General features: G+C 43.9%; 1 protein-coding gene across 1 annotated transcript; it reads left to right on the top strand.

The window, feature by feature from the left end:
- The first annotated feature begins 35,341 nt into the window (after positions 1-35,341).
- Positions 35,342-109,250, top strand: ANKRD34B (ankyrin repeat domain 34B). The gene is made up of 2 exons (XM_075342058.1): positions 35,342-35,540; positions 104,996-109,250. The coding sequence occupies exon 2, from the start codon at positions 105,025-105,027 to the stop codon at positions 106,591-106,593; it is 1,569 nt and encodes a 522-aa protein (XP_075198173.1). The 5' UTR covers positions 35,342-35,540; positions 104,996-105,024; the 3' UTR covers positions 106,594-109,250.
- The last annotated feature ends 34,929 nt before the right edge of the window (positions 109,251-144,179 follow it).

The following is a 144,179-nucleotide window of genomic DNA, read 5'->3' on the forward strand; positions in this document are numbered from 1 at the left end:
TGATGATGTCACACACGGCCGGCCCCCTCTTCAGCGGCCATACCGAAGTAGCTGTGGCTATGACTGGGGCCCCGGGCCTTAACAAAACTAAGCACCATATTTTTTGGACTATAAGATGCTCATTACCATAAGAAACACCCCAGGTTTACACTGCAGAAAACAGAAAAGAAAACGTTTTTCCTAATAAAACTTCCCTGACGGTGAGTTACTAATTTTAATGTACTAGAGTAGAATGGGGAGGTAATAAATCTATTGTTAGTGTCTTTCTGCAGTGTATGTATATATTATACACAGACATAGACATACACAACTCTGCTAAATGCTCATAGACATACACGGATCTGCTAAATGCCCACAGACATACACAGCTTTGCTAAATGCCCATAGACATACATGGCTCTGCTACATGCCCATAGACATACATAGCTCTGTAACATGCCCATAGACATAGACGGCTCTGCTACATTCCCATAGACATACATGGCTCTGCTACATGCCCATAGACATACATTGCTCTACTACATGCCCATAGACATACACGGCTCAATTACATGTGTAGACACACACAGCTCTGCTACAATGACACTACATGCTCCTATAGGCACACACAGTTTTGCTACATGCACACGATATGCACCTAGACACACACACAGCTCTGCTACATGCACCTATAGATATATACAGCTCTGCTACACTCACCTATAGACACACACAGCTCTGCTACATGCACACATGCACCTAGACACACACACAGTTCTGCTACATGTACCAATAGACACACATGGCTCTACTTCATACACCTATAGCCAAACACAGCTCTGCTACACGCAGACTACATGCACATATACACAAACATGGCTCTGCTACATGCAGACTACATGCAGAAATACACACACATAGCTTTGATACATGCAGAATACATGCACATATACACACACATAGCTCTTTTACACGCAGAATACATGCACAACATGCACATATACACACACATAGCTCTGCTACACGCAGACTACATGCACATATAGACACACAGCTCTGCAACACGCAGACTACATGCACATATACACACACATAGCTTTGCTACACGCAGAATACATGCACATATACACATACACAGCTCTGCAACACAGACTACATGCATAGATACACACATAGCTCTGCTACACGCAGACTACATGCACATATACCCATATAGCTCTGCTAATCGCAAACTACATGCACATATACACACACATAGCTCTGTTACACACAAACCACATGCACATATACACACACATAGCTTTGCTACACACAGAATATATGCACATATACACACACAGCTCTGCTACATGCAGACAATATGCACACATACACACAGCTTTGCTATACGCAGACTACATGCACATATACACTCATAGCTCTGCTACACGCAGAATACATGCACATATGCACACAGAGCCCTACAACAGGCACATTTACACACACTATACATTACCTCATCTTGAAGTTCCTGATCAGTGCAGATAAGCAGAGGACCTAGTGGCACCTGCATGGAGGCTACAGAGTTGATCAGCAATAGCAACTTCTAATTCCCCTTTCCGGTCATGGTTCTGAAGTTACTCAGGCAGAAGGTCCTTCATCTTCTCAGCTCCTGCAGCCTCCGTGCTGGTCCAGTAAGTTTCCTATCCTGCTATGCACCGATCACATAGATCAGTGCAGAGCAAGAAGCAAGATGGCAGCTCTCTATGAGCGGCCCAGGCCCCCTGATTGCCCTGATGGTGACCCTGCCCCCTGGGGCCCCGTGAGTAGAGGAATGAAAGGGGAGGGGTGCGGGCTGTTAGTGGCCGGGCCCCCCTTCTGGTTTCTGCTCACCAGGCCTAGTACAGGAGATACGGTTGTAATGCCCTGATGGTGGCTCTGTATTCAATAGATATTGGATGACACTTATAGACAATTGTCAGCCATAGGCTATAATGGATAGCCTCAGTTTAAAGGAGACATCAAAAAGACATATGGAAAAACTAATGTAAAAAATGTTAAATTGGGCAGAAAGTGGCTGAATGAATATTTATTTGGCCTCTATATGATCAAATGAGTCCTATAGGCACATACAATTGTGCTCAAAAGTTTACATACCCCGGCAGATTTTTTGCTTTCTTGGCCTTATTTCAGAGAATATGAATGATAACACAATATTTTTCTTTCCACTTATGGTTAGTAGTTGAGTGAAGCCATTTATTGTCAAACTACTGTGTTTTCTTTTTCTAAATCATAATGACAACCAAAAACATCCAAATGACCCTGATCAAAAGTTCACATACCCTGGAGATTTTGGCCTAATAACATGCACAGAAATTGACACAAATGGGTTTGAATGGCTAATAAAGTTAAGATCCTCAGCTGTGATCTGTTTGCTTGTAATCAGCGAGTGTGCATAAAAGCTGAGTGAGTTTCTGGTATCCAGACAGACTCTTGCATCTTTCATCTAGCCACTGCCGTTTCTGGATTGTGAGTCATGGGTAAAGCAGAAGAATTGTCAACGGATCCAATGGAAAAGATAGTTGAACTGTATAAAACAGGAAAGGGATACAAAAAGATATCCAAGGAATTGATAATGCCAGTCAGCAGTGTTTAAACTGTGATTAATAAATGGAAAATCAGGGGCTCTGTAAAAACCAAACCATGATCAGGTAGATCAACAAATATTTCGGCCACAACTGCCCGGTAACTTGTTCGGGATGCAAAGAAAAGCCCACAAATAACATCTGCTGAAATACAGGACTCTCTGAAAACTAGTGGTGTGGCTGTTTCAAGATGTACAATAAAGGAGGCACTTGAAGAAAAATGAGCAGCATGGTCGAGTCGCAAGAAGAAAGCCATTACTGCGCAAATGCCACAAACTATCTCCCCTACAATACGCCAAACAGCACAGAGAGAGGCCTTCAAACTTTTAGAACAAGGTAATTTGGAGTGATGAGACCAAAATCAAACTTTTTGGCCACAACCATAACCGTTACATTTCGAGAGGTGTCAACAATGCCTATGATGAAAGGAACACCATTCCTACTGTAAAGCAGTGGATCGCTGAGGATGTGGGGATGTGTGAGCTACAAAAGGCACAAAAACTTGGTCAAAGTTGAAGGAAAGATGAATGCAACACATTATCAGCAAATACTTGAGGTAACTTACACTCATCAGCCTGGAAGCTGCGCATGGGACGTACGTGGACGTTGCAACATGACAATGATCCAAAACACAAGGCCAAGTTGACCTGTCATTGGCTACTGTAGAACATAGTGAAAGTTCTGTAGTGGCCATCTGAGTCTCCTGACCTCAATATCATTGAGCCACTCTGGGGAGAACTCATGCACACAGTTCATGCAAGAAACACAGGAATTTACAGGAACTGGAGGCTTTTTGCCAAGAAGAATCGGCAGCTTTATCATCTGAGAAAATTAAGAGCCTCATCCACAACTACCACATAAGACTGCAAGCTGTCATTGATATTAGAGGGGGCAATAAACGCCATTAAGAACTGGGGTATGTAAGGTTTTGATCAGGGTCATTTGGATGGTTTTGCTTGTCATTATGATTTAAAATAGTCAATTGAAATACTATGTCCCAAGAATGACAAAAGTATTTTAGGAGTGACACCTTTATAGGCTAACCAGAAAAATTATATTAGCAAGCACAAAGGTTCCTTCTTCAGGCAAATTACAAATCCTGTAATGTGCCTGAAGAAGGAGCCTTTGTGCTCTGAAAGCTTGCTAATATAATTTTTCTGGTTAGCCTATAAAGGTATCACTCCTAAAATACTTTTGTCATTCTTGGGACATAGTATTTCAATTGATTTTTCTGGCTAACACGGTACCACAATATTACCCTGTATTGCACATTGATTTAAAATAGAAAACACAGTAGTTTGACAATAAATGGCTTCACCCAACCACTAACCATGAGTAGAAAAAAAGTTTTTGGATTATCATACATATTTTCTGAAAAAAGGCCAATAAAGCAAAAAAATTTGCTGGGGTATGTAATCCTTTGAGCACAACTGTATAGCTTGTATGTTTGGGGAATATACTGACATCAGAGCAGCTACAGCAAGACAGAAGGACAACCTTGTAAAATGGCAAACCTTATTGCATAGCAACCCAATGACAACAATATAGTGGCAATACAATGCTGTAAGATTTCTAAGTAAAAAGTTCCTCAAAAAAACAGATTTTCTCTTTAGACATTTCAGATTTTCTTTTCACCACTAAAATAGCAACAAAAAAATGGACAAGTTTTGTATCACCATAATCTTATTTTTACCTGTGGAATCATTTTGGCAGGTCATTTTTACCGCACAATGAATGGCATAAAAACAAAATCCATAGCAGAAATGTGGGTTTGGGGTTTTTTTGTGCAATTTCAGTTTTTTTTCCTGTTTTTCAGTAAAGTATGTGATAAAATGAATGATGTCACTACAAACTACTACTTGTCCTGCAATACTAAAAAAAAAAAAAATTCTCATACAGCTACTGTATGTAGCTGGAAAAATATAAAAGTTATGGCTCTTGAAAAAAAGGAGGAAAATAAACAAAAGAACAAAACATTTCTTAGTAGTTAAGGGATTAATATGCACAAAGTTGGTAGAACTGCTCCTCAGTTGCTGCTGTTTAAACTTTCAGTATAAACTGAATAAAGCCAATTATCCACATTGAATCTACAACAGCTGCAGGCTTATGCTAGAGGACTATGTTGAGCAGGCAGCAGATGGTGCTGCACTAACTTTGGTAATACTGTACTGTGTGACCTCTTTGGTTTGTTTGCCTCACTTTCTCCTGTAATCCTCCATGTTGTGGTGATGAATATTATGATTGCTATTGTTTTCATTTTATAAGACGCGCCAGATTATAAGATACACCCAAAACTTAGAGAAAACAAATGGTAAAAAAAAGTTTTAGTGAAAATGGGGTCTGCTGTATAATCCAATTGTATCATATTGTGGGGGAGAGGCAGTGGTGATAGAGTGGGAGTGGGATGCAGGGGCGGTGGTGAAGTAGGTGCAGTGGGTGTCTTGGCTACACTGCGGGCGCTGTGAGGCAGGAACCATCCTTGGTGATTGTAGGTAACAAAATGTTGGCGGTGCGGGCTTCAAAGAAATGGTCTTCATAGTCGACTCATGCACAGTTTGAGCTCTTGTTTTAATGAAGAGCCAAGATGTCATCTGTGCGTGCGCCACCTCTGGGTGCCACTTTCCTTTATTCCACTGCTGGAAGATCAATGGGCTGGAGGCAGCGCGTGCGTAGATGAGCTCTGGGCGCGTCATTGAGCCGAAAGTATAATCTGCCACCCTCCGACTCCGAGCGCCATTTCTTTAAAGCCCCAATATATTCTTTAATCACTGTGGATGGCTCCTGCATCGCCAGGACACCCGCTCTACTCCTGCCACCACCATCTGACCCTGTTCTACTGCTCTCCCCACCTTCATGTAAGTTACAACCTGATTATAAGACACCCCCTCATTTTCCTCCCAAATTTTTGGGAGGAAAATGCGTTTTATAATCTGAAAAATATGGTAATTCGCACGCAATGTCTTTGTTCTGAACTATTTTGCTGAAAGCTAAACTAAGCAACAGCATCTACATCTGCACATTTATATTTTTGTTTCGTGAAGCCGTGTTACTTTTGTATGGTTGGATCTGGTATCTTGGTTAGGTCTCTTCCAAGTGTCATATTGGAAAATGACTGTCCTTCAATATCACCTTGTACGTGTAATACGACTGGTCTGAACAGGCAAAGGTTCGACAACTGTTCTATGGAATACAAACTGTTGCAGGAACCTTATAAATTTAGCATTTGATCTCATCACTAAAATGAAATCTGCCGTCCACACTCAAAATAGTGACAACAAATAATAGATGCTTTTGGCTTTGGCTCACAGGCATGCACCATTTTTTTTACTCCAAAATCGAGTGAAATGTATAAATATGTGTCCGCCTGTGTACTTCCACATTGCTGTGATCTATTTGCTAGACGAGGTGGTTGGCAGACCTGAAGAGGAGCTGATGAGGAGACATTTTAAACAGATTAAAGCGTACAGCAGAAATCAATATCGAGGCAGAACCCATCATATAAGCAGCAATATTATGACATATTATCCCCGTAAATTGTTATCATGGCAGTTAGCGCCTGCGATTGAAATTGATAGTGATAATCGGCATTGAGTTAGACAGGCTGCAGTTGAGTTTACTGACAGGCACTTGTGTTTTATACATTAAAGAAAATTGCTCCAGATCATCTTCCATGGCATCAAAACAATTTACACTGCAAATAAAGTCATTTACACAGCATTAAAAGCCGCTTAGCTTGAAGCCAGACCATTTAACACAGGAGCAAAGTGCTCTGAAATGCAGCTCATTTCACCAGTCTGCAGCGGGTGTGAAGATGTTCTGCCACAAGATTACAACTACATAATGGTATTCTCTTTTAGGGGTGGGGGGCATAAATAAATATTAACACAATTCTATGTTATACCTTTGTAATAAAAAAATGTCATTCACTTATTCTAACTATTCCAATCGGTGGGACTGCTATGTAATAGCGGGTGTAGTGTAAAGTGGCTCATTCATACAAAGACAACCATGCTTTCCTAACAAATATAAAATTATGTATCCACTGCAAGTAACTTTATAATGAGGAGTGATAACAGGTTTGTAACAGATTTTTTCCACTGGGTTCACTGGCAAAGTCAAAATCTGCAAAAATAAATAAAAAAAAATCCCCACTGTCCTGAAAAAAAACAACACAAAAAAAGTTGTAGACACTTTCTGGTGCCTCCATGGCTCTCTTGCCTCCATTGCCTCATCGTCACTCAATAGTCTCATACAATCTAGCCCCAAATGTTTTTCTTGGCGCATCGATTGTTCATATATAATCTGAATGATGATACTAAGGCGGGCTTTACATGCTGCTACATCGCTAGCACCCGCCCTCGTCAGTGGCACGATATATGGTGATCGCTGCCATAGCGAACACTATCGCTACGGCAGCATCACACGCACATACCTGTGCAGCGATGTCGCTGTGACCGGCGAACCGCCTCCTTTCTAAGGGGGAGGTTCGTTCAGCGTCACAGCGACATCACAGCAGCGTCACTGAACCGCCGCCCAATAGAAAAGGAGGGGAGGAGATGAGCGGCCGGAACATGCTGCCCACCTCCTTCCTTCCTCCTTTTCCGGTGGACGCAGGTAAGGAGATGTTTGTCGTTCCAGCGGTGTCACACATAGCGATGTGTTCTGCCGCAGGAACGACAAAGAACTTCGTTACTGCAGCAGCAACGATAATTGGGAATAGGGGTGATGTCACCAATGAGCAATTTTGAACGTTTTTGCGACTATTCAAAACCGCTCATAGGTGTCACACGCAACGACATCGCTAGAGCGGCCGGATGTGCGTCACAAATTCCGTGACCCCAACGAGATCGCTTTAGCGATATCGTAGCGTGTAAAGCCACCCTAAGCAGAGTTGTTTGAAAAATTATTCATACCCTGTGAATTTTTCCTATTTTTTTTCATATTACAACTACTTCAACGTAAATGTATTTTATGTGATATACCAACATGAAAGTAATTGTGGAGTGCAAAGGAAATGATACATGATTTTTTACATATTTAAAAAATTTAAATCTGAAAATTGTGGAGTGCATTTGTATTCAGCCCCCCTGAGTCAATACTTTGTAGGTCCACCTTCATTGCAATTACTACTGCAAGTCATTTGGGTTAGGTCTCTACCAGGTTTGCACATTTAGAGGCTAAAATGGTTGCCCATTCTTCTTTACAAAATAGCTCTAGCTCAGGTAGATTGGATGGCAGCATCTGTGAATAACAAGTTTCAATTCTTGTCACATATTCTCAATGGAATTTAGGTCTGGACTTTGACTGGGCAACTAAAACACATTAATATGCTTTGATCTAAACCATTCCATTATAGCTCTGGCTGGATGTTTAGGGTCGATGTCGTACTGGAAGATGAACATATGTCCAAGTCTCATGTATTTTGCAGCTTCTAACAGATTTTCCTCCAGGATTGCCTCAAATTTAGCTCCATCCATCTTTCCATCAACTCTGACCAGCTTCCCTGTCTCTGCTGAAAAAAGCCTCCCCACAGCATGATGCTGCCACCACCATGTTCGTCAGTGGGGATGGTGTTTTTACGATGATGTGCATTGTTAGTTTTCCACCACACAAAATGCTTTGCATTTAGCAAAACAGTTCTACCCTGGTTCTCATCAGCCTAAAGCACCTTCTGCCACATGCTGTCTGTGTCCCCTACATGGCTTTTTGTAAACTGCAAATGGTACTTCTTGTGACTTTATTTCAAAAATGACATTCTTCTTGTCACTCTTCCATAAAGAGCAGATCTCTGCTGGAGTATTTGAGTAATTATTGTCCTGTGGACAGATTCTCCCACCTGAGCTGTGGATCTCTGCAGCTTTTCCAGAGTGACCAGGGGCCTCTTGGCTGCTTCTCTAATTAGTGGCCTCCTTGCTTGGGATGTCAGTTTAGGTAGACGGCCATGTCTTGGTAGGTTTTCAGTTGTGCCGTAATCCTTCCATTTTTGGACGATGGATTGAACAGTGCTCTGAGAAATTTTCAGAGTTTTGGCTAATTTTTTTATAACCTAACCCTAGCTATATCTTCTCCAGAACTTCATCCCTGACCTGTCTGGTGTGTTCCTCAGTTTTCATGATGCTGTTTGATCTCTAATGTTCTTAAACAAACCTCTGAAGCATTCACAGAACAAATGTAGTTATAATGAGAATAAACTACACACAGGTGGACTTGATTAACTAATTAGGTGACTACTGGAGATGATTGGTCGCTCAGGATAATTATTTAGGGGTTTCAGACTACAGTGGGCTGAATACAAATTCACGTCACAATTTTCAGATTCAAATTTTGAAACTATTTAGAAAACCATGTATTGTTGACTTTACACTTCATATATACTTGCTGCTTTGTGTTGGTTTTTAAAATCCCAATACAATTCTTTAAGATTGAGTGTGTAACATTAAAAAATGTGGAAAAGCTCATGGGATATGAATAGTTTTTCAAGGTAAAGTAAATATGATGAATTTTAAGAAATGGGGCAAATACCTTTTAAATAAGTATTAAACAATTCATCAACTTTCACCACCAATATTTCTAAAGGTACTATTGACATGAATATATCACCAGATGGCAGTGACAACACATCCAAGCCACACAGGCAAAGATTTCAAACCATAGTTATCCATAAATTAAATTATGTGGAATAATGACATATGACACAGAAAAAAAAGTATTGATAACATAAAGAAAGAAAGAGAGGTGCAAAAAGCCATAAAAGGTAATGACACCAGCTAAAATCTATCAGTAACTAGAAAGCAATCATGCTACTTAATAAAAAATAATATCATTTGGTTCAGCTGATGGCCTCTAAAAAGGTGTCTCATTACCAAGGTGCCACACAAGAAAGATCTCATCATGGGAAAAACCAGTGAGCTGTCTCAAGACTTTCACAACCTTGTTGTTGCAAAACATTCTGATGGCATTGGTTACAGAAGAATTTCTGAACTACTGGAGGTTCTAGTAAGCACTGTTATGGCCGTAATCTGAAAGTGAAAAGAACATAATTTCACCATAAACTAGCCATCAGGTGCTCACCTCAAGATTTTAGACAGGGAAGTGAAAATAATTATCAGAAGAGTTGTCCAAGAGCCAAGAACCACCTTTGGGGAGATACAGAAAGACCTGGAATCTGCAGGTACAATTATTTCAAAGAAAAAAATAAGTAATGCACTCAATCTTCTTGGCCTGTATGCATTCTCACCATGCAAAACTCAACCGCTGAACAAAAAACATGTAAAAATGCCCTTGAAGTTTGCTCAACAACATTTAGACAAGCTTGTGATATAGTGGGAGAATATAGTCTGATCAGATAAGACCAAATTTTAACGCGTTTGATGCTATAATACACAATCTGTTTGGAGGTCAAAAGGCACTGCACTGCATATCACCCCAAAAACACCATGCCAACAGTCATGTTTGGAGGTGGAACCATCATGGTTTGTGGCTGTTTTTTTAGCATATGACACTCATAAACGTCATATATTTGAAGAAAGGATGTTTGGACAAATGTATCAAAATACAGTAAAAAAGAAAATTGGTAACAATGTTTTGAACTTTTGACGTTCAGGTTCCATATCTCACCATCCACTACTGCTTTGAGAATGAAGCTACCTTCATTTTATAAACAATAATCTTGTCTATCTCATACAATAATTTGACATTCAATTATATTATATATGATTAGTTATGCAGATTTTTGTCATGCCCCTACATTGTTACTGTTTTGCTTCTGGTGTTTGAAAGATCATTTTCTTCCTGTATACCGTAAATTACAACCTGTTCTCACATTCCCTAATAGATTAGTGTGTTATTAGATTGATTCTCAAGTGAAAGTCACTGGTCCGAATCGAGGAATATCCATGTAGAAGATTTCCCAAGAAAAGAAGAACAGCATCATCCAGTTCATTCATAGTAGTATCTTAGCCTAGAAAATTGCAAATCCGCATCATGTGGGTGCTATGATAGTAACAAGAATTAGAAATTAAGTCCATCCATGCATTCAAAAGCCAAGAGGTGGACATCCAGGCAAAATATTGGCGTCAACAAGTCGACTCATCACAAGGTCTATCAGTTCTGGCGCCATAAATATGGCAGTAGAAGTGGCTCATATGCTTTCTAATAGTGAGATCACAGACGTCCATGCAAGCACTATGTGATGTACAGTACAGACCAAAAGTTTGGACATACCTTCTCATCTCTAGAACAACTATTAAGAGGAGACTTTGTGCAGCAGGCCTTCATGGTAAAATAGCTGCTAGAAAACCACTGCTAAGGACAGGCAACAAGCGGAAGAGACTTGTTTGGGTTAAAGAACACAAGGAATGGACATTAGACCAGTGGTAATCTGTGCTTTGGTCTGATGAGTCTAAATTTGAGATCTTTGGATCCAACCAACGTGTCTTTGTAGAAAAGGTGAATGGATGGACTCTACATGCCTGGTTCCCACCGTGAAGCATGGAGGAGGAGGTGTGACAGTATGGGGGTGCTTTGCTGGTGACACTGTTGGGGATTTATTCAAAATTGAAGACATACTGAACTAGCATGGCTACCACAGCATCTTGCAGCGGCATGCTATTTCATCTGGTTTGCGTTTAGTTGGACCATCATTTATTTTTCACAGGACAATGACCCAAACACACCTCCAGGCTGTGTAAGGGCTATTTGACTAAGAAGGAGAGTGATGGGATGCTACGCCAGATGACCTGGCCTCCACAATCACCAGACCTGAACCCAATCGAGATGGTTTGGGGTGAGCTGGACAGCAGTGAAGGCAAAAGGGCCAACAAGTGCTAAGCATTTCTGGGAACTCCTTCAAGACTGTTGGAAAACCATTTCCAGTGACTACCTCTTGAAGCTCATCAAGAGAATGCCAAGAGTGTGCAAAGCAGTAATCAAAGCAAAAGGTGGCTACTTTGAAGAACCTAGAATATAAGACATTTTAAGTTGTTTCCCACTTTTTTAAGTATTTAATTCCACATGTTTCCATTCATAGTTTTGATGTCTTCAATGTGAATCTACAATTTTTAGAGTCATGAAAATAAAGAAAACTCTTTGAATGAGATGGTGTGTCCAAACTTTTGGTCTGTACTGTACATTACACAAGTTTAGAATGGTGGCCCAAAAAAAGGCGATGAAGCCTCAAGTTCAATATCATCATAGGAAGTGTCAGCTCGAGTTTGTAAAAAAGTACAAAAAGTGGACAGTAGAATCGACTTTTATCAGTTAACAACTAGTCCCTTGTCCAGCAAAATGATGATGCCTGTTGTGTCTGGTGGTGTGGAAAAGTATTCTTGCAAGTCATCTAGAACGCAGACCACACTGAGGTAAATGGTTTTGAATGGTCTGACGTTACACTTGGGTGCCTCTCACCGCTCTTAAATGTGCCTGGAGTTGTATAGCATTTATTATACAGTTCTAAGGTCCACTTCTATGCCTTTCTGTGACTCTTCCAGTCTCTCTGTATCTCTGTTGCAACCTGCTGATGACACTCTGTGATATTTGAAGCTCAGTGGCCACTTCCATCTAAGAACATCCTGTTTGAATCTTCTCAATGGTGAGATACTGTTGATCAGTTGTTAGGTGGTGTCTTGGTCTCATGATATTTAAAATGTAAACAGCATGATGAGGACGACAGTTTAAATACCAATTCTAATTGAACCCTGACATTTATTGGGCAATTCATTGATCAAACTCCTGTTGTGAATTTTATCATTAAACTCCTTGTTGGAGAACAGCAAGATGTGTAAAAAGTCCTGAAACATTGAACAGTTGGACATGTGCATGAAAAAGTTTAGAGAAGGTCACATAAAGTTCACCTGAAAAGGTTAGCGGGCATTTCAGGATCATCCTGAGATTTCACCCGAAAGCTAAATGTCCCTAACTTTTTGTGAGTAGTGTATGTGTGTGTGTGTGTGTGTGTATATATATATATATATATATATATATATATATAAAACAGAAAAATAAATGGCCCCATGTGCAATTTATAGATGGATATTGTGGCAGAAATAGAACTGTTTTGTTCTATCCACAATGTCTGCTGCTTGCATTTTTCTGACTTTTGTGGCATTACAAAAGAAAAGCAGAGGCTGAAGAAATAACGGAGAAGAGTGCGTCAGTCATTTCCCATCAACATTCTTCTACCATAATTAGTATATTGTGTCTGTTAAAGGACTTTTTACAATTTAACATTTTTGTAATGAAAAGATTGTGAAAAATAATTTCTTTATTGTACAAAAGCCTTGGAAAATGATTACATTTTAATTTTATTAACATTTTTGACATTTAGAAAGCAACAAAAAAATAGCAATCGACAAAGGAAAAAGAGGAGGTATTGTAAATCAATACATTCTAAAACATGAGATATAAATAATGACTACTATAAGAACGAAATACATGAGAGTAACATAAAATGAGACAAATATATTTTCCTTAAAGGTTTAAGGGCACTTTACACGCAGCGATATCGCTATCGCTATCGCTAGCTAGCGTACCTGCCCCCGACGGTCGTGCGTCACGGGCAAATCGCTGCCCGTGGCGCACAATATTGCTAAGAACAGTCACTCGGACTTACCTGCCTAGCGGCGTCACTGTGGCCGGCGAACCGCCTCCTTTCACAGCGACGTCACTAAGCGGCCGCCCAATTGAAGCGGAGGGCCGGAGATGAGCGGCCATAACATCCCGCCCACCTCCTTCCTTCCTCATTGCCAGCGGCCGCAGGGACGGTGATGTTCCTCGTTCCTGCGGTGTCACACGTAGTGATTTGTGCTGCCGCAGGAACGACGAACAACCTGCGTCCTGCAACAGCAATGATAATTGGGAATAGAACGACGCGTCAACGATCAACGATAAGGTAAGTAGGTAAGTAATTTTGATCGTTAACGGTCGTTCGTGCGTTTCACACGCAATGACGTCACTAACGAGGCCGGATGTGCGTCACGAATTCCGTGACCCCCAACGACATCTCGTTAGCGATGTCGTTGCATGTAAAGCGGCCTTTATTCCTATCTTGACAAGATAATTTGCTATTCTCTTTGACCCCAACACATTCTGAGAAAAGGTCTCTGAAATGACCTGGTAGACTAGAGTCCCAGTTCTCCATTCATGGAGACTGGCAGAAACAGCAGAGCACAGCGCTGTAATATCACGCAGTCCTATTGATGATGAGGAGAACAGTGGCGCCTAGGTAGACTACAGCTCCATTTATACTGGGGACTCGTGGAACCGTTATTCTTATGAGTGTCTATTCGCGGTCTTCAGTTGGACTCCCATTGATCTGATCCTTTAAATATAGAAACATTACTCTTAATAAAAATAATAATGGTTACCATGGCATTGCTTTTTCAGGGGGTACATTTCATTTTGTATTGTGCATTTTAATTCCTTAATGTATAATAACTCATAGGTACATGATTGTGAGGGTGACTGCACTTGAAGAGGACTTGGGAGCTGCACTCTTGCCACACCTGCCCGATACTGGGTATATTACATAGCCGGCATCTGTATCTGACAGTAGAAACCAGAGATGAGCTTTGATCGTTACTCATAACCATTTAAATGCTGTTGTCAATCTCTTACAGAGGGTCTAAAATGGCGAGATTGTGGTGCTGTTGCTCTTCACCAGCATCCATCAGCCCTTTCCGATGGAACCTGCAGAAGACCCCCTCCACTGCCATTCTGGTATTCCCGTGAAACTCTCCTTTACCCTAATTAAAAATAAAGAAATAAAAAAATTAAACATATTTGATATTGTTGCATTCATAAACGTTCAATGTATTAAAATATAGAATGCATTACCCCAATGGTAGATGACATAAAGAGAAAAAAAAATAGAAACCTTATAATGATTGTTTTTCGATCACTACACCTCACTCAAGAGGCGGTTGTGCAGTACCTGGCCATTATCAGAAGACTGAGCAGCTCCAGAAATGAGCATTTCCTGCTGCCGCTGACACCGAGAACAGCTGATCTTTGGGGGTGCAGGGTGTCGGACCCCAACCAGTCAGACATTGATGACCTAACCTAAGGAGAGGCCGTCAATGTAAAAGTAGTGGACAACCTCTTTAATAGGAAACTGTGATTTTTCCTATCAACTGCTAAACTATAGTATTCCAGAATATAGAAGAAGCAAACAAATGATTGCAGGTTCAAGACCCCTATCAGGCTAAAAAATGTAAAAAAAAGTGTTCCAAAAATTACAATATATAAAAATTCAAATCAATCCACTTTCCCCCCATAAAAAGTATGGAAGCAAAAAAACACATCTGCTATTGCTGATCAAGCTATCAAAATAGAAAATGAATTAATCCATATAAAAGATGTTTAGAAATACTTTTTCTAAAGATCTCTTTATCTATGCTACTAGATACAGGGACAGTTAGGCAGGGATTCGCAATATACACCCAGAATTGCTCATAGCTCTGGGTGCACATTGCATCTGACAGGTTCCCTCTAAAAAAAATCTAGCAAGTCTAGCAAGTGTGCGTATTGCCATAATCGTACTTGGCTGGAGAGTCATGTGTTCTGGTTATATTTACTGTATAATGAATAATATACAAAATGTGAAAAATAATGGCAGAATTGCTATTTTTTTCACAATCTCTTAAAGTTTTTTGTCAATAGATTGGTAAAATAAAAGGCGCCATTCAAAACTTCAATTCGTCACACACAAAAAAACAGACTCTCATATGGCTATGTTGATTAAAAAGTAAAAACTTATGCATCTTGGATGAAGGAGAGAAAAAAAAAGTGCAATAACAAAGACAGACCATAAGGCTAAGGGGTTAAGGAAAATATGATACTTGTCTTATTCTCTGTTACTCTCATGTAGTTTGCGATGTTCTCATATACAGTATAGTAGATTTGCTCCATACCTCATGGAGTGACAAATATCGAGTGCCAAATTCTAAATGTCAAAATATTTAACACAATGAGGGTCATTCAGATGAGTGGGTGTAGGCGGCGGGTGAGGCTTGTGGCTCCAACACCTTTAAGTGGACCTATCATGCGCCATAAATATAGGTGTTTTGCCTAATGTAAATGCCGCCGTTCTCCTGAATTTAGCGTTGTTTATGTTTTGATCCATTGCCTCTTTGTTCTCGACATATAGACTTGCATGTAAATCTCGTCTTCTTAACCAAATTGAAGTAGTCCTCAAGTCTTCTCTATGGGTGTTTTCTTGAGGACCACACCCAATTGCCTAAAAATACTAGATTTATATAGAGGGAACTAGAGGTTGCCATATCTCAGGAATAAAACAATGCCAGATTCAGAGCAGCATTTATGCCAAGTTAAAAAAAACCAACCTATCATCATGTCAAAAGTTGACACTTTTTGCTCTTATTTTCTTGCCTCTGATCCCCTTAGTATTCCATTTGTATTTTTTTTTTTAATTCACCATACAGTTCCAGAGATATGAACCTTTTTAATTAGCTCTAATTTTTATGGTCTTTATGAAGGGGGTGTGCTTAACATGATAATTATGCAAAGCAACCAACAGACACGCCCCAGAGGATCCTGTGAGCCACGCCCCCTTAGTAAAGACCATACAAACTACCACTAAATAAAAGGCCCATGTCTCTGGACTCATACAGTGGATTTAAAAACAACAAAAATTAGAATATTCAGGAATAAAATAAGAATAAAAACTTTGCACTTTTGACCTGGTGACAGGTGCTTTATAATGATATATTATGACATTAATCAGTACTAAAATGACAGTGTTAAATAACCAGTCACCTTAAAGTATTGTGTGTTTAGGGTTAATATAATATTTTCTATTTCTTTCTTACACATTAGCAAATTATATTTAGTTAGATACCACACTGCTCATATTTGGACGGCAGAGCACCATTGGTTTGACCCTTCCATGTGTGTTTTTGCTGAAGGAAGCACAATCACATCTTCATTTTCAGCCCAGCTTGAGATCATGATTAGGGAGTTCATTGATCACTGAAAACTAATTGCTTGGATCCATCTCACTCTCCAATCGTGTTCGGTTTAGTTAAGTGGCATTTATCAGGATGTAATTAGATGGCTGTTTAGCTGGCCAGAGATGAAGATGAAGTTTTGTTTTTTTTGCAATACAACAAATACAATACAATAAAACAATACAAACTCATAGTGATAACAGTAACGTGTGTGATAACCAGAAACTTGTTAGCAATTGTTTTAAATAATAAGAAACAAATTTGGAAACGTGAGAATAAACTAACAAGATAAGGGTTTGCAGATTTTTTTCTGGCTGATTTTGATTTTTGAATTTAAAGTCACCTTTAATCCTGTCTGGTGTAATATGCATCCAGAGCCACAAGACGTTCTGGGTGCATATTGCTAATCCCTGCCTAACAGTCCCTCTATCTAGTATCATAGATAAAGAGATCTTTAAAAAAAGTATTTCTAAAGATCTTTTATGATATGCTAATGAGCGCAGGGACTAGTCACAAGGCCGTTAGTTCCTACTCTACTTCCGCCCTCTTAGGCTACATGCGCACGCTGCTTCTTTTTCGTGTTCACAAACTGCAGCCAAAACTGCAGCCAAAACTGCACCTTGTCAGAGAGAGCCTGGAAATGTCACAAAAAATGTAGGTGCTTTTTTGGTGCATTTTTGCTGCTTTTTTGGTGCGTTTTTGGCTGCAGTTTTGTCAACAATTGTTTCATGTATTTTTCAGTTCAAACAAGCCCATAAAGCTTGTTGAATTGAAAAAAAAAAATTAGAAATAAATAAATAATTAAAAAAAAACTGGCGTGCGGTCCCCCCCAATTTTAATGCCAGCCAGATAAAGCCATACGGCTGAAGGCTGGTATTCTCAGGATGGGGAGCCCCACGTTATGGGGAGCCCCCCAGCCTAACAATATCAGTCAGCAGCCGCCCAGAATGGCCGCATCCATTAGATGCGACTGTTCTGGGACTGTACCCGGCTCTTCCCGATTTGCCCTGGTGCGTTGGCAAATCGGGGTAATAAGGAGTTATTGGCAGCCCATAGCTGCCACTAAATCCTAGATTAATCATGTCAGGCGTCTATGAGACACCCTCCATGATTAATCTGTAAATTACAGTAAATAAACACACACACCCGAAAAATCCTTTATTAGAAATAAAAAACACAAACACATTCCCTCATTACCAATTTATTAACCCCGACAAAGCCCTCCATGTCTGGCATAATCCAGGATGCTCCAGCGTCGCATCCAGCTCTGCTGCATGGAGGTGACCGGAGAAGCAGCAGACACCGCCGCTCCGGTCACCTCCATGCAGCTAATGAAGACAGCCGTGCGATCAGCTGAGCTGTCACCGAGGTTACCCGCGGCCACCGCTGAATCCAGCGGTGGCCGCGAGTAACCTCAGTGACAGCTCAGCTGATCGCGCTACTGCGTGGAGCTGACAGGAGCGTGGAGCTGACAGGAGCGTGGAGCTGACAGGACGGGACTTTCAGCGGCGGCGGTGGCAGCGAGAGGGGTCCATCATCTCCCCTGTGCGTGCATGCTGGGGACACGTGGACGACGGGACTATCAGCGGCGGCGGCAGCGAGAGGGGGATGGACGTTGGCAGCTGAAAACATTGATTTTTCCCTCTCGCTGCCGCCGCCGCCGCTGATAGTCCCGTCCTCCACATCATCTCCCCTGTGCGTGCACGCTGGGGACAGTGGTACTTTGGGGAACACGTGGAGGACGGGACTATCAGCGGCGGCAGCAGCGAGAGGGAAAAATCAATGTTTTCAGCTGCCAATGTCCATCCCCCTCTCACTGCCGCTGCTGATAGTCCCGTCCTCCACATCATCTCCCCTGTGCGTGCACGCTGGGGACAGTGGTACTTCGGGGAACACGTGGAGGACGGGACTATCAGCGGCGGCGGCAGCGAGAGGGGGATGGACGTTGGCAGCTGAAAACATTGATTTTTCCCTCTCGCTGCCGCCGCCGCCGCTGATAGTCCCGTCCTCCACATCATCTCCCCTGTGCGTGCACGCTGGGGACAGTGGTACTTCGGGGAACACGTGGAAGACGGGACTATCAGCGGCGGCAGCGAGAGGGGGATGGACATTGGCAGCTGAAAACATTGATTTTTCCCTCTCGCTGCCGCCGCTGCTGATAGTCCCGTCCTCCACATCATCTCCCCTGGGGACAGCGGTACTTCGGGGAACACGTGGAGGACGGGACGGGACCACTTGCCTGACCTCACTTCCTGACAAATCACCTGCGTTTTTGGTACCAAAAACGCAGGTAAAAGGCAGGTAAAATGCACCACTTTTGATAGCATGCATTTTTCCTGCGTTTTTGATGCCCTCATTGATTTCAATGGGTGACAAATGTTGACAAAAACGCAGGAAGAATGAACATGCTGCATTTTTTTGTCACAAACTTTTGACAAAAAAAACACTGACAAATAAACTGCAATGTGCGCATGACAAATCTGACTTCTCATAGACTTTGCTGGGAAGTCAGATGTCAGAAAGTTCTGCTGACAAAACTGCAGCCAAAAAAGCAGCAAAAAAGCAGGAAAAAAAGCAGCGTGCGCATGTAGCAGGCTGCTTTCACACTTCCATCTTTTTGTATAAGTCACAATCCGTCATCTTGAGTAAATACGGTATTCTGCAAAATATTTTGCAGGATCCAGTTATTTCCCCTTAGACTCCTATTAACGATGGAATGTGACTGATAGCCCTGCGTTGCATCCAACGGATCAGTCGTTTAGTAACCGGGCGGAAGCAACGCAGAATGTAACGTTTTTTCTGTGCGCCGAAAAAACTGACAGCGACGGTTGAGTTGGCGTCCATCGTGTGTTATAATAGAAGCCTATGGGCGCCGGAATCTGGCGGAACTCCATCAAATGACATATTCTGGTGATTGTTCCATCTTTTAGCAATCGACCCTGCTCAGATGTGTAAATTCCTTACTAGTTAGAAAACATCTCTCTCTTTCTGGCGATCAGTTAGTCAGTCTCTTTGTCTGTCCGTCTGTCTCTCTCTGTCGATGTCGGTTTCTCTCTTTCTCTCTCTCTGTCAGTCGGTCTCTCCCTCTCACCCCCTCTCTCATGCTCACCGATCACCGATCACCAGTGATGCGTGTGGCTGCACAGCTGTCACACTGCACCAGCGGCTTCTCCTGCTTTTGAAAATGCCGTTCGCTCGTTATTCCATCTCGCATTCACTGCTTCTCCCGCCCACCAACGCCTATGATTGGTTGCAGTCAGACGAGCCCCCACGCTGAGTGACAGCTGTCTCTCTGCAACCAATCACAGCCGCCGGTGGGCGGGTCTATATCTTGCAGTAAAATAAATAAATAATTAAAAAAAAACGGCTTGCGGTCCTCCTCAATTTTGATAAGAGTCAAGGTGAAGCCACTCGGCTGATGGCTGGTATTTTCAGGATGGGGAGCCCCACGTTATGGGGAGCCTCCAAGCCTAAAAATATTAGCCAGCAGCCGCCCGGAATTGCCACATCCATTAGATGCAACAGTCTTGGGACTCTACCCGGCTCATCCCGAAATGCCCTGGTGTGGTGGCAATTGGGGTAATAAGGAGTTAATGGCAGCCCATAGCTTAGTGATGGCAGGCGTCTATGATACACACCCCATCACTAAACTGTAGTGAAAGTAAATAAACACAAACACGGAAAAATTCTTTATTTGAAATAAAAGACAAAAAAACCCCTCTTTCACCACTTTAGTAATCCCCAAATACCCATCCAGGTCCGACGTAATCCACACGAGGTCCCACGACACTTTCAGCTCTGTTACATTGTAAGCTGTCAGGAGCGGCCATAGAGCACCACCACTCGCTGTGAGCTCCACGGAGCAACTGAACTGAGTCGCGCTGTCAGCGGTGACGTCACATAGGTTACCCGCGGCCACAGCTGGATTCTCTTTGCCAGGTACAAATTGCTACAACGGATCCATTTTTTTAATCACAGTTGAGCCACAATCTCCAATGCATCTGTCACATCAGTCACAAAACAGATTGTGACTGATGGCAAAAGACGAAAGTGTGAAAGCAGCCTTAGCATGGGGCGTGCTAACATGCTATTCAATGCAGCATTATCAGCGATGACGTGCGTACCTTTGTCCACTCTCACCGCTGATCAGAAGTCAGTGACACTTCCGGTCATGTGCACTAGACCTCTCTGAAGCCAGGAGCGTGGAGCTGACAGGAGCGTGGAGCTGACAGGACGGGACTTTCAGCGGCGGCGGTGGCAGCGAGAGGGGTCCATCATCTCCCCTGTGCGTGCATGCTGGGGACACGTGGACGACGGGACTATCAGCGGCGGCGGCAGCGAGAGGGGGATGGACGTTGGCAGCTGAAAACATTGATTTTTCCCTCTCGCTGCCGCCGCCGCCGCTGATAGTCCCGTCCTCCACATCATCTCCCCTGTGCGTGCACGCTGGGGACAGTGGTACTTTGGGGAACACGTGGAGGACGGGACTATCAGCGGCGGCAGCAGCGAGAGGGAAAAATCAATGTTTTCAGCTGCCAATGTCCATCCCCCTCTCACTGCCGCTGCTGATAGTCCCGTCCTCCACATCATCTCCCCTGTGCGTGCACGCTGGGGACAGTGGTACTTCGGGGAACACGTGGAGGACGGGACTATCAGCGGCGGCGGCAGCGAGAGGGGGATGGACGTTGGCAGCTGAAAACATTGATTTTTCCCTCTCGCTGCCGCCGCCGCCGCTGATAGTCCCGTCCTCCACATCATCTCCCCTGTGCGTGCACGCTGGGGACAGTGGTACTTCGGGGAACACGTGGAAGACGGGACTATCAGCGGCGGCAGCGAGAGGGGGATGGACATTGGCAGCTGAAAACATTGATTTTTCCCTCTCGCTGCCGCCGCTGCTGATAGTCCCGTCCTCCACATCATCTCCCCTGGGGACAGCGGTACTTCGGGGAACACGTGGAGGACGGGACGGGACCACTTGCCTGACCTCACTTCCTGACAAATCACCTGCGTTTTTGGTACCAAAAACGCAGGTAAAAGGCAGGTAAAATGCACCACTTTTGATAGCATGCATTTTTCCTGCGTTTTTGATGCCCTCATTGATTTCAATGGGTGACAAATGTTGACAAAAACGCAGGAAGAATGAACATGCTGCATTTTTTTGTCACAAACTTTTGACAAAAAAAACACTGACAAATAAACTGCAATGTGCGCATGACAAATCTGACTTCTCATAGACTTTGCTGGGAAGTCAGATGTCAGAAAGTTCTGCTGACAAAACTGCAGCCAAAAAAGCAGCAAAAAAGCAGGAAAAAAAGCAGCGTGCGCATGTAGCAGGCTGCTTTCACACTTCCATCTTTTTGTATAAGTCACAATCCGTCATCTTGAGTAAATACGGTATTCTGCAAAATATTTTGCAGGATCCAGTTATTTCCCCTTAGACTCCTATTAACGATGGAATGTGACTGATAGCCCTGCGTTGCATCCAACGGATCAGTCGTTTAGTAACCGGGCGGAAGCAACGCAGAATGTAACGTTTTTTCTGTGCGCCGAAAAAACTGACAGCGACGGTTGAGTTGGCGTCCATCGTGTGTTATAATAGAAGCCTATGGGCGCCGGAATCTGGCGGAACTCCATCAAATGACATATTCTGGTGATTGTTCCATCTTTTAGCAATCGACCCTGCTCAGATGTGTAAATTCCTTACTAGTTAGAAAACATCTCTCTCTTTCTGGCGATCAGTTAGTCAGTCTCTTTGTCTGTCCGTCTGTCTCTCTCTGTCGATGTCGGTTTCTCTCTTTCTCTCTCTCTGTCAGTCGGTCTCTCCCTCTCACCCCCTCTCTCATGCTCACCGATCACCGATCACCAGTGATGCGTGTGGCTGCACAGCTGTCACACTGCACCAGCGGCTTCTCCTGCTTTTGAAAATGCCGTTCGCTCGTTATTCCATCTCGCATTCACTGCTTCTCCCGCCCACCAACGCCTATGATTGGTTGCAGTCAGACGAGCCCCCACGCTGAGTGACAGCTGTCTCTCTGCAACCAATCACAGCCGCCGGTGGGCGGGTCTATATCTTGCAGTAAAATAAATAAATAATTAAAAAAAAACGGCTTGCGGTCCTCCTCAATTTTGATAAGAGTCAAGGTGAAGCCACTCGGCTGATGGCTGGTATTTTCAGGATGGGGAGCCCCACGTTATGGGGAGCCTCCAAGCCTAAAAATATTAGCCAGCAGCCGCCCGGAATTGCCACATCCATTAGATGCAACAGTCTTGGGACTCTACCCGGCTCATCCCGAAATGCCCTGGTGTGGTGGCAATTGGGGTAATAAGGAGTTAATGGCAGCCCATAGCTTAGTGATGGCAGGCGTCTATGATACACACCCCATCACTAAACTGTAGTGAAAGTAAATAAACACAAACACGGAAAAATTCTTTATTTGAAATAAAAGACAAAAAAACCCCTCTTTCACCACTTTAGTAATCCCCAAATACCCATCCAGGTCCGACGTAATCCACACGAGGTCCCACGACACTTTCAGCTCTGTTACATTGTAAGCTGTCAGGAGCGGCCATAGAGCACCACCACTCGCTGTGAGCTCCACGGAGCAACTGAACTGAGTCGCGCTGTCAGCGGTGACGTCACATAGGTTACCCGCGGCCACAGCTGGATTCTCTTTGCCAGGTACAAATTGCTACAACGGATCCATTTTTTTAATCACAGTTGAGCCACAATCTCCAATGCATCTGTCACATCAGTCACAAAACAGATTGTGACTGATGGCAAAAGACGAAAGTGTGAAAGCAGCCTTAGCATGGGGCGTGCTAACATGCTATTCAATGCAGCATTATCAGCGATGACGTGCGTACCTTTGTCCACTCTCACCGCTGATCAGAAGTCAGTGACACTTCCGGTCATGTGCACTAGACCTCTCTGAAGCCAGGACACGTACACCCGGCTTCATACTGTGCATGCCGGGCATTCTGATCAGCAACGACAGAGGACACAGGTACGCGCGTCACTGCTGATGATGCTGCATTGAATAGCATGTTAGCACACCCCTGTGGATGTGCTAACAATCTAAGAGGGCGGAATGAGGGCAGGAAATAACACACTTGCAACTAGTCCCAGCGCACAGCATATCATTAAGGATCTTTAGAAATACTTTTTCTAAAGATCCCTTTATCTATGCTACTAGATGCTGGGACAGGGATTAGCAATATGGGGCAGGGATTAGCAATATGACAACTGCTCGTGATTCTGGGTGCACATTGCACCTGACAGGTTCCCTTTAACATAAACACAATAATCCTGTCATTGGAAGCTGCATTATAGAGATCATTTATCTTGGAAAGTGTATTTTCATATGTGCAGGGAAATTTTGCATTGAAAAATGCATCATCATGAATTACCATGCTGTACATATGAAATCCACATTGCCAGTTAATATCTATTCTGTGGATTTTATCCATAGTGCGTGGATGAGGTTTCATGAAATGTCATCCATGAAGCTGCTGCTGAAGTACACAGCTGATTTTCCACATGGATAGAAAACCAGCTGCGCATACTGGACATCCCCATCTCTGCTTTATGAGAGAATTATCTCATCCACACCACTGAAACACTTTATGGAAAATGATATTTAACTAACACAGTAACATTGTTTACTACCCTATATACAAGTATATAGTATTCAGATGGAAGTGCTCATATGGAGGGCTGAATGAGGCTAGGACTGAACCTTCTATGCCCCCTGCAGTAACATCCAGAGTGCTGATGTCTCACTGTATAGTGCCATGGGAACGGAGGGGGTGTACAGCCTCCTGCACAAGTATTAATCTGCAGGTTAAATAACATTACAATGCTGTCCAGTTGACTTACTGAAAATGCGGCAACTGGGAGAAAATTAACTTCATTCTTCCTGGGAACCACCAGCTTCCAGTCATAGAGGCGCGGCCAGAGTAGCTAAAGTTACGGCAGCTGTAAGTAGGCCCCAGCACTTTGACTGACAGCCTGCTCCGAGGAGCATGTGTGCATAGCGACCTCTTAATCACAGTGCCAGCTGCAGCTCACTGTCTACTGACCAGTGCCTGAAGCTGCTCAGCGCTGCCTTTATGACTGAAAGCTGGCGATTCACAGAAGGAAAAAGTTAATTTTCTCCTAGTAGCCACACTTTTAGTGGTGCTGCTGTAATGTTATTAACATGTTATAAACCTTCAGTTTAACCCTATATCTACAGGTTAATAGCGTATGGGGACATGACTTGTTCCCTTTAAGTGCCAAAGATAAAATCAAATACTGACCTGTTCAGGAAAGTCTTTCCTACTGCTAATTGATAATTTCCTGGTCCCATTGGAAGGAACTAGACCTGTACTTGGCTCTACAGTATAGGCCTCATTTATTCATGCACATTCTAGTTTTGTAGGGGTAAAAGTTTCTTATTATCGCCCTTCTTGAGAGCACAGCTTTTCTGCCTCCCTGCTTCCTTCCAGCCCAATTGTGCGCTGTCCCATGCTGCAATCACAGTCAGATTGCCTGTGAATAGAGATGAGTAAACCCAATATGTAAAGTTCAGGGTTTGTACTGAACAGTGGGTGTCTGGGTCTCGGACTCGAAAACGGACTTCTAAAAAAAGTCTGTGTCCACGTTTTGGTGCTAGTCTGGTACTAACACTTGATCGAGCATTGCTGTGCTTGGGTGCGCTCGGCCTACTGAGAACTGAATGGCTCTCACTGGGGGGTAAAAACAATATTTTTGGATGTGGAGTTTAAAAAAAAAAAAAGAAAACAAAACACTCCCTTATTCCCCTGAAAATGCTCTATTTATGGATGGCAGTCTGTGGGCAGAGAGCTGAACTGCCCAATCATTGACTTCCATTATATTTGTTACTCAAGTCAAGCCCGTTAGTTCAGGTCCCCATTAACATATATGGGGTCTGGGGTCCGGAAACAAGTTCAGGTCAAGTTTGGGTCCCGATACGATGCTGAATCAGTCAGCAGGTTGTTCCACATATAAAGTACAGGCAATACCATACTGGCAATATGATGCTGATTCAACTCATACCTTCAGTTTAGAGATTCAAGCCTTCATTGCTGAAAAATCTTTTATCAAACCTTCAGAAATTACATCATTGGTGCAGTGGCTTGAGCTTCAGGGTGGGACTTTGTGGTCCGGGTGCTCTGTGATGATTCCTCCTCCTGGCTTGCCTTCTCTTCATTATTTAAATTTCGTGCTGCCACCGCCATATACAGTGCCTTGCGAAAGTATTTGGCCCCCTTGAACTTTTCAACCTTTTCCCACATTTCAGGCTTCAAACATAGAGATAAAACATTTTAATTTTTTGTTGAAGAATCAACAATAAGTGGGACACAATTGTGAAGTTGAATGAAATTTATTGCTTATGTTAAACTTTTGTGAAAAATAAATAACTGAGAAGTGGGGCGTGTAATATTATTCGGCCCCTTTACTTTCAGTGCAGCAAAATCAGTCGAGAAGTTCATTGATGATCTCTGAATGATCCAATGTTGTCCTAAATGACTGGTGATGATAAATATAATCCACCTGTGTGTAATCAAGTCTCCGTATAAATGCACCTGCTCTGTGATAGTCTCAGGGTTCTGTTTAAAGCGCAGATAGCATCATGAAGACCAAGGAACACAACAGCCAGGTCCGTGATACTGTTGTTGAGAAGTTTAAAGCCGGATTTGGATACAAAAAGATTTCCACAACTTTAAACATCCCAAGGAGCACTGTGCAAGCGATCATATTGAAATGGAAGGAGTATCATACCACTGCAAATCTACCAAGACCCGGCCATCCCTCTAAACTTTCATCTCAAACAAGAAGACTGATCAGAGATGCAGCCAAGAGGCCGATGATCACTCTGGATGAACTGCAGAGATCTACAGCTGAGGTGGGAGAGTCTGTCCATAGGAAAACAATCAGTTGTACACTGCACAAATCTGGCCTTTATGGAAGAGTGGCAAGAAGAAAGCCATTTCTCAAAGATATCCATAAAAAGTGTTGTTTAAAGTTTGCCACAAGCCACCTGGGAGACACACCAAACATGTGGAAGAAGGTGCTCTGGTCAGATTAAACCAAAATCGAACTTTTTGGGCAAAATGCCAAATGATATGTTTGGTGTAAAAGCAACACAGCTCATCACCCTGAACACACCATCCCCATTGTGAATCATGCAAGCATGGTGGTGGCAGCATCATGGTCTGGACCTGCTTTTCTTGAGCAGGGACAGGGAAGATGGTTAAAATTGATGGGAAGTTGGACGGAGCCAAATACAGATGAATAAAAATAGAGAGTTGAGTTTCATATGGCCAAACATAATTCAAAAAGATGACTAGTATACCCACATAAATAACAATTATTTATTACAGATAATTCACATACAAAATAGGGGTACTGTTGTTAGAAAAACTGGATTCATAAAATTACAGAGCAGTGAAGGGTTAAAGAACAAACAGAGAACACCCTTCCAGGGACCCAGGCAGCATTAATCAAGTGTTCTATATAGGCAGACATATTGCACAGCCCATAGGGGTAGAGTCTCTTTAATAAGGCCCATCAAGGTATAACACACAGAGAAGCCCATAGGTTGTGCTTAGATTAGAGCAACTGCTTACCCATATTGAGTGTCTATATAGTAGCCGTGTCCAGGGTCCGGTGGGAGAGGGGAGAAACGCCCCAACGCGTTTCGCTTGTAGTGCTTCCTCGGGGGGCGGTGTGACCCAATGTGGTGTATCCCATATATATATGCCCACCATGATTGTGCCCAGATAGCCGCCGTCTAATTGCCGCATGCGCCGTGACTACGCCCGCATCACGCGCGTCACTTCCGGGTCTCCTGGCGGAAGTGACGTTCACAATGGGAACGTCACCTCCCACCAACCGGAGCTCCTCAGTGCGCGCGCGTCTGCAGGCAGCACAGGGCATGCGAAGCCCGCGCGGCCATCTTAAGTGATGGTAAAATCCTCATGTAAGTAACGGGTTTTTGCCCATAGTGTGGAGAGGATATCGCGTCATCGTCAAGACACTTTGAGTATGCGTGGCCATCTTATATGCTGGTAAAGTCCGAATATGAATATAGGGATTTGCCCACAGTGTAAGGGGAAAGTCACGTCATAAGTAGATGGAAAAGAGGAGCAACATAAATATCTTATATGTAAAGATGATAGCCACTATTCTGCAATGCTACCCACAATGGGGAAAACAAATAAAGAATATATGAGAAATTGAATGATAATAATAGAGACCCTCCGGATCCACCACATGTCCCAAATCACTACAGAAGATAATAACACACTGCATGCCCATGATTAAAGCCCTAGCACCAGCACCAGAATGTAGAGTTTCATCCACAATGGCCTGAGATCATGCAATCCCCATTGGAATTTATGTAAATCAGTCGCTGATCCCAGGTCATAGAAACACATCCACCCTTATATGTCAGTGCCACAGCAAAAATCAGGCATATAAATCAGGGACAAAAAGGTGGGTCCAGGAGGGAACACTAAGACAATGAACATTCCTATATTTAGCAATCATCACACAGAAGATGACCCAAAAAAATGGACCATAAATTCCATATACTGATATACATCATACTAGATACCCCATATAGTCCGTAGAATAACATATATTGTGACAGATATTCCCATTCACAAAGAGTATATAAATTTATTTCACATGTACTTATACTACTAACATTCTCAAACAATCACTATTAAATCTCAATGTGGTTATACATATTGGACAATATTAACATAAATACATGTTGCCAAGAAGGAGAATTCAAGATCTTGATCGTTAGATGGCGTAGGCAAGATGAAGTTCAGTATCTCCACATCGTATAATCCAATATGGCAGGGCAAACAGCACATGTAGGCATATAGGGAAACAGCCATGTGGGTCACATCTCAGAAAAAGAGAAGAAAAAAGGGGAAGGGAATTAAAATCACAATTAATTAAAAACAGCGGGACACAAAAAATGAGCCGCTACCAGAGAGACAGTTGCAAATCTATAAAAATGAGGAGAAACTCAGTTTCTCATTCAAGCCAGATGGTGTTAGGGTGCCCAGGCGCACTATCCAGCTACATTCACGCTGAGACAGCATTTTGGTGTAGTCACCGCCTCTAGTCCCCAGGTGAACAACATCAATACCCCTGACTCTAAATTCCTTGGGATTACACCCATGTTCCAGTTTGTGATGTCGGGGCAGAGTCTTCATCTGGGGATCATCAAGACCGATGTCCACCGCAGCCAAGATGCCCCTCACATGTTCCCGTGTGCGGAACCTCAATTCACGAGTGGTGAGGCACACATAAATTTTACCACAGCCACATGTGGCATAGCATATAACATTGCATGTTCGGCACGTAATATGATGTTGTATCGTGAATTCACTCTTGCCGTCAGCTGATAGGAAAGAGGAAGCCCTTACCATATTGCGACATGCAATGCAAGAGCCGCATGGGAAGAATCCTTTTAAGGGTTCCCCCCCACCGAAAATGCGAGGTATACCAGCCACATAGTGGCTCTGAACCAACTTGTCACGTAGGTTGGGTGCACGCCGAGAGGTCACTAAGGGAGTAGATGGTAATAAATCCCCAATGGATGGATCCATTTTCAGAACACCCCAATGACGTCTAAGTACTGTACACATCTCCTGCCAACGATCATTAAAAGTAGAAATGAAACGTACGGGCGGAAAAGCCTCCTCCTTCTGTTTAAGTTTGGGTACCAAAAGATCGGTACGCACCGCCTGCCGTGCACGTCCAAAACCACGGCGCACACTCCTCCCACTATAGCCCCTGGATGTGAATCTCTTCCGGAGATCTAGGGCCTGTTCCTTAAAGAGGGCATCGGTGGAACATACCCTCTTTGCCCTCAAATATTGCCCAACCGGAATTGCAGAGATCGTGGAGGGAGTGTGTGCCGAGGACGCATGCAGGAGGCTATTGACCGATGTTTCCTTACGGCATATGGTTGTTTGGATCGAGCAGTCGGGATGCACCATGATACGAATGTCCAAAAAATCTATTGTTTTTTTATTACAATTAAAAGTAAGTTTAATGTTGAAATCATTCAAGTTTAAATCATAAATGAATGATGAAAAATCAGAAACAGTGCCCTTCCAGAAAATCAAAATGTCATCAATAAAACGGAGCCAGCACTGCGCCTGGGACACGGCGGGCACGCCCTCGCCGAAAACCTCCCTCTCCCAAAAACCCAGAAAGAGGTTTGCGTACGAAGGCGCGCACGCCGCGCCCATCGCAGTGCCGCGCTCCTGTAGAAAAAAACGATCCTTAAACAGAAAATAATTGTGAGTCAAAATAAACGAAAGTAACTCCAAAATTAATTCGACCAATGGTGCATCCAGACTGCTCATCTCCAAGAAGAATCTCACCGCCCGCAGTCCATGTTCGTGTTTTATCGAGGAGTAGAGTGATTCCACATCCACTGTGGCCAGAATGACGTCAGGGTCCACAAAGATCCCATCGATCTGCCGCAGGACGTCCACAGTGTCCCTGACATAAGAGGGCAAAGTCTGAACCAAAGGATGCAGGTAATATTCAATAAACCTGCAAACCGGCTCAGACAGCCCCCCAATGCCAGAGACAATGGGACGCCCCGGGGGGACCAGGGGATCTTTGTGGACTTTGGGTAATAAGTAAAAAGTAGGGATTTGGGGGTTCCTTACTAATAGTCCATCCATGATTTTTTTGAGGATGATCCCTTTTTGAAAGGCCAAATCAATGATTTTAAAGAGATCCGCCATATAGTTATTCGTCGGGTTCGAGGCTAAGGAGGAATAGGATGATCTGTCCCTCAACTGTCTAAAGGCTTCCCGTTCGTACATCTTAACGGGCCAGAGCACCACATTCCCCCCTTTATCTGCTGGTTTAATAACCACATCAGGCAGATTGCTCAGTTCCCTAAGAGCTCTCCTCTGCCCAGCCGTTAGATTATCCCTCCTCCTACCACTGCCATCCAAGGTTTTAAGACCATTTGCTACCAACTTATGGAATATCTCAACGGCCGGGCATAGGGAGAAAGGGGGAAAAGTAGTCGACCTCGGATAGATGGATTTTGGGAAACTGCCCTTACTGACAGAAGGGGAGGGATCCTCCAACTCCTCCAAGATGGCTAATGCCTCGCTCTCCACCGTACCTATATTGGCTCTTTGTGTGTCCTTATTTGCATGCAATTTTTGTAAGACCAGCTTACGTGAGAATAGGTTCAGATCCTTCAATGCTGTGAAATAGTTGAAGGGACTATTGGGAACAAAAGACAACCCTAGTTCCAACACCTCAATTTGGGGCCCAGTGAGTGTAATACTTGAGAGATTAATTACCTCCAAATTGTTGCTTTTGTTCCTACTCTTCTTCTCAATGGGTTCGGGAGCAAAAAAAAGCAAACACAGCTCATCACCCTGAACACACCATCCCCATTGTGAATCATGCAAGCATGGTGGTGGCAGCATCATGGTCAGGACCTGCTTTTCTTGAGCAGGTACAGGGAAGATGGTTAAAATTGATGGGAAGTTGGACGGAGCCAAATACAGGACCATTCTTGAAGAAAACCTGTTGAAGTCTGCAAAAGACCTGAGACTGGGACAGAGATTTGTCTTCCAACAAGACAATGATCCAAAAAATAAAGCAAAATCTACAATGGAATGGTTCACAAATAAACGTATCCAGGTGTTAGAATGGCCAAGTCCAGACCTGAATCCAATCAAGAATCTGTGGAAAGAGCTGAAAACTGCTGTTCACAAACGCTCTCCATCCAACCTCACTCAGCTCGAGCTATTTGCAAAGGAAGAATGAGCAAGAATTTCATGTTCATTTCGATGTGCAAAACTGATAGACACATACCTCCAGCGACTTGCAGCTGTAATTGGAGAAAAGGTGGTGCTACAAAGTATTAACTTAAAGGGGCCGAATAATATTGCACACCCAAATTTTCAGTTTGTTTTTATTACAAAAGTTTAACATAAGCAATAAATATCGTTCACTTTCACAATTGTGTCCCACTTGTTGATTCTTCACCAAAAAATTAAAAAAATGTTATCTTTATGTTTAAAGCCTGAAATGTGAGAAAAGGTTGAAACGTTCAAGGGGGCCGAATACTTTCAAAAGGCACTGTAGCAATAGAATTCACGCATGCATGTACCACGATCCCCAGCAACCATTTTATTGAAGACATTGTAAAGGCGAATATGAGTGGTGGCGGCACATGAGTAGATTAAAAAAATTTTTCAGCAGTGCATGCGCCACCACCGCTCATAGTTATCTCCACAGTGTCCTCAGTACAGTAAAATAGTGATGGAGATCGCAGGACGTGCATGCGCCAATTATTTTATTGAAGAAAATGTTACACTAGCAATGCGCATGCTCCGCCAACATTGGCAATGGCGGTGGGAAATTTAAATAAAGAAGAGGAGGCAAGCCAGAAGGAGGAAGCATTCCGAAAGACTTGGTTAACATTATTAATAATAATAATAATATTTTTTATTTATATAGCACCAACATATTCTGCAGCGCTTTACAATTCAGAGGGGACATGTACAGACAATACGAGACATTACAGAATATCAAAATTCAACAGATACCAAGAGGAGTGAGGGCCCTGCTCGTAAGCTTACAGTCTATGAGGAAATAGGGGAGGCACAAAAGGTAAATTGGGGAGGGGGAAACAAAATCCCACCCTGATGCTCAAGCCACTGCACCAATGATGTCATTTCTGAAAGTTTGATTCAGGATTTTTCTGCAATCAAGCATCGAATCTCTAAACTGAAGGTATGATTTGAATCAGCATCCTAGCTCCAGTATGGCACTGCCTGTACTTTATATATGTGTAAAACCTGCTGGTTGGTCCCTCATCACTACCTGTGAATAGAGATGAAAGAACCCGAACTGTAAAGTTCGGGGTTTGTTCCAAACACTCAGTGTCCGGGGCTTGAAACCAAACATGGTCTTTTTAAAAAGTCCGTGGCCGAGTTACGGTGCTGTGTGTATGCTAACCACTCAATCGAGCATCACTATGCTCAGGTACGTTCGGTGATCGGCCCAGTGTGAGTCGCTTGCAGTCTCTGAATGGCGTGCACTGGGGGTAAAAACATTTTTGGATGCTGTGTGTGTAATTTAAACCAACGCCCTCCCTCACCCAGAAATGCTCAGGAGAGCCGAACTGCCCAATCAGTGACTCCCATTATGCTCATTACTCTAATAGAGCCCGTTAGTTTGGGTCATTATTGACTTATATGGGGCTCGGGTCTTCAACACTTTCAGGTCAAGTCTGAGTTCCGAAACGAACTTTAAACTTAAAACTGGCCCAACCCAGTGAACCTGAACATCCATGGGTCTGTTCATCTCTACCTGTGAAGTATTGGGGAAGTGCAGGGGCTCTAGAGATGGCCACGCATTCTAGAGAACTGCGCAGCATCGGAAAGGTCTTGGAGAATAAGTTACGTACATTGATGTTGATTTCAGGCCATTTATCTTACAGAGGACTCTTAACACCAGATAGTTTTATGGCCAATCCTCGTCTGCTGGAAATTTTAGGATTGTGTCATTGTAGCCCACACCAGAAACCCTTGTAAGGGTGGAGGGACATGCAGCAAATTTGTTGCACTAATTTCTGTTATCACATTCATCTGAATGGAACGTACAGAAATCCATGTGCTCACCCCTAAAACATCCCAATCAAATATATGGAACTTAATTATAGTGGAAATTCCTGCAACCAATCTGAAAATATTTTTTCATTAGAGAACTGTACAGTATTGTAATAAAAGATAAAAAAAATTACAAATGTGTGCTAAGTAAATCAGTTAACTCTCTGCGTAAAGGAGCTGAAGACTTTCCTCCACCTACCAGTCAGTGATTGACAGGTTTGGGATGGCTGTCAGTCAGTGGCTAGTGGGTGAAGGTCTGCAGTAGATCAATGAGGAGAATTAGAATCGCATGCTGATTTCCATAAAATGCATGTCCAGTGCCACCGCTCATACCATGCAGGAGTGGGCACAGACAGAAGAAGCCCCTGTGCAAGAACAGTATATGGAGCCTTTACATTCCAACAGTTCCCCATAATGCACAATGGGACGTGGCCCCGAAACCTCCTGGACCCCTATATGATTGCACAGGATGACCTAATGGTATGTCTGCCTGATACCATGCTGCCTACACATAGGGCATTATATAACTGGGGAGTAGAGTTTGACATTACATGATAATGATTTATCAGTCTGTAAGACATTACCAATATATTTTCTCATTAAATGAATATTGATCAGCTGTGATCACTTTGGTATCATAGCATTCAATGCATATGATGATATTGTATATGGGGATATTGTATATGGGGATCCGTATATGGTGATATATACAATATATGGTCATATACATTGTATATGGGGATACTGTATATGGGGATCTGTATATGGTGATTTGTATATAGTGATTTGTATATGGTGATATATATCGTATATGGTGATATTGTATATGGGGTCTGTATTTGATGATTTGTATATGGTGATATAAATTGTATATGGGGATTATTATATATGGTGATATTCTATACAGAGATATTGCATATGGGGATCTGTATATGGGGATATTGTATATGGAGATATATATTGTATATGGTGATATTGTATATGGTGATTTGTACATGCTGTTATATATTGTATATGGGGATCTGTATATTGTGATATTGTATATTATGATATATATTGTATATGGTGATATTGTATATGGTGATTTGTACATGCTGTTATATATTGTATATGGTGATATTGTATATGGGGATATTGCATATGGGGATCTGTATATTGTGATATTGTATATTATGATATACTGAATATTGTATATGAGCGGCATGGTGGCTCAGTGGTTAGCACTGCAGCCTTGCATCGCTGGGGTCCTGGGTTCAAATTCCACCAAGGACACCATCTGCAAGGAGTTTGTATGTTCTCCCTGTGTTTGCGTGGGTTTCCTCCCACACTCCAAAGACATACAGATAGGTACTCTAGATTGTGAGCCCCAATGGGGACAGTGTTGCCAATGTATGTAAAGCGCTGTGGAATTAATAGTGCTATATAAATGAATAAAATTATTATTATTAATTATATTGTATATGGGGCTATTGTATATGGAGATATTGTATATAGGGATATTGCATTTGAGGATAATGTATATGGGGATATACAGTACCTATGGTGATATTGTATATTGGGATATATATTGTATATGGGGATAATATATATGGTGATATTGTGATATGGTATATAGGAATACTCTATATGGTGCTATTGTAGATGGGGATATTGTACATGGTGAAATTGCATATGGGATATATATATATATATATATATATATATATATATATATATATTGTATATGGGGATATATATTGTATATGGGGATATTGTACATAGTGATATTGTATATGGTATATATATTGTATATGGTGATATTATGTGGCAGCCCACACCTCACCCCCTTGGCATACACACTGGCAATCAGTGCCAGTGGTGTGCAGAGAGATTTTTGCACGCTTCTTGCTCCATGCCTCCTCTAATAAGACTGCAACTTGTCCCTGTGTGAAGACTGGGGGCGAGAGTCTCCCTCCTCAGCCTGTGCCGCCCCCAGATCCCTGTTGCATCCCCAGGAGGAGGAGGAGGAGGAAGGGGAGCTTCCCTGGCAGCCGCTTTGCCACTTGTGAGTTGCTGCAGCAGGTTCCTGTGCTCAGACTTGCAGAGGCGGAGGTGGAAGCGGAGGCGGCGCCGGGCTGCAGAGAGAAGCCGCTCACCACTGCAATGTGCAGGGAGAGGGTGCCCAGTGCCCGAGCCCCTGCCAGCCGCCGCCAGCAGCCCCCAGCCGCCGACACTGCTGACTTCATCACACTTTTGGCTGATGTGCCGCACCGATCCTGCTACTTCTGAGACTGACATCTGATAGCTGGTAAGGTCGCTTCTTCCCTGTATCTTCCAGGTATTTTGGGCACACTTATGGGCACTGGGCACTTTTCTCATGTAATACTTTGTGTGGGACAATGCCTTTTTGTCAGCATTGTAACTTTTGCTCTGTCCTCATCTGACATAAAATGTGACATTTTCATTCTGTACTCTCCTCTGTGTGATAGTACAGCGCCACACCATGTGTTGTCTCCAAAATGCCCAGGGACACCTGCAGATAGCAACCCACGGTGCCAATATACCCTGTGCCCAGAGTTACCAGCAGCTATTATTCATGGAGATTTCACTTCAGACATCATTATCCACAGGTCTGATCTGTATGTGCCATATGCACAGCAATATATGTACATATATAGTATCGTGCACACACTATAGACAGACAGAGAGAGAGAGAGAGAGAAAGAGAGATATAGAGATATAGATAGAAAGAGAGCAAGAGATAGAGAAAAAGAGAGATAAAGATGTAGAGAAAACAACAGATAGAGAGATAAAGAGAGATGTAGAGAGAGATAGAAAGAGACAGAGAGATATAGAGAGATAGACAGATAGAGAGAGAGTGAAAGAGAGACAGAGATAGAGAGTGTGAAAGAGAGAGAAAGAGCCATAGAGTGATAGGGATAAAGAGAGAAAGAAAATGAGATTGAGAGAAAGCGATTAGAGAGGAGAGAAATAAAGAGAGAGTGATAGAGAAAGAGAGAGAGACAATTAGAGAGAGTGTGAGATAGAGAAAGATAAGGTGAAAGAGATGGAGACAGAGATTGCTAAATCCATATATCTACATATATGTATGTATATACACATGTAGTGTGTAACTGTATAATGTATTGCATATGACTATTTCACATATTATTAATAATGATACCATACTGTATAAATAATTATTATTATTATTACTGACATTTGTAATGATACCATGTATCACTTCTATGGTGCCTTCTTTATAGTTATGTAATCTGTACTGTATATGGATACAATGGAGATATTGCATCTAGTAATATATTATACTGCATTTGATTACCTCATAGTGATATACTATGGACATTAGCATATGGTATATTACACAGTTCTATTATTATATGTTATCATGTATATTTTATTGTATATATCAGGATAGAGCTATATATAATGTGATGCCTGATATTTTGTATCTCACATTACTTTATGTAGTGGGGTATACTATTGTACAGTTATTACTACTATGGACTATATTGTGTATATATATATATATATATATATATATATATATATATATATATATATATATATATATATATATATATATAATACCACCTACATGTTGTGAATTTAGTGGGATGTGTTTCTGTTCTGGTAGAAAATCACCTTTGCCAGGCGGAAGTCCTGTACAATGCCAATTGGCATCAGGAATAGAAAGTTATGTGCAGCCCCTTGTTTGCCAGTCACATGTACTATAACGTCCTCCCAGGCAATGATCAGCACCATTAGCATTGGGAGAAGTGGGTACATTCGGGGAGCAATGTGGCTGCCTGTGCTATTACAGCACTGGGCTCACTTTATTATGGGACAGTATAGATATGGGGGTACTGGGGTACTAGCATAGTGCCACGATTCAGGGACACGGGGCTGCATTCCACCAAAGCACATAAAGCTGTAGAGACCTAACTGGGATCAATGGTGAAGTGTTTCCTTTTTATTTAGATTTCTGATGTTACTTCTAGTTAGAATGTTGCAGTTCTCTATTATTACAGCTGTGATCCTGGCTCCTCCATGTCCTTGTGTTATATTTCCTTGTCCTTTCTTATGTACAGTTCTGGTTTCCTCCTTTGTGATCCATTCCTCTCCCCTGTGATCCCCCTCCTGATCTCTGACTGTAGAGACTGGCACATGTGGATGGGCACTATTTTGGAAAAACTAGTACTATAATGTGATGGCGTTATTGATGTATCCCTATACAGCTAAAAATATGGGCAGTTGTGCTGAAGCTGCTGGCACTGCTATTTGGCCTACATTTGGGCACAAGACTTGGGAAATAGATACGAGGTGGCATCACAGACAATCTAGGAGCAGAATCTGCTTAATTGACTTTATATAGAAGATGTGACCTCAGTAGTAGAGGACAATAAAAAAGGGCAACAGATGGAAATTCAATAGTATGTAACTGGCCACTCAATATAATAATGCAAAGAAGGAGGAAACTGAGTTTCATATGGCCATACATAATAAGAAACACGAATAATGCACCCAAATATGTATATAAATATGTATTATTACAGAAATAACTATACAAATAGGGGCACTGTTATAAACATGGATTATAAAATTATAACAGTAGCTGGAATGCAGAAAAATCAGAGATATCCCAAACTAAGACCTCAAACAGCAACATAATTATCAGGGTAGTCCCAACATTGACAAGAATGATACACAGTACAAAAGTTAATATATAAAGAAAGCCCTACAAGGCATATATGAGGAACTGGGCTTTTTTATAATCCATGTTTATGACAGTGCCCCTATTTGTATAGTTATTGCTGTAATAATACATATTTATATACATATTAGGGAGCATTATTCATGTTTCTTATTATGTATGGCCATATGAAACTCAGTTTCCTCCTTCTTCTCAGTAGTACAGAGGTGGAGTATGGCGCCACCAAAATAAGAAATGCTTCCATGATTGTGGTTACAGAGTGAGGAGCCAGGCCGCCCCTGGTTTATACAAATTAATGCCAAACTAATAGGCTCCATATGCAGACAGCATCATTGTCCGGTGCCAGTCCGGGCTATATCTAGTTACACTAATTAGGCACCATCATATGTCACTTGCCTTGTATGTATCATGCGCTATATACTATAATATCTTTGTGATTTTCTTGGGATAGTTATGCCGTCTTCTACAACAGCTGAAAAACACCAGCAATAACTAAGAGATTAAAACAGGCTGGAAGAAAGTGATTTATTTTGTTTTATTAAAAATATGCCAATTCCAACCGAGCCAGAGGGACCCATATTAAAAAAGAACATCGCGGAGAGGAATCTTCCCTTCCACTACATATAGTTACTGTAATGATACAGTATTTAGTAGTGAGTACATAACACGCATGTAATTGCTGGGAAACGGCATCAAACATTGTATTATTCTAATTATACAAACTTTAGCATTGTACATGGAATCTCCCTGCAAATCACAGTCACAGTTAAAGGGAATCTGTCACCAGGTTTTTGCTCCCCCATCTGAGAGCAGCATAATGTAGAGACAGAGACCCTGGTTCCAGTGATGTGTCACTTAAGGGTGCTTTACACGCTGCGGCATCGCTAGCGATTGCTAGCGATGTCGAGCGCGATAGCACCCGCCCCCGTCGCTCGTGTGACATTTGGTGATCGCTGCCGTAGCGAACATTATCCCTACGGCAGAATCACACAAACATACCTTGTCAGCGACCTCGCTGTGACCGCCGAACAATCACTCCCTCAAGGGGGAGGTACGTTCAGCGTCATAGCGATGTCACAGCGGCGTCACTAAGCGGACGGCCAATAGAAGCAGAGGGGCGGAGATGAGCGGGACGTAACATCCCGCCCACCTCCTTCCTTCCGCATTGCCGGTGGACACAGGTAAGGAGATGTTCGTCGTTCCTGCGGTGTCACACATAGCGATGCGTGATGCCGCAGGAACGACGAACAACATCGTACCTGTGGCAGCAGCGATATTAAGGAAAGGAGTGACTTGTCAACGATCACCGTCTTTGAACGATTTTGCGATCGATGATCGTCGCTCCTTGCTGTCACACGCTGCGATGTCGCTACTGGCACGGGATGTGCCTCACTAACGACGTGACCCCGACGATATATCGGTAGCGATGTCGCAGCGTGTAAAGCACCCTTTACTGAGCTGTTTGCTGTCATTTTGATAAAATCAATGTTTTCTCTGCTGCAGATCTAGCAGTTATACAGAGCTCATGAATATGCTGGACTACCTGCGAGCATGCCAAGTAGTCCTGTATTGATAATCTCCTGGTGAATAATCAGTGATTTTATTAAAACTACAAATAGCAGCCGAGTAAGCGACACATCGCTGGAATCAGGATCTCTTTCTCTACGTTATGCTGCTCTCAGATTAGGTGGCAAAAACCTGCTGACAGATTCCCTTTAAAATCTGGAAAAGAACAGACCATCACCAGTATTAGCTTTTAAGACTAAAGGGTGCTTTACACGAGACGAGCTATCGTGCGATGCATCGTCGGGGTCCCGGTTTTCGTGACGCACATCCAGCATCGTTCACGACATCGTCTCGTGTGACACCTCCGAGCGACACAGTATCGCTCACAAATCGTGAGTCATGTACTCGTCGCTCAGTTTTAAAAAATTGTTTAATTAAAATGGTGCCGGTTGTTCATCGTACCCGGAGTAGCACACATTGCTCCGTGTGACACCCCGGGAACGATGAACACAGCTTACCTGCGTACTGCGGCTCCCGGCGGCTATGCAGAAGGAAGGAGGTGGGCGGGATGTTTACGTCCCGCTCATCTCCGCCCCTCCACTTCTGTTGGCTGGAGGCTTTTTGACGTCGCTGTGACGCCGAACGTCCCTCCCCCTTCAGGAAGAGGATGTTCGCCGCCCACAGCGAGGTCGCTCAGCACGTAAGTACGTGTGGCGGGGGTTTTATGACTTTGTGCGACACGGGCAGCGATTTGGTCGTCTCGTGTAAAGCAGGCATAAGGCTCCATTTTGTTATTTGCAGGTTTTTTGTCTTTGTCTACTGGCAGATAGGCAATGTCAGATATGTATTTATTTATTTTACTCATTTATACCACATTATTAATTCCACAGCACTTTACAAATGTGTTCATCACAGTCCCCATTGGGGCTCACAATCTAAATTTCCTATTAATATGTCTTTGGAGAGTGGGAGGAAACGGGAGACAACCCAGTGCAAACAGGGAGAACATGCAAACCCCTTGTAGATCTTGTCCTTGGTGGGATTTGATGGGATTTGAACCCAGGACCCCAGGGCTTCAAGACTGTATTGCTCTACTTGTGCATTTTTGTGTGTAAATTATCGTATAACCCTTTCAATGGACTTTAAAATGTTAAACGTCTCCTACCAGAGTACAATGAATTAGCTGAAAAAACTGAATAATGAAAACCTTGCCCATATTGCCCAGCAAATAATAAAAAAATACAAGGAATTATGTAAGTACCATATAAATGGAGTAAGAGCCATAATCAATTGGCACAAAATTAAAATTGCGTAAAAAATAAACTTTAACTGCAAAAAGAGTTAAAGTAAAACCTGTCATGAAAACGCGAGGCACTCTGCAGGCAGCGAGTTATAGAGCGGGGGAGCTGAGGACACTGATACATAGTGTTTTTATAGTGTTTTAATCATTTAATCTGCTTTTCCTGTTTGTTTTTTCTGATCACTGGGCAGTCCTATCCGTGACTGACAGCGTTCTTTGTATAATTGTGCATATAGAGATGGCTGTCAGTCACTGATAGGACCGCCCACTGGACTATATATCCCAGGGAGAGCAGAGGATGAAATGGTTCAAGCACAAGATATTCTGAATCTTTTCTTACAAAACTCTATATCAGTCCCCTGCTCTATAACATGCCGCCTGCAGATTGCACTGGATTTTCATGGTGACCGGTTTCCTTTAAAGAAATCATATTCCTGGCATTTCTAATTTTTTTTTAATAAATGAAGATCCAGATTCTATTAACATTAGGGCAGATTCATTAAAGAGAACCTGTCAGGTCTCCGGATACTTAGAAACTGCTTCCATTATCATGTACAGTGGGGGAAAAAAGTATTTAGTCAGCCACCAATTGTGCAAGTTCTCCCACTTAAAAAGATGAGAGAGGCCTGTACTTGACATCATAGGTAGACCACAACTAGAAGAGGCAAAATGAGAAAACAAATCCAGAAAATCACCTTGTCTGATTTGGCAAGACTTTTTGTGCAAATTATGGTGGAAAATAAGTATTTGGTCAATAACAAAAGTTCATCTCAATGTTTTGTTATACACTCTTTGTTGGCAATGACAGAGGTCAAACATTTTCTGTAAGTCTTCACAAGATTGGCACACAATGTTGGTGGTATGTTGGCCCATTTCTCCATGTAGATCTCCTCTAGAGCAGTGATGTGTTGGGCCTGTCGCACAGTGTGCTTGGGATCATTATCATGCTGAAAGACCCAGCCACGTTTCATCTTCAATGCCCTTGCTGATGGAAGGAGGTTTGCACTCAACATCTCACGATTCATGGCCCCATTCATTCTTTCATGTACACGGATCAGTCGTCCTGGTCCCTTTGCAGAAAAACATCCCCAAAGCATGATGTTGCCACCCCCATTGTTCACAGTAGGTATGGTGTTCTTTGGATGCAACTCTGTCTCCTCCAAACACGATGAGTTGTGTTTCTACCAAACAGTTCTACATTGGTTTCGTCAGACCATATGACATTATCCCAATACTCTTCTGGATAATCCAAATGCTCTCTAGCAAACTTCAGATGGTCCTGGACATGTACTGGCTTAAGCAGGGGGACACGTCTGGCACTACAGGATCTGAGTTCCTGGCAGCATAGTGTGTTACTGATGGTAACCTTTGTTACAGTGGTCCCACCTCTATGCAGGTCATTCACTAGGTCCCCCGTGTGGTTCTGGGATTTTTGCTCACCATTCTTGTGATTATTTTGATCTCACGGGGTGAGATCTTGCATGGAGCCCATTATCGAGGGAGATTATGAGTGGTCTTATATGTCTCCCATGTTGTTATTATTGCTCCCACAGTTGATTTCATCACACCAATCTGCTTGCCTATTGCAGATTCAGTAAATTATAAAATTAAAAATCCTTCTGTTCTCGAGAATGAAGACTTAAGGCGGCGTTACACGCTACGATTTATCTGACGATATGTCATTGGGGTCACGGATTCCGTGACGCACATCCGGCATCGTTAGCGACGTCGTTGCGTGTGACACCTACGAGCGACTCCAAACAATCGCAAATAGGTTGAAAATCGTTGATTGTTGACACGTCGTTCAGTTTCAAAATATTGTTCGTCGTTTGGAACGCAGCAGACATATTGGTACGTTTGACACCCTGCCAATGACGAACAACACCCACACGACCGCCTTGGCCAAACAATATATCGCTGAACAATGTAGTGTCGTTTGTGAGATGTGTACGTGTGACTGCTAATAAGACCTATGTGCGATCTCGGCAAAATCATAACCACGATCTGGGCGTGTCACATCGCTACTGAGATCGTCAGATAAATTGTAGCGTGCAACGGGGCCTTTAGATTGTAAAGTTGTTAGTGTTTACAAGCACTTTGCAATTTTACCAATTTAAGAGGTTGAGACAATTCTCTTTAATGCTTTTCTTGTTTGCTCTAGATTTAATTTTGTGAAAAAACTGACAAACCCTTTAAGCATAGTCAATCTACGGCCAATTTCTCAGGACTGTATTTTCAGTCTGAGAGTTGCCCATGAAAAAAACGGACAGCACACGGACATCACTCAGACTAATGGTATTTAATGCGGCAGACTGAATCTGTATGTGACAAAAATTGCAGCATGCAGTGTTTCTTCTGTATGTCGAATGAAAATAGCCAATTCAAGTCTATGGGTGCACCGTGTAGCATCCGATTTTTATGGATGCATTGCAATTCTTTAACATAGAAAACTGCATTTAGTCTTACAAATAATAAAGGGAACCTGTCACTTGAAAAAATGCTATTATATGAGGCTAATCTGCAGGTTACTAGCATGCTGAGCCTGCACATTAAACCCCGATGCCAGGAGGAAAAGAACTTTAATCCTCCTGGCAGTGTTCCAGTTTCAGTCACCGGGGTGTCACTGGCTCTGGTTCAGTCACTGCTCTGTGTATGGAAAGTGGTAGCTGGAGCCGCCCACAGCACTGACTGACAGGTCTAATGATGACTGCCTGTCAGTGGGGGGGGGCACGGTTACAGCCGCCGCTCTCCATACACAGAGTGGTGACTGAACCCGCGCTGGCACCATCCTGTAACGGGGTGCCAGGGGTGCCTCTGGCCTTGTAGTCGTGGCCCTTGCAATCAGGCTTACCCCTGGTTCCACCGTCACTATGGGGACAGGAGATGACTTGGTGGGGCAGAGTGTGGTGGTGATGCAGATGTTATCCGGCGCACAAACACTCTTCAGACAGGGTTCAATGCAATGAACAAACATTCTTTTATTCTTCACAAAGTCCCAAACAAAGCAATAAAGGTGATGATACGCTTTCTTAGCTGGGGGAAGCCTGTCCTTGCGTCCCCTCCAGTGGGGATGTGCCTGACTACTCCACTTCGCCCGGCTCCCACTTCTGGCTACCCACAGCCCGGACCCACACCGGACTGCTTCACACTATGAGGTTCCGCCCGCTCCTTTTCTCACCGGCTTCCCTGATTTCCAGCTCCCACACTCTGCCCCGGCTCTGCTGCTCCGCTCCTGTCCCCGAGACGACTGCTCCCTTGATCTAATCTTTTCCTCACACCCTTGCTCTCTCCTCCCCTTGTCTCTGCCGGCTCCTCCTCTCCACTGTGGTGACAGCCGTCCCACCCGGCCACTAGGGGTACCCTAACACAATACACATGCACATACAAATAAAACATTTTTATTAATAACATTTCCGGGTTAACTATGCTCCCTTTTGCAGGGGGTCTGCTCACCCACTGCATACCTCCCCTCTTAAAACCCGAGCCTCCCGGCACGGCTCTTACTTAAAACACACAGAAGCACGTAAAGTCTGCAATACCGTCCACAATAGGCGCAGCACCCACACAGAGGGCTCCAGTGTGCCCAGTTCTCCTCCTCTGGACGGCCACCAGTGTGCGCAGCTCTCCTCCTCTGGACGGCCACCAGTGTGCGCAGCTCTCCTCCTCTGGACGGCCATCAGTGTGCCCAGTTCTCCTCCTCTGGACGGCCACCAGTCCCGCGCAGCACTCCTCCTCTGGACGGCCACCAGTGTGCGCAGCTCTCCTCCTCTGGACGGCCACCAGTGTGCCCAGTTCTCCTCCTCTGGACGGCCACCAGTCCCGCGCCCGGCGGTTTCTGCAGCGCTCCCGGTCCTTCTTTCAACTAGCGCCCGGAGGCTCAACAGCGCTCCCGGTCTTAGATGGGCGCCCGGAGGCTTGACAACAGCGCTCCCGGTCTTAGATGGGGCGACTGCCCGTACAAACACACAGAAGGGAGCTCGTCCCGTGAAACTTTAAAAGAACTTCTGCCGGCTAAACGGCGCCGGACTTAAACAACAGATCAGCAGTGGTGACTTACTCTGGGGGCCAGGCCCTCTTCCATTCCTCCGCTTGGGCCTGGATGTATGCCCCCAGGGATTGTCCCGGCTGCCGACGGATCCTCTGGAAGGATGCAGGGGCGTAGGGTGGCTCCACAGGCGCAGCTGCTGCAGCTCCTCTCGGTGGTGAAGGTGTCGCTGCCCCTGACAATCTTGCTGGTAACGGCGGCGGTGTCAATGCTGAGACTGGGTAGAGTGGAGGCGGGTCCTCGTTTCCCGCTCTTAAACAGACTCCACCCCCAGCCCCACGCATCATCTTGACTCCTCCGCTGAGGTACTTCTTTTTCTTCTTCTTCCATGCCCTGGAGCTGGCGCCTCCCCTCTTTGGGCGGAGTACTCCATGCTTTCTCTTCGGCACTGGCCAGCCCCAGGCTCTTCTTTCGGCGCCAACTTTTCGCGCGCTCTCGTTATCTTCACAGACGACGGCCATCTTGCCGCCATCTTGTGCCCGGTCCAACGCCTTGGGCACTTCTTCCTCCCACCATGGGACTGGAAATCTTGTATCACGGTCCGGATCCTGTGCTTCAGGCACGACCCGATCTCCAGCCTCCTGGGTTCCTGGCAGGGGAATCGCATCCTGCCGACTACGCCACATGTAACGGGGTGCCAGGGGTGCCTCTGGCCTTGTAGTCGTGGCCCTTGCAATCAGGCTTACCCCTGGTTCCACCGTCACTATGGGGACAGGAGATGACTTGGTGGGGCAGAGTGTGGTGGTGATGCAGATGTTATCCGGCGCACAAACACTCTTCAGACAGGGTTCAATGCAATGAACAAACATTCTTTTATTCTTCACAAAGTCCCAAACAAAGCAATAAAGGTGATGATACGCTTTCTTAGCTGGGGGAAGCCTGTCCTTGCGTCCCCTCCAGTGGGGATGTGCCTGACTACTCCACTTCGCCCGGCTCCCACTTCTGGCTACCCACAGCCCGGACCCACACCGGACTGCTTCACACTATGAGGTTCCGCCCGCTCCTTTTCTCACCGGCTTCCCTGATTTCCAGCTCCCACACTCTGCCCCGGCTCTGCTGCTCCGCTCCTGTCCCCGAGACGACTGCTCCCTTGATCTAATCTTTTCCTCACACCCTTGCTCTCTCCTCCCCTTGTCTCTGCCGGCTCCTCCTCTCCACTGTGGTGACAGCCGTCCCACCCGGCCACTAGGGGTACCCTAACACAATACACATGCACATACAAATAAAACATTTTTATTAATAACATTTCCGGGTTAACTATGCTCCCTTTTGCAGGGGGTCTGCTCACCCACTGCAATCCCATGACTGAACGCTTCTGGGAGGATTAAAGTTCTTTCCCCCCCCGGCAGTGGGATTTAATATGCAGATGCCGGGCAGGTTCAGAATGCTATTAACCCCCATATCGGCAAGTTAATAGCCTTGTTTGGACTGGAAAAATGGCACCGATCCGAGAAGTAAGCATGCTTTTTTAGTGTATATAGTTGGGGGCTCTTAAAGGCATTGTCCAGTAGACAATCCCTTTAACCAAGATTCGTTGTAGTCTGTAGTAGGAATGTAAAACAGATAACAATATGCCTTGGTGAATGGAATAAATATAGTGTGCATATCAGGCCCCATTTCAGGACCCAAAGTAGTATAACATGCAATATACTAAAATAGACAAGTTGCTATAGAAACAGCTTTCCATTTACAGTGTTCATCTTTAGATATTAAATACTAGTATAAAATCAGTATTAAAATTGTAGTACCTGCTCCACATTACAATAATATCATTCATTTCCAGATGTGTTTAATCCTTTCATCTCATGGCTAATGATTTTTTTTGGCTAATTGTGTTATTTACTATACTACTGTATATACTATCTTCATTGAAGGTGTAACCTATGAGACCCCCCTCGAACTTAAACATGGAGGGGATGCAGCACTACATTCCCTTCACTGTTTATTTCCTGGCACTAGCCATCAACCACCTAGTGGCTGTAAAGTCTATGTGAGGCTGTTAGCTCAGACTTGGCACTGGCTACTCCATCCATACAGAGAGATCTGGACTTACAATCGGTCTCTCTGGGTTGTGTCCACAGCGTAGCTGCTGGCTGGATGAGCAAGTCTGAGTCAAAACTAGTCAAAATAGTTGGGTCAGTAATTGGAGGTATAGAACCAGTGACAAAATAAAAAAAAAAACTGTAGTCTGGCAAATTGCCATGGTCAGGAACGGGAGGATTAAAGTTCTTTTAACCCCATATCTTCAGATTAATAGCATTTTTCCACGTGACAGGTTCCCTTTAATAACTGCTGCTGCTGCAGGCTGCAGTCCTCAGTTGTCTACTTTACCTTGACCAATTATCAAAAATAGAGGGGACCCCAGGCCATTTTTTTTATTTATTTATAAATAATTTTAAAAAACGGCACAGGATCCCCCTATTTTTGATATCTAATCAAGGTAAAGCAGACAGCTGGGGACTGGTATTATCAGGCTGGGAAGGCCCCTTCTCAGCCTAAAAATAGCAACTTGCAGCCGCCCCAGAAGTGGCACAATCACAATAGATGCACCACTTCTGATCCTTTGCCTGGCTCTTTCCAATTGCCCTGGTGTGGTGGAAATCGGGGCAATATTTTGGTGTTTGTTGTCAGCTGTGAATTGACAGCTGGCATCAAGCCCAGGGATTAGAAATGGAGAGGTCTCTATCAGACCCCCCATTACTAACCCATTAAGTGTAAAAATTGCACACACAGGAAAAAATAGTTTATTTGAATAAAGACTCCCCCACACTCCCTCTCTCATTCATCAATTTATTTATTTAATTTATTAATTTACAAAAATCCTTGAAGTTCTGATGTGTTCTAGTGGTGTAATGTTCCATGATGTCCATCAAATCCTATTGAGCCTGCCGCTGAGCACGAGTGACCTACGGAGCTTTGTTCTGAGAACGAGGCTCCATAGCATTCAATGGATGTCATGGGACATTACACCACTGGATTTTTTTTAAATTAAAAAATTGAACTAGAGAGTGGAGAATTTCCCTTAACTGTGTAGTAACAGTACCTCCCTTTTGTCCCACAGTAACAAAATTCCCTCAAATAAAATGCAATACAGTAATGGTGCCCCTTTTATTTCCACACATGTACAATAGTAATGATTATGTCCCTCTTTGTGGCCCTGATATAGTAGTAATATTCCTCTTTGGGGATCATATAAACCAATAATGTTCCCCTATGTGACTCCATCTAATATATAAAGCTCAGTGTATGTGTGTATACGTGTGTGTGTGTGTGTGTGTGTGTGTGTGTATGTCCGCTAAAGGAATCCGCACCATCTTATTTACAATCACGAAATTTTGCACAGACACCCCATGTGACTCAGGGCACGTCATAGACTATGTTAGAATGGAAAAATTTAACCCCACGCTTCACAGTTACTCTCCAAAAACCTGGCTCCATTAAAGTCAATGGAGCTGCGAGCTATTAGGTTATTAATAGGAGCTGTAATTGGTTGCTATAGGAACAAAATAAATTGTTAGTATCAGAAGCTTATGTGTGAGGTAATAAGATGTCGGTGGGGAGACGGATGGAGAGAGACAGAAAGAGACAGAGAGACAGACAGACAGTCAAAGAGACAGACAGAGGCAGACAGACACAGACAGACATGGAAAGAGACAGGCAGACAGGGAAACAGACAGAGACAGACAGGGGAAGAGACAGGCAGGGAGAGAGACAGACGGGAAAGAGACAGACGGGGAAAGAGACAGACGGGGAAAGAGACAGACGGGGAAAGAGACAGACGGGGAAAGAGACAGACGGGGAAAGAGAGAGACTGAGAAAGAGATAGACGAGGAAAGAGATAGACGGGGAAAGAGATAGACGGGGAAATAGACAGACCTGGAAAGAGACAGACGGAGAAAGAGACAGAGAGAAGGAAAATACAGAGACAAGTAAAGAGACAGGGAAAGAGAGAAAGACAAGTAAAGAGACAGGGAAAGAGACATAGACAAATAAAGAGACAGGGAAAAAGACAGAGACAGGGAAAGAGACAGATGTGGAAAAAGACAGACGTGGAAAGAGACAGACGTGGAAAGAGACAGACGTGGAAAGAGACTGTCGTGGAAAGAGACTGTCGTGGAAAGAGACTGTCGTGGAAAGAGACTGTCGTGGAAAGAGACTGTCATGGAAAGAGACAGATGTGGAATGAGAAAGACATGGAATGAGACAGACCTGGAAAGAGACAGACGGGGAAAGAGACAAAACTGAAAGGAGACAGACCTTGAATGAGACAGATGGGGAATGAGAGATGGGGAATGAGACAGATGGGGAAAGAGACACACGGGCAAAGAGCCAGACGGGCAAAGAGACAGACCTGGAATGAGACAGACCTAGAACGAGACAGACCGGGAAAGAGACAAACAGGGAACAAGACAGACGGGGAAAGAGACAGACGGGAAAAGGTGAGATGGGGAAAGAGACAGACGGTGAAAGAGACAGACCTGGAACGAGACAGACCTTGAACAAGACAGACCTCGAACAAGACAAATCTCAAACAAGACTGACCTCGAATGAGACAGACAGGGAAAGAGACAGACGTGGAAAGAGACAGACAGGAGAAGAGAGACGGGGAAAAAGACAGACTTGGAACAAGACAGACCTGGAACGTGACAGATGGGAAAAGAGACTGACAGACACATAGAGAGAAACAGACAGACACAGAGATAGAGACAGACAGACAGAGATAGAGACAGACACAGAGATAGAGACAGACAGAGAGACTGATACAGAGACAGACAGAGAGACTGATACAGAGACAAATAGAGGGACTGATACAGACAGACAGAGACAGACACACAGAGACAGACAGAGACTGGGAGAGAGACAGAGAGACAGTTACTATCCCGGGCAATGCCCAGGTACTACAGCTAGTACATTAATAATGCAAATTGCTCTCTGCTTTGTAATAGATTTCAACTCGAATTTCGTCCTGGCGGGCCCTCTTTCTCCATGGGTAAAGTCAAACCCACTGCAACTGCAATTGTTATGCCCCTGGCTCCTGATGACAGAGGCATACATGTTTGGAGCACGTCCAAATTGGCATGTATTAACTCTGCATGAAATTGCAGTGCGACTGTTTTCATTTTAATGTGATCAGCTCCTGCCCCTTGCACAGCCAGTGTGAAGGGAAACGTTTTTCGGATCATTGGGGTCCCAGATTTTGGACTCCATGATTTATGAGATTTATGAGATGGAGAAACTTTTGCAATCAGTGTCAGACTGGAGCAGCAGGGGTCCACCATCAATATTGATTCTGGGGGCCCACTGATCAACAACATGCAAATATTACATTCACAAATTTACCTATCCTTCTACATAATAATGTATTGGGTAGTTTGTAAAATGAACAATGAGATACTTCCTTTGTTTGTACATAGTGAAACAGGTGTATTTGGCCGTTTACTGATTATGTTGGGGGGTGGTAAGTTACGTAATACTGCAAAGGGGTCCACCCTAAAGGCCCCGTCACACTAAGCAACATCGCTAGCAACATCGCTGCTAACGAACAACTTTTGTGACGTAGCAGCGATGTTGCTAGTGATGTCGCTGTGTGTGACATCCAGCAACAACCTGGCCCCTGCTGTGAGGTCGTTGGTTGTTGCTGAATGTCCTGGGCCATTTTTTAGTTGTTGCTGTCCTGCTGTGAAGCACAGATCGCTGTGTGTGACAGCGAGAGAGCAACAACTAAATGTGCAGGCAGCAGGAGCCGGCTTCTGCGGAGGCTGGTAACCACAGTAAACATCGGGTAACCAAGAAGCCCTGTCCTTGGTTAGCCGATATTTACCTTTGTTACCAGCCTCCGCCGCTCTCACTGTCAGTGCCGGCTCCTGCTCTGTGCACATGTAGCTGCAGGACACATCGGGTTAATTAACCCAATGTGTGCTGTAGCTAGGAGAGCAGGGAGCCAGCGCTAAGCATTGTGCGCTGCTCCATGCTCTGTGCACATTTAGCTGCAGTACACATCGGGTAACTAACCCGATGTGTGCTGTAACTAGGAGAGCAAGGAGCCAGCGCTAAGCAGTGTGCGCTGCTCCCTGCTCTGTGCAGCTGCACCCTGTACTCTATACCCTATATATGTACCCTGTGCAGCTGCACCCGGTGTGCGCTGCTCCCTGCTCTGTGCACATTTAGCTGCAGCACACATCGGGTAATTAACCCGATGTGTGCTGTAACTAGGAGAGGAGGGAGCCAGCGCTCAGTGTGCGCTGCTCCCTGCTCTCTGCACGTGTAGCTGCGTGCGCTGGTAACCAAGGTAAATATCGGGTTGGTTACCCGATATTTACCTTAGTTAACAAGCGCTGCATCTTCCACGCGGCGCTGGTGTGACGCCCTGGGCAAGCCAGGGGTCACAGGTCATCACACCACCACACCTTACATCCCAGTTAGGAACACCAAAGCTACTAAAATCCTTGTTGCCTTCCTCCAGGGGCTGATGTTCACACCAGGGGGTGGGCCAGGCGGTTGGCTCCGCCCACCGAGGAGTACACAGCCCTGGAGGCAGGAGGAACCAGGCAGTCAGCTCAGGGAAGAGCTTGAGTCAAGTGAGAGGAAGCAGTGGAGTTAGAGAGTTAAGCTAGGGACGGAGAGGAGTAAACAGCTAAGTGAAAGTGAAGTGGTAGTGGAGAAAAGAAGAAAAGAGTAAAAGTGAGCTTAGAAAGCCCTGAAGTTGGTCCGGCTAAGTGCAGGACAGTGTCAGCAAGGTCAGCAACAGCGGTGATTGTCTGGAGGGGGACTGCTCGGAGGTTGCTGTAAGGACCGCGGACGGGTAGTGGCCCGGCGATCTGGAGCAGTATACGAAGGACAGTCAGCACCAGGGCAGGGGCCTCTCGGACCCCGGCAAGGCTAGGAGTCGCCATAATTTGCCAAATCCGTCAGTGAAGGGGACGTCGATCCCCCAACAACCAAGTCCCGACTGAAGGCAAAAGTCCAACCATTAAGGAGGAACACCGCCACCGCCAGGGCACCAGTTCCTCGGGGCCAGCGTCTGCGGGCAAAGCAGGGCTCCTCCGGCCCATATTCAAGCCGGGGAGCGGGTTACCGGTGGGAACCCATCGCTACCAACACAGAAACACTAGGTGCAGGTCAAAGGGACATCACCGTTACCTACTGGGAGAGCAAGTGCAGCCGTCCGTGGGAACCGTCTTTCCAGCCGTGTGGTTTACCGAAAACTGTGTCAACGTCTCAGGCTGAGTGAGTACCACAGTGCCGCAAGGCACCGCGCTGCCCCCGCGTCCCTGCGCCCACCAAGCCCTGCATCTCCCACCTCCTCACTGGGCCCCGGGATCACCAACCCCTACCCACGGAGGGGCAACACAACAACTGGCTGCTCCATACCACCCTTCCCGGGATCCCCATACAGAGCAGCGGTGGTGCCAATAAATCAACACAACCATGGGTGGCGTCACGGACAAGAAACCATCCCCACACCCAACAACCCCCTTTCACTCACGGGCGAGGAGCGCCGCTAGAGTCCCCGGGATCCGGCTCATCGCTCGAGCCACCGAGCAGCAGCAGCCGCGGCGGCCGGACCCGAGCAGCAGAGGGAGAGCGCGGCGTCCCCTCCTCCGCCCGCGACACTGGGGGCTGGTCACTGGTTGCTGGTGAGCTCACCAGCAGCTCGTGTAGCGACACTCCAGCGATCCCTGCCAGGTCAGGTTGCTGGTGGGATCGCTGGAGCGTCGCAGTGTGACATCTCACCAGCAACCTCCTAGCAACTTACCAGCGATCCCTATCTTTGTTGGGATCGCTGGTAAGTTGTTTAGTGTGACTGGACCTTAAGAGACTCCTGTCCTCCTGTGGGCCAGTCCAAACATGCCTGTCATTTATTTGATCTTTGGCTTGTTAAATGCAGGGTGCGTTGTGAAGCAGCTACTATGAATTCATGTAAAGACTGGAACTATATTTAGGGGTACTTTACACGCTGCAACATCGCTGCCGATATATCGTTGGGGTCACATCGTTAGTGACGCACATCCGGCACCGGTAGCGACATCGCAGCGTGTAACACTAATGAGCGACGATCAACGATCGCAAAATTGTTCCAAAACAGTGATCGTTGACACGTTGCTCATTTCCTTAATATTGCTGCTGCCACCTGTACGATGTTGTTCGTCGTTCCTGCTGCACCACACATTGCTATGTGTGACACCGCGGGAGCGACGAACATCTCCTTACCTGTGTCTACCGGCAATGCGGAAGGAAGGAGGTGGGCGGGATGTTACGTTCCGCTCATCTCCGTATTGGCCGGCCGCTTAGTGACGCCGCAGTGACGTTGCTATGATGCCGAATACACCTCCCCCTTGAGGGAGGGATTGTTCGGCGGTCACAGGGACTTCGCTGACCAGGTATGTACGTGAGACGCTGCTGTAGCGTTAATGTTCACTATGGCAGCAAGCACCAAATGTCGCACGAGCGACGGGGGAGGGAGCTGTCGCGTTCGACATCACTAGCAACCGCTAGTATCCTTTACATCTTGAATGAATCTGCATGTATCTTCTATGATTGTGAATTACAATCTTTTTTATAGTCTTAGATTTGTATTCATAATTACAGTATGTAGGATTCAGAGCTCAAATCTCGCACAATCTTTTCACTATTTTGCTGTAATGATTTGTATTCCGGGAAGCGGTGTCTTTACTCTAGCAAATGTGTAATACTAGTGCCATAAAAATGCTACAACTGTGTAACAGGAGCTGAGCTGTTAAGAATCTATCATGCAAGCATGTGGATTGTTTCCAATGTCAAACATCAAAAATGTGAATCCAGTTTTAGTAGAGTTGAGCAGAAAGATATGCTGGACCCTAGACTAGTGACCATGTTGGTAGTCTGTGGCCACCAGACCCAAGCTCTAGAAACCTCCTCCTACCCACAGGCATCCTTCTGATAAGTAGGCCTGACTCAATGTCATAACTTGGCATCAAGATAAATGTGATATACGATATACGACGTACCAGTACATCCTATGTCGGTAAGCTGCTAAGAATTCCCTAATACCCTGTGTCACTGCCCAGCCTCTGACCACTTCCTGATACTAACCGTCATCAGTGACGTTCATTTCAGGGGCTGCTCTGATCTCTGCTATGTCCCTGCGCTCTGTCATTGTGCAATTTGCATGCTGTGTGTTTTCCGGCTCTGATCAGCAGATTCAGAAACAAAGCAGCATTCACTGTTTGTCAGAGTACCAAGTGGTGTACAGATACCAGCGCTGCCCCCGTAAGTGACATCACTTTCGGTGGCAGTGCTGGTCTCTGAATCCCAATGGGTACTCTGACACTGTGCACTGATGTACGCGCTACTCTGTTGCCGGCTTCACTGATCTGAGCCAGCAAACTGGAGTGCGCTGTTACTGTGCAAGTCACACAATGACAGACTGCAGGAACACAGCAGGGCTCAGACCAGCCGCTGAAATGAACTTCACTGATGATGCTTCATTGTAGGGAGGGGACAAAGGTTGTGGCAGTGACAGCAATCTCTGGCCACTGATGACATTTTGTTTGAGTATCCCAGTGTACATTGAGATTGTCAAAGAAATGGTTCAATAATAATGGACTAGAGGTGCTGGATTGGCCCCTACATTCCCCAGACCTCAACCCAATTGAAAAATTGTGGGTAGAGTTGAAGAAAAAGCTGTATACATACCCAAGTGAGGCGACCAGTATGCACCAACATTGAGAACGTGTAGAAGAGACTGATTTTGGTTGAGACATGCTTGAATCTGTTTGAGAGCCCAGGAGGATTCAGGCAATGTTGAAAGCCAAAGGTGGATTTACAAAATACTAACGAAATAATACAAAATAAATGTATCTTTTAAAGAGTAAAACAGTAACAATGCAGTGACATGACAAGAATCTGCATAACTAATCATATCCTAAATAGTTGCAAGTCAAAATTATGTATGAGATAGGTAGTGTCACAATTGAAGCTGTAGATGATGGTAAGATATGGAGCCTGAAAGTCAAAAGTTCAAATTATTGTTACCCTTTTGCTTGTTACTGTATGTGTAATAAAAGTGTCCAGTACACAGTAAAGATCCAAGGAGGCGAAACAAAGAGACATTAGTATAAGGGCATTGTAACCAAGTTATCTATCAGTAGACAGAATACTGTCAATTTTTCCATGGATACATATGTAGTGAAAAGACTGTATATACGTATTAAATTATAAGTACCTATACAATATACAGTAACCTTTACTGTCGAAGGAGACTCAAAGTTTTCAGCCAAATTAGGTTTGTTTCACTGTCTACTAGATACTTTTCTATCTTATTTCTATTTGCTACTCCTGATTGGAGATTGTGTTTTTATATTGTGTATCAATAAAAATGTACAATTTCATTCTAAAGATTGGACATTACTATAAGACCGTCGACTTTCTGAAAAACATATATGCCTTTTCATTATTCTCATTTTTTTGTTTTCCGTATACATACACACATACAGTATATTTATATATTATTTCACAAGAAATCATCCTGAAACCATGGTAACAGGAACACCGAACATAAAAGCCATGTTCAATGGCATAAAAACTTTTGATTATAACAAAATATCCTAGTTAAAATGCTTATCTTTTTTTTTTTTCATTTATGTGGTACCATGCCCACATACTGAAAAACTAGACCGCGGGTCCTCCAATTTTTGTAGCGTTGTGTTATACTGATTTTTTGGAGATTCCTTAGATGGATCATAAAGGGTGAGAATTTAACAAGACTAGTGTTTTGCATGCCAATCTTGAACCTAAAGCTCACTGGGATAAAGTGCACTAAATGTATTAATTGGTGCAGGGCTCTTGATGCTAAGATCACGTGTCCAGTAATTATCCGTTAGACCGGATCCAGCCCCAATCATTTGTTAAAAAAGTTGTGCAAAGAACTTTTAAATAACTTATTTCAGCTGGATACGTTTTTTTTAACATTGGAGGCTATGGAAGACGCATCTGTTTAGCCATCCATTTTTCTTTCATTTTTAAAGTATCCGTTTTTTCTTACTGGATCAGTTTGAAATGGAAAATAAATAGTAACTGTTAACGGATCCGTTTTCCATAGAGTCCCATGTGTGAGATTCATGTGGGATTAGTGGATGAGTGCAGGTATATCTCACCCCGGTATCGGTCCTATGTGACTTAGCCTGGTAAGGATCACCTGGTTACTAATGGATTAATGGGAGGTGAAGGACTGATGTAAAAGGAGTCTGGGAAGTTGGGGGAGGCTGCTCCAGCTGGGAACACAGAACGCCTGTCTGTATAGGAGACACTCGTAAGTTGGAGCATTGCTTTATGTCTGTATGGTTTAGCTGGAAGGGAGAAGCCCTCCAGTTGGTAGTTAGGATATCATCCTGTATAGTTAGCGCCGGACAGGCAAGGATTTATTTTATTGGTGTTTTTCTTTTGTTTATGCTTCACTGCAATAAACCTGAACAAGCGTCAGTTACACCTTGAATTCGGCTGTCTGCTTGAGGTGAATACGTGCCCTTTGAACCCAGCAAAGGCGATCCCTGAGTCTGTTATCACATTGTGGTGGAGAATGCGGGCAGCACGTTAATACGTCTCATAATGGATGACGTGGTGAAAGCGCTGGTACAATCCACAGCTGTGCAGCAAGAAGCTAATCGCCTGATGTTAGCACAGTTGAAGGAACTGGTGGAATCGACGGTTAGAGACCGCCAACTTTTGCAGCAGGTGGTGCAGCGTCTGGCGACCGTACCTGAGGGTAATGCGGAGGCCAACCAGAGGGTGATCCATGTGAGTCGGTACTGGCAGAAACTAACCACAGAGGACAATGTGGAAGCTTTCCTGACCACGTTTGAACGGACGGCGGAGCGGGAAAAGTGGCCATAGGAGCGATGGGCTGGCTTGCTTGCCCCGTTTCTGGCAGGTGAGGCCCAAAAAGCCTACTTTGATCTCGAGCCTGAAGCGGCGCATGACTTTGATAAACTAAAAGCCGAGATCCTGGCCCGGCTGGGAGTGACGACGGCCGTGCAAGCACAAAGAGTTCACCAATGGACTTATCAGCCCGATAAACCACCGCGGTCACAGATGTTCGACCTTATTCACTTGACCAAGAAATGGCTACAGCCCGAGGTATTGACGGCGCCAGAGATGATCCAAAGAATCGTCCTCGATAAGTACCTAAGAGCTCTACCGCCAGCTCTGGGAAAATGGGTAAGCCATGGAAACCCCACGACAGCGGATCAGCTAGTGGATCTAGTGGAGCGTTATTCTTTGGCAGAAGGACTTATGGACGATGATACACATCCTCCCTCTTCCCCTTCTCGCCGAGGATCTGGTAAGAATGTTCCAGGGTCTAGAGGGGAGGAAAACAGGACTGCTGGCCCTGTGAGGCCTAAGGTGCAAAACTATGGTCTTAGCAAGGGGCCCGTGAGGTGTTTCCGCTACCGGGAGGTGGGCCACATTGCTGCAAACTCTCCAGTAACTACAGAACCGATGCAGTGTGATGTCACAGACTTTGAAAAACGCATGGCTATGGGTGCACTGGTAGTGTATATTGCTGCATGTCAAGGCGATATGAAAAAACACCTGTGTGAAGTGTCCATTGATGGCAATACTGTTGTTGCGCTGTTGGACTCGGGGAGTGTGGTGACTCTGGTAAAGGCCAGTCTGGTAGCAGTCCCGAAGGGACCGTCAGATACATTTTCTGTGACATGTGTGCATGGAGACACCTGCTCGTACCTCACAACGGTCTCCTGCATTACTACGCCCTATGGGTCTGTGCATCATAAGGTGGGACTAGTCCCAGCGTTATTACATGATGTCATTTTGGGCAGGGATGTTCCCCACTTTTGGCAGTTGTGGGAGAACCAATTAGTACCCCAGGGTAGCCGCACAGATGATTCTTCTCCCACACCTTGTGCGGGCCCGGAGCCACTAGAGGATGCCCCATAAGAGGATTCAGAGGAGGAATCCGCTGAAAACAACCTCCAGTTCCCATTTTCAGTTCTGGCTGGTGATTCCGATGAATCCAGGGAAGACACGGAGCCGCTGTCCCCCTTCCCGTTGGCTGAATTCGGAAGTCCAGAAAGATGACTTTCAAAGTGAGCAAATGAGAGATCCTACCCTTTCTCAGGCTATAAAAAATGTTAAAATGATAAACGGGGTGCAGGTGGATGCAGGTACTAGGCTGGCTTACCCCTACATGGCCCTGGAGAATGACTTTCTCTATCAGATAGAGAAGAAAGGGGACGACACGGTACAACGATTGGTTGTGCCGAGGTCCTACAGGCGGAGAGTGCTGGACCTGGCACACGGACACGTGATGGGGGGGACACCTGGGGGTCCAGAAAACTACCGAAAGGATATTACACTGTTTTGTTTGGCCAGGCATGCATCACGATATTCGCACCTATTGTGAGTCCTGTCCCGACTGCCAAATCTCTGCACCTAGACCCCGTTTCTGTAGCCCCTTAGTATCTCTGCCTATCATCGAGATCTCGTTTGAGAGGATTGGGATGGATTTAGTTGGACCCCTCCCCAAGTCTGCACGAGGACACCAGCACATACTTGTCATCTTGGATTATGCCACTTGTTACCCCGAGGCCATCCCTTTGCGTAACACGGCCACCAAGACCATTGCCAAGGAGCTGGTCCATGTGTTTAGTCAGGTCGGTGTCCCAAAACAAATACTCACAGACCAAGGAACCCCCTTTATGTCCAAAGTAATGAAAGAGCTCTGCAGGCTGTTAGAAATAGCACAGTTACGCACCTCCGTGTATCACCCTCAAACGGACGGACTGGTCGAACGGTTTAACAAAACCTTGAAACAGATGCTCCGTAAGGCGATAGACAAGGACGGGAAGAACTGGGACTACTTACTCCCGTATTTGCTTTTTGCCATCCGGGAGGTGCCCCAGTCTTCCACCGGGTTCTCTCTTTTCGAGCTTCTGTACGCCCGACGTCCCCATGGACTGTTAGATATCACTAAAGAAACCTGGGAGGGACAGGTCACCCCGTTCAAAAGCGTTATAGACCATGTAACCCAAATGCAGGACCGTATTGCGGCGGTGATGCCCATAGTTAAAGAGCATATGATACAGGCTCAAGGAGCACAGAAAAGCATTTATGATAGGGGGGCCAAGATCCGTACTTTTGCACCCGGAGATAGGGTGTTGATACTGGTCCCCACGGCAGAGAGCAAATTCCTGGCAAAGTGGCAAGGCCCCTTTGAAATTATGGAACGGGTGGGTGAGGTAAACTACAAAGTGTACCAGGCTGGTAAAAGGAAGCCTGAACAGATTTATCACGTGAATCTGATAAAACCCTGGAAGGACCATCCAGCTCTGTCAGCAGGTCTGGCCCTTCCGGTCTGCAAGCAGACCATACCGGAGGTCGGGATTGCGGAGACGCTGTCAGAGCGGCAAAAGACAGACAAGCAGTTTGTAATCAACAATCGCGAGTTTTTCTCAGAAAAGCCCGGGCAGACCACTCTCATTAAACATGATATCATAACAGAGCCCGGGGTAACAGTTCAGGTAAAGCCCTACAGAATACCGGAAGCTCGGCGGGAAGCTGTCTCCCGAGAAGTGAAGACCATGTTAGAGTTAGGTGTAATCGAGGAATCGCATAGTGCCTGGTCGAGTCCGATTGTGTTAATACCGAAACCAGACGGCTCCATTCGATTCTGCAATGACTTCAGGAGACTAAATGTGGTCTCCAAATTTGATGCCTACTCTATGCCACGGGTCGATGAATTAATAGATCGGCTTGGAAAAGCCCGGTATATCACGACCCTAGACTTAACGAAGGGCTATTGGCAGATCCCGCTAACGGAGGCCGCTAAAGAAAAAACTGCTTTTTCTACGCCGGACGGTTTATACCAGTATGTGTATATGCCGTTTGGACTTCACGGGGCGCCGGAAACCTTTCAAAGGTTGATGGACCGAGTCCTGAGGCCCCATAGGCAGTATGCTTCGGTGTATTTGGATGACATCGCCATATACAGCCTGGACTGGGAGACACATCTCCAGAAACTACAGGCCGTGATTGAGGACCTGCGGGAGGCAGGTCTAACAGCAAACCCCAAGAAATATCATATCGGGCTGGAAGAAGCCCGGTATTTGGGATACGTGATTGGGAGGGGAATTGTAAAACCCCAGATTGACAAGATACAATCCATTCAGAACTGGCCGCAACCAGTCAACAAGAAGCAGGTGAGAGCTTTTTTGGGAATAGCCGGCTATTACCGACGGTTCATTCCCAATTTTGCGGCTACCGCTGTTCCCCTGACCGATCTTACCAAAGGGAAAGACTTGGTCATGATCAAATGGACCTCGGCAGCCGAAGAAGCCTTCCGTAGCTTAAAACTAGCTCTTTGCTCTCAACCTGTGCTAATGACTCCTGACTTCCATAGTGAGTTTGTGGTCCAAACGGACGCTTCTGACACCGTTATAGGGGCTGTCTTGTCCCAACTGAAGGAAGGAGAGGAACATCCTGTCTTGTATCTTAGTCGGAAACTAAATAAGTATGAACGAAACTATGCAATAGTGGAAAAAGAATGCTTAGCCATTAAGTGGGCTCTAGAGTCCCTTAAATATTACTTGGTTGGAAGGAAGTTCCGGCTGGTCACTGACCATGCCCCTCTCAAGTGGATGCACTTAAATAGGGAATGGAATGGCCGAGTGACTCGGTGGTTCCTTGCACTTCAGGCCTACCGTTTTACGGTGGAGCACCGCCCTGGGGTGCAGATGGGGAATGCTGACGCCATGTCTCGTGTGCACTGTTTTGTGGGTGCCGTTGCTCAGCCGGGGTGGTCTGAGCAGAGGGGGGATATGTGAGATTCATGTGGGATTAGTGGATGAGTGCAGGTATATCTCACCCCGGTATTGGTACTATGTGACTTAGCCTGGTCAGGATCACCTGGTTACTAATGGATTAATGGGAGGTGAAGGACTGATGTAAAAGGAGTCTGGGAAGTTGGGGGAGGCTGCTCCAGCTGGGAACACAGAACGCCTGTCTGTATAGGAGACACTTGTGAGTTGGAGCAGTGCTTTATGTCTGTATGGTTTAGCTGGAAGGGAGAAGCCCTCCAGTTGGTAGTTAGGATATCATCCTGTATAGTTAGCGCCGGACAGGCAAGGATTTATTTTGTTGGTGTTTTTCTTTTGTTTATGCTTCACTGCAATAAACCTGACCAAGCGTCAGCTACACCTTGAATTCGGCTGTCTGCCTGAGGTGTATACGTGCCCTTTGAACCCAGCAAAGGCGATCCCTGAGCATGTTATCACACATGTTAAAAAAAAAACAGATCCAGCTGAAATCAGTTATTTAAAAATGGGAAAAAAAACTTCTTTGCGCATCTGTCTTACCAAAAGATTGGAGCTGGATCCGTTATAACTGATATGGACATGTGATCTTAGCCTCAGGAGGCCTGCATCATTTAATAAATTTAGTGCACTTTTTTCACTGTCTGTGAAAGGCTTAGGCCTAAGCCACACGGCATGAAAATCAGAGCGAGTGCAATGCGATAATACATCGCATTCTACTCGGACCAATATTAGCCTGTGTTTCAGCGCACATGAGCGATTATTTTCTCAGCCTTAATCAGACCGAGAAAACAATCGCAGCATGCTGCAACTGTAATGCGATCCTTGTTTCTCTCGGACTCATTCAAGTCTATGGGGCGAGAGAAAAGTCGCACTGCACTCTCATTACACCGGTGTCCTGCAAGTGCAGGGCGAGAATGGCAATAGCCGGCTACGGAGGAGAGAGGGAGATAAATCCCTCCCTCCCCTCCGCAGCGCCAGCCCACGCCTCCTCAGCGCCGGCCTGCCCCTCGCAGTTGAGGTCCGATCGCATGATTGGACCTCAGTCGCAGTGACACTCGCATGACACTCGGCTCCCTCTGTGCTGCCAGCGTGAGCCGAGTGCCATGGGAGGATCGCATTAGTCCCCCATGTGGCCCTGGCCTTAGGCTGAGTTCACATGTGCAGACAAAAAGTGATTTCAGCTGGATCAGTTTTTTGTTTTTTTTTTTAAACATTGAAGTTTATGAAAAACATATCCATTAATTAGCCATCTGTCTTTCATTTGTAAAGGATATGCTTTTTTTCTTACTGGATCAGTTTCAAATGTAAGATAAATAGTAATTAGGGATGTGCGAACCCGAAATTCGGTGTTTGTACAGAACACAGACTTTCTAAAATAAACAGAGTTTGGTTTCGGAGTTCAGCTGCTTTATATAAGCAGACCACTTGCGTGAGCACTGCTGTGCTCAGGTACGCTTGGTGCTCAGCCCAGTGTGAGCCGCTTGCAGTGTTTGACTTGCTCTCACTGGGGGTAACAACAGGGTGATTGGATGTAGTGTGCACTAAACCAAAAATGGAAAATCTCCACTCACCCTCCCCCGGAAGTGTTCTGTTTATGACTGCATGTGGCAGAGACCCGAACTGCCCAATTAGTGACTTCCATTGGGGTTAAGGTCAAGTCGGGGTCCCAAACCGAACCTTATCAAAAGTCTGGCTGAACCCACCAAACTGAACTTCAACAGGTCCACTCAGCTCTATTTTTAATCCAGCAATGGATTTGTTTTCCATAGACTCCAATGTTAAAAGAAAGATCCAGTTGAAATCAGTTATTTAAAAACGGACAAAAAAGTTGTCTTTGCAGAACTCTATGCCAATGGATCTCTGCTGGATCTATTCTAATGGATGATATACTGGACACGCCAGCTTAGCCTTAGATTTTAGCTATGATGTTACAGTTTTCTGGTGTACACTATAGTCAATTTGTCATATGGCGATAAAGTATATACCCTTTTATTTAGCCTTCAACACTGTGCCATGGCTAATACATAGTAAAAAAGTCGCAAAATTTAGAACCTTTTTTACTGTTTTATGGAGTAGGTGGAATGATAAATATTGCATATTTTTATATAATTAAGGTTGGAAATGTCCAAGTTTTTTAACTGATTGTCTACTGCATGCACATTGTTGTTACTGTTTTATATGTTTTATAAGGTGTTTATTAATTTCATATTTTATTAGGAGTATTAAAACGCTTTCTTAATCATGGCATGATATAGAAATGGGGTTTTCTTTGATACAGTGCTGCAGAGTATTGCCTCAGGTGTGCTGGATCAGCAGCTTACTGTCCCTTGAAATTATTGTAAACTACTGACAAATATATAATTGCTATAATCAGATAATAGATAAGACTCCTGGATCCACATCCACTCAAACTTTCTTTTGTGAAATTGCAGAGCTTTACGACTGTACATTAAGGGGGCTTTACACGTTGCGACATCGCTTCCGAAATATCATCGGGGTCATGTCTTTAGTGACGCACATCCGGCGCCGGTAGCGACATCGCAACGTGTAAATCCTAGGTGCGACGATAAACGATTGCAAAAGCGTCGAAAATCGGTGATCTGTGTAGCGTCTACATTTCCATAATGTCGGGTCGACCGCAGGTACGATGTTGTTTGCCGTTCCTGCAGCTCCACACATCGCTGTGTGTAAACCCGCAGGAGCGACAAACATCATCTTACCTGCGTCCCGGCGGCAATGCGGAAGGGAGAAGGTGGGCGGGATGTTATGTCCTGCTCATCTACGCCCCTCCGCTTCTATTGCCCGGCCGATTAGTGACATCGCGGTGACGTCACTGTGACACCGAACGCACCTCCCCCTTGAAGCAGTCACAGCGATGTCGCCGACCAGGTATGTGCATGTGAAGCATCCGTAGCGATAATGTTCGCTACGGCAGCAATCACCACATATCGCATGTGTGACAGGGGCGGGTACTATCGCGCTCGGCATCGCTAGCCGATGCTAGCGATGTCGCAGCATGTAAAGTACCCCTTACTCTGCACAGCAATTGTACCTTGACATGTCATCTCTCCTCACCTTGTATAGCATTCTAGTAGAAATTACAGTAGCAGTCACATGGCTTCTGTGAGACAGCAATTCTTATTTTGGCTGTGAAGTCATAGATGCCTATTGGTGCAATGGATGCAGAATTTGCTGGGCGCATACAAGGTAAGTATATATCAGTGGCTTACAACTAAAGCTATGTGCCCACGTTGCATAAATGCATGCAGTTACGCTGCATATTGCACTGCAGCGTAACTGCATGCGTCCTGCGTCCCCTGCACAATCTATGAAGATTGTGCATAATCCATGCCCACGTGGCGTTTTAGAACGCAGCGATTTTCATGCTGCCAAATTACTGCGTTCTAAAAAGCAACATGTCACTTCTTTCGTGCGCTTTGCATGCAGCCCCCGCACTGTCTATGGGAGAGGCAGCATCTAGAGTGCACGAATTCTGCAGTCATGAAAGTTTCAGAACGGAGCTTTTCAGCTGCGCCCTGAAGCGAAAAATGTAGTGACTTTATGCTGCAGTGCAGAGCGCACACACGTGGGCACATAGCCTAATAGGGCAGATCATAATGCCACTATAGGGCTTGTCATTTGATGGAGTCATTTGAATTACACTATGCACCCCTCCACCTTAAATGACAATTTCACCTTGAATCACAATTTTAGCACCGTCCAATCAACCTTGCTGCATTTGATTGATTATGAGGAGAAATTATTGCCCTGTACACTTCACAATTCATCCACCTGCTTCTGTCTTCAGTCATATCATCAATGACATTAGTGACCCAGAGCCATGGGAAGCCATGCATGCCCGGCCATCACACTACCTACCTCTGTTTTACAGAGGATGTGGTGTGCTTTGGATCATGAACCGTTCCAAGCCTTCTCCATGCTTCCTTCTTCCCATGATTCTGATATACGGTAGGGTGATTTTAGTTTCATCTGTCCATACAACGCTTTCCAGATCTTGGTAAAATAGCTGCTAGAAAACCACTGCTAAGGACAGGCAACAAGCAGAAGAGACTTGTTTGGGCTAAAGAACACAAGCAATGGACATTAGACCAGTGGAAATCTGTGATTTGGTCTGATGAGTCAAAATTTGAGATCTTTGGATCCAACCACCGTGTCTTTGTGCGACGCAGAAAAGGTGAATGGATGGACTCTACATGCATGGTTCCCACCATGAAGCATGGAGGAGGAGGTGTGATGGTGTGGGGGTGCTTTGCTGGTGACACTGTTGGGGATTTATTCAAAATTGAAGGCATACTGAATCAGCATGGCTACCAAAGCATCTTGCAGCGGCGTTCTATTCCATCCGGTTTGCATTTAGTTGGACCATCATTTATTTTTCAACAGGATAATGACCCCAAACACACCTCCAGGCTGTGTAAGGGCTATTTGACTAAGAAGGAGAGTGATGGGGTGCTACGCCAGATGACCTGGCCTCCACAGTCACCAGACCTGAACCCAATCGAGATGGTTTGGGGTGAGCTGGACCGCAAAGTGAAGGCGAAAGGGCCAACAAGTGCTAAGCATCTCTGGAAACTCCTTCAAGACTGTTGGAAGACCATTTCCGGTGACTACCTCTTGAAGCTCATCAAGAGAATGCCAAGAGTGTGCAAAGCAGTAATCAAAGCAAAAGGTGGCTACTTTGAAGAACCTAGAATATAAGAATCTAAAACATATTTTCAGGTGTTTCATACTTTTTTTTTTTAAGTATTTCATTCTACTTGTGTTAATTCATAGTTTTGATGCCTTCAATGTGAATCTACAATTTTCATAGTCATGAAATTAAGAAAATTCTTTGAATGAGAAGGTGTGTCCAAACTTTCGTAGCTGTCTTTGCATGATGCATTAAATGATGAGGATATTTACATGTGCTCAAATATTTGATATTATGTCATCTTGTGGTTAATTTGAGTTATCTTAGATCATTATTTTTATCTCCAGGTGTTCTGCACCTTATAAGTCTAATTTTCGATTTCTTGTCCCATCTTTCCATATATTTATTGATCATATTATCTACAGTATATGGGCTGATGTCGTTGTGTATGATATAGATTGAGTTTTAGTATATTTACCTTGCACTTTTTGTGTTTTATGTGTTTATGTCAATAAATGCGATAAAAACAAAGGTTTATAAAACATGTTGCCTCATACTGCCTGTCCAGTTTCGCATTTCTGGCTTCTTCATGGGGTTTCAATCCATACCCTCAAGTCCATATTTAAACATACAAATGATATATCGGGCTGTACAATAAAAATATTGTCTAAGTCTTTTTCCTCCCTACCCCTGTACTTAGACAAGGGAATTCCCATACTCAGATATTTTGAGAATAATGTGAGTATATTCAATATACCTATCTTGCTTAGCAGTAGATGAGAGGAGCTTCTAAATGTGTGTGAACTGGGCGTTGAAATACCAGTGCTGCATAGTGCTTATGAGAAAGAAAGCAAAATAAGGTAATGAAGTATATAAAAAAAATTCTAAACTTTGAAAAGCTTGGAGGTTAATTAACAAAAAAAAAGGTTGAGTTCCTCTTAATCTATTATGGGGTGTGACTGGATAACTGGGGAACCGGGTCTCTTAAACTGGCACTCAGACTATTGGGGCCCTAGCTATCCCTGATCCCAGAGATACGTCTAATGGTGACGATGTATGAGCCACCTTCCTTACCCAGCTCCTGAACAGCTCTGATCTAATACCCCCCTTCTCCCTCATTCCAGGAGAGAGCCAGGACAGGTGTGGTAGAACCCACAGATAAGGACAAACATGGGAAACCAAAACTCAATCACACAGAATGCTCACACAGAGGTATTAGACAACAAGTGATAAGGAGGAAAATAAGAGCAGGGAGGAAACAACGTGACGATGAGAGACCTCCACAACAAAGCAATACAATCACCAGCAGGACTGGGATACAACAGCACATAGACCAGTGTAGTTAAAGCTATAGTCAGCATGGGAAGACAGGCTCTTTCATCTTAAAAAGGCGGGGAGTGATTGTGATAGGTCTCCCACAACATGTGATCCAAGAGGTAACCAGCAGGGTAGCAAAAATTAACTCCTGCCAGCCCGATCACTAATGAGAACACAGCTGGTCGACGCCATGACACTCGGAGAGCTAAGAGCCAAACACCGTGTGACACAATCTGCTTTGAAGGATTGCCATGATAGTGGAGGCAAAGGCCTTCAGTAGGCTTCAGCCTGCTATGGTAAGCCACAAATACCATATGATTGCACCTTAACAGCGATCAAGAGATTTACAGTGCATTATTAAACAGCAGCAATCAGAGCTAGCTCCAAACCCCTTTTGTCAGAGGCAAGTGTCATGTCAAATGTAAGGGTTACATTTTTGTTGCACTGAAGTGCGTTGCTTCATCCATCTACAATATTATTTTACGTCTAACGTTTTATTTCTCTCTGTTGTGTTTGAAAGATATTATCACCAAGAACAAATTATAAAACGCATTGCACTTTGATTTGTTGCTTTATTTTCTGGTAGCTAATTTACAGCTCCGCTTGGGAGTCTAAGCTTGGAATTTATTTGCACCCGTGGAATACAAATGAGTGGTACTCGGGGAGAGCACATAGAAGAATCTGGCTGGATCTTTCCTAATAAAGAATAATGGATCCTGAATGTATTTACTTCATTATATGTTATCTGACTTGATTTCTATCTTCATCCAAAAAATATTTTTCCATCACAACCGGGAATTTATTTTTTCTTATTTCAAATGCTATTCAGAGGGTTTTAATGAGTTTTGAGAATTGCAAGAAGGATTCTGTGAACATTTGCTAGATAGCAGAAAGTATACAGGATGGTAGAGACAATATTTGAGGTTACAAAATGAATGGTCTTTGCTTTAAAAAAATCATAACCAGAAAGTTTTTTAGTGAAAAGATGTGACTACATAATTTTATGTTAGATCCCTGCAATAAGTAGCAGTAGATCTTAACTCATTTAGTCATTTCCACATTTTGTATTTTAATGCTATTACTGAAAAGGTGACCTCAACAACCTAGTCCCCCCGGAAGGGGCATACTGCCTTAGAAACAGATCTTGTGGCTGCTATGAGGGCCCTGAGTTGTATCTAATATCTGTCATTTTGATTTTAATGGTATCTGCATTCCCAGGGTGCAGATGAAGTGTCTTTGAAAAAGTGTTAATACCCATGAACTCTTCTAAGTTTTCTCATATTACACCCACAAACTTAAACAACATGATTGTCTAAATATTTTAAAAATATACTGTATTTTCAGGGTTATAAGATGCACTTTTTTCCCCCCAAAACTGGGTGTAAAATGCGGGTGCGTCTTATAACCTGGATATGGCTTATCAGGGTGGAGGTGGTGGAGCGAGGTCACAGGAGACAGGGTCGGCCATATACTGAGGGCTTGGAGGAGGGGGTGTCACTGCAGTGGAGCGGCTCAGTCAGGAGAGTGTCAAGACGAAGGGTAGGCGATGCGGCGGGCGCCATTGATTTGACAGTGGGCTCCATTGAATCGCCCGTGGTTGATGCATGGACTTCAAGAAAATTACTGCGGAGTCGTACCTGCGCACTTACTGCCTCCGTGGCCATTTTCTTGAAGTCAACTGCATGCAATTCCTTGGAGCCCACAGTCTGCTGGCAGATCAATTGCGCCTGCCGCCGCAACACCCCCGAGCCCGCAATATCACCAACCCTCCGTCCACTGACCCTCCTGAGCCGCGATACCCCCTCCTCGAAGCCTGCAGCATCACTGACGTTGCCACCTGTGACATTCCTGAGCCGCTCCACCACTGCCAATCCATCACCGCCACTCACCCTGGTGAGATATTATAACATGCACTAGGATTTTTAGACGGAACCTCGTTTTAACATTAACATTTTTTTTTCCTATTTTCCTCCTCTAATTTCGGGGTGCGTCTTATAATCCAGTGCGTCTTATAAAACGAAAAATACAGTAAATCTGAAAAAGGTGATGTGCATTTGTATTCAGCCCCCTGAGTCCTTACTTTGTAGGACAGCCTTTCAATGCAATAACTGCTGCAAATCTATTGGGGGATGTCTCTACCAACTTTTTACTTTTAGAGGTTGAAATTGTCACTCATTCTACTTTGCAAAATAGCTCTTGGTCAGTGAGATTAGATGGAAATGAAAGTTCTCAATTTCAAAGTATAGTTAATGTAAAAGGCATTTTAGTAGTGACAGATTCTTTTAAAAAAAATATTTTTAACAAAAGGTATTCATTGGAATATTATGTAATTTTTTATGACAAATTTTCTGTAACTACATTGCTCAGCATTGCTTACTTATGATCTATCAAAGGCACAGCTCCTGTGGACGTTCAATAACAGCTGCTGCTGCCCCGTGGCTGGGGATCAACTCCACCAGGATGCTTAAAACTATAGTACAGTTTCAATTTCCCCTTGAGAAAGACACCAATTTTTGCGTGGAAACGAGATGTGAAATATTTTTTATATATATATACATTTTATATATATATATATATATATATATATATATATATATATATATACACTGTATATATATATATATATATATATTTATATATATATATCTTATTGGATCAATGATCTTCAGTTCATTTAGCGCAGCCCAAAACTGTGAATTGTTTGCCTCAAAATTTGTAATCTGTAGCCAGGTCCTGCTATAAATCACTTTTTATTTTCTATTTGCTAAAGACGAAATGTTGAAACTGTATTCTGCAATTATCTCCAGCTTGGAAGTTCATTGTTTCCTAATATTGTTGTTGAGGAAATTTATAAACTAATGACTTGTTCACAAACCTTGCAAGTTTTTATCACATGTTAAGTATTTTAGAAACATTTCAGCAGATTAATTAATACTAATGAATAAGCAGACACATACTTTGCTTTTAGGCAAATAACTCAAAAAGACAGATGAAGCTTTTCTGTTGACTTGCAGTCCAGATGGAAGATTAGTCTACTGATGCTAAATGTACCAATTAAGGAATATTTAATTATAAAAATGGAAGAGTTATCATTTCATGTATTAGGATTAGATAGATAGATAGATAGAGATATATATATAGATAGATAGATAGAAGGATAGATAGATAGAGGGATAGATAGATAGAGGGATAGATAGATAGATAAATAGATAAATAGATAGATAGAGGGATAGATAGATAGATAAATAGATAGATAGAGGGATAGATAGATAGACAGAGATATATATATAGATAGATAGATAGAAGGATAGATAGATAGAGGGATAGATAGATAGATAAATAGATAAATAGATAGATAGAGGGATAGATAGATAGAGGGATAGATAGATAGATAAATAGATAGATAGAGGGATAGATAGATAGATAGAGATATATATATAGATAGATAGATAGAAGGATAGATAGATAGAGGGATAGATAGATAGATAAATAGATAAATAGATAGATAGATGGATAGATATATAGATAAATAGATAGATAGAGGGATAGATAGATAGATAGATAGATAGATAGAGATATATATAGATAGATAGATAGATAGATAGATAGATAGATAGAAGGATAGATAGATAGAGGGATAGATAGATAAATAGATAGATAGAGGGATAGATAGATAGATAGATAGATAGATAGATAAAGGGATAGATAGAGTGAGTGGGTGCGGAAAGTATTCAGACCCCTTTACATTTTTCACTCTTTGTTTCATTGCAGCCATTTGATAAATTCAAAAAAGTTCATTTTTTTCCACATTAATGTACACTCTGCACCCCATCTTAACAGAAAAAAACCCCCAGAAATGTAGAAATTTTTGCAAATGTATTAAACAAGAAAAACTTAAATATCACATGGTCATAAGTATTCAGACCCTTTGCTCAGTATTTAGTAGAAGCACCCTTTTGAGCTAGTACAGCCATGAGTCTTCTTGGGAATGATGCAACAAGTTTCTCACACCTGGATTTGGGGATCCTCTGCCATTCGTCCTTGCAGATCATCTCCAGTTCCATCAGGTTTGATGGTGAACGTTGGTGGACACCTATTTTCAGGTGTCTCCAAAGATGCTCAATTGGGTTTAGGTCAGGGCTTTGGCTGGGCCAGTCAAGAATGGTCACAGAGTTGTTCTGAAGCCACTCCTTTGTTATTTTAGCTGTAGACTTAGGGCGGCTTTGCACGTTGCAACATCGCACATGCGATGTTGGTGGGGTCAAATCGAAAGTGACGCACTTCCGGCGTCACTTTCGAGATCGTAGTGTGTAAATGCTAGATGATACGATTAACGAGCGCAAAAGCGTCGTTATCGTATCATCGTTACAGGCTCTGACTTTCATAATTATGCTGCAGCGACAGGTACGATGTAGTTCCTCGCTCCTGCGGCTGCACACATCGCTGTGTATAACGCCGCAGGAGCGAGGAACTTCACCTTACCTGCCGCCGGTGGCTATGCGGAAGGAAGGAGGTGGGCGGGATGTTTACATCCTGCTCATCTCCGCCCCTCCGCCGCTATTGGCCGCCTGCCGTGTGACGTCGCTATGACGCCGCACGACCCGCCCCCTTAGGGAGGAGGCGGATCGCCGGCCAGAGCGACGGTTGCAGGGCAGGTGAGTGCATGTGAAGCTGGCGTAGCGATAATTTTCGCTACGCCAGCTATCACAAGATATCGTACCTGCGACGGGGGCAGGGACTATCGCGTGCGACATCGCAGCATCGGCTTGCGATGTCGCAACGTGCAAAGCCCGCCTTAGGGTTATTGTCTTGACAAAGCTTGACAAAGACTACACTCATGTAGTTGAAACGCGTCACTGTTCTCATACCATTTTTTTCCCCACTGGAGTGTCAGCTTGACTTTTACATGCATTGTAAGTGTCTGATTTTATGAGTTCGCTAAGCATCAAATAAATCCTGGAAATTTTATTATCTGATTCCTGGTTATTGCGCTGGACAGAAGTCTTTTTTCCTGTTGTAAACTAGAGTGGGTTTTTTCCACAATTTTCCTGCCTATTAATAAAAATGGGATGACTGCTGTACCTGCACCATTTGTATACACAGTACAAGCCGAAAAGTAATCTAAATAGAATAGTAACAATGCACATACTCATGTCCAAGGAGACTCAAGGGAGAATTAAAGGATCGGGCATCTGCATTGAAACTGCCTGATCCTTATCTCTCTATTGGCATCTGTCAGGGCCAGGTGGACGGGCAGACCCAGGAGGTGGATCCACTGGGCCGAACTCCTAGATGGTGGTAAGGGGTCCGGTAGCTGGAGCACTATAGACAGCAGAACAGTCCGTGCACACGAGGATAACGGAGAAGTCCCTGGGACCACGGAGTCACTGGTGGTAGTCCGGGTGACGCAGCGCAGGTTCGGAAGCCGAGATGATGTCAAGCGAGGTCCGGAACCTTTGGAGCGAGATGACGGGTCACCGCAGGGATCCGAGATGGTACGGACTGTCAGGATGGCAGATGGACAGCGTTCGGGGTTCGGGATTCGGTCAGGACCGGATGGCGAGGCAGGCACGGCTCTACAAGAGAGATAGGTGAGTATATCACAAAAACACCAGGAGACCTGACTCCTAGCTTAGGAAACACGAAGATCAGGCCCCGCCCCCTTGGACAATAAACCCCTTTATACCCTGTACCTGTTTTGCATCATTTCCTGTTAATGGACGCTGGCCCTTTAAGAAAGGGTCAGTGACCGCGCGCGCGCCCTAATGCGCATGCGCGCGGCCCGGGTGCCAGAAGCCAGGGAAGGAAGCTGAGAGGAGGACGCAGGGGAGCCGGCCAGGACCTGGGAAGCCGTCGGGCGCCGGGAGCGGAGACCAGGGGGCCTGGGAAGGACGGGCACCCGGAGGCTGGAGAGCGGGGAGCGTGGCAGGTGAGCCGGGGAGCGGAGCTGAGGACCCGGGGAGCGGAGCAGAGGACCCGGGGAGGGGAGCCGAGGACCCGGGGAGCGTGACAGTACCCCCCCCCCCACGCCCCCCTCCCCGCAACCGGGACAGGAAGGCACGGATCAGAGGAGTGCCCACGTTCTCCCTGGGCTCCCAGGACCTATCCTCAGGACCATACCCCTCCCAGTCCACCAGGAAGAACTGTCGACCCCGTACGGTCTTCATGGCCACGATATCCCTTACCGCATAGATGTCGTCATCGGCAATAGGTGGAGGAGCCGGACTGGCAGCAGCGGAGAAGGGACCAAGGACAACCGGCTTGAGCAGGGAGACGTGGAATGAGTTGGGTATCCTCATCGTGGCCGGGAGCTGTAGCTTGTAGGAGACCTCATTGATCTTGTTGAGGACTTTAAACGGCCCGATGTAGCGAGGACCCAGCTTGTATGATGGTATCTTCAATCGGACGTACTTGGAAGCAAGCCAGACGAGATCTCCAGGAGAGAAACACGGAGGGTCCAGACGTCTCTTGTCTGCGTGTCGTTTCATCCGTAGGGAAGCACGCCCAAGGGACGCCTTGACAGAGTCCCAAATGGTTGCAAAGTCACGGGCTACAGTATCAGCAGCAGGGACATCCGAAGAAGGGGATACCGGCAATGGGACGGAGGGCTGGAGTCCATAAACGACATGGAAGGGAGAGCTGGAGGACGACTCACTGATGTGGTGGTTATGGGAGAATTCAGCCCAAGGAAGAAGTGTGGACCAGTCGTCGTGATGGGCGTTGACATAGTGACGTAAAAAAGAGGTCAAGATTTGATTGACCCTCTCCACTTGGCCATTAGACTGAGGATGGTATGCAGATGAAAAGTCCAGAGTCACTCCCAGATGTTTGCAGAGAGCCCTCCAGAAGCGGGAGGTGAACTGAGTTCCTCTGTCGGATACGATGTGTAATGGAAAGCCATGCAAGCGGAAGATGTGATGTATATAGGTATCCGCGAGTTCTTGAACAGAGGGCAGTCCTGCCATAGGGACGAAATGAGCCATTTTAGAGAACCGATCCACCACGACCCATATGACTGTGTGCCCGGAGGACAATGGCAAGTCCGTAATAAAGTCCATCGCTATGTGTTGCCACGGAACTGAGGGTATCGGCAGAGGCAGAAGACGGCCATATGGCAGGTGTTTGGGCGTCTTGTTCCTGGCACAAGAGGAGCAGGCAGAGACAAAAGCAGCGACGTCCGTGCGAAGGGATGGCCACCAGTAGTGACGTACAATCGCACTCCAAGTTCTCTTCTGACCAGCATGACCGGCTGTTTTCGAGGCATGACCCCAGTGTAACACTTTTTGCCTGTCTGTCTCAGAGACATAGGTCTTCCCGGGCGGTATCTGGGCCAGGGTGACAGGGGCCACCGGAATGATTTTGCTAGGACAGATGATGGGTTGGGTAGTCTCTTCCTCCTGCTCCATGGGCATGAAAGACCTGGACAAGGCATCAGCGCGTACATTCTTGTCCGCGGGTCGGAAATGGAGCTGGAAATCAAACCTGGCAAAGAATAAGGACCACCTGGCTTGCCGTGGGTTCAGTCGCTGAGCGGACCGTAGGTATTCCAGGTTCTTGTGGTCCGTGTAAATAATCACGGGGTATACCGCTCCTTCCAGAAGGTAGCGCCATTCCTCCAGAGCCAGTTTGACTGCCAAGAGCTCTCGGTCACCGATGGTGTAGTTGCGTTCAGGCGCTGAGAAGCTCTTGGAGAAGAATCCGCAAGTCACCATCTTCCCGGAGGAGGACTTCTGCATGAGCACTGCTCCGGCTCCTGAGGAGGAGGCATCCACCTCCAAGGTGAACTGGCGGTTTAACTCCGGACGGTGGAGTACAGGAGAGGAGGCAAATGCCCGCTTCAGAGAGCCAAACGCGGCGTCGGCCGCCGGGGACCAGTCCTTGGGATTAGCCTCTTTCCTGGTCAAAGCGGAGAGAGGAGCAGTCAGAGCAGAGAAGTGAGGGATGAACTGGCGGTAGTAGTTGGCGAATCCCAGGAAGCGTTGGATTGCCTTCAGTCCAGAAGGAGGAGGCCAGTTGAGAATGGAGGAGACCTTCTTTGGATCCATCTGCAGTCCAGTATCAGAGATGATGTACCCCAGGAAGGGGAGAGAAGGCTGCTCAAAGACACACTTCTCGTACTTGTCGTACAGGCGATTCTCTCTCAGTCTTTGTAGAACCAGTTGTACGTTCTCTCTGTGGGTCTGGAGGTCCGGTGAGAAGACAAGGATGTCATCCAGATACACTACTACACAGACGTAAAGAAGGTCCCGGAAAACGTCGTTCACCAGTTCTTGAAAGACGGCTGGGGCGTTACACAGGCCGAAGGGCATCACGCAGTATTCATAGTGCCCATCGCGCGTATTGAACGCGGTCTTCCATTCGTCCCCAGAGCGGATGCGTACCAGATTGTAAGCACCCCGAAGATCCAGCTTGGTGAACACACGAGCTCCTCTAAGCCGGTCAAACAATTCGGGGATGAGCGGCAGAGGGTACTTGTTTTTTACGGTGATTTGATTCAAACCCCGGTAGTCTATGCATGGGCGTAAGTCGCCCTCTTTCTTCTTGACGAAGAAGAAACCTGCTCCAGCAGGAGAGGAGGATCTCCGAATGAATCCCCTTGCCAGGCTCTCTGTAATGTAAGTAGACATGGCCCTTGTTTCGGCTGGAGACAATGGATATATCCGTCCTCGAGGTGGTGTTGTTCCAGGGAGCAGGTCGATGGCACAATCGTAAGGACGATGTGGCGGAAGTACCTCGGATTCCTTTTTATCAAAGACGTCTGCAAAGGACCAATAGGCCGAGGGCAGCCCCGGTAGGTTCTCTGGAACCGGAGGTCGTCGGATGGGTTGTATAGTCTTCAGGCACTTCTCATGGCACGAAGAGCCCCATCGGGTGATTTCGCCAGTGCCCCAGCTGACTGACGGTTCGTGTGTCCGTAACCAGGGAAGTCCCAGCAGGATTTGATGGGACATGTGTGGGAGGACGTAGAAAGCGATGTTCTCGGTGTGCAGGGCACCGATACGCAGTTCCACCGGCTTGGTGATCCAGGAGATGGTGTCAGAGAGGGGTCTCCCATCCACAGAGGCAATCACGAGGGGCTTGTCGAGTGGAGTAACAGGCACCTGGTACTTGTCCACCGTGGCCTGCTGGATGAAATTGCCTGCTGCCCCGGAATCGAGGTATGCCTCAGCCGTGAACCGCGTCTCTCCCATTGTCACTTGCACAGTCCACGTAACCGGGTCTGAGAGAGTCCCAGCACCTAGGGTGGCCTCTCCTACCAACCCTAGGCTTTGGAGTTTCCCGGCCTCTCTGGACAGGAGCGTAGCAGGTGTGTGTCCTCTCCGCAGTAAAAGCAGAGGCCCTTGGCGAGCCGCTCAGCTCGACGTTGTTCAGACTGCCGCACTCTGTCGATCTGCATGGGCTCGTGAATGGGAGCCCCAGCTGTCGATGACTGAAGTACGGCGGGCTTCTGCGGAGGAGAGGAATGCCGTACCGGACGTCTCTCATGGGACACTTCCTTGGATCGCTCCTGAAAACGAATGTCCACTCGAGTCGCTAGGGCGATCAGGGCATCCAGGGTGGTCGGTACGTCACGACCCGCCAGCTCGTCTTTAATTCGCCCCGAGAGTCCTTCCCAGAAGGCGGCGGTTAGGGCCTCGTTGTTCCACCCGAGTTCCGAAGCCAAGGTGCGAAACCGGATGGCGTATTGGCCCACCGTCAGAGTCCCCTGACGTAACCGGAGAAGAGACGAAGCGGACGCGGAGGCGCGTCCGGGCTCATCAAAGGTGCCACGGAATGCCTGCAGGAACTCCTGGATGTTCGTGGTCACAGGATCCCCCTTCTCCCACAAGGGGTTCATCCACGCCAGTGCCTCACCCTCTAGATGGGACATGATGAAGGCGACCTTGGCTTGATCGGAGGCAAACAAATGCGGCAGCTGCGTGAAATGAAGGGAGCATTGGTTTAAGAATCCCCTGCAGGTCTTGGGGTCTCCGGCGTACCGGGGTGGTGAGGCCAAACGAAGTCTGGAAGTATCTGAAGATGTCGCCACGGGAGCTGGAGCCGTGGACTGACTAGTGGAAGCCCGGGATGCTGAAGACGTAACTGCCGCTTGTAGCGTGTTCAGGCGGGCGTCCACAGAAGACATGAATTGCAGCATGCGGGTCTGAGTCTCACGCTGGCGTTGGAGTTCCTCCTGTACGGCTGCTAGTGCTGCAGCGGGATCCATGGCCTGATCTTACTGTCAGGGCCAGGTGGACGGGCAGACCCAGGAGGTGGATCCACTGGGCCGAACTCCTAGATGGTGGTAAGGGGTCCGGTAGCTGGAGCACTATAGACAGCAGAACAGTCCGTGCACACGAGGATAACGGAGAAGTCCCTGGGACCACGGAGTCACTGGTGGTAGTCCGGGTGACGCAGCTCAGGTTCGGAAGCCGAGATGATGTCAAGCGGGGTCCGGAACCTTTGGAGCGAGATGACGGGTCACCGCAGGGATCCGAGATGGTACGGACTGTCAGGATGGCAGATGGACAGCGTTCGGGGTTCGGGATTCGGTCAGGACCGGATGGCGAGGCAGGCACGGCTCTACAAGAGAGATAGGTGAGTATATCACAAAAACACCAGGAGACCTGACTCCTAGCTTAGGAAACACGAATATCAGGCCCCGCCCCCTTGGACAATAAACCCCTTTATACCCTGTACCTGTTTTGCATCATTTCCTGTTAATGGACGCTGGCCCTTTAAGAAAGGGTCAGTGACCGCGCGCCCTAATGGGCATGCGCGCGGCCCGGGTGCCAGAAGCCAGGGAAGGAAGCTGAGAGGAGGACGCAGGGGAGCCGGCCAGGACCTGGGAAGCCGTCGGGCGCCGGGAGCGGAGACCAGGGGGCCTGGGAAGGACGGGCACCGGAGGCTGGAGAGCGGGGAGCGTGGCAGGTGAGCCGGGGAGCGGAGCTGAGGACCCGGGGAGCGGAGCAGAGGACCCGGGGAGGGGAGCCGAGGACCCGGGGAGCGTGACAGCATCATCTGTTGGGGAAGAGACAGGAGGCCCCCATAAGCATTAGACTGTCTTCCAGGCCTGCCTATACTGACTAGTTTGTTTGAATTAAAAAACAAAATTAAAAAATATTTTAAAAAAATAAATTATATATATATATATATATATATATATATATATAATACAGCTCTGGCAAAAATTGAGAGACCACTGCTCAGTTTTTCAGATTTTTCTCTTTATAGTTATATTTTTGAGTAAATTGTAAATTGTTCTTTTATTCTATAAACTACTGACAACATGTCTCCGAATTTCCAAGCAATACATTTTGCATTTATTTTCTGAAAATGAGAAATGGTCAAAATAACAAAAAAATGCATTGCTTTCAGACCTCAAATAATGCAAAGAAAACAAGTTGATAATCATTTCGAAACAACAATACTAATAATGTTTTAACTCAGGAAGACTTCAGAAATCAATATTTTGTGGGGTAACCATGATTTTTAATCAGCTTTCATGCGTCTTATCATGCTTTCTACCAGTTTTTCACACAGCTTTTGGGTGACCTTATGCCAGTCCTGGTGCAAAAATGTAAGCAATTCTTTGTTTGATGGCTTGTGACTATCCATCTTCCTCTTGATCACATTCCAGAGGTTTTCAATGGGGTTCAGGTCTGGAGATTGGGCTGGCCATGACAGGGTTGAGATGTGGTAGTCCTTCATCCACACATTGATTGACCTAGCTGTGTGGCATGAAGCATTGTTCTGCTGGAAAAAACAGTCCTCCGAGTTGGGGAACATTGCCTGAGCAGAAGGAAGCAACTGTTTTTCCAGGATAACCTTGTATGCGGCTTGAGTTATACATCCTTCGCAAAGTTTAATCTGCCCAATTCCAGCCTTGCTGAAGCATCTCCAAATCATCACCTATCCTCCACCAAATTACACAGTGGGTGCAAGACACTGTGGCCTGTACACCTCTCCAGGTCTCCTTGTTTGGCAAAGCTAAAAATTAGACTCATCAGAGAAGATTCCCATAGTCCAATCCTTATGGTCTTCGGCAAACTTCAGCCTGGCTCTCCTTTGCTTCTCATTGATGACAGGCTTTTTTCTAGTTTTATATGACTTGAGCCCTGCCTCTAGGAGCCTGTTACGAACTGTTCTTGACGTGCACTTCACCCCAGCTGCCATTTGCCATTCCTTTTGTAAGTCACTGTTATGGCCAGCCCAATCTCCAGACCTGAACTCTATTGAAAACCTCTGGAATGTAATCAAGAGGAAGATGAATAGTCACAAGCCATCAAAAAAAGAACTGCTTACATTTTTGCACCAGGAGTGGTATAAGTTCACCCAAAAGCAGTGTGAAAGACTGGTGGAAAGAATGCCAAGACGCATGAAAGCTGGGATTAAAATTCATGGTTATCACACAAAATATTGATTTCTGAACTCTTCCTGAATTAAAACATTATTAGTATTGTTGTTTATAAATGATTATGAACTTGTTTTCTTTGCATTATTTGAGGTCTGAAAGTAATGCATTTTTTGCTATTTTGACCATTTCTCTTTTTCAGAAAATAAATACAAAATGTATTGCTTGGAAATTCGGAGACGTGTTGTCAGTAGTGTATAGAATAAAAGAACAATTTACATTTTACTGAAAAATATAAAGAGAAAAATGAGAAAATCTGAAAATTTTGCAGTGGTCTCTTAATTATTTGCCGGAGCTGTATATCAGGATGGGACAAGGATGGGGAATATTACTACATAATGAGGGAGGGGGGCATCTCATGTGTCCTTAGAGGATAGAGAATTCCAAAAGAGCCCATACATCTGACTAACATGTGAATGGGGGTCCCAGGTCCACATTTTGCATCAGGGGCCATTAAACTGAAGTTACGCCACTACTCTTCCCTTTCATTTGTTCACGTATAAAAAAAATTAAGTATCCCATGAAAACATCTGGCATTCACAGATCATTACTTATAGTAAGAATATAGGTTTGTGGAATCTGCTTTATTCAAATACGTGATTGTGTGTTTTTCCTCCTGCCAAGAATCTCATAGATAGTGAGTGCAAATTACAGGCTGCATGAAGCATCAAAGTGTAAAGCATTAGCTTATCTTTCTGTATGGTGGGGATAAATGAAATAAATTACTATATTACATTTATGGCTTATCCTTCTCTTGATGACATGTTGTAAACATGGAATATATTGTCAGTTCTTTCATAAGTCTATTTATATAGCTTACAACCAAGAAAGGGCTATAACATAAATTTACCACTAAACGTTTCCTGCTTTTGAGTCTTTTAAATTTTTGATAAATTGTATTATCGTCAATCATCGCTTCACTAGTTAATACTAAGGCGGGCTTTGCACACTACGACATCGCAGGTGCGATGTCAGTGGGGTCAAATTGAAAGTGACGCACATCCGGCATCGCATGCGACATCGTAGTGTGTAAAGCCTAGATGATACGATTAACGAGCGCAAAATCGTCGTAATCGTATCATCGGTGCAGCGTCGCCGTAATCCATAATTACGCTGACGCGACGGTCCGATGTTGTTCCTCTCTCCTGCGGCAGCACACATCGCTGTGTGTGAAGTTGCAGGAGCGAGGAACATCTCCTACCGGCGTCACAGCGGCTTCCGTAGGATATGCGGAAGGAAGGAGGTGGGCGGGATGTTTATATCCTGCTCATCTCCGCCCCTCCACCGCTATTGGCCGCCTGCCGTGTGACGTCGCTATGACGCCACACGACCCGCCCCCTTAGGAAGGAGGCGGGTCGCCGGCCAGAGCGACAGTCGCAGGGCAGGTGAGTGCATGTGAAGCTGGCGTAGCGCTAATGTTCACTACGCCAGCTATCACACGATATCGTACCTGCGACGGGGGCGGGGACTATCGCATGCGACATCGCAGCATCGGCTTGCGATGTCGCAACGTGCAAAGCCGCCCTAAGGCTGCTTTCACACTTGCGTTGTTTTGCATCTGTCACAATCAGTTGTGTGACTGATGCAACGGATGCGTTGCAGATAGTGGCACAACTGATGTGACTGATGCTGCAAAAAAATGATCTGTTATTTTTTTTTTTACTGTTTACCTGCGGCCGGGCGATCAGCTGATCGTTCACAGAAGCTGGCCGCCGGCCGATCAGCTGACTGTTCACAAAAGCCGGCCGATCAGCTGACCGTTCACAATATGCGGCTGCTGGGCGATCAGCTGACCGTTCACGAAAGCCGGCCCCCGGCTGATCAGCTGATCGTTCACAAAAGGCAGCCGCCGGCCAATCAGCTGATCGTTCACAAAAGGCAGCCGCCGGCCGATCAGCTGATCGTTCCGGCTGCTGGAACTTGAACTGAATTTACAGTGAATCATGTTTTTTTTACTGTGCACATGTTCACAGTAAACAACCGATCCACCGCACACAAAAAACGTTACATTCAGCTTTGCTCCCACCCGACGGTCAATCAGTAAACGATTGATCCGTCACGCGGCGGATGCAACGCAGTGCCATCAGTCCCAATCTGTCGCTAATAGAAGCCTATGGGGAAAAAACGGATTCCTGCAAAATATTTTGCAGGATACCATAACTCCTTAAGGCGACGGATTGTGACTGCTGAAAAACAATAGAAGTGTGTACTTAGCCTAAGCAGTGACCGTACATACACGTTTTTAACATAATATACAATAGGGGACTCATACTCAGCTGGAGTAAATGGGCTGCACATAGAAAAAATTGAATACAAAGGGCCGTCCGTGTTCTTTGCTGAACATGATGACATTTTCAGTGATACCATTGTTTTTCTATATGACTTTTTAATCAACTTTTTGGGGCATGTTTTTATTCTTTTTAATGGTATTTATCACATAGGTTATAGTACAGGTCTTCTATTTTTACTTCAGCTTACATAAAACAGCATTTTTAGTGGCAAAATATTTTTAATTTATTTTTTCATACTTTATTATGACTTTTTTTTGTTTTTCCTTTTTTTGTCCCCAGTTGGCCCCATTCAGTAATATTTTTTTACAATTAGTCAATTTAGTAATTGTGGCCCCTATCCTTGCCCAGTAATAATGTCCTTCAGCTTGCAATATTGTCCCCAATCCTGTTATAAATTCTCCCAGCCACTAAAAATGGTCCCCATCCTGTAATAATGTCCCTGTCCTTTAATAATGTTCCCTGTCCTGTAATAATGGTCCCCATCCTGTAATATTATTCACCGTTCTGTAATAATGTCTCTTGTTCTATGACAGTGTCTCATCATGTAAATAATGATCCCTGTCCTATAATAATAGTCGCCCTGTCCTGTAACAATTTCCCCTATGTTGTAATATTGGTTCTCATCCTATAATGATGTCCCCAATCCTGTAACAATGTGGCCTATCTTGTAATAATGTCTTCTGTTCTGTAATGGTTCCTGTCTTGTAATTGTGTCCCCCATAATAGTACCCAACTTTTATTTCACTCACGCACACACGGACATTCCACACGCACATACGGCTAGCATACGGGATACACACACAGGCCACACATACCATAAAAACAGACCTAAAAAACGGAAAACGGACCCGAAAAATGGCCCGTTTTACACGGACGTGGTTTTAACGGATGTGTGTTTCAGGCCTTAATAAGATTTATCAAACAGAATGAGACACTTTTATACATTTTGCGAATATTAAGACTGCGTTGTTTAAAAACGCACTGCCTGAGTTTTGATAATTCCCCCCCCCTGCATTCTAAAGGGTTTTCAGACACATTTGCCTTTATTTTCAGCATTTTAATGTTAAGACCACATTTTAATTTACCTCTTGTTAACCATCCTCTCCATTCTGAAGATCAGAGGGATTTTTAATTTTACAATTTATATTATTTAGGTTACCGGCCACCATTGCAGTCTATAAGAGGTGAACAGTTATCTAGACAATGACCGTGCACTTGCAAGCTATTTGTCAACTTCAGTGTCGTTTTGGTCCTCTGATGCTACATAGGCCGAGCTGCCTCTGCTTACAGCATGGTAGATCACACAATTGAGATGAGCAGCATGACCATGCCACTGGCCTGAACTGTCAACGTTTAGGAGTACTCCACCCCCTAGGAAAAGCAGGAAGAATGAAGATTAAACATACTAATAAACATTCCAGTGCCAACTGTAATTCTAGTGTCGCTTACATGCCCCTTATCTGTATACTAGGGGTCTGAAGCACATGGACCACAAGCCGCATGCGGCCCCCGAAGCTCCATTATCCAGCACTCGGGCACTTGAACTCCAGGGAGTCAGGGAACTGCCAACGCCAGCGCTTCTTTTCAACTGTATGTGCGTCCTCGGATGCATATTCAATTGAAATGTATTGCGGCACAGAGAATAGCTCTCTGCACCACAATACCAATACTTTTCGCTGGCCTATCAGAGGCTGGCAGCTGACGTCGATGTCTCAGGCTGCGCATGATGTCACTGCTATGCACTGCCTCTGCCGTGGAAGAGGAAGAGGACGCTGTTCAATAAGGGTACAAGGTCAGGTGAGAATAATTTTTCTTTTATGTGTATGTAAAAAATGACAGAATGGGGGAAATTGTTACAAAATGGGGACATTACTACAAGAAGGGGACAAGCATGAAGATCTTACTACAAGAAATGGACCAGAATGGGGACATCACTGTTAGATGGGACCAGGATGGTGACATTACTACAAGATGGGGACCAGGATTGTGACATTAATACAACATGGGCACCAGGATGGGGACATTACTACGAGAAGGGGATCAGTTGGGGAAATTTCTAGAAGGTAAGGGACATTATTACAAGATGGAGGACATTATTTCAAGTTGGGTACTATTATGGGGGACACAGAGCGTCGCATTTCTAATAAAGGATTTTTCGGGTGTGTCTGTTTTTTAACTGTAACTTACGGATTAATCATGGAAGGTATCTCGGGGAGACACCCGAAAAATCCTTTATTAGAAATGCGACGCTGGACCATCCTGGATTACGCCGGACATGGAGGGCTTTTTGGGGCTGATTAAATTGGTAATGAGGGAATTTGTTAGTGTTTTTTATTTCTAATAAAGGATTTTTCGGGTGTGTCTGTTTTTTAACTGTAACTTACAGATTAATCATGGAAGGTATCTCGGGGAGACGCCTGCCATGATTAATCTAGGATTTAGTGGCAGCTATGGGCTGCCATTAACTCCTTATTACCCCGATTGCCAACGCACCAGGGCAAATCGGGAAGAGCCGGGTACAGTCCCAGAACTGTTGCATATAATGTATGCGGCAATTCTGGGCGTCTGCTGGCTGATATTGTTAGGCTGGGGGGCTCCCCATAACGTGGGGCTCCCCATCCTGAGAATACCAGGCTGCAGCCGTATGGCTTTATCTGGCTGGTATTAAAATAGGGGGGGACCGCACGCCGTTTTTTTTTAATTATTTATTTCTCTACTCCATAGTGACACGCCCACCGGAGGCTGTGATTGGTTGCAGTTAGACAGCTGTCACTCAGCGTGTGGGCGTGTCTCACTGCAACCAATCATATTTGCCGGTGGGCGGGTAAAGCAGGGAATCCGAGATTGATTAATCTTTTTCAAAAGAGGAAAAGCCGCCGGAGTTTAGAGAACAGCCGTGCAGTGCCGCGCCGGATATCGGGGAACGGTAAGTATGAGAGAGGGGGGGAACTGACCGACAGACAGCGAGAGGGACAGATAAGACAGAGAGACCGACCGACAGACATAGAGAGAGATCGACCGACGGACTGAGGGAGAGAACGAAACAGAAAAAGAAAAAAGACCGACATCACATGAAAAAAGCACAAAACGTACAGGGAGCAAACAGAGAGATGCGTCCGTGTCACTCGGACGTGCGTACAGACCCATTGACTTTCATTGGGTCCGTGCTGTGTGTTGCGTGCTGAAAACGGACATGCTTCCGTGCAAAACGGAGACACAAACGTAGCACGCACACGGACCCACGGACCTTAATGAGAAACGCACATGTGTCCTCAAACATTAAATAACATTGGTGCACGTTTGGCCGTGTCTCCGGTATTTATGGAAACGGACCAAACACGCACGTGTTTCACGGATGTGTGTTTCAGGCCTAAGACTGTGTAGTCTCAGCTGATACCACCTCTTATTTTGTGCCAGACGTTTGTGCCACAGTTTGAATGCATTTATTGGCAGGTGGTGTCACATTTTAAGCCACTCCCCTTTTTGATAAACACACCCTTTTAGTGATATCATGCCACCTAGAAGTATCCAGAACACATGATACATACGATCCAAGTAAATTAGTTGAGCAAATTACCCCAGAACTCCGTTTTATTTAGCATGAGAAATAAGCCGCAATGTGTAACACAAGCCTGAGGATGCCTTTATATTCTGTGGATTTATATTGCAGATGTGGCATTGTAAAATCTCAGCAAATTATACTTTCATACATTCCAGCAAGTTCTGTAAACATCATATAGATGTGGTGGAAGAAATGGCTGTGGAATAATAGCAGCAGATTGCATATCGTCATTGTATAGAGGTGAAATCTGCTATGAATCTGCAGGGAAATCCACATGCAACAGGAACACTCACTGATGGAATTTTGCTGTGAATTTTGTAGATTTGCTACAATTTTCTAGCTACATTTTTTGTTTTTTTCAATTACAAAGAGTACGTGACCACGATGTGATTTACTTGCAACTTTTATGCAGCGTTTTACAGTACAAGCAAAGTGGATGGGATTAATAGAAATCTCAACTCAACTTTGCTTCTTTTTTACGCTGCATAAACTGGCCTTTGGTGCGTTTCTCCAATCCTCAGCATATCAATTTATCAGTTACTCTGAGTCTTCTGTACGGAATTTCCCCATAGACTTGCATTACTTTAGTTGCAGATATTCTGAAGGTAAAAAACGTATATGCATTTTTGGTACATTTATATGTCGGAAACATCAAAAACGCATGTAATCTGCATCTAACAATGTAAATACCAGGAAGTTTCAAAAACAATACAGCTTTATTTAAAGGGAATCTGTCACCGGGTTTTTGCTCCTCCATTTGAGAGCAGCATAATGTGGAGACAGAGACCCTGATTCCAGCGATGTGTCACTTACTGAGTTGTTTGCTTTTGTTTTGATAAAATCACTGTTTTCTCTGCTGCAGATCTAGCAGGTATACAGAGCTCATGAATATGCTGGACTACTTGGCGGCTCGCCAAGTAGTCCTCTAATGATAATTTACTGCTGATTAAACAGTGATTTTATCAAAACTACACTAAGCAGCTCAGTAAGTGACACATTGCTGGAATCAGGGCCTCTGCCCCTACGTTATGCTGTTCTCAGATTAGGTGGCAAAACCTAGAGACAGATTCCCTTTAAAGGGAACCTGTCACCAGATTTGGTGACTATAAGCTGCGGCCACCACCAGTGAGCTCTTATATACAGCATGTTAGAATTCCGTATATAAGAGCCCAGGCCGCTGTGTAGAACGTAAAAATCACTTTATAATACATAACTAAATGGTCGGTACGGTACAGACTGGTTAGATGGGTGGCTCCATTCTCTGGTACTGGCGCCTCCTCTTTCGGCCATCTAGTCCTCCTTCTTCTGAAGCCTCGGTGCATGACACGTATTACGTCATGCACACACGAAGGCATTGAGGTCCCACTCATGCGCTCTACAGTACTTTGATCTGCCATCAAAGTGTGCCTGTGCAGGACCTCAATGCCAGCTAGGGTGAATGATGTAGTACGTGGAAAAAAATAATAAAAGATTAAATTTTTACAGCCAGTAAGTGCTTTTTAATCTTCTGACTTGGATTTTCATTACAATTGTCTACGTTAAAGGGAAGCTGTCATGTGCAATATGCACCCAGAACCATGGGCAGCTCTGGGTGTATATTGCTAATCCCTGCCTAACTGTCCCTGTATCTAGTAGCATAGATAAAGGGATCTTTAGAAAAAGTATTCCTAAAGATTATTTATGATATGCTAATGAGCGAGGGGACTACTTGCAAGCAGTGGCGTACCGTCAATAGAGGCAGACCACACCACTGCTATGGGGCCCGTGAGCTGGAGGCAGGAGGAGGGGGCCCGGACGCTGACAGCCCAGGCCCCTCCCCTTTTATCCCTCAGCTCACCGGGCCCCAGGGGGCGGGGCCGCCATCAGGGCAATGAGGGGGCCTGAGTCGCTCATAGAGAGCTGCCCTCTTTCCTACTCTGCACTGATTTATGTGATCGGTGCAGGACTTGAAATGTACTATGGAGGCTGCGGTGAAGGACCTGTCATCTAACTAATCATGTGCCTGATCACATGACCAGTGAACATGCAGGTCCTGTTATTCAGCTGCTGCAGCCTCCGTGCAAGTCCCCGTGGTTTCTCTCCTGCTCTTCACTGAACAGAAACTGCAAGATGAGGTAATGTATAGTGTGTGTAACTGTGCATGTAGTCTGTCTGACTGTCTGGATGTCTCTGTCTCTTTCCCTGCTAGAATGTATCTTTACCTGCTAGAATGTCTCTTTCCCTTCTAGAATTTCTCTTTCCCTTCTAGAATGTCTCTTTCCCTCTAGAACAGGGGTGGGCAATTAATTTTCCCATGGGGCCGCATGAGGAATTGGGATGGTTTTAGAGGGCCGGACTAATATAATTAACTCGGTTCTACATATTATATATATATATATATATATATATATATATATACATATATACATATATATATATATATATACACACACACACACACACACAAACACGCATATATACTGTGCGTGTATAATATATATACACATACACACAATGTATACATACACACACAATCCCCATATACTACATCACTACACCCGCCACATACTACACCTGTAATATACATCAGTATACACTACACCTGTAAAACTACACCTCTATATACTATACCACTATATATTACATCACTACACCCAAATATACACCTGTAATATGCTACATCACTATATACTACACCTGTAATAAACTGCAGCACATCACTATATACTACACCTGTGATAACCTACATCACTACACCCCTATATACTACACTTGTATTATACTACATCACTACACCCCTATATACTACACTTGTATTATACTACATCACTACACCCCTATATCCTACACTTGTATTATACTACATCACTACACCCCTATATACTACACTTGTATTATACTACATCACTACACCCCTATATACTACACTTGTATTATACTACATCACTACACCCCTATATACTACACTTGTATTATACTACATCACTACACTCCTATATACTACACTTGTATTATACTACATCACTACACCCCTATATACTACACTTGTATTATACTACACTCCTATATACTACACCTGTATTATACTACACCACTACACCCCTATAAACACCTGTATTATACTACACCACTACACCTGTAATATACTACACCACTACACCCCATATACACCTGTAATATACTACACCACTACACCCTAATATACACCTGTAATATACTACACCACTACACCCCTATATACACCTGTATTATACTACACCCCTATATACACCTGTATAATACAGGTGTATATAGGGGTGTAGTGGTGTAGTATAATACAGGTGTATATAGGGGTGTAGTATAATACAGGTGTATATAGGGGTGTAGTGGTATAGTATAATACAGGTGTATATAGGGGTGTAGTATAATACAGGTGTATATAGGGGTGTAGTATATTACAGGTGTATATAGGGGTGTAGTGGTGTAGTATAATACAGGTGTATATAGGGGTGTAGTATAATACAGGTGTATATAGGGGTGTAGTATAATACAGGTGTATATAGGGGTGTAGTGGTGTAGTATAATACAGGTATATATAGGGGTGTAGTATAATACAGGTGTATATAGGGGTGTAGTATATTACAGGTGTATATAGGGGTGTAGTGGTGTAGTATAATACAGGTGTATATAGGGGTGTAGTATTATACTACACTCCTATATACACCTGTATTATACTACACCACTACACACCTATAAAACTACACCACTACACCCTCCCCATATACCACACCTGTAAAACTACATTCCCATATACTAAACCACTACACCCCAAATATTTGTCAAAAGTTACCCCTCTCCCCCAGCCCCCCGCCTGCCCGCCCCCATTGTCCCCGCAGGTTACTAGTAACCACTCACCTCTCTTCTTATCGTTCCCATCCTCAGACACCTCCGTACGAGCCCCCGCTGAGCTGCTTCTCCTTCACATGGCCAGGCTGCGCCGACGCTGTATTCCTAGGAGCCCCCGCCGCTGCCTCTCTCCATACGGCCCCCGCCTCTGCAGCTTCTCCTGCAGGGCGGGAACTTTTCAAATGACACACGCGCGCCGTACTGACGATATCAGGGCGCGCGTGTGTCACAGAGAAAAGTGTCGGGCAAGGAACAGAGGAGAGATTCCTGCGTTCCGCTGCCTACACTGTGCGGAGCTTCAGGATCTGTCCTCTGTTTCCTGCCCGACACGCAGCATGTGATGAGGGTCAGGGCCGGCTCCAGGTTTTTGTGGGCCCCGAGCGGAAGAGTCCCAGTGGGCCCCATCAACACGCAGACACACATACGTACACATACATATTTAAAGACAAACTCACAAAAATACATATAGAACGGACACATCTATACAGCCATATACACTGACATACATAGATACACATTATACATGCCTACAGACACACAGCTCTGCTGCATACATACAGACACACATAGCTCTGCTACATATATATATACATACAGACACACATAGCTCTGCTACATATATACATACAGACACACATAGCTCTGCTACATATATACATACAGACACACATAGCTCTGCTACAGACACACATAGCTCTGCTACATACATACACACATAGCTCTGCTACAGACACGCATAGCTCTGCTACAGACACACATAGCTCTGCTACATACATACATAGCTCTGCTACATACATACACACATAGCTCTGCTACATACATAGCTCTGCTATATACATACACACATAGCTCTGCTACATACATACACACATAGCTCTGCTACATACATAGCTCTGCTACATACATACACATAGCTCTGCTACATACAGACACACATAGCTCTGCTACATACATACCTCTGCTATATACATACACACATAGCTCTGCTACATACATACACACATAGCTCTGCTACATACATACACATATAGCTCTGCTACATACATACACACATAGCACTGCTACATACATACACACATAGCACTGCTACATACAGACACACATAGCTCTGCTACATACAGACACACATAGCTCTGCTACATACAGACACACATAGCTCTGCTACATATATACATACATACACATTGCTCTGCTACATACACACATACACACATAGCTCTGCTACATACATACACACATAGCTCTGCTACATATATACATACATACACACATAGCTCTGCTACATATATACATACAGACAGACACACACGCGGCTCTGGGGCCCAGCACATACGGCACCGGGGAGGGGGGGTTTGCAGGGAATACACCTGGGGGGGAGAAGAGCCCATACAGCTCACCAGGGCCCATAAATCGGGGGGTGGGGAGGGCACATACCACTCAGATCACGGTGGAGAAGGGGCCCACACAGAGCCGGAAAGAAGCACTGTGCTGGGGGTCGCTGGCTGGCACTGCAACTCTCATCTGTGGGATGAGCAGGACGCCGGCCGGTAGCTCCGCCCACAGATTAACTTCAACCAGGAAGTCTTTGCTCCTTAAAGGGACGGCGCCGCAGATTCCTGCCGAGGACTACGGCCCCCGGAACTCGGCCCGGGGGCAGCAGAACTAAGGCGAGTGGGCCCCGGCCAAGGGTCACTAGAACTGACGAGGCCGAGTGGGCCCCCCCGGCTCTCCAGGGCCCCGGCATTTGCCCGGGCACTGATGAGGGCAATCTGACCACGCGCCTCCCGGAGCCTGGAGCTCCGGACAACAGGTCAGATTGCTCTCATCAGTGACCGGCCAGCAAGGACGCCCTGAGCCAGGCGGGCCGGTCACAGAGAGTAGGCAGGCCGGATGTGGCCCGCGGGCCGCCCCTTGCCCAGGTCTGCTCTAGAATGTCTCTTTCCCTGCCAGAATGTCTCTTTCCCTGTCAGTCTGTCTCTTTCCCTGCTAGAATGTCTCTTTCCCTGTCAGAATGTCTCTTTCCCTGTCAGTCTGTCTCTTTCCCTGCCAGAATGTCTCTTTCCCTGTCAGTCTGTCTCTTTCCCTGCCAGACTGTCTCTTTCCCTGCCAGAATGTCTCTTTCCCTGCCAGAATGTCTCTTTCCCTGTCAGTCTGTCTCTTTCCCTGCTAGAATGTCTCTTTCCCTGTCAGAATGTCTCTTTCCCTGTCAGAATGTCTCTTTCCCTGTCAGTCTGTCTCTTTCCCTGCCAGAATGTCTCTTTCCCTGCCAGAATTTCTCTTTCCCTGCCAGAATGTCTCTTTCCCTGCCAAAATGTCTCTTTCCCTGCCAAAATGTCTTTCCCTTCTAGAATGTCTGTTTTCCTGCCAGAATGTCTCTTTCCCTGCCAGAATGTCTTTTTCCCTGTCAGAATGTCTCTTTCCCTGCTAGAATGTCTCTTTCCCTGCCAGTCTGTCTGTTTCCCTGCCAGTCTGTCTCTTTCCCTTCTAGAATGTCTCTTTCCCTGCCAGAATGTCTCTTTCCCTGCCAGACTGTCTCTTTCCCTGCCAGACTGTCTCTTTCCCTGCCAGTCTGTCTCTTTGCCTGCCAGTCTGTCTCTTTCCCTGCCAGACTGTCTCTTTCCCTGCCAGTCTGTCTCTTTCGCCGCCAGTCTGTCTCTTTCCCTGTCAGACTGTCTCTTTCCTTGCCAGTCTGCCTCTTTCCCTTCCAGTCTTCCTCTTTCCCAGTCTCTCTCTCATTCCTTGTCTGTATCTCTCATTCCCTGTCTGTCTCTCTCATTCGTTGTCTGTCTCTCTCGTTCCTTGTCTGTCTCTCTCGTTCCTTGTCTGTCTCTCTCATTCCTTGTCAGTCTCATTCCCTGTCTGTCTCTCTCATTCCCTGTCTGTCTCTCTCATTCCCTGTCTGTCTCTTTCCCTGTCTGTCTCTCATTCCTTGTCTGTCTTGTCTCTTTCCCTGCCAGTCTCTCTTTCCCTGCCAGTTTCTCTTTTTCTGCCAGTCTGTCTCTTTCCCTGCCAGTCTGTCTCTTTCCCTGTCTCTCTCTGTCTCTTTCTGTCTCTCTATCCGTGTCTCCACCGATATCATATTACCTTACACATAAGCTTCTTACACTAAGAATGTCCTTCGTTACCTATAGCAACCAATCACAGCCGCTATTAATGACCTCACCTCCCAGCTCTATTGACTTTAATGTTAGGAATTTTTTTTGGTGAATAACTGTAAAGCGCGTGGTTAAATGTTCCCCTCAAAAAATAGTCTATGACGTTCCCTGAGTCACATGAGGCGTCTGTGCAAAATATCGTGATTGTAAATGAGATGGTGCGGATTTCTTTAGCGGACACACATACAGTATATATATATATATATATATATATATATATATATATATATATATATATATAAATATATACACACACACACAGCTGTATATATTAGATATACGCATATGGCGGACAATTCTGTCTGGGGCTCGTTATTTTAATGACCCAAAAAACGGTTCATGCAGCTTTTTTCGGGCTGTCAAAATGACGACAAGCGGTTAATGTGTGATTGATGAGGACTGGCTGCAGAATTGTAGATTTTCCAGTGATTGTGGGACTGTGGAAGGTTCGAGGTAACTATGCAAAGAAGGTAAATGCATCACCTGGGTCCTTTCTCAGGGGGACGGTGCAGGGAGGGCAGCTCCATGTTCAAAGAGGCAAAGTCTGGCAATAGAAAAAGTTGTTTCCAGCGTCACGTCCAAGAAATAAGGTTAAAAAACAATTTTATTCCATAACTTAGGGCGGCGTTACACGGTACGATATATCGTGCGATATGTTGTCGGGGTCACGGAATTCGTGACGCACATCCGACATCGTTAGAGATGTCGTACCATGTGACACCTCCGAATGACTGTTAACGAGGAAAAATAATCATCTTATCGTTGCTCGTTGACACTTCGTTCATTTCCATATTGTCGTTCCTCCTGCGCGCCGGTTGTTCGTCGTTCCCGTGGCAGCACACATCGCTGCGTGTGACACCCCGGGAACGACGAACAACAACTTACCTGCATCCCGCCGTAAATGAGGAAGGAAGGAGGTGGGCGGGATGTTACGTCCCACTTATCTTCGCTTCTATTGGGCGGCCACTGTGTGACATCGCTGTGACGCCGAACGTCCATCCCCCTTCAGGAAGAGGATGTTCGCCGCCCACAGCGACGTCGTTAGGGAGGTAAGTACGTGTGACGGGGGTTAACGACTTTGTGCGACACGGGCGACACGCAACGTCACTAATCAGCCGGCCAATAGAAGCGGAGGGGCGGAGATGAGCGGGACATAACATCCCACCCACCTGCTCCCTTCCGCGTTGCCGTCGGGACGCAGGTAAGGAGATGTTTGTCGCTCCTGCGGGTTTACACACAGCGATGTGTGGAGCTGCAGGAACGACAAACAACATCGTACCTGCGGTCGAACCGACATTATGGAAATGAACGACGTTACACAGATCAGCGATATTGTATGCTTCTGTGCTCATTCATCGTCGCACCTAGGATTTACACGTTGCGATGTCGCTACCGGCGCCGGATGTGCGTCACTAACGACGTGACCCCGACGATAAATATGTAGCGATGTCGCAACGTGTAAAGCCCCCCTAAGACTAAGAACCTCTTTTAGGTTTGGAACGTGTAAGACATTGTTTTATACTTTGTGGACGTCCATCCAACTTAGTGTTGGTTTTAACCTTATGGAATGAAATTGTTTTTTAACCTTATGTCTTGGACGTGATGCTGGAAACAACTTTTTCTATTGCCATAGGTTTGAGGGGTAGAGGCGGAGCTGTGTTGGAGTATGAAAGGGGCCCGAAAATTTTGGCAGTATGGGGCCCTAAAATTCCTGGTGGCAGCCCTGGCTGGAGGGGCCCAGGGGTGGCTGCCCGTGGTGTGTGCATTTTCACTTTCATGCATCATGTCCCCGGGGCCGTCACCAAACAGCTAATTAACACCGCTGGGAGCTGGCACTGTTTCTATAGCTGCAGGCTGGCCAACGCAGAGATTCAGACTCGCCCACACTGCACACTGTGCACGGCCTGTGCTGAAGACGAGGGAGTGGCCAGGCTGCAGCTTCTTCTAGTGAGAGATGCCAGGAGGAGAAAAGCCAATCAGGAGAGGGGGCGGGGCTTGTTCAGTAGAGCCGCGGGAGAATGAAATGATGAAAAGGAAAACAGTGCAGGAGTGAAGGAGTAGAGACCACAGAAAAGAGAGAAAAGCAAACAGAGAGCAGAAAAACAGTGAGAAGCGGAGAACAGAAGGAATAGAAAGAAAAAGCAGAGGACAGGAGGAGCAGCCAGGAAGACTCACAGGAAGTGAAGCAGGGAGGCCGGAGCCACTAACATCATCTCTCACAGCACAGAAGCAGGTGAGTATTATAATGTACAAATGTCTGCCTGTAACACTACAGGAAAACTGCCCTGTGCTGTGCCATCACTCTGTGTGTGTGTTTTGCCCCTGTGCCAATAATGTGTGTATGTTGCCCCTGTGCTGCTGTGCCATCACTGTGTATGTTGCCCCTGTGCTGTGCCATCACTGTGTGTGTTGCCCCTGTGCTGTGCTATCACTGTGTGTGTTGCCCCTGTGCTCTGCCATCGCTGTGTATGTGTTGCCCCTGTGCTGTGCCATCACTGTGTGTGTGTTGCCCCTGTGCTGTGCCATCACTGTGTGTGTTGCCCCTGTGCTGTGCCATCACTGTGTGTGTGTTGCCCCTGTGCTGTGCCATCACTGTGTGTGTGTGTTGCCCCTGTGCTGTGCCATCACTGTGTGTGTGTTGCCCCTGTGCTGTACCATCACTATATGTGTGTGTGTGTGTGTGTTTGTGTGTGTTTTGCCCCTGTGCTGTGCCATCACTGTGTGTGTGGGTTGCACCTGTGCTGTGCCATTGCTGTGTGTGAGTTTGTGTGTGTTGCCCCTGTGTTGTGCCATCACTGTGTGTGTTGTGCCTGTGCCATGCCATCTCTGTGTGTGTGTGTGTGTGTTGCCCCTGTGCTGTGCCATCACTGTGTGTGTTGTGCCTGTGCCGTGCCATCTGTGTGTGTGTGTTGCCCCTGTGCTGTGCCATCACTGTGTGTGTGTGTGTGTTATCTCTGTATTTTGCAGAGTTTTACTATAGATCCTAAGGCTATAAAGAGAGTCATAATCGTTACCATTAAATGGGGGAGACAGATGTGAAAATTTATATTGTGTGTGGTAAGGGGCATGAAGAAAGACATTGCTACTTTAGGCCAAGTTCACATATTGCAGATTTTTAGGGATTTGCGGTTTGAATTCACTGGTCTTGGTGCAGTGGACTCTGCTCAGTAACAGGACGGTGGTTATATTCAGACTCTATGTGGTGATATTTGGTCATGGTGTAGCGGCATTATTTTGCAATGTATTATTGGCCTTTATATGGTGGGTGTTGTTCAGTAACACTATGTAGTAGTATGTGTTATTTCTGACTATAAGCCGCCCCCAGTAACGCTTACCAGCCCCCAGTAATATATATAATAATAATAATTTTATTAATTTATATAGTGCTATTAATTCCACAGCGCTTTACATACATTGGCAACACTGTCCCCATTGGAGCTCACAATCTAGAGTCCCTATCTGATGTCTTTCGAGTATGGGAGGAAACCGGAGTGCCCGGAGGAAACCCAAGCAAACACGGGGAGAACATACAAACTCCTTGCAGATGTTGTCCATGGTGGGATTTGAACCCAGGAACCCAGTGCTGCAAGACTTCAGTGCTAACCACTGAGCCACCATGCCGCCCGTATATTGATATGATTATTATGATAATATTTTGTTTGGGGTTTTTTTTATCGGTGGGGGACCCCATTCAGACTTTTGCTATGGGGCCCCATGATTTCTATGTACGCCCCTGCTCGCAAGGGTGTTAGTTCCTCCAACTAGTTTGCCCTCTTAGCTTGTTAGCACGCCTACAGGGGCGTGCTAACATGCTATTCATTGCCAGCATCATAGGTGGCGATGCGCATACCTGCATCAGATGTCAGATGTAATCTCTGTGTGCATGGTCAGAAGTCACTGTGAAGCTGGGTGTATGCATCCGGGCTTCAGAGAGGTCTAGTGCACATGACCGGAAGTGACGGGGGCTTCTGATCATGCACATTGAGATTACACCCGTCTGAGGCAGTGACATCGGACACAGGTACGCGCGTCACTGCTGATGACACTGGCATTGCATAGAATGTTATCACACCCCTGTGGGCGTGCTAACTTGTTAAGTGGGTGGACTAGTCGGGGGATATAATGCTCTTGTGACTAGTCGCTGGCCTCATTAGCATATCATAAAGGATCTTTAGAAATACTTTTTCTAAAGATCTCTTTATCTATGCTCCTAGATACAGGGACAGTTAGCCAGGGATTAGCAATATACACCCAGAACTGCTCGTGGTTCTTGGTGCATATTGCACCTGACAGGTTCCCTTTAAGTAGTGCATCACCATATCCGTTCTCACTATATGTCCTATTTATCATTTTATTTCCAGCATTTTTTTATTGTGTTAAACAATTTTTTGTTTTATATTGGAACTTCTAACCCATGCAAAGTATTCTTCTGTTAATTTGCTACATTCCGTCCCTAGTTTTTCCATGCTGCTCTTCTTTGCTAGTCATTAGCTGAATTAGCAGTGCTCCTGGCAATGTCTGTCAGCAGCCAGCATTTAATGATGGCATGCATTCATATCATCTGATGATATAACCAGCGTGTCCAGCAACCATTTCTTCTTTTTATCTTTCTTCTATGTTTCCAGATAAAAATCTTCTAGTTTGTTACGTGTGAATGAACTAATGAGAGTTGGACGCATTTTAATTTATATTAAACCAGTTCTTTCATGAATAGTACATGCTATAAAATGACATCCTTCAAAAACAGGGCTATAAATACCTATGCTCTCGCCCTGAAAACCTGATAGTAAAAGATATAATCTTCATTTTTTTGCAGAAATGTAGAAAGTTGGCAGAGCAGGTTAAACGTTAATGAAGCGTCTTACTAAAAGTCAGCTTTGCCAGAGCAGCAAAAGAAAAAGAATTTGCAATGGACCTTTCCTTGGCTCGTTGCTTATAATAGTATCTCCTGCTGCTTAAACATATTTGAAGTGAGATAGAAATAGCATTGCAAACCTGTGTGGTCTGTGCGCTCTTGTCCGTGACATCTGTAGCAGGATCTTATAAAGTATATGAGTTCCTTAAAGGTCTCAGTCTTCCTAGCATGGAATAGAAAGTGGTAATCAGTAATAGAAATGGACTGTGTATGCCGATCTGCAGGAATAGGGGATCAAAATAAACTACAGTGTTTCCCTAAAGAAAAAACCTACCCCTGAAAATAAGCCCTAGAAGGATTTTTTTGGACCTTAAAATATAAGCCCTACTCCAATAATAAGCCCTGGTTGCAGTTCATTACTATACCTAAGCTATGTGCCCACAGGACAATGTACCCGCGGATGCCATGGAAAACCTGCGGATTTATCTGGATTTTCCAAATAAATCCGCAGGTTTAAGCAAGTACAGACACTCCCCATGTTACCCTATGGGATTTGGGGAGTGCTGTATCAATGGTGCGGTATGTGCGGCTGCGGAATCTGCTGCGGATTTCCCGCAACCGCACGTAACTGCATGTCAATTATTCATGCAGAAATATCTGCGGAATTCCCGCTCCTATGGAGATACAGGGCGGGAATTCCGCAGGTATTTCCGCACTTGTTCCGCAGGTTTACCGCAACAAAGATGCTCGGAACCCACAAAAATGGATAGCTGCGGATTCAGGAGAGCAGCTGCGGGAGACCTGCAGACAAACCTGCGGAAATATCCGCGGGTACTTTAGCACATACCCTAACAGTATCCTGAAACAGAGCTTAGGGCTTAGGCAGCCCTTTCAGGATATGTAGCTTTTATTGCTGCATGTTGTCATGTTGTGTTGCTGTAGGCCCCATAAAGTTTATAGTGCACACCGAAGATGAAAATTCACCCCTTCCCCAGCCTACAGTCACGCCAACCCCTTTGTGCCGGCGTCAGTGATTGGGTGCAGTCAAACTTCTGTATTACTCATCTAAGGATTACATTGCAATCCTCGTACTGGCCGGCAGCTCTCCGGACCTGAGCTTGACAGCATGTATTTCTAGAGAGATGTCACTCTCAGTTTAGGAGAATAGACGGCCAGTCTGAGAATTGCGATGTGATCCTCGGACGAGAAATATGGCTGTCTGACTGCACCTAATCACTGATGCTGGGGCAGAGAGGTTATGAGCAGAGGAAGAGGTGAATATTTATTTTGCATTAATATATGTGCGACTATAAACTTTCCAGGTTTTATAGCTACATGAGGCAACACACTGCAATAAACGTTACATATAATAGGGCTGCCCGAACTCTAATTGATGTTCATGCAAAAATATAAGACATCCCCTTAAAATAAGACGTAGCGCATCAGCGTGAACCAGCCGTTCAGTCTGCACCTGCCATCCTGTCCGCTTGAACTTGCTTCTCAACCCCGGGGGTCAGCTACCACTGTGACGCCCTGGCAAAACCAGGTAGTCACAGAGTACATGCCCCCGCATAACACCGCTCCCACACAGGGTTCAAGCAGCCGACCTGAAACCCTAGTCACCTCCTCAGGGAAGGACAGACACACCAGTGGGCGGGACCAGGTGGAAAGGAAACGCCCACTTAAGGGTCTGGAGAGCCAGGGGCGGGAAAACAGCAGATGAGTTTTGAGGTTCAAGTTGAGAGGAGTGAGGAGGAGAAGCTGACAGGTGTCAGGGTCTGAGCCCTGACACATTGGCTAAGTGGCAGATGGTGGTCACTGCCAGCAGGAGATGGGAAGACGGCTCGGCAGATCCGAGGTGGACCGGAGCAGGGTTGTAGCCCGCCGGTACCGACACCGGAGAACCGACCCGGAAACCGTGCACACAAGGGGGTACTCACACCCTGAAGCCAGGACCGGCACCGACGACCTAGCTAATTAACCGATTGATGGCAGGATTCTAGGTTCTGTCCCAACCTAAGTCCCGAAAAGTAGACAACCACCCACAGAGAGGGATAGGGCATTCGCCTGGGCCCGGTAGTCACCCCCTCAGGGAAGGACAGACACATCAGTGGGCGGGACCAGGCAGAAAGGAAACGCCCACCTAGGGGTCTGGAGAGCCCGGGGCGGGAAAACAGCAGATGAGTTTTGAGGTTCAAGTTGAGAGGAGTGAGGAGGAGAAGCTGACAGGTGTCAGGGTCGGAGCCCTGACAGATTGGCTAGGTATTATACGGTGGTCACCGCCAGCAGGAGACGGGAAGATGGCTTGGCAGATCCGAGGTGGACCGGGGCAGGGTTGTAGCCTGCCGGTACCGACAACGGAGAACCGACCCGGAAACCGTGCACACAAGGGGATACTCGGACCCTGAAGCTAGGACCGGCACCGACGGCCTAGCTAATTAACCGATTGAGGGCAGGATTCCAGGTTCTGTCCCAACCTAAGTCCCGAAAAGTAGCCAACCACCCACAGAGAGGGATAGGGCATCCGCCAGGGCCCGGTAGATCCCACAGGTCAGCGTCTGACGGGCACGGCTCCCAACCAGAGGACCGGGAGCGGACTCCTTTGTTACACACCGGGAAGTCTACATAAGAAAACACAAAGTGCAGAGGAAAGGGGCAATGACCATCAGCCCGGGTGTGGGACCAGATACACCCATCTGTGGCAGCCGGCCATCATCACCTTGGTTTACCAAAAGACTTGTCTGAGTGATTCAACAGTGAGTAACTTTCCCGGCCTGACCGGGTGCACCGGCCCCTGCCGTTATCATCCCCTGCACAGAGACACTGGGCCTGGGGCATCCATCCCTGCCCACGGAGGGGTTAACATCCAGCTGCCAGCCCATCGCCCCTGGGAGCCCCACAACAGCAGCGGTGGTGCTACATCTCACCACACACAGTGGGTGGCATCACAAACAGTTTTCTAACAACCCCCGTACAAATATGTCACCCCCTTTTCATTCGAAGTGTCCGCGTGACCCCCGGGTCCGGTAGAGTCCCTCGAGCCATACCGCAGATCCGGATCCGAGCAGCATGGCTGCTGGCACGGGGGCGGCACACCACAGCTCCAGACACTGCCATGGCAGTGGTACCTGGCATCTACTGGCAACCAAGCCCATCCTCACCATCAGAGGCTCTGGTGAATACCTGGTAGGCACTTATTCAAGCAACTCCCACATCAAGGTAGGCCAGGCTTCCCCCTGTGGTTTGGTGGATCCACTCCTGTTCGCCTCCCCGATGATCCTCACACAAGCTGGGTGGTGATTAGCTGGACAGAGTCACCAAGAGGGCTGTCTTCTGCCTACATTCTTCACTCTGTACAAAGTTCATTCTTAATCTATGCCCTATGGGACAATGATTTATGATTTTTATTTTAAGTAGAGATTGTGATATGAAAAAAAAAAAAACACTGCTAAAAAAAAATATATGTAACACAACAATCTTATTTAAAACTATAGGTCATTTTCTATTAAATATTTCCTTTAAAGGGAATCTGTCAGCAGGTTTTTGCTACCTCATCTGAGAGCAGCATAATGTAGGCAAAGAGATCCCGAATCCAACGATGTAGCACTTAGATTACTGGGTGCAGTCGTTCTGACGCAATCAGAATTTTTGGATTTAGCCACGTAGCAGAGTTCAGAGAGCTGCTCCTGATTAACCAAGCTCTCAATAGAGATTGTACATTGACAGTGAGGTGTCAGAGGATCGGGCGTTATGGACTGTCGTGCGTGTAATATTGTAGTCCGAACAATGAGACATCCTGCTGCTTAAACAAACATAGCAAATAAACAACAGATTGGACCTTGACAAGACAGGCATCCCTGAATTCTCTGCCTCCCCCTTGCAGCATGATTTTCTTATCATTTTATTATTCTTGATCAAATGATTTTTTTTTAACCTGGTCGATGTGCTGCTGTTTTTCTATATCTGGCATTGTTGTTTTTCGTTCCAGCATATTCCTGTTTCTGCGATGTGGCACTCACTTCCTTATATGTGATTTTAGAACATACCCACAAAGAATGGTTAAGGACCACCCAACTTAGCTGATAAGACTAGACTTACATACAGGGAAGATGGAGCAATGTCTCATGAATGGGAATAAAAAACATAGCACAAGAGCAAAAAAATAAACCATGCCAAATCCAGGAGAACAGAAGCATTTAAAGAGAATCTGTCACCACTTTGACCTTTTTAAACTGTTATTTTGGGCATACAGGTTATAGAATGCTGAAAAATCTCATACCTGTATGTCTCATATCAGATGCCTTGTGGAAATATCATATTTTATCACTTTATGTAAATGAGCTCTTCCAGGTTATGGGGCGGATGCTGCCTTGAAGATAACTCCGCCTCCCGGGATTATTTTAAATAAAAGGGGTGTCACCAGTGTGATGGCCGCTCTCTGCTCTTACTGCAGAGCTGTGTGTGATTATAACTTACACTTGTGCAGGTTCCTCTCAGCTTCAGCCTCCAGCTCACAGGCACACAGGGTTCCAATATTGTTGTAATGAAGCAGAGCTCAGGGAGCTGCAAAAAATGTGTTTGCAAGAAGTCAAATTTAATTTCTCCTGTTCTGTGTCAGCTACGTGTCTCACACTGGTAATGCCCCTTTTATTTAAAATAATCTCTGGAGGCGGAGTTATCTTCTGGGCAACATCCTCCCCATAGCCTGGAAGAGCTCCTTTTATATAAAGTGATAAAAGATGATTTATCCACAACAAGGCATCTGATATGAGGCAGACATGTATGGCTTTTTTCAGCATTGTATAACCTGTATGCCCATATTAATAGTTTAAAATGGTCAAAGTGGTGACAGATTCCCTTTAAACCAGGGAAAAAAACACTTTGCAAACGGCAGGTCCTTTTCTAGGGGGTGAGGTGCTCCAGAAATTTGAGCGGTCAGATCAGTGGCAGGGTTGCACCGCTACTCCAAACAGAGCTGTCTCCCAGGCTGAGCTAAGCCAGCTTTGCGTCTAAAGCATAGGAGAAGCTACCATGGCCACTATGAGTTTTTGACCCAGCATTTTATTTATTTTTTTTGTGTAATACAACACGGCATCTTACAGTTCCAATAAGTGGTTGGGATTTACAGAAATCTCATGCCTGCTGCTTTTTTATGCAGAGTAAACTGACCTGCGGTGCATTTCAAATCCACATTTCAATTCCTCTTATGTTTCTTTTTTTACCTGCGTAATTTCCGCATCTAATTTAGGTAATTTTGTGGGGAAAATATGCACATAAAACTCTGCATACTTGTAATAGAAATTGACATATTTAAACCACACACTCAAGGGTGGGATTCAACTTTTTAACAGGTTCTCTGTAAACCCCGCCCATTTGAAAACCACGCCCCATTCTGTAACCACACCCATTTTGTTAGCCACACCCATTTTTGCACACTTTTATCAACCACAAAATACAAGTAATTAATAATAAAAAGTTTTCCCTTCTTACTCTACCTATATCTTCACTTTCCTATCAAGTACCAGTTGTTTCAGTCACTGTCAGTCACTTATTTACTTGGCATATTGTATGAGAGTTTTTCTACAATGTTTGAAAATTATTACTAAAGGAACCCTGCTCAAATTTGAGCCGACAACCTTTCCTATACAGGTCCTCTCCCCTGCAGGCTCCCGTCCTATGTGGCCTCCTCGTCCCTGCAGGCTCCCGTTCTATGTGGCCTCCTCTCCCCTGCCTGCTCCTGTCCCATGTGGCCTCCTCTCCCCTGTCTGCTCCTGTCCCATGTGGCCTCCTCTCCCCTGCAGGCTCCCGTCCCATGTGGCCTCCTCTCCCCTGCAGAGTCGCATCTTCGGCTCACAGAGCGCTTACCTGCTCCAAGTGCCGGCGGCCTCTGCTCGGTCCTCCTCCATGGCACTCTGCATACTGACGCTGACAGGCGGCAGCATGGTGAGGTAATCTCACCACACTGCCGTGACATCTGCAACGTCAGAACGCCGCCGGACACCGGGTCAGAGAGCAAACTGGCTCCACTAAACCCGGAAGTGCAGCGTGCACGGAGGAATGGGGATTCATTTGTTTCGGTGCCTTAAAGACACCGATACAAATGAATATAGCAATGCTGATTCTTGCCGGTTCGGTGAACCGGCTGTTATTTTAACAACTGGTTCGCCCGAAGCGGACAGAACCAGCTGAATCCCACCACTGCATACACTGCAGATCAGTTTATGCTGCCTAAAAAAAGCCTGGTGAATATTAATTTTTTTATTAACAAAAGTTCCAAACACTGATGTCGGGTGAGGTGTAGGCGGGATTATGGGCTGGGGAAGGGGTGAATATTCTTTTTCATTAATCGGTGACCCAATTACTCCTACCTGTGATGCCAGTCACTACTTACAAATAGTATAGATGGAAGGGTAGTCTGGCAAGATGGGGTCAGGAGACAGGAGGGCACGACAGGACACAGGGAGTAAGCAGAAACGCAGTCAAGTCACAGGCCGAGGGCCAGAATTCCAGGAGAGTACGTATTAGATTCAGGGAGAAGACATAGATGTGTTCAGGGAGCGGTCTAAGGTCAGAAGCCAGGAGGTAACGACAAGAACAGGGTGCAGGCAGAGAGGGGTCAATCAATGGTCCAGGGTCAAGAAACTTAGATCAGAACATAAGTACAACACAAGTCAAGAGCACAACTGCAGAACCAGAAAGTATGACTGGGGAGGTTATGGGAGAGCATGCTCAGTAATGAAACAGAGCAATTACCAGGAAGGTGGAACACCTAAGTAAAATCACTTCCCAGAACCTGCATGGAATCCTATGCTGTCAAACAACCTGTCAGCAAGTATTTAGAGAAACACAGCAGAGCATCTCCAAATGCAAATTGCTCTGCACAAAGGAAACATCACTGCTGGCTCTGAAGTTCAGGAAGGCGCAGCAGAGCATCACCTGTGTGCAAGATGTCCTGCACAGAGGAATTGGCACACCACTAGTACAAAATATAAGGCATCCCCTGAGAATAAGCCCTAGCGCATCTTTCGGAGAGAAAAATGATATAAGACCCGGTCTTGTTTTTGGGGGAACACGGGTAAAACAGTCTTTTTATTTTCACAATCTCATAAACCCCTTTAATTAATCTCACAAATAAAAGGGTTGGAGGTCATCTCCTGGAAATACTCTGAAGGTCAATAGTTACTGTTGGTTCATAGAATAGGATGCTTGTACTTTGCTATACCTGTAGTTCTGCCTATCTATTACTGAAATTGTCTCTCCAGGATAGGAGACAAACTCTAGCGCAGCGCCACCTATTGGAAGTAGCGATCCTAAAAGTCAAAAGTGGATTTTTAACAATCCTTTGCATATGACTTAGGATTTATGCCAGATCAGAATCTATCTATTACTGGTAATGAGAATTGGACATTACAAGGTCTTATAAATGGAGACGTCAGAGTACACTCCTGCCCCCGCTCCCCTCTCCCTATGTAGCCCTGTCATGGTCAATGATTGCCTTATGGATTAAGTATGGAAAATTCCAAGAAAGACATTTTCATTTGTGACTTTAACAACTGTTGTTTTGCTGCAGGTGTCTCACTATTTGCAAGACTTTATCTTATTAAAACATTCTGGCGGCAGATTTCATAGAATTTCTTGGGAAACAATATTTATTTTTGGCAGCTGATTCAGATGGTGAACAGCGAGTGGGATGCATGGGCAGAAATCCTGCTTCCTTTACCAGAGGGTGTATATACTAATATATAAGCTTTATCTTGGAATATATTATATATGTGATATCTTGCACATTTATAGCATAGCCTGTTCTGTTCCTGTGTTTATGTATAATCCATGAAAGACAATAATAGACAGCCAAGTTCAAAGCCAAATAGATGAGCAACTTGTGGCTGTTGTAGGAGGTATTGATTAGTAAATATTAAAATATTAGTTTAGCACAAAAAATGTTTTCCTGAAATAAATGACTCTTAGTTATACAAGGGGATTACATGACAGAGAATATTCTAGACAGTTATGCCTAATAGTAAATACTGCAGCATATGATTTTCTGATTTATCAAACATGGAGGTACACTTTAACCAAAACATACCACTAGAAAACCCAAAAGCTTCTTAAAGGGATTGTCTGGGCTAATGATATTTAATAAAACATGTGGCTATTTAAAGGGAATGTGATGAGGTAAATACGATACGATGTGACAAGCTTGTTTTTTCTGTGATAAGATTGTACTTAGTAAAGTTGTTACCAAGTGTAATAACATTATATTTATTATCTTTCTACAGTTTTGGGGAAACTGAAGATTCTAATAATAATGGATGAAGGCGTTGATGTTACAATTGAAGGCAACTCTCTCATTAAAGCGGTGTACCAAAGTAGGCTACGTCTCACACGACTTCTCTTGGAAGGTGGAGCATACATCAATGAAAGCAATGATCGTGGAGAAACCCCCCTTATGATTGCTTGTAAAACAAAACATGTTGACCATCAAAGTGTTAGCAAAGTTAAAATGATTAAATATCTTCTGGAAAACAATGCAGATCCTAATATTCAAGATAAATTTGGGAAAACGGCTTTAATGCATGCTTGCTTGGAAAATGCTGGCTCGGAGGTTGTATCTATGCTTTTAGAGAGTGGTGCCGATCCCAGTCTACAAGACCACACTGGATTCTCTGCCCTTGTGTATGCAGTCAACTCAGAGGACAAGGAAACTCTAAGGATTTTACTAAATGCTTGCAAGGCCAAGGGAAAAGAAGTTATAATCATTACAACTGATAAGTCCCCATCTGGCAGACAGACTACAAGGCAGTATCTAAATGTGCCACCTTCTCCAGGAATTGACCATAATTCTCCTTCTCCATGCACATCACCTTCTGAAATTGAGTTAAAGACTTCTCCCACACCAATATCAAATGCATTTGAAGCAGAAAAGGAACTATTCAACTTTAAGGAGGTTGATACAGATAATGACTTAAAGGGTTCTTCTGAGCCAGGTTCTCCAACCAAAAAGACTCATATGATGCATGTTGGAGCAAAGCTGCCACTTCTTCAGAGACTACACTCTGAACCATGGTTGAAGATTCCTCCATCCCTGCTCCACCAACACAAAGTGTCTTCTCTTCAAGAGGAGCTACAAGATATAACTCCTGAAGAAGAGCTATCCCTTAAAATGAATGGTTTAGTACATTCAAAGCGTTATTTCACTCGACATCAGAGCATTGATGTGAAGGATACTGCTCATCTTCTAAAAACACTCGACTCATCCGGTCCAAGAAAACTCTCATATGATGAAATACATTCACAAACACTTTACCCTGAAGGAACACCAAGTAAATCAGAAATTCCTGTTGACCAAGACCCTGATTCAGTGCACACAATGTCTGTTTCCAGCCTAAGGAGCATTGTTCAAAGAAGAAATTTAGGGGCAAACCATTATAGCTCTGACTCACAACTCACAAGAAATCATGGTCTGGCTACAACAGAAGACAGTAAATCTCTTTTGGAAAAAAAGAAGATGTTTTCTCCCCCATCCTTGCTGTCGGGTTCTAGGGAGTCTCTAGAAAATGTGTCTGTCACAGCATTAAGTAGAAGGAACCATGCCCTTTTGGAGAGACGTGGATCTGGGGCTTTACTTTTAGATCACATAAGCCAAACTAGACCAGGGTTTCTTCCACCACTGAATGTGAACCCACATCCGCCTATTCCAGACATCTCCTGCCATAGTAAAGTATCTAGTCTTATTTTCCCAGGGCCAAAGCCCCTTGTTCCCACTGCTCCACTGTTTCCAAAAGAGTCAATAAGCAAGAAAATGCTTCTCCGGAGACATTCAATGCACACAGAACAGATTAAACAACTTGTAAACTTTGAAGAAATTCTTGGCTAGAGAAAGCCGTCAAAACACAAGCATTGGAGCAACCTTATCAGCTCTCTCTCTCCAAACAGCACCTGCTGCACAAAATGCTTCAGACCTTTTCTGCAAAGAAAACAGATCCGTTCAGCTTATGCTGGATAAATTATTCAAGCAGTAAAATGCTTGGTCGTTAGCAGTAATCACAGTTTTCACTACAATATAAATGAATTTCTGCCCTACATTTGCAGGCTTTTTTTTAATGGCATAGCAGGCTGTAGGGAAGGCAGAAGTATGGAGAAATGATAGATTCGGGTTACTGAGACCGAGAGCGAACAAGAGAAACCAGAGGATGGAGCCTCAGAACATGAAGGTTCAGGTTCATGGTCAAGGAGACCATTTATGCTTTTAGCGCTGACAGTGTGCTTTGTACACGCCAGGTCATCTATATCTACCCAGGTGTATCTATGGAGCACCTCTACCTCTAGAGTGAATACACACATAAGCTCATTTATACACATATATATTTATTCCATTACTGAACTAAGAGACGTATCAAGATGTCTTATGTATTGACGGGGCAATTAGCAGCCTCAAGAACATTGTCGGAAGGTTGGTGACCATTTACTGCTTTGAAAATAAGGTGGATCATGCACTATATATATTTCACTGGAAATTATTTCTTAGAAATGTATTAAATACTGTGATATGTTATGTTCCGCGGATGTGAAAATGCTAACAAAAAGTTCTTATACTGTTACAAATTATGCTTTAGAAGCGTTTATCATTATTAATGCACCAACATGGTTCAGCCATGGACGGAAGAACATGCTGCTTTTTGGAGGCAGATATTTCATTTCTTTTTTTTCCTTGTGCATGGGACTATACAAACTATACAATAGAATAAAATGTCCTCTGTTTGCAAAACAAGGACAATCTTATGGTATAGGTCAATAATATACATGTTGACAATAGGGTTTGTCATCAATTTGTAATTGTTCAAAATGCTACAAAAAACAGCGCTGTCAACCAGACCTAACAAGCCGCATGTAATTGGTACTCCTGTGTTACCAAGTGATATGTGCAGCATTTTATTTAAACCAAAGAGAGTAACAAAGGTCAAAAACTATAGAAGGTTACGAATACCAAATATATCATCAACATATCAGTACCGGATTGTTGAAAAGATAAACTTATTTGTCGAAAGGTACAGCTTATGGCGAATGTTCACATTTATATAATTTGTTGTTCGCTTTTTACAAAATAGTTGGGTCACTTTGTAAATACATTGTATATTTCATCTTCTCCAGCCTGGATTATGGTCCTGAGGGGCATTTATAATTATGGAGGGGCTGAAATGTTTCAACATTCAATGCTGAAATTTCTTTCCCCATTTGCTCCCCATACTATGTCTGTATACATTCCCCTCTCGCTCCCCATACTGTGCCTGTTTACATTCCCCCCAGAAATTTGCTTTTTCAGAAATGTACACCAGGCATTGTACAGTTAGATAAAAATGACTACTCTTTGTGATAAGAAGCCATTCCAAATGCCATTGCAGGCAAGTCAAACCCATATGTTGGGCAATGCAATGTTTTAAAAGCGAATCAACGGATTATGTAAATGCCATGTATATACAAAGTGTCTGATATGAATGAGCACTTTATTAGGAGACTAAGAAATACTGAATATGTTTATGATTCTAAGTAACACAAAACTATTATTTATAAGCCTTATGAAATGGAAATTCTTGTTTGATAAGGTTATATTGTCAAATCAGAGGTGTAATGGTCTTTGCAATTACTTTTTTTTCTCCCAAAGATGTGGATCATAGGTAATTATGGTGAAAGGCTTATATAATGACATACAAAGGTAGGTCAAAATGTGAAAAGTTGATCACCTATGCAGGGTATTATTTATAACATTTGCTTCTCTATTCGTGTTGTAATCCAACACTGTGCAATGAAGAGAAGTTAATGGAACACTACAGATTGTACAGATCCACTATCCACCTTTGATATTCTTTAAATTACTGTGCCATGCACCACCCCCTCATGTATTTCCACTAGGCAGAGCACAGTACATTTGTTTTACATGGAGAATTCCTTTAAAGATTTGTTCACAAGATGGAGAGGAAAGGGTTAAAAAAAATGCGCTGGCATAGAAGAAGCAATCAGTTGTTGTAGCCTGGACAGGGAATTATTTCTATGCGTTTTGCAGAAAACCAACTTCTTCAGGAGCAATCAAGACACAATCAGTCGTGGTAGCCTGGACAGTGATTTATTTCTATGCGTTTCACATGAAAGCTCCTTGTTCAGGAAAAATAAAAAAACAATCAGCTGTGGTAGCCTGGATAGTGATTTATTTCTATGTGTTTCGGAGAAAATCTCCTTCTTCAGGAAAGATCAAAGAATAATCAGTCATGGTAGCCTGGTCAATGATTTATTTCTAAACGTTTCGCAAAAAATCTTCTTCAGGTGAAATCAAGAAATAATCAGTTGTTGTAGACTGCACAGTGATTTATTCTTACGTATTTTGCAGAAAATCTCCTTCAGGATAAATCAAGATGCAATCAGTCATGGTAGCCTAGACAGTGATTTATTTCTACGCTTTCAGAGAAAATCTCCTTCTTCAGAAAAAATCAAGACGCAATCATTCGTGGTAGCCTGGACAGTGATTTATTTCCACGCATTTCAGAGAAAATCTACTTCTTCAGGACAAAAAAAAAGTCACACTTGTGATTTTTCCTGAAGCAGGAGATTTTCCCCGAAATGCATAGAAATAGATCACTGTCCAGGCTACCACGAATGATTGTGTCTTCCACGGCGGTGCATTTTTTTTAACCCTTTATTCTCCATCCTGTGATACCTCCCCAAGCGGGCTGCGGCAGCTGTTTCCTGTACGCGGTTTATAGTGGTTGTGACTGTTTCACAAACATTTCAGGTGAGCAACTCCGCGTGTTTTCTTATCCGTTTTATTAGGATAAGACCCTATTTGCACCATTTATCTTTCCAGCAAATCAATACTTAAAGATTCAATGCTCTATTTTGTTTCTGTTTATTAGACAAATGTATTTATGATATGAAGATGTAATCTTATTGACTCTATGGATAAAGGACAACTTTGATCATCTATTGTGTATATAGTTGATTGTCAGCTGTAGAGAGGAACAATTTTTTATTTCTAAGAATAAAATGCATATTTATTTATTTATTGATCTACAGTATCCACAATATGTATACTATTTATGGCTCTATTTTTATGTATTATAATTATTGATTTATTACGATACATACTTGTATTATTATTCTTCTGATACATATCAGTTGTCATTTCTTAGTATTGCATAGGGTCATTAGGCTTACCACTTTAGAGCTTAGCCATGCAGTTTCTGTATAGTTCTTTATGTAAAGCATATTAGTGCTTAGACTTAGTGCAATTCCTTAGCTGTGTAGGCTTAATGGAGTATGTGTTTTATGAGCACAATTAATATAACAGATCAGATTGCTGCTAATTTTGGCTATTGGTAGAACGCATGTCTTTCCGCTTGGTCATCTGCTATTCAGCATATATGGCCAAACAAAACAGGTCACACCAACTTATGTGATATCGTTCTTTTACAACATGCTCCACACTGGATGCCGTCCGAAATAAGTGGTTCAGATTTTTATTGAACCAAATAGCACAAGTTCCAAAGTGATTTGTCTGTATGAGGCTAAAAGCCTATAGACGGACATCACAGTATTATACTAGTGCGAGTATTTATATTTATGTGTAAAAGGGAAGGCACTTAAAAGCTTTAGAAAATGACAGCAGTATATTGAATTAAACATCTTCTGGATGAAAGGTAAAAGGGAAAACTGTGTTAGCTCATTAAAGATGTCTCAGCAATTCTTCCCCTAAGGCTAAGGACACACGACGAGTAAAACGTAGCAAGTGGAATGCGATAAAGAATCGCATTCCACTCGGACCAATGTTACTCTATGGGGTTGCTCCCATGCGTGATTTTCTCAGCCTTAGTCGGACCGAGAAAACAATCGCAGCATGCTGCGGGTGGAATCCGATTAGTTTTCACTCGCACCCATACAAGTCTATCTGTGCAAGAGAAACATCGCACTGCACTTGCATTGAACCGAAGTGCAGTGCGATATACGCATCAGCTGATAATTGAGGAGATGGGGAGATTAATCCCTCCCTCTCCTCCACAGCTGTGATCCGACAGGATCACATCACAGTATAATGACACTCAGCTTACACTCGCAGCACAGCAGAAGCCGTGGGTCATTAGCATAATGTATCCGATGCTCTCACTTTGGATGCGAAATGCCCAAGCATTCTTAGCCTAAAGGCCGCTTTACACGCAACGACATCGCTCAAGCGATCTCGTTGGGGTCACGGAATTTGTGACGCACATCCAGCCGCTTTAGTGATGTCATTGCGTGTGACACCTATGAGCAATTTTGCATTGTCATAAAAATGTGCAAAATCGCTAATCAGTGACATGCCCCCCTATGCCCAATTATCGTTGCTGCTGCATGTACGATGTAGTTTGTTGTTCCTGCGGCACCACACATCGCTGTGTACAGGAACGAGGAACCTCATCTTACCTGCGGCTGCCGGCAATGCGGAAGGAAGGAAGTGGGTGGGATGTTACGTCCCGCTCATCTCCGCCCCTCCGCTTCTATTGGGTGGCCGCTTAGTGACGTCGCTGTGACGCCGAACGAACCGCCCCCTTAGAAAGGAGGCGGTTCGCCAGTCACAGCGACGTCACTAGGTGGGTAAGTACGTGTGATGGGTACTAGTGATGTTGTGCGCCACGGGCAGTGATTTGCCTGTGTCGCACAACTGATGGGGGCGGGTACGCACGCTAGCGATATCGGTAACGATATCGCAGCATGTAAAGCGACCTTTAGTCTATGAGAGTCAGGACAAGGCTGTCTCGTCTTACAGACTTGTATTGAGAAAATCTATAAGCATTTAAAAAAATAAGTATCACTTGTACACAGGAAAGGTGATTGCTAGGACCCTCATCAGTTACATTACTAGATCATCCCTGTGTTGACTTATTGGTATGTGTGAATAGAGATCAACCATGCATACTACTGTTTTATTCTGCAATTCTCATGATTAGTGGTTAAGTGGTCAGACCCTCACTGATCATACACTGATGAGCAAAAGTGTAACAATGTTTTGCACTTTCGCCTTTCAGGCTCCATATCTCATCATCCACCACAGCTTTGAGTGTGATACTACCTTCATTTTATAGACAATCATCTTGGCTATCTCATACATAAATTTGACTTGCAACTATTTAGCATATGATTAGTTATACAGATTTTTGTCATGTCACTACATTGTTACAGTTTTGCTCCTAAAATGTTAAAAAAAAATTTTTTTTTATTATGTTAGTATTTTGTAAATCCACTTTTGGCTTTCAACACTGCCTGAATTATTTTGGACATGCTCTCGACTAAAATTTGATGTCAAGTCACTTTTACACGTTCCCAATGTTTTTGAATATTGTTCGACTCACTTGGGTATGTATACACCTTTTTCTTCAACTCTACCCATAAGTGTTCGATTGGGTCAAGGTCTGGGGGCTCTGGGACTTATCCAGCACTTCTACTTCAATATTACTGAACCATGTAGGCTTCAGGTCATTGTCCTGCTAGAACACTATGTCATCCTTTTGATACCCATAGTACTCAAGTGTACAAAGTAACTCGTCTTGTGGAATACTCCAGATATTGCTAAGCATTGAGACCACCATCGATCCTGGTCAAGTATCCAACAACTTTGCCTGTGAAACAACCCCAAATCATCAAATTTTCTGCACTGAACTTGATAGTTCCTTCAATTCCTTGATCCGTTAGCCCGTTTTTCCCTTGTTTCTTCCAGCACCAATTGCATACAATAGAACCTAATATATTGAGTTTCGTCTCACCGCTCCAAATCACTCATTTCCAGTCTTCTACTATCCACTTGTTTGTAAATTCAAGCCAACACTTTTTATCATGATATTGAAGTCTTCACCTTTTTTCACACCACCATGCCAGACTTGTGTGATGTCCATTGCACAGTATTTGCATGGAGGTCTGTGATCTCCCTTTTACAAAGCAAATGAGCCACCTCCACTGCCGTGTTTGTTGAGCTAGAAGTGATAGATCTTGTGATTTGGTGACTTGTTGACTCCTGATAGTAGACCTGAACGTCCACCTCTTAGCTTTTGGAATGGATGGACGGACTTCATGTCATATTCTTCCAACTTTAATGGCCTCACATGAGGCAGTTTGGAAATTTTCTTGGCCGAGCAGCCACTATTGATGAGCTGGTTTATGCTGTTTATCATTCTTTGGGAAAACTTCATGGCTGCTCCTCGTTTTGAACCAGTGACCGTTCTCCTGGGAACCAATCTAATAACACACTAAGCTATTAGGGAATGTGAGAACAGGTTGTGATTTGTAGTATACAGGAAGAAAAAGATTTTTCCACCACCAGGAGCAAAACAGTAATAATGCAGTGACATGACAAGAATCTACATACTGTAACTAATCATATGCTTAATAGTTACAAGTCAAATTTATGGATGAGATCCAAGATGATTGTTGATAAAATGAAGGTAGTCTCAGGTTCAAAGCTGTAGTGGATGGTGAGATATGGAGACTGAAAGTCAAAAGTTCAAATTATTGTTATCCTTTTGCTCGCCAGTGTATATTTATGAACTATCATGTAGATAGATAATAAATCTTATTGGTTGGATAACCCCTTTAAAAAAACACTGTAACAAAACTGATTCATTATGTTAGGCTTAATTTAGGGCAGTGTATAGCACAGTGGGTCTTTATATGGCGCTCTTTAAATTCCAGGCTCATGCACCGCTCCAGCAAATCATGTAATAAGAATATAACTGGCTAAGTGCCTGATTCAATAAAACTGGTGTAGTTTATGCCAGTCTTAATTTTAAAAAAATTGGAGTATGATGCACTGAATTCACTAAGAGCAGTCCCCCTCTTTAATGAATTTTAAAAGCGCAAGAGACGAATAGAAGAGCACACAATATAGGGCAATACTGAGCATAAGCGATGAAAGCTCTCACTTGAAGGTGGGTGCAGAAACAACACCTACAAGAGCATGGAAAACCACTGCTGCCCCATGGCTCGAAAATGGCACATCTTTCCACTCTCATGTCACACCAACATAAATGTATGCCAAGGGGCAGCCATACATTTATGATGCAATACCAGTTTTGTGAAGTTATGAATTTGATGGGCGACCTTGGTCACTTCCTTTTGTTGTTGTAATGTACCATATTTTTCTGATTATAAGATGCACTTTTCCTCCCCAAACTTTGGGAGGAAAATAAGGGGTGCATCTTAAAATCCAAATGTAGCTTACCGGGGGTTGGTGCTGTGCTGCGGGCGCTGCTCTGTCCCGGGGCTGTGGGCGCTGCTCCGTGTGGCACTGCTCTGTGCGGCTCGGCTCTGTGCGGGGCAGGGAGGCTTTGTGCGGCAGGCAAGATACCACTGGATTATAAAACGGACCCCATATATTTTCTTTACCTTTTTTTTCCCTCTAAATTTGGGGTGCGTCTTATAATCCGGTGCATCTTAAAAAACGAAAAATATGGTAAGTCCCGGCTAGATCCACCAAAGTGTGTGGAGCTGGGTCCATACACTTTGGTGGATCTGGCCGGGGCTTACATTAAAACATCAAAAGTCTCAAAAATAACAATCAACTTTGAGTTGCACTATAATTTTTTCACTTTTGAAGGAAAATTGGCAAAAATTCCATGATGAATTGGGCCCTGTATGGTTTCATTATCTGCATTGTCTATATTGGCCACTGCTTACTTACTATAGACATGAGATTTAAATTAAGTCGTGGTCTTTTGATACCAAAAAAATAATGTTTTGTGTAATTTATTTTGTTGGGCCGAGTAGTTTGTGTAGTTTGGGTTATGTATTAATGAATGAAGGTCCATTACATATCCAGAAGTCAAGCAGAATATAGGAATAGACGTGAACTCCAAGGAAATTCTGCTGCTATGATGTGGAAAGTGTCTTCTTTCAACACTTTCTTTTTAGTCTTTGGACCATGCATTTTTTTTATTAAAGCTATCAAGCTATGTACAGGGTGAACCAAAAATGAGGAATGTGAACCCCTTTGTATCTTAATTTGCATTTTTGATGGCAGTTTTTTATATGGTGAATGACTATACTCATTGGTCCAATTTATGGCTTTATTAATTAGACCAGTCTATATAGTCGCTTTATATATGGACGCAATGAATATTCTTTATCAGAATTTGTAATGCCATAGGTCTGAAAATATATAACAATGGCTTTGTCTATAAAGACATTTCTTTTAAGTGTAGATAGTCAATCCTATGTTACTTGTTCTGAATATTGTTGAGTTTACTGCTTTGCTCCACTCATTGAAAAGCAAATACCTAGTGTAAGCCCTCACTGTGTGAGCGACCGATCTACTGTTGTCTAGTAAAAAGTATAAAGAAAACTTAATTAAGTGTATTATATAGACGTATGGTCGTGTGATCTAACGGTATTATAATTTACATTTTCCTAATTTGTTTACGTAGATATGAATTTTTTTGTGCTTTTACAAACAGACATCATTTGTAATAAATCACTTACAGGCAGTTACAATATTTTGTTGGTCAACCACTTTGCAAAATGGAGTGAAGTGGTGTATACTTGTGCAGGAGTAAATATTAAAATGAAAAATAAAAATAAAGCCCCCTCTTTTCTACATGAGTGCATTAGGGCAAACCACTTTTTTATATGGCTCCTTTTCTTCCATTCACAAAATCTAATTTCTTTAGCTGGAATGCATTAGAGCCAATTTCATAGTTCTAATATTAACCTAGAAGTATGTTTTTGGAGTTTGGGCAGGGACATAACTATAGTGAATGCAGGCCAGAACTATTAAAGACCCATGATTGTTGGGAGCCCTTATAGAGATTTTGCATTGGGGCCGATCAGTGTATGGCCTCTTATTGTGCTCTAAATCTTATAAAGACAATACATGTTGCCCCTACCATAATGGAATATTGTCCCCTGTTTAAATGTTACACATTCTTGGCCCCTTACTTGTATAATGTCCCTCATCGTGTGCCTCTTCCAGTAATTATGTCCTCCATCCTTGGCCCTTTGCAATAATAATGTCCCCCTTCCTGAGCCCCTTGCTGTAAAAGTTTTCAACATCCTGTGCCCATTCCAGTAAGTGTATTCCCCATCCTGAGCCCCCTTCTAGTAACAATGTCCAACATAGTGGGCTCCTTCCTGGTATAATACTTCCCATCCTAGGCCCCTTCCAGTAATATATGTCCCACATCCTGGGTCCCTTCCAATTATATCTGCCACCCAACCTGGGCCCCTTCGTAGTATAATATACAGCATCCTAGTGTAATATGCTCATCCTGGCTTCTTCCAGTAATATATGTCCCCAATCCTTGGCAACTTCCTGTTATAATGTCCATCCTGGTATAATATCCTCTATCCTGGGCCCTTTCCAGGTACAATGACCCCCTATTCTGGGCCCCTGCCAGTAAACATGTCCACCATTCTGGTATAATGTCCTTCTATCTTGGCCCCTTCCTGGTATAATATACTCTTCCTGGTGCAATGCACCATCAATTCCTCTACCAGTAATAAGGTTTCCCGTCATGCCACTGTTTTCTAAACATTTAAAAAAGAAAAAATATTTTCATCTTCCATCGCTCCCATGACGCAGGGTGGCCTCTTCTATAGCCGGCGTAGAGGCTGGCAGCTGATGTCTTCAATGTGCTTGCTATGGGCGACACATAACATCACTGCTATGCAATGCCTGTGACTGGCACAACGATGTCAGCTGGCAGCTTCTGATTGGCTGGTGGCATGTATTGCAGTGCAGGGACTCAGCGGTTCTCTGCATTGCAATATATTTCAGCTGAATGTGCATGCTCAATCACACATCCAGCTGAAATAGGCTCTGGTGTTGGCACACCCTCCTCCCACACGGGCCCAATTGTTATGCCCCAGAACTTTTAACCACTTCAGGGTTTGGAATTCTGAATCGGGTAAAAGAAGTAACATGCTCATTCTTTAAAATGAAGCCATGCTTCTTCTGTGTTAAAGTATAGAGTGCATGTGGAACACCAGCAATAGCGCTGGTGAAGCCGACTCAGGAAAATGACTGCTGGCATTTTCCTGAAGCTGCCTTACTTGCAAAAACTCAAGGCTGTGTCGGTGTCTAAATGACACTGTATGCAATGCACATACCCAAAGCGTCAATGCTTTTTTTAAATGATTTAAGTGTTTTTAGGGTAGCAGACTCACTCCAAAAAAGAACTTCATGTGCATCATACCCTTAAAGAACTTAAAGCCAAAATTAATTACGGTATTGCATTTGTACCAATTTTTTCTCTTGGTTTTTTTTTTCAGTTTAGAAGCTAGTTTTTTTTTTGTGAAAAAGTCTTTGGTGACTTAAACCTTGCCAACTGCTCCCATATGACCGGAAACAGGAAGGGATAAAGATAATTTTCTCCCAGCACCAAGGCTCCCTTGTGTGGCAGCCGCAAGGCGTCAGAACGCTATTAGCTGCAGATAAATCACATATCTGTAGGTTAAAAGCAGTTTTTTACATGACAGGTTCCCTTTCTGTTGTTTTTCTTGTTTTGTCTTGTGACATGTGCTATTATTTTCATTATACCAAATGTGTCATAATGGTGCATGTGGTTCATAAGTCAAAATGGTCTTAATCCTTACTTAAAACTTTCATAAAATTGTAAAAAAAAAAAATGCATCACAATAGCTGGCGTACATAAAATCACTCCAGGAAAGAACTGGAATACGTTTGAAACAACTTTTGCAACCTTTGTAAAAGTCACAACACATAAACCAGGCGAAAACATCTCGAAAACCCAAGCTCTTCCCACAGTGGTGAAAGCATAAAATAGACTTTAAAAAAGGTATAAATTCAAAACGTTTGGAAGAATTGAAACAAAGTAAAAAAAAACACTATACAAAAAAATAAACAGGTACAAATCCAACTATGAATTGGCCCAACCACTGTAGCTTGACAATACGCTTTTTTCCCCAAAACAGCATTACAGCAATCACTCTTCAAAACCTTGACTGCATTAAAGTTTCATCTGCAACAAAAAACGGTTAAAGAAATTGTCTAGGATTTATAAGAAAAAAAAGCAGGGCTGTGTTTTTCTAAAAACACAACCGGGACTATGTTAAGTCTGTTTCTAGAACTATAGCTTAACTGCATAGAAGTGAATGAGCTGCAATACTGCACAAAATTGTGAACAGGTGGGCTAATGTGTTTGGTAAAAAGTCATGTTTTTACAATCCTGGACATTTCATTGACATTGGATTATGCCAATTTCAATTTGTTCTACCTACAATCTAATGTATATGGAATTAGTCTGTCACCTCATCCAGAGGACAATAATTTTTGACAAGGTAAATCTTAACACATTCAGTTCCAAGAGAAAAGCAGCATTAGCATGTCTCCCTTAAGGCAGGAATGCCAAACTCAAATACACAGTGAGCCAAAATTAAAAACTTGGACAAAGTCATTGGCCAACCTAGTCATGGGCCCCACATAGTCATTCATACAGATTACTGGGACCCACATAGTCTTCCATACAGAATAATACACCCTAAATAGTCCTCCATACAGAATAATAGACCCCACATAGCCCTCCATACAGAGTAATGCACCACATAGTCCTCCATACAGAATAATGGGCCCCACATAGTCCTCCATACAGAATAATGGGCCCCACATAGTCCTCCATACAGAATAATGGGCCCCACATAGTCCTCCATACAAAATAATGGGCCCTACATAGGCGTCCATACAGAATAATGGGCCCCACATAACCCTCCATACAGAATAATGGGCCCCACATAGTCATTCATAGTCCTCCATACAGATTAATGCACCCTAAATAGTCCTCCACACAGAATAATGGGCCCCACATAGTCCTCCATACAAAATAATGGGCCCCACATAGCCCTCCATACAGAATAATGAGCCCCACATAGTCCTCCATACAAAATCATGAGCCCCACATAGACCTCCATAGAGACTAGCATTGTGGGCCAGAGTTTGACATACTGTATGTGCCATAAAGGTATGTGGACAAGATGTCTTTTTCATGCAGTTAGAACGCACACAAAAAAACTACAAAGAATGTACATAGCGCACCGTAATATCAAAGTGACTAGCTATGTACGGTATATGTTCAGTCTTTTGGAGCCTTTTTTCCCCTTCAGACCTTGAAACGCATGAAATAGATAAAATAAGCAGTTTGTTCCGTTTTTCAGCGGCTTCTTCTTGGAAATCAGTCTTTATTTAAACTTGAAATTAGAAAAAAATAAAATGCAGATCTGCTGCAAAAACAACTGTAAGAACTCGAACGGCATTTTCCTGAAGCGACTTGGCCTTGAAAAATTCAGATAGTATGTCGGTGTCTAAAGCTGACAACGACAACGACGTCGCTGCTACGTCACCATTTTCTGTGACGTTGCAGCGACGTCCCGTCACTGTCGCTGTGTGAGACATCCAGCAACGACCTGGCCCCTGCTGTGAGGTCGCCGGTCGTTGCTGAATGTCCAGCTTCATTTTTTGGTCGTCACTCTCCCGCTGTGACACACACATCGCTGTGTGTGACAGCGAGAGAGCGACGAAATGAAGCGAGCAGAGGGAGCAGGAGCCGGCGTCTGGCAGCTGCGGTAAGCTGTAACCAGCGTAAACATCGGGTAACCAAGGGAAGACCTTTCCCTGGTTACCCGATATTTACCTTCGTTACCAGCCTCCGCCGCTCTTGCTGCCATTGTCGGCTCCTGCTCTGTGCACATGTGGCTGCAGTACACATCAGGTAATTAACCCGATGTATACTGTAGCAAGGAGAGCAAGGAGCCAGCGCTAAGCAGTGCGCGCGGCTCCCTGCTCTCTGCACTGTGACATGTAGCTGCAGCACACATCGGGTTAATTAACCCGATGTGTACTGTACCTAGGAGAGCAAGGAGCCAGCGCTAAGCGCGGCTCCCTGCTCTCTGCACTGTGACATGTAGCTGCAGCACACATCGGGTTAATTAACCCGATGTGTACTGTACCTAGGAGAGCAAGGAGCCAGCGCTAAGCACGGCTCCCTGCTCTCTGCACATGTAGCACAGCGACGTTATGATCGCTGCTTCTGCTGTGTTTGACAGCTAAGCAGCGATCATAACAGCGACTTACAAGGTCGCTGTTACGTCACCGAAAATGGTGACGTAACAGCGACGTCGTTGTCGCTTAGTGTGAACCCAGCTTAAAAGACGCCATCTGCATCTTCTCTAAAAGCTAAAAATTCAAGACTTAAGGGGGCTTTACACGGAGCGATATCGCTAGCGAAGGCACCCGCCCCCGTCGTTTGTGCGTCACAGGCAAATCGTTTCCCGTGGCGCACAATCTCGCTTGTCCATGTCACACGTACAGCCCTCCCTAACGACGTCGCTGTGGGCGGTGAACAACCTCCCCTGAAAGGAGGAGATTCGTTCGGCGTCACAGCGATGTCACAGAGCGGGCCGCCAATAGAAGCGGAGGGGCGGAGAGCAGCCGCATCTCCGTCACTCCCACCTCGGTGCTCGTTGAGGACACAGGTACGCTGTAGTTCGTCTTTCCCGAGGTGTCACACGTAGCGATGTGTGCTGCCATGGTGTGCTGCCATGGGAAGGACAAACAACCTGCGTCCTCAACAACCAATGATTTTTTGGAAATGAACGACGTGTCAACGATGCACAATTTGGTGAGTATTTTCCATCGTTAACGGCCGCTCGTTGGTGTCAAACGCAACGACGTCGCTAATGATGCCGGATGTGCGTCACGGAATCCGTGACCCCGACGATATATCGTTAGATACGTCGTTGCGTGTAACGAGGCCTTTAGGCTTCATTCAGATGTCAGTGATTTTTTACATATGGAAAAAAATTGCTATTAGTATTTATTATAAAGCCAATTTTCATCAGAATTTGGTCAGTATCAGTTTTTAACATCATTGTTTATCAGTGATTTTCATGTATGAAAAAAAGTAAATTATAAAGCTTCTGCGATTCTTTGCAATGTTAATTACAGACAGCACCCATATTACTGATGTCGCCCGTGCGCTCTCTGTGATTGTCATAAACCCATAGATTTATATGGGGTATTTTTATCAATGATGTTCATAAAAAATGGACGTCTCCATAAACTATAATGGATACATGTTCTATCCATTAAATTCATGGATACGGAAGAAACTGACCTCTAAGTGAGACCTAACATAGACTTTCCCAAGCCTTAATTCAACATTTGGGAATCAAAGCCCTGTGAAAGGAACAGATTGAGCACTCTTCCCAAATATCACAGGATAGGCGTAGCAAGCTTCTGTGGCATGAACACAGCTGGTTACCCCTAGAAATTAAAGGGATATTCCAATCTCCAAGATCCTATCCTAATATGTAGTAGGAATAATAATAATAATAATAATATTAGCAAATATCTCCAATTGGAAATTTAGCATAGTTCTGATATAGCCATGTCTCTTACTTCATGTAAAGGGCATTCCAGTAGCTTAGGCATCCATTGTTAGGACCACATATATAGTGACAGTTAGTTGCCAGTGGTCATAACCATGGATACCTAAAACCACTGTAATGTCCTGCACATGAGGTAAGTGACATAGGTAACCAGGAGAGCTATACTACAATTATAACTGGATGTATTTGCTAATATTTTTATTATTACACCTAATACATATTGAGATGGGAATACCCCTTTTAAAGTTTAAATTAAACAAGAAATATAGTTCTCACTGTTTGTTATTCTGCAGCATTTTCTACAAGATCATAAAAAGTATTAATACTCTGTGAACCTTTCCACATTTTTCACATACACACAAACCTAATTGTACTTTATTGGGATTTTAGGCAATGTACCAACACTAAGTAGTATTTCTGATGTGTAAAGGAAATGATGCATGGTTTTCAAAATATTTCAAAAATTAAAATATGCAAATTGTGACATGCATTTGTATTCAGCCCACTGTAGTCTGATACCATAAACAAAATCCTGAGTGACCAATTGCCTCCAGAAGTCATCTAATTAGTAAATTGAGTCCACATGTGTGTAATTTATTCACAGTATAACTACAGCTGTTCTGTGAAGGCCTCAAAGGTTTGTTTGAAAACATTTAGGATCAAACAGCAACATGTAAACCAAGGGACACACCAGACATGTCAGAGATAAAATAGCATCATGAAAACCAAGGGACACACCAGACAAGTCAGAGATAAAATAGCATCATGAAAAACAAGGGACACACCAGACAGGTCAGAGATAAAATAGCATAATGAAAACCAAGAGACACAACAGACAGGTCAAAGATAAAATAGCATCATGAAAACCAAGGGACACACCAGACAGGTCAGAGATAAAATAGCATCATGAAAACCAAGGGACACACCAGACAGGTCAGAGATAAAATAGCATCATGAAAACCAAGGGACACACCAGACAGGTCAGAGAGAAAATAGCATTATGAAAACCAAGGGACACACCAGACAGGTCAGAGATAAAATAGCATCATGAAAACCAAGGGACACACCAGACAGGTCAGAGAGAAAATAGCATCATGAAAACCAAGGGACACACCAGACAGGTCAGAGATAAAATAGCATAATGAAAACCAAGCAATACACTAGTCAGCTCAGGGATAAAGTTGTGGAAAAGGGTAAAGCAGGATTAGGGGGTTGTTTTTTTTTTTAAAGAAAAACAACAAACTTTGAACATTTCACAAAGGATTATTTGATGCATCATCCAAAAATCGAAAAACAGCAAACCTACTAAGACATGGCATCCACTTAAACTGACAGCCCAATCATACTATTACCCTATTTTGATTTGTATATTGATGCCGCTTGTCACCTTTATAACTACCGGTATGTGTTATATAGCTACCTTGTTCATGTGCATATTTTACATATTTTGTCTACTTTCCTGTGTACCAATATTGAAATAGACATTTGAGGATAAGGCAAGGGCTTTATTATGAGCATGTCTTTATTTGTCATTAGCCTATGGGCTATTTTAATTTCTCTTATCATGTGGCAGGTTATTATCTGTGTACATAAACATATAAACTGATTAATTTGAGGTAATCCCTTTGCATGGGCATACTTCTTTCTTTTCTATATTTCTAGTGTGGTTGAAAAATAACACTGCACATCACACTGAAAAGACCATCCCCACTGTTAAACATGGTGGTGGTAGCATCATGCTATGGAGAGGCTTTTCTTCAACAGGGACAGGGAATGTGGATGCAGATAAATACAGGGTAATGTTGGAGGAAAACTTGTTAGAGGGCGTAAAGGACTTGAGACTGGAGAGTAGGTTCACCTTCCAGCAAGACAATGACCCCAAACATACTGTCAGAGCTACAACAGTTGAGATTAAACCATATTCATTTGTGTGAATGGCTAAGGTCACATTCCAGACCTAAATACTATTGAAAATCTGTGGAAAGACTTGAAATTTGCAGTTTACAGATGCCTCCATCCAATCTCACTGAGCTAAAGTTATTTTGGAAAGATGAATGGGAACAATTTCAGCTGGGAGAGACATACCCCAAAAGACTGGCAGCAGTAATTGCAGGAAAAGGTGATCCTACAAAGTATTGACTCGGGTGCTGAATGTAAATGCACATCACAATCTTCAAATTGACTTTTTTTTTTTTTTATAATATTTAGAAAGCCATTTATCATGTCCATTACACTCCACAAATACAGGTTACCTTGTGTTGTAATATCACATAAAATACATCTGTGGGTGTAAGGTGAAAAAAATTCAAATTTTATGGAGTATGAATATATTTATTCAAGGCGTTCTTTAAAGGGAACCTGTCAGGTGCAATATGTACCCAGATCCACAAACAGTTCTTGGTGCATATTTCTATTCCCTGCCCAACTGTCCCTGTATCTAGTAACATAGATAAAGAGATCTTTAGAAAAAGTATTTCTAAAGATCCTTTATGATATGCTAATGAGGCCAGGGACTAGTCGCAAGGGCGTTACTTCCCCCAACTTGTCTGCTCTCTTACAGGGGCATGCTAACATGTTTTTCAATGTCCATGGCCCAGCGTTATCATTCGCGCTGACGTGTGTACCTGTGTTCGTTGCACTGCCTCAGAACGCTGGGTATAGAGTCAGTGCTCATGATCAGAAGTCCCCGGTACTTCTGGTCATGCGCACTACACTAGTTTGAAGCCAGGACGCGTACACTCAGCTTCATAGTGCGCATGATCGGAAGTCCGGGATCATGCGCACTGAGGCGAAATGCAGCGTCAGTTGCGGTGGCAGCAGAGGTGACCGCGACCATACCTCTGACACTGCGCGTTCATTAGCATGTTAGCATGCCCACAGAGGCATGCTTACATGGTAAAGTGGCCGACTAGCCAAGGAACTAACGCCCTTGCAACTAGTCACTGGCCTCATTAGCATATTATAAAGGAACTTTAGAAATACGTTTTCTAAAGATCTCTTCATCTAGGCTAGTGTATACAGGGACGGTTAAGCAGGGATTAGCGATATGCAGCCAGAACTGCTCGTGGTTATGGGTGCATAGTGGTTCCCTTTAAAAAAAATAAATGAAAAAAAATCTCGGTTGATTTGACATTGTGCGTTCCTATTACCATAAGACAAGCACTTATTGTACTGTACATTACAAGTCTATTTTCTCATGAAAGGTTAACATGGAACAGATTCTGTATATTGATGCCTGTGCTTCGGCACTGGCCATAATCGGCACTTTGTGTTATAACAAAGCTGTTGGTGGTGAGCGCTCTGGATCTATTACATGCTGATGCCATGAGATAAGTATTATAATATTGATTTGATCTTGTTCCCTATAGATCTGTAAATTGTAGAAATGGAGACAGTCATATGTGGCTTCATTGTGAACATGAACAGAAGCCTTTTTGCTTTTGTGATATTAATCCTTATTCTTTATAACACATTAAATTGCAGTCTTTGAGTAAGAGAACAGCAGTCCGTGTTACAACCTGTATATAATTCAGAAATATCTCCATCCCTGTAGACACAGACGAAACACGAGTCGAAATCTGCCACTTTATATATGCAGAAGTCACAATTAACATGCTGTTACATTCTTTGCACATGAGGATACATTATGTTAAATTAACAATATTTATAAAAGAACACAATAAGAAAATAATAAGCCCAAGGCTTCACACATAGCAAAGTCATGTGAGCAGAGCATTTACCCTGTGATGTGCGAGTTACAGTGAAAACAACTACTTTTTCTTGCACGTCAATGGAAAGTAATGGGAATATTACTGCAGCACTGACTTAATTAGAAGAAAGTGCAGTTATTCAATTTTTCCAATTGACATCAGTATTTTAACAACAAAAACATATTATGTTGAGTTGCATAAAACCATCAATTAATATTTATTAGCAACAGCCAAGACAGTCACACCAGACCTATACAAGGTAAAAGGCAACAACTTCAGGAACATATTGAAACAGCGGCAAGAAGGAAGTCTTTAAATTTGCCTAATATTACATCATATCCCATGGCCCAAGAACCACCAACACCGAAGTAATTTGCACATAGAAAAACTTTAATTAGTTGGGTCAGGCATAAAAATATTACATGGGATATAAAACATTATGACAAGTAGAGAGGTTAAATGACACATAAGAGCGAATAAAGAACCCCATGTGGGACTGCATAGATCAAATTAGGTGCACACAAAAAGGTGTACTCCCAGCAGGGCCAGTGTAGGTGCCTTTACAAACAACAGGTTCGCAGTAGATGACAGAATAAAACTTAGTCAAGAACCCTAGGCACATTAAGAAAAGATGGACAGGAATATAATACCAATAGGGCCAGTGTAAGTGCATTTACAAAAACAAATTCACAGTAAGTGACAGGATAACATTTTAGTAAATAGCCATAGGCACATTACCCAGACACTTAGTCTGGTGGGCAGGGGTATGTTCCCAGCAGGGCCAGTGTAAGTGCCTTTACAATAAACAGGTTCACATTAAGTGACAGGATAACACTTTAGTAAATAACCATAGACCTATTACCCAGGCACATAGTCCAGTGGACAGGGATAAATACCCAGCAGGACCAGTGTAAGTGCCTATACCATAAACAAGTTCACAATAAATGACAGGGTAACACTTTAGTGAATAACAATAGGCATATTACACAAACACATGGTCCAATGGACAGGGGAGTATTCCCAGCAAAGCCAGTGTAAGTGCCTTTACAGGTTCACAATGAAAGACAGAATAACACTTGGTACATGATCAAAGGCACATTACCCAAGCACATAGCCCGGTGGAGAGAGGTGGACCAGGTCCCCTGAGGAAGTCATCACGAAATACGTATTGGGACTTTTCCCCTTGTGCGTTTGCATGTGAGTGCTCTTATTGGTGGACTCTCCACCGGGCTATGTGCTTGGGTAATGTGCCTTTGATCATGTACCAAGGGTCCTGCTGGGTATTTATCCCTGTCCACTGGACTATGTGCCTGGGTAATATGTCTATGGTTATTTACTAAAGTGTTATCCTGTCACTTAATGTGAACCTGTTTATTGTAAAGGCACTTACACTGGCCCTGCTGGGAACATACCCCTGCCCACCGGACTAAGTGTCTGGGTAATGTGCCTATGGCTATTTACTAAAATGTTATCCTGTCACTAAGGGGCACTTTACACACAGAGATAAATCTTTGGCAGATCTGTGGTTGCAGTGAAATCATGGACATATTGTTCCATTGGTACACAGACACAAACCTAGCACTGATTGTCCACAATTTCACTGCAACCACAGATCTGCCGCAGATTTATCTGTGTGTGTAAAGTGGCCTTTACTGTGAATTTGTTTTTGTAAAGGCACTTACACTGGCCCTATTGGTATTATATTCCTGTCCATCTTTTCTTAATGTGCCTAGGGTTCTTGACTAAGTTTTATTCTGTCATCTACTGCGAACCTGTTGTTTGTAAAGGCACTTACACTGGCCCTGCTGGGAGTACATCCTTATGTGCACCTCATTTGATCTATGCAGTCCCACATGGGGTTCTTTATTCGCTCTTATGTGTCATTTAACCTCTCTACTTGTCATAATGTTTTATATCCCATGTAATATTTTTATGCCTGACCCAACTAATTAAAGTTTTTCTATGTGCAAATTACTTCGGTGTTGGTGGTTCTTGGGCCATGGGATATGATGTAATATTAGGCAAATTTAAAGACTTCCTTCTTGTCGCTGTTTCAATTAATATTTATTACCTTTATGTCACCAACATACTCCATAGCACTTTATAGAGATGTTACCATTCAATCCGTCCATGTCCCTATAGTGGATCACAGTATATTCTTTCCCTATTTTAGAAACACCATAGGGTCTATTTTATAGGAAGCCAATTCATAGGAACACTTAAGGCCGCTTTACACGCAACGACATCGCTAACGCGATGTCGTTGGGTTCACGGAATTCGTGACGCACATCCGTTCTCGTTAGCGATGTCGTTGCGTGTGGCACGTACGAGTGACCGCTAACGAGCAAAAATACTCACCTTATCGTTGCTTGTTGACACGCTGTCCAGTTCCCAAATATCGTTGCTGTTGCAGGACGCAGGTTATTCGTCGTTCCTGCGGCAGCACACATCGCTATGTGTGACACGGCAGGAACGATGAACCTCACCATACCTTAGGCCGCCGGCAATGAGGAAGGAAGGAGGTGGGCGGGATGTTCGTCCCACTCATCTCCGCCCCTCCGCTTCTATTGGGCGGCCGCTTAGTGACGTCGTTGTGACGCCGAACGAACCGCCCCTTAAAAAGAAAGTGGTTCGCCGGTCACAGCGACGTCGCTAGGCAGGTAAGTAGTGTGACGGGTTTGAGCGATGTTGTGCTCCACGGGCAGCGATTTGCTCGTGACGCACAACCGACGGGGGCGGGCACGCATGCTAGCGATCTCGCTAGCGAGATTGTAGCATATAAAGTGGCCTTTAGTATGCGCAAGGAAACCGGAGTACTTGTTGAAAACCTATGGGGAGATCATACAAACTCTATGTAGTTGATGTTATTGATTAGATTCAAAACTAGGAACTCAGCTCAGCAAGGCAACAATACTAACCAGATAACCACCATGCTAATATTGGTGGCTCAGTGGTTACCCTTCTAGCCCTGTTTGTACACCAAAATACTGTGCAATAAAATCTATGCCATACTACTGCAGATCGATTCTAATATTATAACATCAATCACATCTGGGTAGGAGAATCTGGTTTAACCCCTTCACAACCTATGACGTATATTTATGATCGTATCCCTTACTTTGATGCGGGCTCGCTCGCTGAGCTCGCATTCTCCCTGATCAGCCGACATTTGCCTCTAGCAGGTGTGGGTGGATCGGAGATCAGAAATCTGCCTCCCCTATGGCTGTTAGCCAGTTAAATCTCTTACAGTGGGGAGCGCACCATTCCTCCCTTCCATTGTTGGCCTGTTACATGGGGTGGGATGCTGATGGATTGTTATGACAGCGGGGGGTCAGCTGATGACTCCTGTGTCAGTCATAATAAACTTCCTGTGAATGCAAGCTGCGAGCCGCCATTCAGAGGAAGTCATAATTTTTGCTGTACAGAGCGGTGCTGATGCTAATACTATTACACTGCTCTGTACAACACAAGTGATTGGATGATTGCAAGTTCAAGTCCCCTAAGGGGAGTAGTAAATACAATGAAAAGTGAAAAAAAAGTTTAAAAATATGAAAAAAATTAAATAAAGTAACCCCCTCTTTTGCCCCATTGAAAAGAAAATAATAAAAAAATAAACATATTAGGTATCGTTGCGTTCAGAAATGTCCGATCTATCAAAAGATAAAATAAATTAAACTGATCGGTAAATAGCACAACGAAGAAAAAAAATTAAAACACCAGAATTACAGTTTTTCAGCCACCGCGACATTGCGGCAATCAAAATATTGTATCTACCAAAAAATGGTATCCGTAAAAACATCAGCTCAAGGCGCAAAAAATAAGTCATCAATTAGCCACAGATCTCAAAAAAAAATGTTATAGGTCGCGAAAAATAATGCCAATAGCAAAATATATATTTTTTTTCTTTTTTACAAATTCAGAAATTTTTTCCGTCATTTAAATTGAAAGAAACCTATACATACTTGGTATCTATGTACTCGTACTGCCCTGGAGAATCATAGACCAGCTGTGTTTTACTATCTAGCGGACATGGTAAATTTAAAAAAAAAAATCATGAAATTGCACTTTTTTTTGCAATTTCACAACACTTGGATTTTTTTTTCACATTTTTGAGTACACTATATGATAAAATGTCATTCAAAAGTACAACTCTCGCTAGAAACAAGCCCTCATATTGCTATATTGATGGAAAAATAAAAAAGAAGAAAAAACAAAAAACGGAAGGTCAACGGGTGGTGAAGGGGTTAAAATACAACTTTATGAATGGATTAGCTTGTATAGTAATGGTTGTATTCTTGGCTCCACGTGTCACGGTGTATACAACTGCTGTATTTTTGGAGTAACAATGAAGCACAGGCATTACTGTCTATCTGATGAACAACAACTGTGTTTTTTGTATATAATTCCTAATGCTGTTATATGGGAACCTGATGGCTGATACATGTTGTCCGGACCATCAAACGCTGGCGGCACTATTCAATACCTTTCAGAGAAAAACATACTTGGCTGCAATGACACAGCTGGTGTCTGATACGTGCTGCAAGTAGTTCGGGCGGATTGTATCAAGTGACAGGTTCCCTTTAGGAGGCAAAGTGTCATGAATTTATCAAATAAAGAATACATTAAGTTTTGAAGAAAAATTGAGAAAACTGTGATGTTTGTGAAATGCTGCTTTAATCATAAAAAAATATTTAAACACAAATATATTTATAAATATAGTTCATGTATAAATAAAGTCTCATTTTATGGTATGACGTTGTGTTATTCTTTCAAACAATGTATTTGAACCAGGAGATGAATATAATTGGGAGAATCATTCTAGCACGATAGTGGACTGGTCACACACAGTAAGGGGCACTTTGCACACTACGACATCGCAGCTGCGATGTCGGTGGGGTCAAATCGAAAGTGACGCACTTCCGGCGTCGCTCTCGACATCGTAGTGTGTAAATCCTTTATGATACGATTAACGAGTGCCAAAGCGTCGTAATCGTATGGTGTAGCGTCGGTCATTTCCATTAATTGGGAAATACTGATGCTACGATGTTGTTCCTCGTTCCTGCGGCAGCACACATCGCTGTGTGTGAAGCCGCAGGAGCGAGAAACATCTACCTGCGTCCTGTGGCTCACGCCGGCTATGCGGAAGGAAGGAGGTGGGCGGGATGTTTACGTCCCGCTCATCTCCGCCCCTCCGCTTCTATTGGCTGCCTGCCGTGTGACGTCGCTATGACGCCGCACGACCCGCCCCCTTAATAAGGAGGCGGGTCGCCGGCCAAAGCGACATCGCAGGGCAGGTGAGTGCATGTGAAGCTGCCGTAGCGATAATGTTCGCTACGGCAGCTATCACCATGATATCGCAGCTGCGACGAGGGCAGAGACTATCGTGCACGGCATCGCAGCATCGGCTTGCGATGTCGTAGTGTGCAAAGTGCCCCTAAGAAATGGCAACGCTGGCTACTAAAGATTCAATGACAGGAGCAGGGGATTCACTAAGGCTGGCATGTTGGTCCAGAGACATTTATTAAAAGGAACACTTAAAAGGGTATTCTCGCCTCCAAGATCCTATCCCAGCATGTAGTTGGTGTAATAATAATAATATTAGCAAATACCTCCAATTAGAAATGTAATATAGTTCTCCTGATATACAGTAGATCTCACGCTAGGTACAGGGAAGTACCATGTGAGTGGCGAAAAGTAAGGGAGGGAAGTGGGAGATGGTGACCCATGACCAAACCTACAGCTGGTCCCTGGAGTCCCTCACCACCCTAGATAGGTTTTGCACCTATGCACCGAGCCGGATACCTGACCCTCAGTATCCCTAGTGCTGGAACTTAAATAGGGAATGGATGGGATCAGCTCTTCATCAACCCCACTAAACATTAAAGGAAGACACAAAGAGGACATACGGGGGAAAAATGCATAAACTATTCACAGATGACTCAGTCAGACGTTCAGCAAACTAACAGCAATGATACCACAGATGCAACCAGAGCTTGAATGAACTGAATATCACCAGCACAAGTCCAGGGAAGATGGAAGTATTTAAGCACCAAGAGAATACTGATGATCAGCAGCTGGACAGACGTTTAGCTTTCCTGGGGCCTAAGGCCATGTGCCCACAGGCGCTCGTACCTGCGGATGTATCCGCAGGTACGGCCGCATGTTTCCCGCAGCTGCCCGCCGGCATCCGCAGCTATTTTTAGCTGCGAGTTTCCAGCGGAATAGCTGCGGGAAACATGCGGACTTTCACGCGATTTACCTGCGGACGTCCCGGCCTCTATCTCCATAGCGGAGGGCCGGGATCTCCGCAAGTAAATCCGCATGAATAATTGACATGCAGTTAGGTGCGGCTGAGGGATCTCCGCAGGAGATTCCGCAGCCGCACTTTCCGCTGCGTTGACACAGACACTCCCCATGTCCCATAGGGTAACATGGGGAGTGCCTGTACATGCTAGAACCTGCGGATTTATCTGGAAAATCCAGAAAAATCCACAGGTTTTCCGCGGCAAACTCCGCAGCAAAAAGCTCCCGTGGGCACATGGCCTAAAGGGGAATAAATGAAAATCCAGCAGGAAAGCTAACTGTAGCAATGAATACTGACAGCAGGAACAACAGAAAGTCAGGGGCCAAATGATGTGACCTTATACTGACAGAAACCATAAGACTGTCACCCGTGACAATAGACATATCTCATGTCATGTGCAGGGTATTTTATGTATCCATGGTTATGTCCACTCATACAGTAACAGTTAGTTAGTTGCTCGTGGATACCTAAGCTAAAATGCCCTGCCATGAGGTAATAGACATGGCTATATCAGGAGAACTATACTTAATTTCTAATTGGAAGTATTTGCTATTATTATTATTACACCTACTAAATATTGTGATAGGATCTTAAAGATGGGAATACCCCTTTAATATAATAATTTATAGCATCTTTATTTGTCTGAACACTGAAAAAGTAAATACGAGCCTGCAGAAAACCAGCACACCACAGTAAATCCACCCCATTATGTCAAGATAGGCATAATGGGATAACATTTATACTAAAGATACTGAACTCACAACAGATTGTCTTTGCTATCACATATCATAATGATAAATGCTAATATTAAAGTGTGTATGCAATTATCCATTTTCTCTCCCCGGGGTCATGTGACTCATTAGTGTTACAAGGTCTCAGGTGTGATTGGGGAGCAGGTGTGTTAAATTTGGTGTTATCGCTCACACACTCTCTCATATTGGTCACTGGATGTTCAACATGGCTCCTTATGGCAAAGAAATGTCTGAGGATCTGAAAAAAATAATTGTTGCTCTACGTACAGATGGCCTGGGCTATAAAAAGATTAACAACACCCAGAAACTGAGCTGCAGAATGGTGGCCAAGACCATACAGCAGTTTAACGAGACAGGTTCCACAGTATATCACCTAACGCAATAACCGTACCTGATTGCATAGGGCAACATTTTGGCAAATATCTCAAACCAAGAATTTCCTCTGCAGACTTCTCTCAAATTTCATAAATAAAAGGAATAACCACCCAAACACGGTTTTATATTCAGCCATCACTAATATTGTGCTTATATGAAACTTCCTGGCTACATCTGGACCGTAATTGAAATTGGTATTTTACTGTGGCTCAGCTTAGATGAGTTTTCCACTTTTCAAGGAAACCTTCATACACATTGTATTCGTGGTTTTTTTTCTAATGTACCCTGTTGGGTTTCCATTCATTAGCTTACACACTATTAAAATATAGGAAACAGCAACCAGTCACATGAATAAATAGATAGCGCGAAAAGAAAAAAATTATCCCAAAATTTTATTGGTTCACTACCACAATAGATTTAAAACTAATTATAGTCAGAGACGGTTTGAGACAAATTGTGGTTTTGGGTGCAATTAAAGGTGGGACCATTACATGAGTACCGGTTGACCATATCCAAGTTGATTATTTGTTCATTTGTTGTGTACCGGCTGTTTACACAGGCAAATGATCATCCTATCCCAATATACAGAATCATGTTATTGGCGGTTTGTCACTTTTTTACACAAGCGATGAGCTGCTGATAACGAGGATTTGTACGCCAGCATAAATCATGCAGTCACCCAACAAACATTGTGGCTTTTTTTCTCAGGTGAATTCCAGCATGTTTTCATCGACAGATAAAAGTTCCTATGAAAACTCATGTACGATTCCAGCATAAAGGTGGAAGCTTTACCCTCTCCTTTGCAACCTGATGATAGTGATCACCAGGTGAAACAAACTAAAAATATGGACAATGGCTAAAAATATGGTGACCCAAATAAAACTGGGTGAGGAGAAAAGTCTGTGAAGAGGGGAAGGTCTTTACAAGTTTACACCATCCATGGAAAAAAAAAATGTACCTCCTTCCATAGACCCTCCAAAAAGCCACAGCAGCTGCTATGATACTGTATATATAGTTGGAGCCAGACGTTTGCATGCACTATCTAAAAAGACACATATGTATATTTTTTGTCCACTATCTGACCCGCAATCAGCATTAACTTTTCCCATTTTAGGTCAATAAGGAATCAAAATTATTTATATTTGCCAGTTGCCATAATAATGAGAGAGAGAATGTTTTAAGGCATTTTTATTACTTTCTGCAAAGTCAAAAGTTTACATACTTACATGCCTTTAAATAATATGGGACAGCCCATATGATGATGTCATGTGTATGTAAGCTTCTGATAATAGGTTTATTGGCAATATCTAAGATAAGTAAAAATACACCTGTGGATGAAAGTCAAAATAAATCAGCCAAGATCTCAGGAAGAGAATATCACACCTCAAGCGTGACGGCGTATTCAGTCCAAAAGGAGTCTGATGCTCAATGAAAAAAAACACACCGCAAACAAAGGGGAACACTGAGAACACAATAACAACAGTGGGCCCTGGCGCTAGTGAGAGGGTAGATAGACACCTCCTATCCTCACCTGTAGCTGTCCCTACTCTCCTAGCCAGTCCCTACAGAGTCTTCACAACTGATGCCGAGCAGCACCCTGGGAAACCCTATAGGTGCCCTGACTAGTGAGAGGCAGGTGAAGTTCACTAAACCCACCACTGCACTAATAAGACAAGAGGGTAGGGGAGACAAACAGAGGAAAACTGCAATGCAAAAGGATAAAGATCGGCTTCTGGAATGCTCCAACTCAGCTCCTTCCACCAAGGGGGCCAGTATACAAATGGATCTGTATCTTCAGCAAGGACTGCTGGGTAACACCTCTGTACATCACAGTAGAGGCTTGGGCATATACATTATTATTATTATTATTATTATATACAGCACATGAGGGGCTGAGGCATAACCATCACAGGAGATGCTGGAGGCATAGACATCACAGGACGGACTGGGGCATATACATCACAGGAGGGGCTGTGGCAGATACATCACATTTAGGGCTGGGGGCATATATATCCATCACAGGAGAAGCTTGGGGCATATACATCACAAGAGAGGCTGGGGCATATACATCACAGGAAGGACTGAGGTATAAACATCAAAGGAGATGCTGGGGCATATACATCAAAGAAGGCGCTTGGACATATACATTACAGGTGGGGCTGAGGCATATACATCACATTAGACATTAGGGGCATAAGCATCACAGGAGGGGCTGGGGACATATACATCACAGGAGACTCTGGCACAGATATCACTGAGGAACACTCAGGAATACTGGAAGGTATACACATCACTGAGAGGCATAGACATGGCTGTTCAGCACAGGCAGTACTGGAGGGGGCACAGACAACACTGGGGTGCATGGACATCACTGTGTGGCACGAACAAGACTCGGGGCACAGACAGCACAAACATCACTAGAAGGGCACGGACATTAATGTAGAGCACAGACATTCACTGAGGGAGCATGGACATCACTAGGGGGCACGGACAGCACTGGGAAGTACGGACGCCGTATTGTCTACATTCACTAGACAATGTCTTACTACTTAAATATCCACTTAATTGGTTCATTGTAGCTATTTAACTAATTTGTCATTTTACTTTCAGGATTCATGTGCCCTCTTCTTTAATTTCCATTTGCTCTTGTGGAATAAAAGATAATCAAGCTGACGTCAATATTGATTTCATATATTAATTTCAGTATGGTTACTGATTGTCATAATTGTGTTTGTATTGTCCATAATTTAGCATTTGTTGATCCTGACAATCTTACCCCTTCCTTAAACCCCCAAATATACCCACCTTGCCTTTTTTTGTACTTACATTTTATTTGATAATCTGTAACTAAATGCGTTTTTTTTTTATTTATGCACCACAGATGTAATTTATAAAGACTAATTTTTGGTTGAAAATATATATTTGTAGCAAGATTTACCTCTTTTGCCCTCTTCAGTGCTGAGGTGTATATTTCAACTTACATATAAAAATGATGATCATTATCACGTTTGCTATTAGTTACTCATACACTTAACCATAATCCTACAAAATTCCAAATTTTGTGATAGTGTACCTAAAAGAATTGATAATGTTTTGATCGAAAAGGGTGATCGCCACAAATCTTGATTTGATTTGTCTTTTGTTGATTCACTTTCCAATTAATTAATTCAATTAATTAATTAATAAAAAATAAACTAAGACTTCTATTTTTAAGGCATTCTTACTTTGCAACATTTTTTTCACACCTGCCTCAAGCTTTTGCACAGTAGGGTATTTGATCAATATTCAAGATAATCAAGACAGTGTAAACTCACAGTAGACAGTCTTAAAAAGACAAATTTATCACAATGGTTCATGCTGATTGATACATTTTGTGCATCTTAAGTTTTGCATCAGAATTTGCACCAAAATTATGGCACATTTTTTGGAGAACAGTGTTGGACGCCCTTTCGCACAGAAGCTATGCTGGAATGTAAAACAAGGTGCAGAAAGTGTTTAAAACACATGATAAATATGGTGAAATTTACGTATGAAAATTTCTCATAAATTGCACAAGAATTCTGGTGTAAATTGTAGCAGAATGCGTGGCCTCCATCCTGGCAATATTTAAATACTGCCGTGATGGAGGCCAGACAATGTCCACAATAACTCAGATGGAGTTCTGCAGAGTTCCTATTGAATTGTCATAATGTGACTGCAGGTTTCACACCAGGTATGAGAGGACTCCCGGGAAGCGGAGCAACACCGAGGGAATACAAGGGTAGCAATACAATGGAAAGTACTGATGCTACTGAGAGGGGAGCAGGATCACCTCCTAACATTCACCTGAGCCTGATTCCTACACTCCATAACATCCTTAAATGGGTACTTCCCTCCATGCGCCGTCTCATGCCTAGGCCCTCGCTGGCCCTGAACTCGCTCTGACTAGTGAAGGTTAGCGAGACGCTAGTCTTGCCACTGTAATAAGACAACATGGGGAAGGTAAGACAAACAGGTGGGGAAATACACAACAAATAACACTCCAAAAAGTGTCCAGCAGGAACTTCTCAACTGCAACAGACGCGACAACTCAGCTTCTCAAGACACTGCCTCCTTCAAAGTGGACAGCATAGGTATGGCCGGCATAAGGAGAAGTGAGGAGTAGATATTTATAGCAGAAGGGAGTGTGTTATGATTCAAGGACCGAGGAGGATCAAAAAATGCAAAATCCCAAATGGTAACAGAGTGGCTGGAACCTTAACGGATTGCAGACCTAATCCTGACACACAACTAGAAGTAGCCGTGGGACGAGCCTACGATGACCTAGTCGTCTCGACACAGCCGGAGAACTAAATATTCTCACAGATAGAGATATAAGAAAGCTAATCTGCCTTTCAGCAGTCCCCAAAGATAGATAGATAGCCCTCCACATGAAAAGGCTACGGTGATATAGAAAAACACAATACAAAGCTAGAAAAGACAGATTCAGCAAAGGTGAGACCCAAACTATCTTTATAGGAAAGGATAGGAAGGAGCAACTGTCTGCAGCCGTAAAAAACCCTAATATATACCAGCACTTCTGATATGGAAAAATCCTGAGGTCACACAACCTCTCTCCCACTGTATCAGCACTCTGATCTTACTGGGATCCAAAATCAATAATACAGATGAGGGACTGAATTAATACCAAGCATGACAAACATAATACTTTGCAGAATCATGGAACTAAGTATACAGACACTCCCAGAAGGGAATGATCCCATTCTAGAAAGTGGAAAACAAACAGCAGAAGTACAAAGACCACTTATCTGAGAGGAGTTCTGGTAGTGAGCAGAGCTGGTTACAGAATGTCCTTAACACACAGGAGACCATTGAGCACCAGCAAGTAACAAGAGAAAACTACTCAGTTAAATAGCCCAATCTGACCCTGATTGCCAGTCCTGCACAGGTGTGTGGCTTTCATTCCAAGCATCAACTGCACCGCCAGTACTGACCACAAGACGGAGCCCCAAACTGGAAACGTATTCACAACAGGAGTGGCAGCTGAGGTTACAACTACCTGTTAGATCTCTGCAGGATAGAAATGCACCTTAACCCCTTCACTACCGAATGGAATTAAGTAAGCTCCAACTCAGGGTAAGCAATGAGTAAACACTAAAGTGGATCTGTGATCAACAATACGCTGTGACCTTCTGATCCTAGATCTCCCCGAGATCACATCAGGCCGTGAAACACTAGTGACACAAACACAGATTTTCAGGAATTCCAACACAAATTCCAACATAGTGCTTGTCGGACAGCGCATTATAAATGTGAACCCACCCCAATTGGTAAGTGATGAGTAATTGTACATTTTTCACACTTCATTTACAGTAGTTATTTTTTTCTAAGTCTTTAGTAAAGATTACAGGAAAGATACAAGTTAATTGCCCTTCATTACTGTGGATCTATGAGATTGCACAGATTTCATACATCTGCATGAAAATTAAACCTGAATTCCTGTGTTTCTAAGTGCGTCCCTAACAGTCGCTTCATTCTATGCTTTGTTTTGCAGGTGTTGAGATAATGTCAAGTAGTTCCATTGAACAGTAAGTACAGAGACTCATCTATCTTAACTACACAAAGAATGTGAGACAGCTGGTTGGGGAGTTTTTAATAGTCAAAGGATAATTGCTTTTTAAGATAAGTCTCTATGCAAAAAAATATTTCTTATGACTAAAATCTGCATTTTAATGAAAACTGCAAAGAAAAGCAGGAACAGTTATTTAGTATTTTATAATTACTGTTCATTTTCTTTGCTTTAGTCCCGACGTTTTCTGATGTGTCAGAAATTAGAAGAGTGAGAGCTCCAGATACTGGCAAATGCTTGACCAAAGTTAATGAAAAGTGAAGGACAGACAAGAACATTTATTTTGTATTTTATAATTACAGTTCCGTTTTTTGCTTCAGTCCTGACGTGTCAAAAGATAGAAGAATAAGAGCTCCAAACGGGGGTATAAATCGAAATGTCATGGGCCACGTTGTTCTAATGATCTTGGGGTATTGGACTACCACTAAAGCCATCTTCTACATGGACAAATAATATAATCAAAACAGACTCACACTTCTATGCCTATACCAGTAGAGGATAAAGAACCCAAGAAATGTGAACCAATAGACACAATTTCAAAACAAATGTTTTTAAAATTAATATATTTTATTCATTACATTTAAAAGCATAACATTAAAAAGGACAATACCACCAGTGTAGGAGTAAACAAATAAATCCAGAGTAGATAAATACTAAACAATTATCACTAATTATGCATACATTAATGTGCACATTCATGTACAAACCAATCCAATATTTTAAAGCCCTGTAGCAATACTGACAATTCTCAATAAATAATAAATGCACAGAATTATATTATAAAGTGCAAACGTGACTACTCAAAAATACCTATTCAAAAATAACACCTGCTAATATATGTCCAAATACCAACTTTAAAAATAGCTCTAATAAAAGCCTAAAAAAGTGCACTACCAAATAGCAGCTTGCCAAAGTATATTAAGTATTGCATGTCTATTTGTTATTAGCACTCTATTTATTGCACATATACAGATCCAAATCCTGTGCACTTACATGTCAAAATGACTACTGGCCCATGTGTCTCCCTCCTGCCAGTAGTCATTTTGACATGTAATGTTGACTTGTAAGTACACAGGATTTGGTTCTGTATATGTGTAATATATAGAGTGTTGATAACAAATAGACCTGCAATACATAATATCCTTTAGTCTTGTTCAGTAGGCTACATAATCATGGCGAAGACTGCTGATTTGACAGAAGTCTAGATGGCAGTCATTGACACACTCCACAAGGAGGGTAAAGGCCGCTTTACACGCAACGACATCGCTAACCAGATGTCGTTGGGAGTCATGTAATTCGTGACGCACATCCGGCCTTGTTAGCGACGTTGTTGCGTGTGAAACGCACGAACGACCGTTAACAATCAAAATTACTTACCTTATCGTTGATCGTTGACACACCGTCCATTTCCCAAATATCATTGCTGTTGCAGGACGCAGGTTGTTCGTCGTTCCTACGGCAGCATACATCGCTATGTGTGACACCGCAGGAACGAGGAACTACAGCGTACCTGCGGCCGCCGGCAATGAGGAAGGAAGGAGGTGGGCGGGATATTCCGCCAGCTCATCTCCGCCCCTCCGCTTCTATTGGACGACTGCTGTGTGATGTCGCTGTGACACCGCATGAACAGACCCCTTAGAAAGGAGGCGGTTCGCCGGCCACAGCGACGTCGCAGGGCAGGTAAGTCCGCGATGCACAACCGACGGGGGCAGGTACGCTCGCTAGCGATATCGATCGCTAGCCACAAAAGGTCATTACTAAAGAAGCTGGCTGTATGTAAGGAATCAGTAGTAGAATCATGGAACGAGGAACAACATCATATCTCCTATTGGTGCGACATTATGAAAATGGCCGACGCTACACAGATCACCGATTTACGACGCTTTTGCGATAGTTTATCGGTGCATCTAGGCTTTACACGTTGCGACGTTGTTACCGGCGCCGGATGTGCGTCACTTTCAATTTAACCCCGACGATATCGCAGTAGCGTTGTCACAATGTGCAAAGTACCCCTTTGAACGAGCATCACATGCTTGAAACAAAGTTGTTTATTGGTAATTTTGGAAAGGTGCCAATCATTTTGTCCAGACTATTTGGGGGTTTTGTGTGAAATTGTGTCTAATTTTCCTTTTTTCCCTCTGTTTTTTGTGTTGTTCCAATACACACAAAGGAAATATACATGTGTATAACAAAACATGTGTGATTGCATTAATTTTCTTATAAAAATACTTAATTTTCCGTAACAATTTGAAAGGTGCCAACACTTTTGGGCATGACTGTATTTGATTTTAGCTTAACATTTCTTCCAGCTTCCTTCTCCCATCTCATTAACATATGCCATTTTCAGTGTATAGTTACCACTATAAGCACATCATTGGTCAGCCTGGCATTTTGTTTAGGAAGCTTGTGTGATGTTCATGTTGATTTCTTCAGGGATTTAGTCATAAGGCACGGCGTATTCTCATCAATTACATGTTTAATGCATCAGATAGCATTGTGAAAAGCAATGTGAGCGATTATTTCTTGCGGGGGCTGGCAAGGTCAGTTTCAGAAATCCACATAACCTTGATGGGGGAGGAAGGGAAGAAGCGATGTCATAGGACAGGAAATTGCTACAAATGGGAATGTGTTCAGTGACAGTAAAAGAAAAATTCTGTTATATCTCCTGCTTTCATTACTTTATGTGGTTTCAGTGCTTCATTGTTTTGTGGTGATGATTCTACACCACATTCTCTGCATTACGCACCATTGTAACCCCCAAATCCTCATTTACCTTGTTCTTCTCCAGCTTGATCGTTTAATATATTAAAAACATTGTTTATGGAAATAATTCAGACCATGTTTATCCAAAAAATAATCCAACAGTCATCCTCCTGAAAACTAGATATACATGTCATATTTCATACATGACAATGAGGGAGGCTGAAATGCTAGCATAATACTGATTACTAAATGTAATAACCAATATAAAACTTTTTCTTATCTTAAATAATGAGAATACACTGGAATTGGAATAAAGTAGGCTGCAAATGTTTATTAGGCCTTTTTCACACGTCAGTGAAAAACACACTGACGTGTTAAAAACACATATGTCCAGTGATTCACGGCACACGTGTGTTCTCCATATGCTATCCATGATCAGTGATATCACATGCAGATCAAGTATTCCAAATTCACTTGTCCCCACTTCTGCTCTCTGTGGTGCTGAATCTCCAGCTCTGCTGTGTCCGGCTTCTGCTGTGTCACTGCTGCTGCTACTTCCGGGTCACAGTGCAATGCATATTCATGAGCATAATTAGCTGGTTTGGAAGCAGGAGGCAGCAGCGCCCGGAGACACCATCGCTGGAGAAGGTGGAAAAGCTTTTTATTGCAAAGATACGTTTTTTTTCTGGTACGTGTTTCATGGATCACACCATAGTGTGGTCCGTGGGATATCAGTGATGCCAGAAAAAAACGGACATGTCTCCATGCGGAGACACAAACACGCATGTACTCCGCACAGAGACACTGTCAGTGAAAAATCACTGATGTGTGCGCTGTCCTGTTGATTTTAATGGGTCTGCGTATGTCTGTGATTCTGGTAGATATAAAAACTGTCACATACGGACCAAAATCACTGACGTGTCAAAGAGGCTTTAAAGTGTTTCTTGAATTAATAAATAGTGTAAAAAATTTAACAAATTCAAAACAATCAACAAACACCACAAACGTTTATTAATAGTAAGAGGCCCATAGAAGACCAAATCCACCCAGCATTAGCTCGGTGAGAATGCCCTGCTTACTAAACACAGCAACATTTTATAAAAAAAAAATTGTGGGAAGGGAGGGTAGGCTACTTCTTTTACTGGTCTTAATACAACTGTCCGAATCAGCTGGAAACTGGACCTTATATGGGAAAATCCTTCCCGCCATTGGACCAAACTCACCAATTAAATTGAGGAACCTCTTCCTGCTCAAATAGAAGAAGATTCTAGACGCGGTAACTGCCACAAAAATAAGTGGTGGGGGGTGGAGTAAACAGTGGCAGGATGTTAACATATGAAAAAATGGGGCGGAAAGGGGAAGGAATAAACCATATACTGAAAAATTAAGCTAATTGCACTGAATATACATATTACAGTATATTGTCATTTTTATTCATTTTTTGGGCATATACAGCCATTTGCCCCATTAGTAGTAATGGGTGGATCCGGACTGTAACAGTCCGGATCTTTGTGGGTTCAAAAGTACCCGTGCACCAACCCTGGGCCCAGAGTTCTCATGGAACTCAGGGTGCCAATCTGGTTCCAGCCACCGGGGTGAGTAAAAAGAAATGTAAAGGAAAAATTAAGAAAAAAGAAAGAAAAGCAGTTGCATTATACTTACCAGTGTCCTGCGCAGCTGTAACGCTACTACCAGGGCCACTCATTATCCTTCATACATATGCACTGCTTTCCCCGTCCATCGACAGTCCCGGCATCTCTGGTTGGTTGCAGTCAGACAGCGCCTCCACCCTGTGTGACGTGTCTGAGCCCTTGCAATCACAGGTGCTGTGTGTCCCTAGTGTGGTGTAAAAATAAATAAAAATATTGGCGTATGTTCCCACCATATTATGATACACAGCACAGATAAAGCCTATGGCTACAGATAGCAGCCCTCAGCTGTTTGCTTAACTTGGCTGTGTATTAAAATAAAATGGACCACATGTGGCTTTTTTTTATTTTTTCATTATTTAAATAAATAATTTAAAAAAACGGCATGTGATCCCCCTAATTATGATACGCAGTCATGATAAACCCTACAGCTGGGAGCTGGTATTCTCAGACTGGGGAAACCCATGGTTATTGGTCCCCATCAGCTTAAAAATAGCAGCCTGCAGCTGCCCAGAATTGTGACATCCGTTAGATGCGCCAATCCCAGAACTTTACCCTGCTCACCCCAATTGCCCAATGGGGGGTAGGCAGCAAATATGCATGAGGTTAATGAGTGGCCCCAAAAGTAGCATTACAGCCTCGCGGGAGACTGGTAAGTATAACGCGATTGCTCTAATTCCTATATCCCTTATTAAACCATTTAAACCATTTTTAAAGTGCCGGATTATGGTCCCCATAGACTTATATTTTGACTGATGTCTGGGCAGATATCCGGGATCAATTCCGGGCTGGAACCAGGTTTTTATTTTTTTTAAAACCTAGTTGGACCCGTTGATCTTGGGTATCGCTATCCACCCATCACTACCCCTGAGCCTCAGAACTCTGGTCCGAGACAGGTCCCCGACGGATTCTCTCTGCTGCTGCACTCCTAAACTGATAGGCTCATCCATATACAAACAAAGGGAAAGACACAAGGTGAGTCATTTGAGAGGCAAGATGCTCTGCTAGATTCTTAGATTATGGTTTATCCGATATGTTGCAGCATTTCAGAGTAAAATACACAAAACTGCATTAACACAACCAGGATTCATGTTGCTTGTGATTTGGTCAACATGAATTTCATGTCAGGTTCCCTTAATGTCATGTATTTTAGTATACCCAATTATCAGAGACAACTTACTTTGACTGCCCTATCAGTTTAGGAGAGCAGGGCAGGGAGTGCCATCTAATACCTGTCTGAGACTAGTCATCCAAGATGCACATTCCCTGGCTGGATTATCAAACTATGTTTTTTTTGCTGACTCTGTTTTTACATTTCACTATCACAGCCAAGATTGGGATTGTAAACTCGCAGAACATTTAAAAAAAAAAAAAAGTCCAGGGAGCCTGTTTTCCAATGGTTTCCAAATTCCTCCAACAAAGCCTAATTTTCAGCTCCTGCTGCATACAGTATAGCGGTTCCAGTTAAAAAGCTCGTAGTTGGATTTGTGATTGAGCTGGCAGTCCACCAGTCAGGCTTGCTATTGCCAGTCCCAGCAATTTAGACTTTAAGCGGCTCGCCAATGCTGCTCAGTGTCTATCCCAGGAATCCGAAGCATTTATGAAAAAAATATTGTTCAAAGCAGTCAGACATACAACAGAGTATTTTTCAGTCTAGTATTCCCATAGCAGTTCTGCTTTTCATTATTCCCCAATACATTGTGACTGGTGTGCATCTCTTTATCCTATTATTTAGTTGTATGTTTTTTAATCTTGCGCCTTGTTCACACCATGGTGTTCCAGATGTACATTCTTTAATTAGTATGCATTTTCTGTCTGAGAACCCTGCCCCACACATAGCCATGTGTCTTATTTCACATATATAGCTTGGTCCTTTGCTTCCCATACAGAGCAAATTTTTTAACTGCAGGTGAGGTTACACGTAGGTTAGGGACCCCAAAAATAGAGATTA

This window comes from Anomaloglossus baeobatrachus, chromosome 1 (assembly GCF_048569485.1).
Source record: "Anomaloglossus baeobatrachus isolate aAnoBae1 chromosome 1, aAnoBae1.hap1, whole genome shotgun sequence".
NCBI lineage: Eukaryota > Metazoa > Chordata > Amphibia > Anura > Aromobatidae > Anomaloglossus > Anomaloglossus baeobatrachus.

Excerpts from the sequence above, each read along its gene's own strand:
- ANKRD34B (XM_075342058.1), top strand. The coding sequence starts at position 105,025 with ATGGATGAAGGCGTTGATGTTACAATTGAAGGCAACTCTCTCATTAAA.